The sequence below is a fragment of the Mus musculus genome, chromosome 7 (genome assembly GCF_000001635.26).
Source record: "Mus musculus strain C57BL/6J chromosome 7, GRCm38.p6 C57BL/6J".
NCBI classification, from domain to species: domain Eukaryota; kingdom Metazoa; phylum Chordata; class Mammalia; order Rodentia; family Muridae; genus Mus; species Mus musculus.
In genome coordinates, this window is record NC_000073.6 from 105,354,232 (window position 1) to 105,480,272 (window position 126,041).

Sequence of the window (126,041 nt, forward strand, 5' to 3'; positions counted from 1 at the left end):
TGCAGATGATATGATAGTATATATAAGTGACCCTAAAAATTCCACCAGAGAACTCCTAAACCTGATAAACAGCTTCGGTGAAGTAGCTGGATATAAAATTAACTCAAACAAGTCAATGGCCTTTCTCTACACAAAGAATAAACAGGCTGAGAAAGAAATTAGGGAAACAACACCCTTCTCAATAGTCACAAATAATATAAAATATCTCGGCGTGACTCTAACTAAGGAAGTGAAAGATCTGTATGATAAAAACTTCAAGTCTCTGAAGAAAGAAATTAAAGAAGATCTCAGAAGATGGAAAGATCTCCCATGCTCATGGATTGGCAGGATCAATATTGTAAAAATGGCTATCTTGCCAAAAGCAATCTACAGATTCAATGCAATCCCCATCAAAATTCCAACTCAATTCTTCAACGAATTAGAAGGAGCAATTTGCAAATTCATCTGGAATAACAAAAAACCTAGGATAGCAAAAACTCTTCTCAAGGATAAAAGAACCTCTGGTGGAATCACCATGCCGGACCTAAAGCTTTACTACAGAGCAATTGTGGTAAAAACTGCATGGTACTGGTATAGAGACAGACAAGTAGACCAATGGAATAGAATTGAAGACCCAGAAATGAACCCACACACCTATGGTCACTTGATCTTCGACAAGGGAGCTAAAACCATCCAGTGGAAGAAAGACAGCATTTTCAACAAATGGTGCTGGCACAACTGGTTGTTATCATGTAGAAGAATGCGAATCGATCCATACTTATCTCCTTGTACTAAGGTCAAATCTAAATGGATCAAAGAACTTCACATAAAACCAGAGACACTGAAACTTATAGAGGAGAAAGTGGGGAAAAGCCTTGAAGATATGGGCACAGGGGAAAAATTCCTGAACAGAACAGCAATGGCTTGTGCTGTAAGATCGAGAATTGACAAATGGGACCTAATGAAACTCCAAAGTTTCTGCAAGGCAAAAGACACCGTCAATAAGACAAAGAGACCACCAACAGATTGGGAAAGGATCTTTACCTATCCTAAATCAGATAGGGGACTAATATCCAACATATATAAAGAACTCAAGAAGGTGGACTTCAGAAAATCAAACAACCCCATTAAAAAATGGGGCTCAGAACTGAACAAAGAATTCTCACCTGAGGAATACCGAATGGCAGAGAAGCACCTGAAAAAATGTTCAACATCCTTAATCATCAGGGAAATGCAAATCAAAACAACCCTAAGATTCCACCTCACACCAGTCAGAATGTCTAAGATCAAAAATTCAGGTGACAGCAGATGCTGGCGAGGATGTGGAGAAAGAGGAACACTCCTCCATTGTTGGTGGGATTGCAGGCTTGTACAACCACTCTGGAAATCCGTCTGGCGGTTCCTCAGAAAATTGGACATAGTACTACCGGAGGATCCAGCAATACCTCTCCTGGGCATATATCCAGAAGATGCCCCAACTGGTAAGAAGGACACATGCTCCACTATGTTCATAGCAGCCTTATTTATAATAGCCAGAAGCTGGAAAGAACCCAGATGCCCCTCAACAGAGGAATGGATACAGAAAATGTGGTACATCTACACAATGGAGTACTACTCAGCTATTAAAAAGAATGAATTTATGAAATTCCTAGCCAAATGGATGGACCTGGAGGGCATCATCCTGAGTGAGGTAACACATTCACAAAGGAACTCACACAATATGTACTCACTGATAAGTGGATATTAGCCCAAAACCTAGGATACCCAAGATATAAGTTACAATTTCCTAAAGACATGAAACTCAAGAAAAATGAAGACTGAAGTGTGGACACTATGCCCCTCCTTAGAAGTGGGAACAAATCACCCTTGGAAGGAGTTACAGAGACAAAGTTTGGAGCTGAGATTAAAGGGTGGACCATGTAGAGACTGCCTTATCCAGGGATCCACCCCATAATCAGCATCCAAACGCTGACACCATTGCATACACTAGCAAGATTTTATCGAAAGGACCCAGATGTAGCTGTCTCTTGTGAGACTATGCCGGGGCCTAGCAAACACAGAAGTGGATGCCCACAGTCAGCTAATGGATGGATCACAGGGCTCCCAATGGATGAGCTAGAGAAAGTACCCAAGGAGCTAAAGGGATCTGCAACCCTATAGGTGGATCAACATTATGAACTAACCAGTACCCCGGAGCTCTTGACTCTAGCTGCATATGTATCAAAAGATGGCCTAGTCGGCCATCACTGGAAAGAGAGGCCCATTGGACACACAAACTTTATATGCCCCAGAACAGGGGAACGCCAGGGCCAAAAAGGGGGAGTGGGCAGGTAGGGGAGTGGGTGTGGGTGGGTATGGGGGACTTTTGGTATAGCATTGGAAATGTAAATGAACTAAATACCTAATAAAAAATGGAAAAAAAAAAAAAAAAAAAAAAAAAAAAAAAAAGGGGGAGTGGGTGGATAGGGGAGTGGGGGTGGGTGGGTATGGAGGACTTTTGGTATAGCATTGGAAATGTAAATGAGCTAAATACCTAATAAAAAATGGAAAAAAAATAATAGGCCTTTAAAAGAAGTTAATGAAACTAACTCAACAGAATTAGGTGACAAAATGTGCATCCTTCATTGTAGCTTTATTGGTGATGAAGTAGCGGTTGTTCAAGGGCTTTCACATGAAGATCCTTCTCATATTTCATTCGCTACGGTGAGTAAGGTATGATTCTTTCATGTTACTTGCCCCTCTCTCCTGGAAAAGCAGTTTTGCCAGGTTTACTGCAAAAATATTACTGTGCAGAAGGGATTACCAGTCTCTGGTGGCTTGCAGGGCTATGGTCACTGAGCTTCATATTTCCAGAATGAGAAAACACTGTCCAGTCTTCATTATGATTTTGTGATAAATGGGTACATTTTTAAAATTCTGAACAACATGTGAATAAAGGTATGTATATACAAATGTGTATATATTATATATAAAACCACTTGGAAAATGTTTGTCCAACTCTATTTTTAGAGGTGTGCAAGGATGCAATATACGAAAGTTCGGTCTTCTATAACTGCTGCATAGGGGACTTTGTGGCCCTGTGCACTAATGGGTCTAAGTTTCGGCAGCCAGGACCATCCATACCCACGTGAGTGTGTGGGCACTTCAAGACATAAACTGAAACAATTCACTCAGCTGTCTGAGCAGCAGTGTTTCATAGGAAAAGAAAACAAATCTATCTTGTATCGTCTCACCACATAAAGGCTTCTTCTCTTTGAAATAAAGTAAAAAGAGTTCCTCAGAAAGAAAAAGTTATATCTATTGACCTGAAGGTCTGAAATGTGTTCTTGTCAAGTCCCTAAGAGTAGTGCTTGCTATAAAGACAGCAGTCATTAATATTCACAGCCTGAGTGAGAGGAGGGCATGTAAGATATTAACAGAAATATCTTAGGCATAGAGGAGCTGCTCATACAAGGACGAGATGGAAAGAGATTGTTATTAATTTGGTCTTTATATGCCTTTATTTTTATTTAATAAGCAGTTGTGAAATCTGTGTTAAGAGGAGACAATAAATAAACAACATTTTTAAATATTTTTGGATGATTTAAAAGCAAACAACCTAGCAAAATACAAAGGAAACACTGAACAGCAAGAACGGGACCAGAGGACAGCCTGGCTACAGTTACGATCGGATAATAAGAGATTTTAAACTCAGGCAAACCAAGCTTATTCTCATGGACCTCAGTGAAGAAAAGTGAGAAAAGGAAGTGGGAAGGTTCTGTGACAAAAGACTCAACACAAAAGCAATCGCAGACAGAGGAAGGTAGCTGAAGGAACTCAGGACTGCCTGTCCTCAGGCACCACGCAACTCTGTGACTCTGTACCCGCCCGTCAGAACTGGAAAAGGACAGCTTGGCCCGTGGGGAAGTGGAAGAAGCAGGGTGGAAAAGATGTGCATTTAGTAGTGTGAAAACAGAGAAAATTGACATTTTCAATGCCTCTTACCCAGCACCGACCCCCATGCTTTCAGGACAGCCAGTTCTGCAGAATGTCTACACTGTTCAGTACTCAAGGAAAGGAGGTGATAAGAGATTCTAGACAGGGAATTGGGGGTACTGCATAGAATTTTAGAAAAGCTAGAAGATATATCTGTTTGCCTTCAACAGGGAGAATTTCATCAAATTCAAAAGAGAATTCCGGAGTGCAGGCAGAAAGTGCAAGTGTCTCATAGACAGGAACTATAATATAGAAGATTCTTTAAGTATAATTTGAGCGGATGTGAGCATTGTCAAGTAAATACAGAAGACAGAAGATAAGCCATTTATTTGCCTACTGATTTCAAGCAAAGCACTTGGGGTTGCTCCTTCAATCTCAAACAGAGTGGTGTTCTGAGGAAAGGAAGTGCAAGCTGGGGAGAAATGAGATTATTCCAGGAACACATGATGAGGCCCAAGCTGATTCCGTTTTATTAAGTTCACATAACCCTGAAACATGCTGTCATTAAGAGAATCCATTCTGGACTCATACTGACCTAAATTTAAATTCGGATTCATTAGATGTTTGGTTGTGATAAGTAAGCTACTCATTCATCAGTCGTATCGGACATAATGTAGAAATCACGGCATCTAGTTCCCCACTAAGATGATATACGTACAAATGCTTAGCTTATACCTGACTCAGGAAGTGACTGATATCTCATGACCTGAAGGTTGTTGAGAGTGAACAACCTCAGGGGAGGAAAACACATAATAAAGCATATACAAAAAGCATATGTCCTACATGTGCTTTTATTAAGATTTAGATTTCCTTCAAGATAAATGAGACTACAAATAAAATTAAAAGACATCAGCCTGGGATGTTATATTTCTAATGTAAAATAAAGAGTTGCTGTCTAGAATACTTACAACCATCGACATACTTACACAGGAAGGAAAACAGCTGGCTAGAAAAACAGCCCAAAGAAATGACTGGGGGATTTCCAATAGAGAAGTCATAGATAACCAATAAAGGCATGTAAAATGTATATTAAAACAAAGTAATATTATTATAGTCATAAAAATATCAGTCTAATAATATAAAGTTATCAGTAGTATTTAAAAAAATAAGATCTTGCATAAAGTTGTTAAGGAGACACCAAATTAGAACAATTTTGAGAACAATTTTACAGTATTCTGCAAAAGAAGAAATGTGCATTATCTTAAAATCTACAATTCCACATAAAGATATATGCTCTAGAGAAAGACATAAGAAATTTTCACATCTCTATTTATAAAGAAGATGTGTACAAAGTTGTTAATAATAGTATACATAGAAAAACAGACAGTAGAAATTTTAAATACATTTTAAAATACATATTTGGTGTAGTCATAAGCTATAAAGCTCTATAGTGATTTAAATGAGTGATAAAAACATGCTTATCTGTATAATCATCACTCAAAAACATAATTTCTACATATAATAGTGATTACTTCATATAAGTATATAAAAGCTTCAACATCCTTAATCATCAGGGAAATGCAAATCAAAACAACCCTGAGATTCCACCTCACACCAGTGAGAATGGCTAAGATCAAAAATTCAGGTGACAGCAGATGCTGGCGAGGATGTGGAGAAAGAGGAACACTCCTCCATTGTTGGTGGAATTGCAGGCTTGTACAACCACTCTGGAAATCAGTCTGGCGGTTCCTCAGAAAATTGGACATAGTACTACCGGAGGATCCAGCAATACCTCTCCTGGGCATATATCCAGAAGATGCCCCAACTGGTAAGAAGGACACATGCTCCACTATGTTCATAGCAGCCTTATTTATAATAGCCAGAAACTGGAAAGAACCCAGATGCCCCTCAACAGAGGAATGGATACAGAAAATGTGGTACATCTACACAATGGAGTACTACTCAGCTATTAAAAAGAATGAATTTATGAAATTCCTAGCCAAATGGATGGACCTGGAGAGCATCATCCTGAGTGAGGTAACACAATCACAAAGGAACTCACACAATATGTACTCACTGATAAGTGGATACTAGCCCAAAACCTAGGATACCCAAGATATAAGATACAATTTCCTAAACACATGAAACTCAAGAAAAATGAAGACTGAAGTGTGGACACTATGCCCCTCCTTAGAAGTGGGAACAAAACACCCTTGGAAGGAGTTACAGAGACAAAGTTTGGAGCTGAGATGAAAGGATGGACCATGTAGAGACTGCCTTATCCAGGGATCCACCCCATAATCAGCATCCAAACGCTGACACCATTGCATATACTAGCAAGATTTTATCGAAAGGACCCAGATGTAGCTGTCTCTTGTGAGACTATGCCGGGGCCTAGCAAACACAGAAGTGGATGCTCACAGTCAGCTAATGGATGGATCACAGGGCTCCCAATGGAGGAGCTAGAGAAAGTACCCAAGGAGCTAAAGGGATCTTCAACCCTATAGGTGGAACAACATTATGAACTAACCAGTACCCCTGAGCTCTTGACTCTAGCTGCATATGTATCAAAAGATGGCCTAGTCGGCCATCACTGGAAAGAGAGGCCCATTGGACACGCAGACTTTGTGTGCCCCGGTACAGGGGAACACCAGGGCCAAAGGGGGGGAGTGGGTGGGTAGGGGAGTGGGGGTGGGTGGGTAAGGGGGACTTTTGGTATAGCATTGGAAATGTAAATGAGCTAAATACCTAATAAAAAATGGAAAAAAAAAAAGTATATAAAAGCAGCAACTAAAAAAAGCATTAAAACTTCATAATAGTTTTAACATGAGAGAATAGGACATTATAAGGGTTAAAAAGACTTTAATATCTGTAGATGTTATTGGCTGTGTTAAAAATATCTAAAAGCAAGTGAGATAAAACATTAACAATTGGCAATGTAGGGCTTATTGATACTTCTGCATATTTTTTCTTGGTCATTTATATCTTGGTCGTTTCTAAGATAAATGTATAAATTTTAAAAAATAAAATACAAAAACACACGAGACAAGAGGATCAGTAATGAGACTTCGACAATATTCCAGAATAGGCATGAGACATAAAAAGGACATGCTCCAGTGGTGACAGGGATCTCAGACACATAGGTCCTAATGAGATGGCCTGGGTGGCTCTTTGAGTGTATATCCAGGCTGCTGTGATAAAGTACCACAGACTTTGTGGCTTAAACAACAGGCATTTCTATCTCACACTTCTAGGGTCTGAGAAGTCCAAAATCAAGGAGCCTGCTGAGGAGGCTCCTAGTGGGAGCTCTGTCCTTGATTTAGAGTCAGCTTGCTGCTTTCTTGCTGGTCCCACATAAGATGTGAAAAGATCAGAAGAGAACAAGCTCACTCTTCTGATTCTTGTGAGAACACTTATCTCATTCCAAGTGTCTCCTGGTCTCAGCTTAGCCTAATCATCTCCCAAAGACCCATCTTCCAATATCACAGTGGGGGTTGGTGCAACAGATGAATCGAGGGCATAAATGTACATTCCCCAATAAACATAAGAAGTCTATTTATCCATCTACAGTACTGTGCTTGGCATATGATGAATTTTTAATATTTGATGAATTCTGTGTCTAGCATTAGTAGCGTTCCTGCTTATAAGTCACCTATACAGTGAGTTAAGAGGGAAGGAGATTCTGGTGGGAACAGTAAAAGTACTGTCCAGTACCTCAGAGAAATCTTGTCTGTTGTTTTGCAACAGTCTCACTCTACAGCTCAGGCTAGCATTAAACTAACAGTAATCCCATGCTCCTGCTTTCCAAGTGCTACCACTACATGCATGAGTCACCATGCCTGGGTGGGAAGTGATTTCTTGACGGCCTCAGCCAAACTCCAATAAAAGGAGTCACTTCAGGACCCTTCTTCTAAAAGCTAAAGAACCTTTACAAGAACCCATATCTCCTATAAGCTTTTAGAGACACCCCAGTACAAGTCTATGTTTTCAGTTAATAATAGTATAAATAATAAATGGATAAATAATCAATCCTCTTCTGTGCCTCTACTGGAAAGAAAAGAATATTCTGTATGTTAAAGGGGTTCCTTGGTGCTGTAACCCAGTCTCACAGGTACAGTTTGCACCAGGAGACTGTGGCATCAGCATGCAGGATAATGTCACTAGTTAAATATGGTCAAAGATGGTGTCAGCCTCGGAATTCTACAATTAGAAAGGACAATTCTATTGCAGAGGAAGAAAAAGTATATAGGGAGAGTAGGTAATACACAAGGTTGGCTAAGCTAGACATGGCAGGGGCAGGCTATGGTAGCACACAACAGTAATCCCAGCTACTCAAGAAGCTGAGGCAGTAGGATCTTTAGTCAGAGGCCATCTTATGTTATATAGTGAGTTCTAGTACTAGTTGGGCAAATTACTGAGTTCATATCTCAAGAAAAAAATAATAAGGGACTAGGAATATAGCTCATTGGTAGATAACTTGCCTAGCGCATGCATGAGTTCTAGTTTCAACCCCCCAGTAAGGCAAAAAATACATACAAACATACATACATACAAACATACATACTAGACACTACCTATTCTACACTCCTAACAAACTTGATTTCCACAGGATCCCACTGTAAAGAAGATGGAGAATAAATAGCTCCTTTTTCAAATCAGTGCCCTCAGGCCAAGCACATCTACTACTCCAGGGAGTAGAGATTGGCAGTGTCCTGTGGTTTATAGACTATGTTAAGGACCTTCACAAGCAAGGGTTGGAAGGCTGGAGATGGTGGGGTGATTGATGCTAGAAGACAGAATGGGTGTGGTGATTCCATGATCTTTCCACATTCCCATATGGTAATGCCACCTGACCTTACAAGATCCTTTCTCTTCTCTGGATTTAGGATAAGATGAAGGTTCAACTACTATGATGCTGCTAGGTCTGCAGGTATCTCATACTGACCTGGTAATTGTGATTTGGTATTTCAGAGTTACTTAGGATTCTCTAAGAGGATTCAGTGTTGAGTGGCACCAATAAAACCAAAGTTTTCTGAAATGTAATCTACTGTATAAATGAGTAATGTGTGTAGTGTTTACAGACAATTTAAAGTAAAACAAACACAGAAGAGGTCCATGTGGAAACATGCTGATATCTGACAACCCTGTCTATGGAAAATGATGTTGGAAGCTATATTAGTCTAAGTAAGAGAGTCAGAGTCAATCTCAAAACAGAGCCTCCCCTATCCTATTTTTCTATGCCAGTCTTGAAGCAACTGGGGATAAATGTCCTCTTCTCTACAGGGGTCTTGGCGAACAGCAAGACTGGAGTAACAATCTCTGTAAGGCAAGAAGAGAATCTCGTTCAACACAGCTCAGTAGCTGGTATTGGTTAAAACTTCTAGAGTCTGGGATTGCAAGCTTGTACAACCACTCTGGAAATCAGTCTGGCGGTTCCTCAGAAAATTGGACATAGTACTACTGGAGAGTCCCGCAATACCTCTCCTGGGCATATATCCAGATGTCCCAACCGGTAAGAAGGACACATGCTCCACTATGTTCATAGCAGCCTTATTTATAATAGCCAGAAGCTGGAAAGAACCCAGATGCCCCTCAACAGAGGAATGGATACAAAAAATGTGGTACATTTACACAATGGAGTACTACTCACCTATTAAAAAGAATGAATTTATGAAATTCCTAGGCAAATGGTTGGACCTGGAGGGCATCATCCTGAGTGAGGTAACACAATCACAAAAGAACTCAAATGATATGTACTCACTGATAAGTGGATATTAGCCCAGAAACTTAGTATACCCGAGATATAAGAGACAATTTGTAAAACACATGAAACTGAAGAAGAACGAAGACCAAAGTGTGGACACTTTGCCCCTTAGAATTGGAAACAATCACCCATGGAAGGAGTTACAGAGACAAAGTTTGGAGCTGAGACAAAAGGATGGACCATCTAGAGACTGCCATATCCAGGGATCCATCCCATAATTAGCCTCCAAACGATGACACCATTGCATACACTAGCAAGCGTTTGCTGAAAGGACTCAGATATAGCTGTCTCTTGTGAGACTAGGCCGGGGCCTAGCAAACACATAAGTGGATGTTCACAGTCAGCTATTGGATGGATCACAGGGCTCCCAATGGAGGAGCTAGAGAAAGTATCCAAGGAGCTAAAGAGATCTGCAACCCTGTAGGTGCAACAACATTATGAACTAACCAGTACCCCGGAGCTCTTGACTCTAGCTGCATATGTATCAAAAGATGGCCTAGTCGGCCATCACTGGAAAGAGAGGCCCATTGGACATGCAAACTTTATATGCCCCAGTACAGGGGAATGCCAGGGCCAAAAAGTGGGAATGGGTGGGTAGGGTGGAGGGTATGGGGGACTTTTGGGATAGCATTGGAAATGTAATTGAGGAAAATACATAATAAAAAAAATATATTAAAAAAAAAACTTCTAGAGTCTGGTACCAGGCTGTTTATTTTAGGTATGTTTAAGTATAGTACAATTTGGGGAAAACTTTCCTGGTGTAACACAATCTCATGTGAACAAGGAAGCATAATTACATAGAAACTCTTCTTAAAGAACATGTCACTTCTTCCATGAAGATGGGTTCTAAAGATAAGTCCAAGTGTTAAGGACTAGGAGTATGGTCTCGGTCATAGAGATAGCACAGAAGTTACCTAGGTTATAGCTACCTCTGGTCCTGCTTGTGGAAACTTGGAGGAGCCTCTGGCCATATAGATAGTTCAGAGGTCATCTAGACTTTTAGCCAACTCTGGTTCAGGTTGTGGAAGCTTGTGGCCTGGCCATACAGATAGCCCAGGGGTTACCTAGGCCATTAGTCACTTCCATCCCAATTCCTCTAGGCAGGAAACGGCTTGTCTATCTTCTCCTTTAAAAGGACAACCCAATGTGCTTAACATCTCTCATCTCCCCAGTGCTCTCTGTGAGCACAATGGCATCTGTATTCCCAACACTTTTTTCCTGCCACTTCCCACAAACCTGGGAGGCTTCACATCCTCCTATGGGAAGCAGACCCTATCATAGCAGTCCTATAAAGCCATGGACATGTCAAATCTCCATCTTAAGTCAGGTGACCCCAACATGCACTCAGAGAACTTCTATAAAGATGATCTAGGGTCTAGAACACCAAAAATAGAATTTTCTAAACACAAATCTCCTGGTACATCTTGTAAACTCAAAATTATCAGGTTTCCAAGAACTCGATTACCTCAATTCTAGATTGTTGTATCTAAGAGATCTGTGATTTATCTTAGGAGTCATCCCTAATAGACAGCCAAAAACCTCTGAATCTCTTGAAGCCAAAAGCATTTTTCTCCAACTCCCTCCATAGCTGTCCTAGTACAGTTCCTAGCTCCTGAGCACTCCCCTCCTTCCTCAAGCAATTACCACCCACAGCTTGATTACGTCAAACTGCATCAAAACCAAAGCCCCCTGAATTATCTGTCCCAGGAACAAGCACCCACTGCCCCTAGCTAATCTACTAAACTTCTGTGCACATGCTAAATTTCAGCTGAAGTACTTACTGTAAGTACATTAAGGCCAAACTATTTGAGTTTGTGTACTAACTTTGCTGTGTACTAACTTTGCTGTTGGTTGTGGCTATTGGCAGGTTATTTCATCTTGTGTCTTAGGGTGTATGTTTATTTTGTTTTGCTTTGTTTTATAAAACAAAGAAAGAATCATACTTACTTTAAAATCTGTTCAGAGGTGAGGGCTTAGTTCAGTACATAAACTCCTGGAGAGCAGCAGGTCTTGTGGTCCCTTCATCTTCCCCCATGTGGCAAAAGACCAGGAACAAAAAGGGCTCAGTCAGTTCTGCTACAGTGCTGGTCTTGAAATGCAAATTTGTCCAAACACAGCTGACATATTAGGAAACTGAGCAGTGAGTTTTATACTCATAAGTGATTCTGCATTTTAGAGACTAGATAGCCACAAAAAAACTTCACCCAGATGATCCTGGCTGAGCACAAAAAGTCAGCATATATTCTTCTTCAAACATCTGTCAGGGGCCTCAGCTTATCCCTATAACTTTCAACATAATTTTGACAGGCTTTCTATGAAACCAAGTTTTTTTTCTCCAGATATAGTATTTGCACTTTCTAACCATATAATACCCCCCCCAAAAAATCTACTGTGGGTTATTTTTGCATGTGTTATGTGTGTGTCTGCATGTGGAGGCCAGAGGTTGACATCCTCACCCATTCTCCATTTATTTATGGAAGCAGGGTCTCTTGCTAAGCCTAGATATACTCTAGGCTAGCTAACTTGTTCCAGGGACCTCCTGTCTCTGTTTCCTAATTGCTGGGATTTCAGGTGGCCCACCACATCCACTTGGCTTTTATGTAGGTGCCAAGGATCCAAGTTCAGTCTTCACACTTGTGTGGCAAGTACTTTATCCAATGAGTTATCTCCTTGGCCCCCATTCCTACCATTTTTAATATGTGTTACTGATATTTTGGGGTGCTGCATCACTGATATCTTGGAATATAATAATGCTGACTATTTCCATTTTTCCAATAATCCCAGTGTTTTTTACTGTGATTTTTTAATTCTGTGGTTATTTAAGGATGCCTTTTTATAGCAAATAAAAAAGCAAAAAACAAACAACAACAACAACAAACCCTGCATTGAGTAGTCTTCTGGTTGATGGTGAATAGTACTTTCTCTTCTCCATGGATACCTAACTCCTTAAACTGTAGTAACAAGTGTGCCTGTCATCCTAGGCTTTGAGGCTAACAGATCTGTTCACATTTGAAAGTCGTAAATGTTCAATCACAACCTAGACACGCATGCTAGACAATATGAAGCTGTGAAGACAACATGGTTAGGAGAAGCAATGCTTGCTCTGCACTTCTACTCGAGTGAGGAGAGGCAAAAGTTATTAGAGTGGAGCAGACGCCGTCATAGAATGACACAAGTTCTCTCCAGATACAAAAGACCTTCCAGAGGAAGTGTTCCTCAGAATTTTCCACGGTTTTCCTTCCATGTCTCCTCTCCTTTCTCTTTATTGAGCATGCTGAGTCTGTGAGCACTGAGCAAGAATACAGTACAAAAAAGAGTTAATGTGGCACAGGTGGATGGAATAAGGGCCCTGAGGGATGCAGGCAGAACAGCTCATAAAAAGGCCCAAGAGGCATTGGTCAAGGTGAAGAGCGACTGCCAGCACTCAGGGCTTAGGGTAGCTCTGTAGTCAAGTCTTCCGCTGGTTTTGTCTTCATTCAAAATTTAAGCTTCTACCGGGGTTAGAAACTTGCAGGGACTCCCTCTACTCATCGTGCCTCCTCCATCAGAGGTGTTTCTTCATATACTCAGTACTCTGGGATTTCTACCACTTCCTCCTTCAGTCGCCTTACCTCTGAGGCAGTCCAGGACTCCAGTTGGAACCCCCTTCAGAATCCAGAATGAAAGGATACCAAGAAGAAATGTTTCCTGTCTTGCTGCCATCTCTCTCTCTCCATTGCTCCCTACTCACAACTTCTCTCTGCCTGATGTTCAAGATTACAACTTCAGCACCAAATGCAGAATAATGTAAGCATCCCTTGGGCCTATCAAATTTCTCCTGTCATTTCAGGCTCCCAGATTCACTCCAGACCCTACTTTGTGCCATTATAGTTTCTCCCTGTCTTTCTATACTGCCTCCTCCTTGCTTCCTAGTGTATTGATACCCCAATTATTAATTCAAGTAAATACTTAAGATCATTGTGTCTATCCCTATTACAGAATCAAAATCATAGAGGTTTAAAGACCCTCCCAAAAATAGTCAAGATGAGATAAGATGGTCCTCACCCCACACCAGTTTTCTCCCCAAATACAGAGACCAAGACTGTCCTTGGACTCTGAGGGAAAAGGCAGTCATAGCTCTATCTCCTCAGATGACCTCATATGGGAGGACTCTGACTGTAGCAGCCACCTCATCAGTCACCCATTTCCTTAACCTTTCCTTTCTACCCCTGCCTCTGCTCTCCTTCTAACACTCATGGATAACTAGGAGCAAAAGATTATCCTATGACCTAATTATGGTCATGAAATAATTACCAATCAAACCCCTGTCTCAAGCAAAGATCATTATGCTCCTGTAATATTCCAGGCCCTTCACCAGTTCATGGATGGGTTTGCAGCACTGTAACATGCTCAGAATCTCTCCGCCACTTGTTCTTCCCCTATCAGGAACAATATCCCCATGAGACCCAAACTTCATCCTTACAGAATGGCAGAAAGTTCGCAGTCCAATTCTACCTTCCAACACCCAGCTTTCTTTATATTGACTGGCATCCCAGCATTGGGAGATGGCCAGGCCTGGCTGTCCCTAGTGTTTGGGCTCATGTATCTGCTGGCCCTACTAGGCAATGCAACACTCCTGACAGTAATCCGAATAGACTCTACATTGCACCAACCCATGTTTCTACTCCTGGCCACTCTGGCAGCTACTGACCTGGGCTTAGCCACATCTATAGCCCCAGAGTTGCTGGCTGTGCTGTGGCTTGGACCCCAACCTGTACAATACACTGCCTGCCTAATCCAGATGTTCTTTGTCCATGCACTGACTGCTATGGAATCTGGTGTGCTTTTGGCCATGGCCTGTGATCGGGCTGTGGCAGTGGGGCGTCCACTACACTACCCTATCTTGGTAACTAAAGCCCGTGTGGGCTATGCAGTCCTGGCACTGACACTGAAAGTCCTGGCTGTTATAGTGCCTTTCCCTCTGCTGGTAGTACGATTTAAGCACTTTCATGCCAAGATCATACACCATGCCTATTGTGCACACATGGCAGTTGTAGAGCTGGTAGTTGGTAACACATGGGTCAACAACATGTATGGGCTAGCACTTTCACTGGCTGTGTCTGGTGTAGATATTCTGGGCATTGCTGGATCTTATGGGCTCATTGCCCATGCAGTACTTCGGCTACCTACCCAGGAGGCCCGAGTAAAGGCCTTTGGTACATGTAGTTCTCACATCTGTGTCATCCTGGCCTTCTATGTGCCTGGTCTCTTCTCCTTCCTCACCCATCGCTTTGGTCGTCACACTGTCCCAAAGCCAGTGCATATCCTTCTGTCCATCATCTATTTGCTGCTGCCACCTGCCCTCAACCCCCTCATCTATGGGGTCCGCACCAAGCAGATTAGGGACCGATTCTTAGAAATGTTCAAATTCAGAAAAAAGCAGTTTTAATACACCTTGAAGTAAACAGGGTAGGGGAACTCCCTTGGAACAAAACCTGGAGTCTGGGAATGTGGATTATGTTGTCATTGTCCTATATGCATAGTACTTTGATGACTCAAAGGTATTTTCTGTGACACCCTTAGTATGTATATCACTGGCACCTCTAAACTTTGGCCTAGCCAGCCTTATCTCTTACTGGAAAGGAGGCAAAAGCAGGGGCTGCACATTACCATGCAGGTAAAATAAGGAGATGAAGGAACTAGATGAAATATAGTCTATTGGAGAATTTCCCTCTCCTGCCCAACCCTATCATTTCAACCCAAGTCTCACTCTGCTTCTTAGATGTGTAGACAACTTCTTGTCTGGAGTTACATCCTTCTCTGTACCTGGAGCCAGATTCTATTTTCAGCCTGTTCCAGAGATGTTATACAAACTTATACTCCATATTTTAAGAATCTGAAAAATGTACCCTATAGAGCCAATTGAGCCAGCATATAAGACTTAAGATATTCCCAATCAAAGAATTGTCTTGGTCTCATGTGCAATTACTACTTTATCTTCCTTTAGTTCCAATAAAGACTCCCAAAGCAATAGCTACAACTTCTTTCTCTGAGGCTGGGAATTTGGGAGTCAGAGGTCCAACTAAAATAATAATTAATTAATAATAAAGCTGATATTTAAAGGGTCATTATGATCACTTGTCAACCTGGCCTTTTGTGTACCCTCATGCAAGAATGTAAAAGCCCCATCAGCACTCCTGTCTTGCTCACTGTCACTAACAGCATGTGATACTGGTGCAATATGATGAAATGGGAATATTTTATGTTGCTGCAGCTGTCCAACAGAATATTACACTGAAAACAGCATGGCATTGCCCAATGGGGGAATCGATTTATAGTTAAGGCTGGACAATGGATGGAGTAATATATAACAGACAGGGAGTCACAGCAGTAAAGTCAAAGAAAACTGCAGTCATATCCACGGTATTGGTGTTATGGAAACCTGAAGCAAGAACAACCTAGCCCAGTAGCTCAGACAGCTGGACCAAGCACCATGAGACACCACAGAACTGAAGGACATTGGTCATTTCTAGGGCTAAATGGGGTCTTAACAGACTCCTATAAACAAGGAAGAGGTACCTCAAAATGTCTGCATGATTTCAAAATCGCACTGAATCTGACTGGGTGAAGAGAGCATCTAGTCCACATGGTTCTCAACCTTCCTAAAACTACATCCCTTTAATACAGGTACCTCATGTTGTGGTGAGCCCCAACCATAAAATTATTTTCATTTCTATTTCATAACTGTAATTTTACTAGTTATGAATCTTAAATGTAAAAATCTTTGGAGGTAGAGGTGTACCAAGGGGTCGAAACCCACAGGCTGAAAACCACTGGTCTAGTCAATGGTGTATGAGTTCAGTCATTCTCAAAACTAACCTTTTTCATGCAGTTGTAAGTTTAAAAGTCCTCCACAAAATGATTTTGTAAAAAGCTAACAAAATACTAGTCCTGGAGCTGGAAGAGATGGCTCTGGGAAACACTCCTTGCCTGCAAGCATAGTGACCTCCATTCAGATTCCCAGCACCCACATAAAAGCCAGGTGTTAATCTATAAGTCCAGTACTGGGGAGGGGGAGGGGAGGGGGAGGGCCAAGAGGAGACAGACCCCTGGAGCTCCCTAGCCAATCATTGAGCTTGGGTTCAGTGAGAAACTGTTTCAAAACATAAGGAGTAGGATGACAGAGGAAGACCCACCTTCAGCTCTGGCTCCTCTGTGCATGTGTGTGCACACACAGACATACTGAACCTGATGGACCACAAGCTATGATATCCACACACTTCTCTTACAAGATTTCCCTTTGATCTAGTTTGAGAAAATAACTGAGATGTGAACAACCATGTATGGCAGTAGGATATTTATTACATTATTATAAAGAAATATAAAGGAATTCGTGTATGATCGTCCCATGTCACACATACATACACACACACCATTTTCTTCTCTGATACATGGAAAGAGAAATCATGTGCAATCAATGTTCATGAGCAATGAGTCTGTTACCATCCGCCGCGGGAAGATAAGGCACCTTCAACTCTTAGCTGTGCACAGTTCTCCCAGTTTTCTTGTTCCAAAGCCATGTGCTGAGAATGTTTTCTTCAAGCCAAAACTCTAACACATTTGTGTTTTGATGATCTTCCATACATACCTACCATGTGATATGTTCAGAAAGCTTTGCCAGCACACTCTCATTCTCGTTCTTCATAATAACCTGAGAATTAACTATATGCCCACTGCCCATCACCTATACTTTCAAAATAAATAATCTCTGTAGAAACATCTTTTCCATAACTTTGGCCCCAACCAATATGATCCTATTTATAGCCTTTAATTCACTTAGTGTAAATGTTCACATATCTAACTAAAATGAACGTTAACAAGTTTGACTAGGGGGCACTGCCCTGAATTTCAATGGTGATGTTCCTAAACATATGAAGTATCATTTCCTTTCTTTCTGTAAACTTAAAAATTCTCAGCTTTCTTACATATTTATCCCAAAAAGTTTAAACTAAAGCATCAAGAGTGTGTATAGTTATCCCTGCAGCCTGAAGCAAGAGACCATTAGGGATCTTTATCACTCTATATCTTTACTGTCACTGCTACTTTATGCTACCAAGAGATTCATGCAAAGAATCCATGTTTTCTGCATAAAGTCCTACTTATTTTCTATCTCCATACACATCACTCTCATATCCTCAAGGCAATCAGAACTTCTTTCCAAAGATAACCACAGAATGGTGCCACATGGGAAACAAATCCCAGAAAGATATGGCCCAAACAGTCCAACCCTCAGGCTCACCAACTCATTCATGACTTAGTTATTAGTTATCATCTGTTTTCCTTGAGCATCTTTCAGTCTCAGATTCTGAGCAAAAAGGAAAAACAGACTTACTCACATTAAGGTATAGCATCATAGAATTTAGAAAGCCTAGGAATTCATGGAAGTTGAAAGGCAAGAAAAGGGCAGATGAGGATTTCCAGCAGTAGTTTATTAGAACCCCATCTAACCTCTGAACCATGTCCATGAGCAAAAATTCTAAGAGCTTCTGCTTCCTATTTAACCAATAAGCCATCACTGCACTGACCTCATACATGTCTTCTCATTCTGGACTCCCCTTGTCATCTGCATTTGCTTCTCAGTCAGAACTTCTTCTATACTGCAGAGGTACAGAGGGACATGATTCTGTCCTTTCTACTTGTCTCTATCTGCCTCTTATTCCACATCAGTGTTCCTCATCAAAATTGCTTTCTGGGGGGAACAGAGTTGCCAACTACATACACTACACTGTATTTCTTTTCCTTGCCAACCAAAATGTAAGGGTGGTATATAAATTCGAATGTAGCAATTAAGTCAGAAGTAAACAAGTGGGAGACCAGCTTCAGTAACACAGTGCCATGCTGGATCAGGAATAGAGAAAATGCTTCAGCGATTAAAAGCATGGACAGCTCTTCCAGAGGATGAGGGTTCAGTTCCCAATACCCACATGGCGGCTCAGAACTGTCTCTAATTCCAGTCCAAGGAATCTAATGGTCTCTTCTGTCCTCCACTTCCACCAAGCACACACACGATGCACAGCCAGACATGAAGGCAAAACACCCATAAACATTAAAAATTACAGCCCTAATACAAAAGATGGTATTGTGTGAGGGCCTTGCCAAATAGGCACAAAAAAGAAGGAACTTGGTTTCAGTTGTCTTAAGAAACCTGAGGTTTCTCACTTGGACTGTTGTGGCTTCTCTTGCATCCTGTCCACTTCCTTCTCACTATGCCACATGTATTTCTCTCATCATACACTGAAGTGAACAGTGCAACACCACCAAAAGGATCAATATTAAGAGCTGGATCCATAGATCTGTTGTTAATTACATGCTGTGTGTTGTTGGCTAATTAATTTTTCTGAACCTTTTCTTCATTATAAAATGAAACAATAATACATATTCCAGAAAGAAGCTGGCAGTGGTGACTGCTGTAATCCCAGCATTCAGAAGGCTGAGGCAGGAGGACTGCTGTGAAATTCGGGCAGCTTGCAGCTACATAATGAGTTCAAAGCCATTCTGGATTACACAGTCAGGCCCTGACTCAAAAACAAACACAAAACAAAACCAAGAAATATCTAAAAGGATCATCTAAGATAATACATTTAGTATTGGACACACACCCTAGCACTGAAGAGTGCACCAAATATCTGACCTTAATTCCTCTCCTGAAAGCAGGAGCAAATCTACTGTCAAGCACTTGCTCAAAGCGCTGGCACTGCCGTGCATTAGTACTGGCTGAGGAGACGGGCCTTTGGCTTGAGACCAACTGCACTGCCTTTTGGACAGTTTTCCTGATAACACTTTCCTATCAGTGCCATACCCTTCTGTGTGGCATGCACGTACCACTTCAAGCTGGCTCTGAGTACAGCCAGCTTTGCAGGACAGCATTTCTCTCTAGCTCAAGCTGTAAGAGGACACCCCCTAGACAGGAGACCTCCAGGGAACCTCAGAAACTGTTAAGACAAAGTATCAAGTGGGAAAATGATTACTAAAAAGTTCTAAAGTAATTTTTTTCAAGAGTCGTTCTTCTCAAGCAAAACATTAGGTGAGCTCTCTGGACAAAGACATGGGGGAGGAGAGCAATAACGAGAGTGGGAGAGAAACTACTACACACAAATTCACCTGCAACAGGAATGGAACATGAAGAAAATCTTCATGTTTACCTGGGTAATTCTGGCTTCCTGAAAATTCCTGCCAGTTACTAAGGGAACATAATTCCATCTAGATCTTACTCTCCACATTGCTTGCTCAGCCTATCACCCTCCTACGCACACCTGTTCTCTACCGCATTTATAACCCACTCATTAATAATTGGCTTCAACCTAGGAGCTTTCAGAAGTTAGAATTCCCAGGCATACCCCCAGATGAATTAAATCATAATTTGTAAAAATAGGAACCAGGTATCAGTAATTTTCAAATCTCCCTGGTAATTTATAGGCTGAGAATCCCTGGGATGATGATGATGTTGCTGCTGCTGCTGCTGCTGCTGCTGCTGCTGCTGCTGCTGTTGATGGTGATGATGGTGATGGTGATGGTGATGGTGATGATGATGATGATGAATTTTTCAGTCTAAGTCTTAATCTATACTTCTATGTCCTTCCAGACCCCAGTGTAGCCTCAAAGAGAAGTAATCCACAACTAACTAGATAGCAGTTACTCTAGTAAAGCAGTTAAAAAGAGGAGTGGTCCTACCCTGTTTCCTTAAAGAACTCAAAACAAGAACTATAGATGAGACTTGGACAGAAAGAATATGTTGCATTTTCCTCTCCCGAAGCAATATAATGACCACTCCAGGCTGAGGCAGAAGACCACGAGACCATGAGGCAAGACTGTATAAGAAAAAAGAAAAAGAGTGAAAAGAGAAGAGGAGAGACGAAAGAAGAGAGCGTCTTTGTGCTGTTTAAAGACAGGGCAGGGCAGGGCAAGAACATAAAGGAAAAATAAAATGACAAACAGTAATAGAATTGGGAAAAAAGAAGTAAAAATTTGTAAATATTATGACCCACAGACTGCAATGAGGCTAGTAGAGTTACAGTGCTCTCTGTATCCAAGGCTCTATCACCTATTAGGGCCTCTATGACCTCATGCTGGAGTAGGTCACAGCCCAAAGTAGGCGGGCCTAATCTCTCTGGGCAGCTTGGGGGTTCCTGCAGCAGCCACTACCTTGCCCAACCCCTCCCACTCCCCACCATGTTGGTCAGTAGCCCCCACCTGCTAACACTGGATGAAGCAGATGCCACTTGGGCCCTCATCAAGGATAAGGTAGGTAAAGTGAGAGGGCTAAGGGAAAAGTGGCAAAGTATGACCAGGCTGGGTCTTGGGTGGTTTCTGTGTAGGAAGAGGTAGGAAATCTAAGACAAGAGTAGCAGTAGCAATCAACTTATAAAAGTCACAAAATACACCCAAATGAATGAGTAATGGGTGAATGAACAGCAGCAAATTTAAATGAAAACCAAAATCCATGAGAGGAAAAAGGAGAAAAAAAATGTGTATTTTCCATATTAAACCACCATCTTAGAGCAGCATCCAGCAGAATTGATGGCATTAACTCCCATTGCTTGTGAATATGCTAACCACAAAGGCAAGGGAGGCAGAAAAGGAAAGAAAGGGTCCTCCCAAGATTAAGACTAGTTGGTTTCAACAGTGAAGTCTGTACCTAGACTAGACCTGCTAATAATTACATTATCATAAATGAGGTATTTCACTACAGAAAAGAAAAAAGAAAACTCTCCTTATATTATCTCAGCGAATAACTCAGGGCAAAGATACACAGGATAAATGTGCCAACTTCAAGCAGAACAGGGCACCTCTGAGTGCCCTGATTTCTTTCTTTCAATACAACAGGCCGGCACTTCAACACTGCTTTAGGTTACAAAATAAGAGCAGAGCAGCTTCAGGGGTCATTGGGTAAATTCAGTGTAAGAACACAGATATGTGGAATCTGGGAGATAAAAGGTAGATAACTTGGAACTTCTGTATGGCTTTGCAATCTAGCATAACTGAGAGCCAGAAGGCTCAACCAATGAAATCTATAATGGGTCAAAACTATAACAGCTAAGTCACTGACTACTAAAAAGGATCTTACCAGGTTCCCAGGTACTCTCATGAACAGGTCACCAAGCACAAATACGGCAAACAAAATAATAATAAGTAAAGGGCAAACCTAAGGAACTGGAAACCCTAAACAGATATTGGAACAATACAAAAAAGAGACATCACACGCACATAGAAAGAATTATCCCTTGTAGCTACAGTAGAAAGAACGTAAGAGATAACTGCCCCTGCAAAAAAGAATGGACATTATAAGCCTGCATCTGTGTATCCATTTTTCCCTAATATTACCCATATAACCCATCACCTAGGCATGATCTTTGAAGATTCCTTTTTTTTTTTTTCACATCCATGAAAAGACCAAATTCTACCAATTCTATGTCTTCAACTCTTTCCCATTATGTAGTTCAGGAACTAAAATTGTGTTTTGCTTGCAATTATTGCAACAGTCTTAAGTTACTTCTCTTTCCTGCTTTATGCTTATTAAAAAATCAGCTCTCTTCTCCTTGGTCCCATCCTCCCACCATGGGCCTATAAGTGGCTTCCTGGCATCCCATTGACCTCTGAATGAAACAGTAGTTTATGAAAGGCATATACATATGACTTTCCATATCCTATTTCCCGTGTGCCTTTCCTTTTCCTTCCTTAAATGCAAGTAATATGAAATTATGTGTTCCTAAATGTTCCCAAAGGTTCAGGGATTTTCCCTGGCTGACCATTCTGTCAGGAATGACTACTGCCCAACCTGTTAATTCCTCCAAAGCTCAAGTACTGCCACTGACCAAATTCCTTTGATCATCTTTCTATCAAAGACAAAGACTTTTAAATCATTTGTCCTTGACACATCCTGCTATTATTTTACTTAACTACTATTCACATTTTTGTTCCGTCCATTAGCCCAAGCTACATTGGTATAAAGACAAAGTCTCATTCTTTCATGTATCCAAGTATTTACCAAAATTTGGCACAAAATAAGACATTAGATTCTTCTACAGGGAACTGGGAAATAAGAAACAGATCTGTTAGTATACTGTAGCAATGTACTTAAACAGTGAACAATAGTGGGTAGGTCAATTTAGACAACACAAGTTAACCTCTGACCTTAACTCAGCCCCTGACTTATAAACTGGCCACCTGCAGGTCATCGAGGAGCGTTTTGGGTCCAATGTAGTGGCAGTACCTTTCCTGTCGGATGCAGCCTACTATGATCTACTGGGCGTGCTAGTGAAACAGTCCCGTCCAGCCCACACCCGCCTGGCTTTGCCAGGTCGGCAGGGCAGAAGGGCACTGAAATCAGTAGGGCTGCTACCAAATCTTCTAGAACAGGCAGGGTCTGAGGGTATCTTTGCCCACTGCACACGGGAATACTCACCAAATGGCCGAGCCGAGACAGCCTATGAAGAAATGCGAATGATGGATGGGCAGCCCTGCAGGATTCGCCTACATATGGGAGGTCTGCGCAAGAAAGTTGCTTTCCTGCTGCTACCACCAGGGCAGGTGAGCCTACAACAGAATCTTCCCTGGCTCCGAAGCACCCACAGCATCTACGTCATCTACCAGGTCTTCTCCTGCACCTGGCTGCAGCTAGGGCTTTTGCCTACAGCCCGTGAACCCCAGCTGATCCGGTTACAGCGGTCACTACCTATTGCTTTCTCCTGCCTCAAGTTTTCACTGCAGCCCAAGGGTGTGCTGGGACCACAGAAGTCTCTGACCAAAGACCCATTGCCCCAAGGAGCCAACTGGGTTAGACCTAGCCTTAGCATCATATCAACTCTGGCCCCCACATCAGTATCTGCTGATACCCATGAAGTTGCTGATGTACCTCCACCTGTCCCAGCCCCACCTACACCACCTCCCCAAGAAGGGCCAGAAGGCAGACCCACCAGATTCTCCCATAAGGGTCGAAACCCCTTCCGGAGGGGCCCCTATATGCTTTCAGGTACTGCTAGGGGAAATGAAGATGAGGAAGGGGAAAGGCCATTGGAGGGAGAGGGCACAGGGCACATAACCAAGGAATAGGCTCAGCAGCCCAGAGTTTGTACAGGACCTTCATGAAGGAGCCAAGGGGAGGGTGAGGTGGAAGCATGGTTGTGGTAAGGTGGCGGGATGGGGGTGTTGTAGCACAAAGAATCAGAGGGAGGGACTAGGGAGGAAGACCAGGGCATGAGTCAAGCTGTGACTATCCCCAACCCTAGCAGAGAACTGGCTCTTCAGCCCCCGCAACCCTCCACCAGGAGCCCAGGGTGGGGGCCCCGGGGACCCCGACCGGCACTCCATGTCCCTGCCCCTGCTTCAGGGTTTGTCTTCGGAGTTCGACAGCGACGAATGAAGCTGAGGCAAGAGATGCAGGGGCCAAGGCCCTTAAGATCTGGCATAGGGATACTGGTCCCCAATAAACATCAACTGCTGCAGCCCCAAACCACCCTAGGCCTGTGTGCTTCTTCTTCTAGGGTCCAGAAAGATGAAGTCTCCATTTTCCCCAAAGCATCAAGTCCTCTCACCTTCTAACAGTACAAGGGCTATCATGAAACCCTATCATCAGTGTTTTCACCAAAGAGAAAAATGGCCCTGATGATTCCCCCATCTATATACAATCTTCATAGGGCCACAGCCCCACAGATAAAGGGTGGCAAAGAAGAATGAGCACAGAATAGAGATTTCCCTTTTATACATATTGCAACAAGTTCTCATAAAACATTCATCTGGAATAAATTAAAAAGTCCATTTGCCACTGCCTCCAAACATAAAAAGGAGCCCGTGTCCTGGATTTCAGCCCAGGCCACAGAAGGCCCTGATTGTCCATGGAAGAAAACTAAGGATTGAGGGGCCCAAAGCCTGAGATGGGAGGAAGAGATACCTCCTCTGAAGTATCCAACAAGAAAGGCGAGGTGACAGCATGGGCCTGGGAGATGGCAGCCAACTCCTTGAGAAACTCAGGGAAAATGACTGCACAGTAGACAGCATTCTTGACTCGAAGAGCCTCACCTTGGCGCTCAGAAGCCCCGCCCCGGGGAAGTAGAACTGGAGTTGAAGCCCCTGGAGAGCCCCCACCTAGTCCAAGTCCTGTTCCATCTCGCCCAGGTTGGAGAACCTGCACCGCCTGTCGGGCCCTGGTTGGGCTGTGTGCATGCCGCAGGAGTAATTCCCCCAAGGATGGCCTCCGGCTCCTCACTGGGAATAAACAGGGGTATCAAGAAAGTGCTGGGATCAGGGAACCTGCCTTAGTCTGAGGAGCAGATTCCCTAATCCCCTTAAATTCTTAAACTTCTCCCCTGGGATTCTGGAAGAAGGACAAGATGGACAAGAAATGAATTGAAGTCCATTTCTCGTCTTGTTTCTAAAGATGACTGAAGATGAGCAAAGTGCTTTTCTTAGTCTCACACCCAAACCCAACTTGTTCAGCATTTCCCCTCTATCAAGTCTCCTCAACAGCCAATATTTGAACTACTTTACTCCCATCTACAACTCCTTCCTTCTCCATGACCCCTCCCCTAAAGAATTTAATCACTATTCTACCACCACCAAGATCGATTCCCTCAGTCTGATATGCCCTAACTTCTTGTTTCCCACTGCCCTCTAGAGCAGTAAGTCTCAACTTTCCTAACGCTGCAACCCTTTAATACAGTTTCTCATGTTGTGGTGACCCCAAACATAAAATTATTTCATTGCCACTTCCTAACTATAATTTTGCTACTGTTATGAACTGAATGTAAATATCTGATATGAGAGCTCCAAAGGGTCACAGTCCACAGGTTGAGTACCACTGCTTTAGATCTATATTCATATATAAGTCAACTACTACTTTGCTCTACCTACCTAGAGCTAACCCACACCCTCTGCTCCTTCAGTACTGACATATACAACTGTAGTTCAAAACTGCTTCAATCTTCACACTCTAGTGCCCATCAAGGGTCTACTACTACTTCATTACTCATCAGCCCTTGTCCTCTATCTGTCAAGACCTCCCTTCCATTGAGTATACCCAGACAACTTCATATTTGCTTAGACTGAACTGAGCTGTCTAAAATACTGCCCTCTGTCTAACTTTCTGGACTTCTTCACTACAGAGCCTAGACTCTCACCCCTAGATCATGATAAATGTTTCTATTCACCACCACCTCTCATACTGGTGACAGACACAACATATAGACGTATTAACCGTTCATTCAGAGTCCTTCACAACCAGGGTCTCACTCACCAACCTCTTCTCAAACTCTCTAAACCACACACACTTCTGTGCTAATTCCCACCTTCCTGAAACCTAGCAGGCCCCTTACATCTAATCTGTAGCTTTCTCTGGCTACAATTTACCATTCCTACCTTTTTAACCTAGCTCAGTTAACTCACCTGGGAGAACCCTGAAGACACCTGTGATATTCCCTACACTGACTTTCTGTTCCACTATCATTAACGTCAATAATTTCTTCCCAAGGCTTCTATCTCAGGCACTAAACTATGAACTCAAGAACTTAAGACCGTCACATTTAATGTTTCCTTGTTTCCTCAACCACTGACCATATTTCACAAAGCTCCCTTCCATCTCTACCCTACCACATGCTTCCTTTCTTTTCAAACTTCCTGGTCCTGACTGCTCTTCCTGAACCCCTTCTCTTTGTGCCAATTACCTGCAATTACTCATCACATGCAGATTTTGAAATCTCTCCTGATTTCTTAGTGTCTGAAAGATCCAACTTCTGCTCAGCCTAACTGCCACTCTAAAAACCACTCTTACTCCGGCTAAAGTTTTCCTGTCTTACCATCAAATGTTCCACAACCTTGTAAAACTCCCTATTCCAACTAAAATCTAAGATGTCTCCTGAATACAAGCAGAATACATCTATACCTACCTAATCCCTACTTATTACTTAAGGCCACATATCACATCAAGCTCTCACAATACCTCAACCCAGTAACTTCCTTCTCCTTCCCTGTCCCTAGACCCTTATACAGTTTGTGTTGATACTGCCAATTAGGCTCTTTTAATAAAACAACTGGATTCTCTGACCCAAAGCCTGACACAAAAACTTGCTTTTCAACAACTCTTCAGTTTATGCTTCTTAACTAATGCTGGACAATGAAATATCTAGGGAGAATAAAGGAGGGTGGTCAGTTAGGCCTCACCTAGGGAATCAGAGCGGCGGGGGGCAGGTCCTGCTGTAGGACCCTCAGCCCAGTCCAGCTTGCCACGGGCAATGAGGTACTTCTTGGCTTTGGATAGCAGAGCAGGGAAGTCCTCCTGGGAGGCCGCAAAGCTCTCAATCTTATTCTTCACAGAGCCCAGCACCTAGGAAGCACAACTTTATGACCTTTCTGATGGTTCCACGATTATCCAGACCTTTCTAGTCCCACTGCACCTGGTCCCAGCCCACCCAAGGTCACTAGCTGTGGGCCTGGCCCACCACTGAGCCTGGACGCACCCATGCATGCATGCATCGCACACCTGCAGCAGGGACTTGACACTGGGCTGGAAGACCATGTTGGTGTTGAGCAGGAAAGAGCGGAGCAGGGGCTGGGGGTGACAGGCCAGCTGGGCCACCAGCCCCGTCAGCAGGAAGTTGACATAGACGGAGTTCTGCAGCATGTTCTCGAGTTTGGCAAAGAGCACAGCCATGAAGGGGCCTGGGAAGGGGGTGGGCACAAGGATACAAGGCCTGAACATAATGCACTCTGCTCGTATTACTCCCCCAAACAAGACCCCACTAGATGAAAATTATATGTAAGTATCTGAGTATCAAATGACCTGTGACCAGTCTATCTAGTCAATTAAGGTAATCCAGATGCCAGCATTACAGACATTATAACTGATGAGTCGTTCTTAGGCTATAGAGTCGGAGATCTCATCTCAAATTTCAGATGTGTCCTGGGACAGGATAAGCTGAAAGCTCGCCAACATTTAGTTCCCTGTTTGTTGTAAAAATAAATATACCTACCTCATTATGATAATTAAGAGGACCAAAGAGATATCAATGTCAAATATCCAGTACAAGATCTAGCAATTTTTTTCATTTGATTATAACCATAACCTATACTGTATTTCTCAGTTTTTAAGAAGCTTCACTCATGAATACAACAGAAGAATACAGAGAACCAAAACACAAAATCAGGTTCCAAGTAAGATAGAGTAACATGAAACTGGTCACAAAGAAAGTAAAAAAGAGATGTAACACAGAAGAAACTATGAACTTCAAAGCAACTAGTCAGTCTTTAAGGAACCAGAGATAACATTAGCTCTGTCCTTCAGGAACAGGGAAGAGGGGTAAACTAGATCCTGCAGGAAAAGAATAGCTTAGTTGGGGCACAGAAAAATGATTCAGGATAAGAAGGGATTAGCATTATGTCCTGGGACAGATGCCTTGAGACATAACAAGACACTAGACCACTAAAGCCATCAGAGTATTTCTAATGAAGGATTTTTGGAGAAAAGAGATGTACTAGCAACTATGATATCAGAATAATGAACAAGAGATGGTGAATCCTGAAAAATTTATTCTACCATCTGCTGGAGGTGTTCACATAACTAGCCATAGCTCAAAAGTAGTATTAGCTTAAGAGTCTAAACAAAATCTCTAACTTTTTCCTTCTGTTCATTCCCTGGGAGTACCTTGTAAAGGATAATATAAAGAGCACAAATAATTTTACCAAGAAGAAAAGGGAAAGAGGCACCAACTAATACTCAAGACTGTGATAAAACCGTATTACCTCTTAAAGATACTGAGCAGGAAAGGAGTAGAGCAGAGGCTTAAACAAATAGAAAGATAGTTATAGTCTGCAAGAGAAAGAATACGTCCCAGTGCTATAACAAGACAGTCCCAAACTTACCAAGATAAACAGTAGATAAACTTGGTTGGATATCAACTAGGATAGGTGGTGTATTAGTCAACTTAAATCTTCTAACTCACTGATGATAATCCCAGTGAAAAGCTACCATTTGCTGAGTTTTCACAATGTGCCAATATAATATTAAGTGATTTTCATGAACCAATTTTAGGGTCTGCTTAATCCAAAGCCTGTGGTCTTAACTTTAGCCACTGCACTGCTTCCCAGATCGTCTTGCTGGGATGTACATTAGAGCCGGATAAAGGCTTGTCTTGCTCATCAACAAAACAGATCCAGCCCAAAATCTCAGGTTATGTCTAGCTTCAGGGGTATCAACCCAAAAGGGCCTACCAGGGACACTCAGAGACATACTTTGTCATTTGCCCTCAAAGAGAAGTGTTGCCTACCATCCAATCCTTGTTAATCGTGTCCTTAAAATAACTATATTGGATAGTCATGGCAACTAAGAAAGTACAAGACAGTAGATGGAAGAAGTGAAATCAGGCCCTTCATTGAAGAGACAGAAAGTGCTGAGCAAGAAGGAAAACAACAAAATGACTCTAGGACCATAAGAGACCTAGCAGAAGATTGAAAAATACACAGACTGGTGAGAATGGCACAAAACAGAGGTGCACCTGTGTCTTTCACACAGGACAGTACAAACATCGTCCATGTGGCTCAGATGTATTTTTCACCAAGTACAGAGCATCCTATTTACAAACCCCAGAAAATGGCCAGACTAAAGGAAAAGGAAGAACATGCATTTAAGGACATACAAGGCACAGACATAAGTCAATATCCAAACAGCACAAGCATGGAAAGACATATCAACAAACATGAGGGCATAGTATGATATGATATGTATATAGAAGGGACTCAAGCAAAATGGATGACGGCTAGGCAAATACATGAAAATGGCATAGCCAAAAGGGTCTTAGAAATCAGCACAAACATGTTGAGAACATGCAAGAGTACACAGAGCAAAGGCTTAGGTCAAATAGCTTACCAGTGAAGGGCTGGCTCGGCAGCTGGTGGAGAGTCCGCAAAGGGCTGCTGAGGAAGGGGCCGGGGGGCTCAGGAGGGCAGGTGAAGCTCTCGTAGGCCTCCTCCTCCTCAGGAGGTAGTGGAGGCTCTAAGGGAGGCTCTGAGCCAGCTCCACCATTGCTCAATGCCACCTCCAGCTCCTGGAGCTCTTGCCCAAAGCTCTCTAGTCCTGCCATGTCCTCAGAGGTACCCTCTAACAATTCCCTAACTCCTTCCTGTGGTACCAATCGTGGCACCAGACGAACCTTCTTGGCTCCTTCTGGCCATGGCCCTGGTACCCCATTGAGCTGGGGTGGGAGTAGGTAGCCAGGGGTATCCCCTACACCCACAGCTAACCCTCGACTCCCTAGGTTTTCCTCCTCTCCTTCCCTTACATTGTCCCTGTCTTCCTCTGGTAGTAGACTGCGTTTCTTAGTCCGGGAGCCAAGAGGGTTAGGCTCAGGAGGGGGGCGCTCGCCATCATAAGGGGCAGACCAGGTTCGGCAGGCTCGGACACAGCGGTCTACACCACGGCGTGCCTCACGCAGATACTCCAGGTAATTGTCTTCTAGCTCACCAGGCTCCTCTGCAGGGCTGGGCCTTCGACTAGGGCTGGAAGTTGGAGATGCAGTAAGCCCTGGTGATCGAGGAACTGGACCTGGGGACTCAGAGCCACCTAGGCTCTGTTGCCGAAGAAACAGAGCCAGACGAGATGGTGTGGAGGGGCGGGGCACTGTTACCACTGACGAAGAATCAACACTTGGGCTTCCAGGGCCTTTCGAGAAAAAAGAAAAATAATCAAACTCAAGGAGACAGATCAAGACACAAGAGATCTAGAGACTAAAAAAGAAGAAAATGAGGAGGTAGAAATGGAACCATTTTGATAGGTGACTCTCCAATCTCTAGACTAATTTTCCTAATTCACCACCTCCCTCACCGCCTTCATGAATGAAATTATACAAACAGAATACATGAGGAGGGCTAGTTCTTCCCAGAAGGTTACCCAAAATTTCTCTGGGAATGCTAAAGATCCTCTCTGCAAGACCACTCATTAATTTCCATAGAGAAGGAATTACACTCATTGTCACCTTCCTCCCCTCACCCAAGCCCTGCTTTCTCTGTAGGCTCACCCAGAACCCAGGCCATACCCGTGATGTCCTCCCTTCTCCCTGCCTCTCTGCTAGGCCCACCTCGTGCCCATGAGGCATGCTCTGGTCGAGGTGGGCTAGGGGCATGGTGCCGGCAGCAGCGTGGTATTAGGGAGAGAAACTTGTCAGCTGCTCGTCCATAAAGATCCACATCACGCACAGCTGGCTTCTGGCTTAGCATCACATGGTTACATGGGACAAGATACCTGGAAAAGAGCAAAAAGAAGAACATAGGGTGATCAGGAAAGAAAGCATCTAGAAGAGCAGGCCAAGTGAACTAAAATGCTAAACCAGGTTCCTCTGAGACACTCATAAGCAACCCCAATACAGCCCACCACCCCAACAAAACACTAGGCCCTGAGGGTCAGCCATCCCTCAGCCCTGCCCCCACAGGTACCTGAGAACCAGCTGCAGCAGAACATCCTCACAGCTGAGGTTCAGAAGGGTCCTGAAGAGACTCAGAGAGACCATGCAGAGCTGAGGGGGAAGGGGAGGGAGGGAGTCACCATAAGAGCTCTCTACCCTCCAAACTATTTACCATTCCCCCCAACCCCTGGCCCAACTAACCACTCCTTGAATAGCCCATGTGCCCAGGTCTAGCACATAACCAGTATATAAGTATTAACTAGATAAACATATAATCTTTGTGAACAAGACTTCACTATTCACAGATAAGAAATAATCTTGTGTCAGATCCACTGGAATTCTACGGACCATGTACATAACTGAAGACCAACATATTGATTCCATTAATGCTCCAATGAGACCCCAAGGAAACAGACACTAAGAAAGACTATTATAACAAAGTAAATAATTCAAAGGAAACTATAGCAATATGAAAGCAGTATGATACCTGTCAGAATGTACTGTAGTCACCAGTACTTGAATGGCTACCAATAAAGAATCAGAGGGAACCTGGAAGAATCCCAACTGGGAAGTAAGTGGAATTATGAGTATGGAATCGGAGTCACCTCTCCAACACCAGTGCATCTCAGGAGGTGGGATGAAAAGCTCAGGGCAACTGACAGGAAAGGGAGAAAGTAAGTGGGTAGGTCAAAGCAGGAAAACACTTTGTTTTAGAAATGGAAGCCTTATTTCTGGCTAGACATAAATAACAGACATACAGTAAACTAAAACTCTCATTGCTCTGAATGCCTAGTGTTTTATGCTTTCTTTATGGCAGGTATATCAGATATCTTTGTCTTGTATAGTCTTGGCATTGCTTGCTAAATGGCTGTTAAAGAATTAAGTGGATCAATAACTGGAAAATGTTCACACTTAGGGCAACATAGATTTCCTAAATGACCATTTTTAACTAGCAATGAGAATTTAGACTCCTGAATAGTAGGGTGAGCAACAATGTAGTTTTTCAAAGACTTGATCATCAGAACCCATATAAGCATTTACAGTCCAGAAGAGACTTTACAGATGTGATTAAAATTATGGACTCTGTAGGGCTTCAAAGTGTAGCTCAGTGATGAGTATTTATTTAGTATACATGAGGCCCTGGTTATGATATACAGCATCATGATTTAGAATGTAAGACTGTCTCAAACACAAAGAAACAGAAAGAAGACTTAGGAATATAGCTCAGTGGTAGATTGGTTGCCTAGCACACACAAGGCCCTGGGTTTGGCTCACAGTACTGTTTCTTAGAAAGAACTGTAAAAAAAGAAAAATTGGGAAAGGGGCTCAAAATATAGCAGGGATGTGACCCATAGTTGTTGGCTCTGAAGATAGAAGAAAGCAGTCAAGCTGGGGATGGTCTTCAACAGACAACAGAACAACAGCCCAAATGTGTACTCCAGAATGAAAAACTAATGTTTTAAGTCACTAAGTCTGTGGTCATTTGTTTTGACAGCAATTAGGAACTAACACAGACAATCAGGCCCACAAACAAGTTAGCCATAGTGGTTCACTTGAAGGCTCAAAAGCCAGGCCAACACACTATCTTTAAAAAGACCAGAAGGTGGAAATGAAAGCATCTATGTTTAACATGGGTATCCTACAATCAGAAGAGACCTAGTTACTGCAAGAACCAGCAATCAAGAAGTAACAACCCAAGAACATGAAAGGTCCTAAAACCCTTGGAAACTAACAGAAGTAAGTGTTAGAAACTGGAAACCATGAAAGAAAACAGGTTAGGATGAAAGAATGGCAGATAATCACAAGGATGATAGAGGAATGTAACTTGAGGGAAATGAACTATCAGGACAACCCATGGGGTCAGACAGACCTCAGACACAGACATGCCCTACCTTTAAAATAAGGATAAAAGATATATACCTTTATAAAATTAAGTGTTTGATATCAGAAACATATTTACCTTCTCTTCTCTCCCCTCTCTAGAATGCATTATTCCAATCTTCTCAATTCTCATCCCTCTCATTCTTTCTCCCTCTTGCTCAGTCCATCTCTAGTCATAAAGATCTTTCAGTCCTAAAATACGTTATACTCATTCTCTATTACGTGTGCTTTGCATATTGGTCCCTCTGCCTAAACTATTATTCTTACTAAATAATCAAAAGATAACTACATCATCTTGGCATAACATCTCCTCCTCTGGGACATCTTCTCTAGCTAATCCATTCTTTTCTAAACTTTTCTACTTATTTATTTTAACTTACTTTGCACAAATAGTAACCTCAATTTTCAACTATTTTAGTAACTTAATTTGTTACCTATTTTCTGCATTAAATAAGCGCTAAGGTATCAGCAACAATGACTACCATGATATACCCAGCATCCAGTGACCCAACAGGATGTTGTATCAATACAAATGTGCAGGCAGAGGGAATATAAGTAGGTGGACAGGTAGATTTGTGCCCTGATTATAGTTCAAATACAGCCAATCCAAAGAGGAGAGACAGCAAGTGTACAAGGAACTAGACCATGTATTAGTACAAACACAAAACCCAAAGCACTCTTACATCACCCACAGTTAACTGAGGGAGTGATAAACAGCTTACGGGAACTATGAAGCAATACTACATAGCAAGCACGGCAAAGCCTAGAGCCCTGAAAGATAACTGTGCTGCAGATGCACATAGGATGAAAACAGGAAAGTAAATTAAAGTCTTTAATCAAAATGGCTGAAAGTTTAGTGCTACATAGTGCCAGCTTGAAGTGACTGCAGGAGTCAAAACCCAAAAGAGAGCAGGAACACTCTTGGACAATAGAGATCAGAGAAAGATGGCTCACCCAGGTAGTAAGCCTGGACAGAGTTTAAGAGCCATACCCGGGAGTTGCTGCCAATACGGGCAACGAGCGTGTCAAGGATGGTGTGGGTATCATGCCGATGTAACAACAGGAATCGCAGGAAGGTACGGAGCAAAGCAGGCTCTGAGATGCTCCGCAGGAAAAGTTCCAGGTAGGCGGTACTCGCAATCATCTCCTCCACAGAGGTCTGGATGAAGGGAAGAAAAGGTTGGAGACTTATGTTTTCCCTACACATATAATAATTTCTATTCCCTGGATTCTAGAAAACAAGAAGTATCAGGAAGGGAAAAGGGAAGAAGAACACTACCCACTGCCTTCCATATAAGTCCTTTCACTGGTCGACCACCCTCCAGACAAGGTACTCCTATGCCTCACCACCTATCAACCTTACCTTGTGCAGGGCAGGGCCCATGACAGGCACCAGGAAACCATTGTGAATATAATCAACCAGCTGCTTCTGCACCAGCGGGTGAGCTACCTAGATGGAGCAAGAGAGAAGACATTATAAAGAGTCCACTGCCTGGAAGGGAAAATAATAATATAATAAAGATAGGCATAACTCCAGGAAATGGACGCCCTTACTCCAACTTCCCAAAGGAAGTCATTCATCCTACCTGAATGACTGCATTGCAGAACTCAAGGGAACTCATGAAGAGTGCAAGGGCAGGCACTCCTATCCAGTCTTCCCGGCGCAAGCAGTGCCAATCATCCCCCGGAACCTCAATCTTTCGAGGCAGTGAGGAGTACAGGGCGCTCAGCCCTGTGGCCAGCACCTAAGGAGGGTTACCAAAAGCTCAGATAATAAAACAAGAGGGCTTTGGGAGCTAACTAACCATAAGATTTTATGGGAATACAACTAAGAAAGTACCAAGGTAGGTATTAAGTTGCCATGTATCAGAACCTCACCTACAACACCTGCCCTATCTAGCTATGCTCATGTTTCTTCCCCATTCCAACACCAGGAGTTGCCTTCAAATCTGAAGTAAAGGGCCCTCCTTGATACCTAGCCTTTCCACGTCACCTGGATAGGACGGATGCTGTCCAATGTTCACATGCCTCACCCTACCCCCCATCCTAGGGTTTGCTAACCGGGCAGAAGTAAGAGTGATCTGCGATGTAGCGGCCCACAGTGGGGCTCCCATCTGACAGAGCCATGAGCAGAAGTAGAGCATCACGGGCCTGCTGGCCCAGGGTGCCTTCTCGATGGACAAAGGGGACAAGGCGAGAAAAGAGGAGAAGACGTGGAGCAGCTCCAGGCTCTGGGGGTGGCTGCAAGAAGAACTCGAGCAGTGAAGGCTCCCGAGCAACACACACGCACAGTTGGCTGAGAAGTAGCACCAGGCCTTCATCCAGTGCTGGACTACTGGGCACAGGGCGGCCACAGGCATCCAGTAGGGCAAGCAGAGCCTCTCGAACTGGCCCATGCCGCAACAGAGGTTGGCGAGCTTCGCTCACTAGCATTTCAAATAGTTTCAACTGTTCAGCCCGCCGTTCTTCAACCCCATCCCCAAACTCATCCCATTGCAACTGCCATGTCAACACTCGGCTCAGCAGATCTTCACGAAGAGCAAACTCTAGCAGGGGCCCAGGGCCTGAGGGAGCTGAAGGAACTGCTCGATCCTCTGCCAGCAATGTTAGCATTTGGTACGTGTGGTTTCTCACAGCACTGAGATCATCTGCACCTCCAGTAGCTGCCCGAGGGCCTTGCCGCTCCAGGATTCGTACCACCTGAGGCAAAGGACAGAAAAGAGGGTGATGCTACGGTAACTGAATGAGGTGATAAAAACATCAGACTCAGAAGGTTATAACTACAGAGATGAGTAACAGACTAGGTATTTTGTCATGGAGTCTCCTACCTGGGACCAATGATTCTTGAAGACCATGAGGCATGTCTCAGGGTCAGCCATGACAGGGGTCTGTAGACTGGCCCCTTGTGGTACACGGTGCCCAGGGACCCGGGAGGCCAGCCTGCTTAACCAGTTCATCTTCTCCATGAGGCAGGCTGGACAGGGCCAGCAGCCAGAGGACTACACTCTGAGAATGTACCAGCTGGAGGCTTTCTCCACTTCTGTCTCCAATCTGCTTCATCCGGTCTGTAGGAGCCAGTAGCTGGCCACAGAGCCACAAATTACACCAAACTAGAGCAGTAGCAAGCTCAGAGTTCACTGTCCAGTCCAGTGTTGCAAGTCTAATTCAAAGGGAGAAGATGAAAATGATAAACAGCTCACTTTTCTTGACTTCCCTGAAACAATAACTCAGAAGCACTCTACTGAAAATTACACAAATTACACAACTCCACACAGTACATGCAACGTATATGCCCAAAATAGAATGCATAATTTCTACCACCAAACTTGTAACTTCCTCAACCTTTTCTATTTCACTAAATGTCACAAACATTCACCTATATGCTTAGATCAACAGCCTGGCCATAGTCCTTGTTTAACTTCTTCCTTCCAATATCTAATTCATTCAACAAATCTTGTCATTCCAGAGCATTAGGAGTTAAAAGCCAGCTTGGACTGCATAAAGTTTAAGGTAAGCTGAAGCGACATAGTTAAGACTATCTCAAAAAGAAAATAACAGGGATGAAAAAAGTATAAAAATAAAATTATATCTATTATAACAGTTTCTAATGTAGCTTTCTTTGAGACAGGCTCTCAATATACTGAACAGGCTAGCTTTGAATTCACTATGTAACCCTCAATTCATCATTCTGGCCTCAAATTTACTCTTACCTCACTACCTCACCCTTACCAACGCTGTGATTAGAGATGTATGCCACCATACCTGGCTTATAGTTCTATCTTTGCATCATGAGAGTTTATTCTCCATTCAGCAACCATATTATTTTAAAACTAGATTTTACTACATCTCTCCTCTGTTGAATAGCCTTCAATGGCTTCCTATCACACTAGTAAGTCCTAATTTTTTACCGTATCCTACAGAAGCCTATACAATGTAATTTCTACAAACCTCTGTCAGTCTCCTCCTCATTGATGCTTTAGTCACACAAGTCTTAAATATTCCCTGTGTATAGAATGTTCTCCAGCTCTTCCCCTCGCTCTCAACAATTCTACTAAGTGCTATCTTCTCAGAGAAGGCCTCCGTTCTCAACAATTTTCTAAACAGCTTATCTTCCTACCTTCACTTTCTAGTTCATAATCCCTTAAAGTTTCTATTATCTGAAACCTATCTATCTTCTCTAGCTAGCTATCTTCTCTACCAAGAAATTAGTTCTTGGAGGGCAGGATCTGCCTATCTTATTTACTTTTGCATCCTCGGAGGCTAAAATAGTATCTATTTGTTGAATGCTTCAATAAATACCTGCTCAATGAATGAACAAATAGATAACATATACCAAAATAGCTATTGGCCCAGACCATAACCCACAGTTCCTTCTCCATCATACCTAACACCTCTTCATCAGTATTGTCACTGAAGAGCAAAAACTCTTCACAGAATGTGGCTCAGCTGTGTTTCCTCTTTAGATTCTAAAGGAGCTGAAAGAACCCAGAAATCTGAATCAAGTCCCACACTTTGACCTAAGGTTATATTAACCAACACATCCTTTCATCCATTTCATCACTTAGAACTAAAGGAAGATGGCAGCTGTGCTGAAGGACATCTTTGTAGAAATGATCTTATACAGGGAAGGGCCAGTCCTAAAGATCAGGAAAGGCATACTCAACTGATTAACTCAATATATAACAATACTGATAAAGTATTGGACGTTGTACTAAGCATTGAAAATACAGGTAAAAAATGGGGTAGGATAGGCAAAATACCTAGAAATTTTGCAAAACTGTAATAGAAGAGTGAAGAGATACAACTAACTTTGCCTGGGGTGCTGTAAAGAGGGCTCCACAGAGATGGTATCTGACTTAGGTCTTTAATGATAAACTATTTACATGAGGAGGTTTCTTCATAGCGAGAACAATAAAGTCAGGCAAAATGGCTCCCACCTTAAAATCCCAGCACTTGGGAGGGCAGGGAGGAAGATCAAATTAGGCAGGTGTCAAACAGCTGGTCTAGAATATAACTGAAGATAATCTGCCTCTGGATTTAAACCAAAAGTGAAAACAGTAAGGCATGGCACATCCAGAGGTGAACAAAAGAGGTGATTAATGAATCTTAACACTGGAGACTTGGGAACACCACTGATTGTCTTGTAATACATAGGGAAATTATGCTTCACAAAAGGTGATAAGATCAAGTATAACACACACCTGAAATGCCAGCACTCAGACTAAAGCAGGAAGACTACCAATTCAAGGCCAGCCTAAGCTATATAGCAGGTCCCCAACTAGCTCAAACGAAAAAAGCATCTGTTTAAGTCCGAGGGAAAAAAACAAGATGGAAGAAAGGGGAAGACAATGAAAAGGGGAACAGACAACAGTTTTAAGCATGTTAAATTTTGAGACACTTAAAGAATACTTCAGATATCCAGACAATGGGCTAGGAATGCAGCCTCATTGGTAGAGTGCTTTGTCCACCATGCACAAAGCCCTGGGTTCAATCCCCAGCAGCACATAAACCAGGGATGATGGTGCACACCTACAATCCTAGCGCTTGGGAGGTGAAGAAAGGCAGGACAGAAGTCCTAGATAATCTTCAACTACAAAGTGAACTTAAAAGCCAGCCTGGGTTATAAGACTAGCAAAAAACATAAATATAAAAAAAGAAAAAAGAAGAAAAAGAAAAAGAGCATACTTCAGTTCAGAGTGAAATTAAACTAGAGCTATAAAATTCAGGAGCTGCCAGTTCATAAGTGGTCAATGAAGCTGCGAATGAAGCTAAACGCAAAATCTTTTTTAAAAAATAAAAATAAATTTAATAAAAACAGGATTTAGGAAAGCAGAGTGTGGTATCTGAATGAAAATGGCCTCCACAGGCTCATAGGAAATGACACTATTAAGAAGGTTTGGCCTTGTTGGAGTAGATGCTGCCTCATTGTTACTGGGATTGAGCTTTGAGCTTTCCAATGTTCAAGCCAGACCCAGTGTCTATCTCTCTTCCTGCTGTCTGCCAATCCAGATGTAGAACTTACACTTTGAGGTTCTTATCTGCCTGTACACCATGACCATAATGGACTAAACCTCTAAACCTGTAAGCCAACCCCAATTAAATGTTTTTCTTTATAAGAGTTGCCATGGTCACAGTGCCTCTTCACAACAAAAACCTAAACTAAGACACAAAGAGAATTCATTGACAAAGATTTAGCCAGATGAAATCTGCATCCCTATAATCCCAGCACTTGAGAAGCTGAGGGGGGAAGGTTTGAGGCTTGCCTGAGTTATATAATAAAGTAATTTCTCAGAAAGAAAGAAAGAAAGAAAGAAAGAAAGAAAGAAAGAAAGAAAGAAAGAAAGAAAGGAAGAGAGAGAGAGAAAGGAAAAGAAAGGAAAAGAAAAGAAAAGAAGAAAAAGAGAAAGAAAAAGAGAAAAAGAAAAAGAAGAAAAACAAGATAAAAATGCCAGGCACGGCAGTATATGCCTTTAATCCCAGCACTTAGGAGGCAGAGGTCTGTGAGTTCAAAGCCAGCAGGACTATCTACAAGGAGAGCTCCAGACCAGCCAGGGGTACATAGTGAAATACTGCCCCTCCAGAAACAACACACACACAAATATCCATTCACACCCCCAATAAAGACAGTGAAGGTAGTCAGAAATTAGAGACGTCTAAGAAACAATGATCTAGAAACCAAGGAATGGATGTTTCAAGAAACTGGAGATTGCTTGTAATCCCATAAAATTTAAAAAAAAAAAAAAAAAACAAGTAGAATGAAGATGGAAAACTTCACTGGTTTTATTTAATTTTTTTTATAATCTTAGAAAAAGTTAAAGAATGCCTGAGAGTCAAAGTATAAAATGTACTTTAACAAAATTCAGTGACACAGAGAAGGATGAAAACAGGGCCATCTGTGTAGAAAAAAATGGGGAGGTGGGAGTCAAGAGTTCACATGGTTCAGAATTGAATGCAGCTGGCTCAGGCCTGGGAAGCTGAAACAGAAATCACAGTGAGTTCCAAGCCAGCCCCAAGGATGTTTGTCAATTAAGAAAATAAGTCTGAAGAAAGGAAAAGGTTAATATGGATAAATAAGGAATACGATATCTGAGGGGGGAAAAAAGAGCATATACTTTCAAAAGAAAGGAAGACAGCAGTACAGGATGAGTGCCCACCTCAAGTAAATATAAATGCAAAGACAGAGGGAAGCATCTACTACCTCAGCACCCTCCCATCCTTCACACCCCACTCTCCCACCCCAGCCTCAGCCTGCCCCCTCCCCTCAAGCAGGAGACTAACAGTAAGGGAAAAAGAAGTGAGAAAGTAAAGCCACAGAATGGATGCTCACTCTTTCATACACAGCATTCTATAAACTATCAACAACTGCACATGCTGGTGGCTAAGAACAGAAAAGATGCACTGGAAACAGTACTTACTCATAGTCAGAAGGATTTGAGGTCCCAGGCAGGCACAGGCTGAGAAACAAAGCCCACAGTTATATGATAAAACTCTTCCCTCTTACTGCTATTAGCCTTTGATACTGTATCAGCCTCTGCTGGTTTCTTTAATCACTGCCTATACCTTTGTAAATATAGTCCCATTATTAATTAAATTCTTATGAAACCCAGCCTGAGCCATCTGCCACCTGCCACCTGCCAAGGAGCTTGACTGATACAAGAATACTCACTGTTTACAGAGTACTCGCTACAACATATCTCATTTGAGGACTGAAAACAAATAAAAACCTTATGCTTGGAAAAGAATAACACAAATAGTAGGTAAGGCTTGAGCTCTGAAATTCCTCAAACAAAAGTCTAAATCTCAGTGTACCATCTTTCAACTGTGTGATATTAAGTAAATCACAAATCTGAGCTTGTTTCCTTGTCAAAAAATTCCTGACAAAGTAACTATTCTTTTTAAGAAGTAAATGAGGTAACAGCACTCCAGGCAAGAAGCAAATCCTCTGTAAACTGTTTCTTTGCTCTTTTCCTTTCTGGTCCTGTATGACAGGGTGCTCACATCTCTGAGATAAGAGGTCTAACCTGCTCTAAAGTATGTCCTGTGCACTCAAGCCCCAGGAAGCTCAGCAAAATAAGCTTTTCATGTGCCTAAACCAAAACCCCTCCAGGTTTTGGAAGATTAACAAGCTGTTTCTATCATGCAATATCTGGGGTACCCAGGCTTCCTCCCCTCCTTAACCACTACAAAGCACTCTTTTCTCACTACCTCCTGTGAACCTTAGCAAGAACCACATAAAATCAGCATCTTAGAAGTCAAAACTGAAATCTAGGCCCTGTTCACATGCTGAAAAAAAGATTTAAAAAGGTCTTTCCCAGGTATTCCTACCACCTATTTAAACTCCTGGCAAAGAAGCAGAACTGCCATGTAGTTATGATGCCCTTTGTCCTACAGCAAAGTCCAAAGAAAAAGATAGATTCCTCTGTCTTCCCTGATTTACCTTCAGGCTAAACCACTAGGCCAATAGGGAAGCAGTAGTTGACTTCTCCAATCTACACACAGCCAGGATCAGCCACTCACCTCAGGGTCCAAAACACAATACAGCTTTATAGGGTCCCACAGCAAAAGGTGTCAACCAACCTTAAAACAGCAGAGACAGGAAGTGACTCAGCTTCAGCTTCTCTTAAGAACCTTTGCCCTGGGAGAGGCAAAGAGAAAGAAGCAGGAAGGGATATATAAACTTTACCAGACAAGGAGAGACCAAATGACCTTCCAAGAAGAAACCTCTTCCTAAACAAAACTGATTTTTGGCATAAGGCTGTTGCCCCAAACACACTGAAAGTGGAAAGACCTGATTAAACATGTAGAAATGAGGGAGGGGTGGCAGGGGGGCCTCTCTCAATAGTCTATCTGGAGCTCAACTCATACATACCATCCCTGCATTTCAATGTCTCAGACAAATAGGCTTTCAGGATACAGCCCACCTCTCCCCATACCACCTGGGCCTCTTGCAGGTATCTCTTCATCTCAGTGGATGGTCATAAGGCACAAAGTGAACTGCTAGCACACAGTGACTGTCTTTACAACAGTGACCTCCTCAGTGTCACACATGGTTATCTCTACACCTGTTCTTTGAGGATGACAAAGAGGAAGTCAAAGACTGGGTGAAATTGATCCTAAAGGGTAAGAAAAGTTCACTGGGCAGAGAAGAAAAGATGTTCCTAGAAGAGGAAGCAGCTTTTACAAAGATTCCAAGGCTAGAAAAGTAACATGTTTGTTAAGAGAACTGTGAACAATTTATTCAAGCTAGAACACAGAGGAGGAAGTGGCAACAGACAAGGCATGAAGAGGTGAGTTGAGGCCATATAAAGGAAATTGGATGTTGTCCTACAGGCTACAAAGAGCCAACTTTTTTAAGCAGCATAGTTTCATGATCGAATTTGTATTTTTAGAAAGATCATTCTAGGAATAGGCAAGAAAAGATCAACTTTTAAAGCAACAGACTTTAAAAAAAAATAGGTAAGTACCAAGGAGCTGAGGACTCAGGCAAAAGTTGGTGATGATGTGGCAATGGAGATAACAGAGGAAAAGTATTGGTCATCTCAGTGACTGACCAAATTTAGGAGGTAAAGGAGCAGAAATAGAGAATGACATCAAAGTCATCCTCTGGATTGATATAAGAGCAGATGATTGCAAAAAAATGGGTCTTTGGGGCATGTTAATTCAAAGATCACTGTGGAGATTTATGCATAAGTGCATATGTATATTTAGAACACAGAGACTGAGACAGATAAAGAGAAATAATCACATCATTCTGATTTTTTTAATATATTTCCACATTCTCCCTTTAAACTAAAACTTTTTCTCCCCTAACCAGAATGAGAATTCTATGCAACTGCATAGGACCACAACTTATTTCTATTGTTATCTTATGGGACTGAATTCACAACAAGAATTTGTTGAAAGAATAAATGAATGAGTTTGTTTTCCTAGCCCTCACTAAGAGTGCACACACCACCACCAAAATGTTTCTATCACTACAGCATCCTCATCCATGTTTCATCCTCTCAGACCTACCATTCCTCTGTAAATTAAAAGTCAAAATCCATTGTAATTAATGTTACTATGGCAACAAAAAGTTTAGTATAGCAAACAAAAAGCTTTCCGAATTCTGTGCTTTCTCTAGTAGAACCAAGAATTTATACAGATCCTAAGAATGCTCTAACATGCCAACCATAGTAGTGAACACCTTTTACCCTAGCACTTGGAAGGCAGATGCTGGCAGATCTCTGTGGCCAACCAAGCTACACTGTGAGGCCTCATCTGGGGAGAGGGACAAAAAAAAAAGGAGTGGGGGAGGGAGAGGGGAGGAGAGAAAGGCAAAGAAATTCTCTAACATTATCAGTAATACGCCCAATACTATACATGCCCATTCCATGTCATTGATACAATATTAAACAAAGCTCTCATCCCTATGACATGCTCACGCCCCTTAATTTTTTTGTTAACAATTACAAATCATAAAGAAATACTACTTGCAGGTATGAGGTCCTCTATTTCATCACTTTTCCAATATATAATGTGCCCTTTGCCCACACTGCCTTTACTTTCTATTACAAATCTTCCTTCCTCTAGTCACTAGCACTATGAAGATGCCAAACTGACTTGTTTTGTCCCTCTACCCTGTGAAACTGCTAGCTTCTGAATCTGACTCATCTCTAAAATTCCTTCCTTTGCCTACTTCACAAGGTATCAACATAATTTCAGCAAATTTTAAGGATGCTATGTAAAGCATGTCACTTTGATTTTATAATGAATTAATATAATATGTAAGCATGCATGCTACTCAGATATCTAAAGTTACATAAAATTACTATATAAGTACATGGTTCTTCAACCTAAAACAACACACACACCACTATCATTCTGAATGTCAGGATTTCATAAACCAGTAAAATATTTATTTTTTAAAAAGGTGATCAACTTTTTATTTTCATCATTTTCTTTAAACCTACCATGTACTTTACCACTAATTATTTCTCCAGTGAAAGAGCAAAGAGCACCTTAACACCAAAAAAGAACAATAATATTAGAATAAGTTACCCCTGCCCCTCTTTTGGCAGTGTTGGGATCAAACTTATAGTTTTGAATATGGAAGGGCACTCTCCCACTGAGCCACTCCCCCAGGATATAACTTTATTTTTAGTTCTTTCATCCTGTCTTATACAGATGAACGCTACCATGGACTGGATCCACAGGTCAGTGTTTGGGAACCACTACTACAACCTGTTATGCTTGTCGGTCCTCAAAAGTTCTGATTATCTGGCCAGACATATCATTATGAAGAAGGCCTCTTTGGTCTCCAGAGAGAAGAAAATATACCACAAGATAAAATAACTAGCTCTGAAGCTGAGATTCTTTAACAGAATATAAACTGAGGCTGCCTCAAATTCTCTAGGGATAGTCTTCATAGAAAGACCTAAATACTGTTATGGTTAAAGGAGGTTCAAGACACCTCAACTACATAGCCGACTGTCAGATCAGAGAGAAGATCCAGAGAATGGATCATATCACTAGTGAGACTAACTTCCCCAAATTCATGTCTGTGTGGATAAGGAGATGGACTTATAAAATACAAATAAAATGAACTTAATTATAGGATACAGAGGGAAATATGAGCTGTAAAATAGAGAAAACTTTTCAGGTGGTCTAAGTGTTTGGCATCTTGATTTCACAAATATGCACATATGTCAAAACATGTACACTTAAAGTATAAGCATTTACTGTACAAAAATTTGCTTCCACAAAGTCATGGGTTTTTTGTTCCTGCTTTTCAAACTCCTAAGAAGAGCAAACCTAAACACAGTGCTGCATATAACAAGCCATGTGACTTCCATGAAAGCAACTGCTCGTCCAATACAGATGACAGCAACAGGGAAGGAGGAATGTAGTAAGGGTGCCCAGAAGCAGGCAGAGAGAAAATATGGGTAGTTCTCTCTCTCCACCTCTCAAAACACAAAAACAAACTTCCTGATGGCCTCATTTTAAAGTCTGCCTTACAAAAGCAGAACCTGAGGAAACTGTGGTTCCATTATTACTCTGTAGATGACTAAACCTCAAACATTTTCCTTATCACAGTTACTGTTGCTTATGATGCTGTTTTGTGTGTGGTGTTTGGGGTTTGTTATTGTGGTTCTGGGGTTTTTTTTTTTTTCCTCCTCTCTCACTCTCTAACATATCTATGGGCACAGGGCGGCCAAGTGCACAACACTTGCGCCTGTACTTTACTTGATCGTAAACTATTGCTCTCCCTGGACAGGGCATCCAAGGAGGCCCCACAACCAACCTCAGCTCTCATGCAAGTCTCATAACCCTCAAGCCCCTTTCCTCCTCTGCCCTGCTTTCAACTGCTACACCAAGGCACAGCCATCCCCCGCTGGTTCCCGCCTTGGCCTTTAACGCTCCCCATCCCCGCACAGGCCTTACCCCCTCAACTCTTGTCCCAGGACGTCCCTCACCTTTCCAAGCTCAGCGAACCCACACCCTTTGCAAACGGTGGTTATGAGTTCCTTCAACTGGGCCCTTCGGAGCTGGGCCCAGGATCCCCTCCAGCGGGCTTCTTCCTGGTGCACAGCACCTAGGCTGTCCCCTGCCCCCCTACCTCAGATGTTCGCAGCCCCTCACCACCTGCCAACCCTTCACCCTGTCCCTTCAATTCCAAACCCGGTGCCGTCATCCCGAATCCCCTCGGCACCTTGCGCCTCTGCGCGCGCCGCGGCCCACGCGTCTCTTTCACTTGCACCACGCCGCCCTGCCCGGGCCTGTCGGCGGCCGGGCTAGGTGAGTTCAGGCCGCCGCCATCGCTCCTCAGGCGAACCAGCCGCGCCCCGCCCCGCGCCACACGCAGCCCGCGCCCCCGCGCACCTCACGCAACCGCCCAGTGACGCACGGCTGGGCAGCGGCGTGCCAGCTCATTGGTCCGGCCAGGCCCCAGCCAGAGCGTCGACGCCCGTTTCCTGGCAACGGCCGAGCGCAGGGGCGGGGTCTCCGTCCGCATTCCAAGAAAGGAGCGGCTCCACACTCTCAGGCCCCGCCCCCTCGACCCGCAGACTCCGCCCTTCTGAGGATTCTGGCGTTTTATAGGGGACGACTGAGAAGAGGCGGGGACAGAGGAGAGAAATTCGAACCGGAGGGCAGAAGGCTGCTCTAAGGGAGGGACAAGCTTCTGAGGCTAGGAAAGAGTAGGCTTTGGAAGGCACTGGGAGAGATAGAGGGCGAGGACGAGGGGGCGGGAACACAGGCCCTGGGCGGTGCTTATAGCGTCAAGTGGGCAGGGCTTTTCCTAAAGGATAGGCCAAGGGCCAGTCTGTGGGCAGGGCTGTAGAAAGCTCTCCTAGACCAGGCTGTTTGCTACCAAGCTAGTTTGTTTCCACCAGACTTATGCACGCCGGTTGGATTCTACCTTCCTACCCGTGAAGACCGCCTCTTCCTAGCTCTCCCGAAGCTTCCGTGACCTCGTAGAACGTGGAATAAGTTCCTACATGACAGCCTGGATTCCTGATCCGTTAGAACCTGTCTCAGTCTTAGGGCTGCGAAAGGAAAAGCGTCTAGAAGCAGCACTTAGCATGATCCCTGTTCATAGAGGATGAAAGAGCTGAGAGATGGCTTCAGGGAGAAATGCTGGCTGAAACAAGAGTGAGAAACACTAAGAGAATTAGCAGTTTCCGATAAAATCTGTAGTTGATTCTATCAGTGTTACCTGATTGTGATCATTCTGTGATTACATAATATGATGGATGACAGGGGGGCATGGGTAAGGAGTTTACAGCTTTGTGTGTTGTTTTTGTGACTTTTCTGTGATTCTAAAACTGGTTCAAATTAAAAGTATCCATAAAGAAGAAAGAAATAAAAATTTCACCCTAAAGAATTAGCTATCCCAAGGCAAGGCAGAATGGTCAAGACCCGGAGAACACCTGGAGCTGGGAGCATGCAAAGCAAAGATCAGATGAGAATGAAAACGGAATATATAATACTGCGGGACTAGTTGACCGTGTTAGTTTATATTATAGTCTTGGAATTTTATACATAGTCAGGTGGACAGGGCACCTTTGCAAATGGTCATTCAAAAGCAAAGCCCAAAATAGGATCAAAAGGATGTAGAAAAGGGAGTTTGTGGACACTGGGAAGGGTTTGAGACTTGGGTAAAGGGAAGGGAAAGGATTAAATATTGACATCCTGTATAAATTAAAAACCATCAAAGGGAACCAGAGAGATACCATCCTGGTTAAAGCACTGGCTGAGCAAACGTGACAGCCAGAGTTCAAATTCCCCAGAATCTACATAAATACCGGGTGGGTGTTGTGATCCACCGGGATCTGTCCTTGAAAGGTGACTCTGTTTTATTGAGAGAACCTGTCTCATTAAATCAGATGGAAGAACAAACAAGTGTGATTCCTTCCATCAGTCTCAGGCCTCCACAAGCACACACACACACACACACACACCACTCAAGGGCATACTCACAAATTTCCAGAGCTGAGGCATTGTTATGAGAGGTGGGAGTGACAGTGACTAGAAAGAAGAAGAGTGACTCCTCAAGCTTATAATAGTTCTGCTTCTTGAGCCAAGTACTGAGCTGGGTAAGTTCAATTTGTGAAAATATATCAAACTATAGATTTCTCTATTACTGTTGTTCCAGTGATAGTGGTAGTTACTATGTTGGCTGTATTAGTCAGCTGTCCATCACTGTTCCAAAATGAGATTAATAACAGAAAAAAAAAAAGTTTATCTTGATTCAGAAATTTCTGCCATGCTTGCCTTTGGAACAGTGGTGAGGAAGTAGATCATGCCACAGAGTATATGGCAGCGGAGGCTGTTTACCTCGTGCCATCCTAGAAGTAAAGGGTAAGATAGAAAAATGTTAGAACCCCAACATTCTCAAGGGCATACCTCATTGGCATGCTACCTGCCCCTTCCTAAAAGTTTTACCATCCCCCAATTGTGCCAGAACCTATTGACCAAGACCTCAGAACATAGCCTGTGGGGTACCTTTAAGACTCAAACCACAGTACTAAGTAACAAATCACTCCAAATTAGTGGCATAAAGCAGACGGCTTGTTATTCTGTGATTCCAATGAGATGCAGCAGAAGTGGTTTATTTCTATCCCATGAGCATCTAGGAAATTCAAATGTGGGAGTGGCTTGAGCCATCATTAGAATCACCTAAAGGCTTCTTCAATTGCATGTACAGTGCTGGGCTGGAACAAGTGAAAGGCTGAACTCAGCTCAGACTTCTCAAGTTTCTCACAGTGTGATAGACAGGATCAAAGAGAGCAGGATCCTGAGAGGCAGCAATCACAATATGCATACCAAGCTACCCAGAAAGTAGCAACATCTTTGATAGTCTAACCTTAGATGTCACAAAACATCACGCTTAGTATGCTCTATTTGCTGATAGTCACAAGTGACAAACATCAAAAAATTTGCAGTCATTTTTTAAAATATCTGAATTACATAATACTAAATATTGGTCCCAGGTGTTTGGCTGAGAGGACAGAAATGGGCGTTTGGGGTGGGGGAGAAGAGTAGGTGGGAGAAGATAAAGGTGCTGATACACTGGGTTGAAGGGGACTGCGGTGGTTTGAATAAGAATGGCCCCCATAGGCTCATATATTTGAATGCTTAGTCACCAGGGTGTGGAACTCTTTGAAATGATTAGAAAGATTGGAAGGTGTGGCCTTGTTGTATCACTATGGGTAGGCCTTGAGGCTTCAAAAGCCCTAGGCTTGCACTCTCTCTTCCCCCCTCGACCCCTGCCTATGGGTAAGGATATAACTCTCAACAACTACTCCTGCAACATACCTGCCATTATGGCATTACTGGCACCATGCTCCTGACCATGGACCAAACTTCTAAAACTGTAAAGAAGCCCCCAATTGAATGCTTTTTTGGTGGTGGTGGTGGTGGTGGTGGTGGTGGTGGTTAGTTGGTTTGGTTTGGTTTGGTTTGGAGTTTTAAGACAGGGTTTCTCTGTGTAACAGCCCTAGCTGTCTGGGAATTCACTCTGTAGACCAGGCTTGGCCTTGAACTCGAAAAAATGCCTCTGCCTCTGCCTCTGCCTCTGCCTCTGCCTCTGCCTCTGCCTCTGCCTCTGCCTCTGCCTCTGCCTCTGCCTCTGCCTCTGCCTCTGCCTCTGCCTCTGCCTCTGCCGTCTCCCAAGTGAGTGGAGGCATTAAACCATACCTGGCAAATCATTTATAAGAGTTGGCCTAGTGATGGAGTCTCTTCACAGCCTTAGAACAGTGGCTAACACAGTATGACAGTTAAGGTGTCAAAGTGGGATCTAGTATGCAGTTAGTCAGTCCTAAGGATGACTAAAGCTCAAGGAAGTTCATGAGAATTACTAGATAGCAAAATAATTCTGTGGGTGACCAAGATCAGCCAGAACATGTGTGGAAGATGGAAATGAAAGAGAGAGATCTAAGATTTCTAGGAAACACTAACCTAGAAGGAATGTGCGAAGACTCTTATAAAAGAGACTAAGAAATAAACAGAACACCAGGAAATGGTGACATTACAAAAGCTATGGACAAAAACATTTTGGAAACATTTCCTAGGGATATAGATATTTCTTTCAAGAAATTCCAAAAATGTAAATCTGACACTAACCCATAGCTGTATAAAACAGTTTACAGGTCTCCCATTGTCTTTGATTGTCCCCTTTTGTTCTTAAAATTAGGGGTAGGGGACAGGTTAGCAAGATGGCTCAGCAGGTAAAAGCATGAGCCTCACCACTGGAATTTGTGTACCAACTGACTCCAAAAGTTGTACTCTGATCTCCATAGGAATGACAGCAGGGACATCAGCCTAAGTGGGAGGGGGGATTATAGGAAATACGTTTGTTTTGTTATGAAAAGTTCACAAGAAAACTTGAAAGAGGTTGAGGGTCCACAAAATATGTCCAGTAGCTGTTGGCGCTGGGCATGAGAAATAGGAAAGGAACAAAAGTAGCACAGAATGAGCACATAGCCGGAAGATTGGGTGATAGGTATGTAGATAAGGATGTGGCTATGGAAAACACCTCTAAGTGAGAGGCACCCCAGTGTCCCTAGAGACTAGTTTAACACCTGACATGAAGGAGCCGCTTGGCACATAATTGTCAAATAAATAACTAGGCCCAACAGAGAACCTGCATAAAGTGAAACAGTATTCAAACCGACATTTCCAGCAGGCTTGGGGAAGGTGAAAGAAGACAGTAACAAAACTGAAGCTACCTTCCCAAGCATCTACCTCCCACCACCTCCGGGGACCTCATTAAAGGTGTTTAGCTGGGCAGGTGTAAACCAGCCTGGGTCCTGGGAGACAGGGCAGGGTGCTGGAGCTACAGTGCCTCCACCCACTCCATCCCTGCTAGCTCTAGTTGTGTTGCTAGGAGCTTCAAAGACAGAAAGACGCAGCTGGAGCCCCAGGGCAGCTTCTTCCAGGAAGCCAGGCACTTTCTCAAGCCACCTCTAATTGGCGAAGTCCTGGATATCCTACAGGCTAGGACCACACTACAGAAACATGAGCCAGGACAGCAAAGTGAAGACAACAGAGTCCACGCCCCCAGCCCCAACCAAAGCCAGGTGAGAGAAGTCTGGTCCTCTGTGTGGGGTCTAATCACCTCACTCCCTGGGGCTTCCTTCTTCTTGGTGTCCTGGTTATAACCCAAGCACTGAATGCCTGGTGGATAAATGAGAGGAGTCTCTTTTTCCCTACAGGAAGTGGCTGCCAGTCCTAGACCCATCTGGGGATTATTACTACTGGTGGCTGAACACGATGGTCTTCCCAATCATGTATAATCTCATCATCGTTGTATGCAGGTTTGGCAGGGGTGCTAAATGAGGGTCCTTAAGAGAAGGGCAGGCCTAGAGGGTGAGGCCTAACAAAGAGGTGTCTTCCCTGGAAGGACTCAGGGTAGAGGACTGAGGGACCTGTCCTGACAAACCAATGACACATAGTTGGTACCTTTAAGCAAATCCCCTCTGCCCCTACCCTGCAGGGCCTGCTTTCCTGACTTGCAACACAGTTACCTGGTGGCCTGGTTTGTGCTGGACTACACGAGTGACCTGCTGTACCTACTAGATATTGGGGTACGCTTCCACACAGGTCAGTGATTCCCCGGGACTAACCTCTCCCCAGGAAAGTGTTAAGAAAGTAGCCACCTCTAGGGCTGCACAGTCATGTGTCACTGTGTTTGAGTGCTCACCCAAAAACCTGCCTTCATCTTGCCTTCATGTCTGACCTTGGCATACCCAGCCTGCAGCTGACCTACCCATAGTTGACCCTAGCCTATCTCCCTCTTTGCTCCTAGGATTCCTAGAACAGGGCATCCTGGTGGTAGACAAAAGCATGATCGCCAGTCGCTATGTACGCACCTGGAGCTTCCTGTTGGACCTGGCTTCCCTGGTCCCCACAGATGCAGCCTACGTGCAGCTAGGCCCCCACATCCCTACACTCCGGCTAAACCGCTTTCTCCGAGTGCCTCGCCTCTTTGAGGCTTTCGACCGTACAGAGACCCGCACAGCTTACCCAAATGCCTTCCGCATAGCCAAGCTGATGATCTACATTTTTGTCGTCATCCATTGGAACAGCTGCTTATACTTCGCCCTGTCCAGGTACCTGGGCTTCGGACGGGATGCATGGGTATACCCAGACCCTGCGCAGCCTGGCTTTGAGCGCTTGCGGCGCCAGTATCTCTACAGCTTCTACTTCTCCACTCTGATCCTGACCACTGTGGGTGACACACCGCTGCCAGCCCGAGAGGAAGAGTACCTCTTCATGGTGGGTGACTTCCTGCTGGCCGTCATGGGTTTCGCCACCATCATGGGTAGCATGAGCTCTGTCATTTACAACATGAACACGGCAGATGCAGCCTTCTACCCAGACCATGCTCTGGTAAAGAAATACATGAAGCTACAGCACGTCAACCGAAGGCTGGAGCGGCGCGTTATTGACTGGTGAGAGGGTGGCTATAGACCGGGGGAGGTATGCCTGAGGACCTGAGTGCAGTAACTCTGGTCTTGCTGCCTTCCGGAGGGTGGCATTCGTTCATAGGTCTACTAGATTGAGCTTAGAATATGGTGTCTTCTACTGAGAGAATCTGGAAGGGGAAGAGGGTGAGCAAGAGAGTGACAAAGAGAGGAATGTGCATAAAAGAGTGACAAGAGAATGAGAGCTGCTTCTGACTGAGAGGATTGGGGAGGCTCTGAAAGGAGTGGGTAGAGGGCAACTATCCAGGCAGGAGATGGCCAACAGATTGATTGTATCATGAGATTGCAAACTGTGTTCTGAATAAAGGAAATGTCTTCATGTCAGGAAGCTACCTACCACAATGCCTGTGGAAGAGGGTGGGAGCTTGCTGACTAAAGCAATGCAATGTGGAAGTGGTACAAGACACTGAGGCTGGGGGTGGAGCCTAATGGGAGGCAAAAGAAATGTGTCTATCAAATGGTCGAGGCCTCTACACCTTGGATGAGGTAGAAAAGATCATGTCTGTAACAAAGAAAAGGGATCCCATTGCTCTTATGAGAAGCCAGTGTGGCTGGACTCTTGGCTGAGCTGAGTCCTGGTGAGTAGGCAGAGGCAGACACACTGGGTTCCAGTGAGTAAATGGTTCTGCTTTTCTCTCAGGTACCAGCATCTGCAGATCAACAAGAAGATGACCAATGAGGTAGCCATCTTGCAGCACTTGCCTGAGCGGCTGCGGGCAGAGGTCGCTGTATCCGTACACCTGTCTACCCTGAGCCGAGTACAGATCTTCCAGAACTGTGAAGCCAGCCTGCTGGAAGAGCTGGTGCTAAAGCTCCAGCCCCAGACCTACTCACCAGGCGAATACGTATGCCGCAAAGGGGACATTGGCCGAGAGATGTACATCATCCGCGAGGGCCAGCTGGCTGTGGTGGCAGATGACGGTGTCACACAGTATGCTGTGCTTGGTGCAGGGCTCTACTTTGGGGAGATTAGCATCATCAACATCAAAGGTGAGTCTCCAAGGAAACTGGTAGGGACAGGGTGGCAGAACCCCGGGACAGGATGGTACTTTGGGGCATGTAGATTTAGGAGATCTGGCCCTTGTCTGAGTTGCTACAGGGCTCAGGAGAGAAGCAAGATGTGGGTTATCTGTTGCCTGGGAAGAAGCAGTTGAGCTAAGGTCAGTGGGTGGGAAGGATCCTTAAAAAAACAGAGCTTTCATGTTCCCCATGTGCTGGAAGTGCCAGCAGACCAGCTAAACATTACTGTACCAGCCATGTTGTTATATAACTACCCATTGGTCATCTATCAAGGAAGGTTGCTGATAAGCACAGAGCTTGGTCACTAGCACTTTACTAGATGAAAAAAACAAGTCAGGAAAAGTGGCTTGGCTCAGAAGCACCAATGTGGAGGTTACATCCTGGTTCAGGAGTGAAATGTGACCTTCCTGTCTTCTACCAACTGCTCTCCACCCACCCACCCCCTCATGTGTCTGCCCTTGGACCACAGGGAACATGTCTGGAAACCGACGAACAGCTAACATCAAGAGCCTGGGCTATTCAGACCTCTTCTGCCTCAGCAAGGAGGATCTACGGGAGGTGCTGAGTGAGTACCCACAGGCCCAGGCAGTCATGGAGGAGAAGGGCCGTGAAATCTTGCTCAAAATGAATAAATTGGATGTGAATGCTGAGGCAGCTGAGATCGCCCTCCAGGAGGCCACAGAGTCTCGGCTGAAAGGCCTCGACCAGCAGCTTGATGACCTACAGACCAAGTTTGCTCGCCTCCTGGCTGAGCTGGAGTCCAGCGCACTGAAGATAGCTTACCGCATTGAAAGGCTGGAGTGGCAGACTCGAGAGTGGCCGATGCCAGACGACATGGGTGAGGCTGATGATGAGGCTGAGCCTGGAGAAGGAACGTCCAAGGATGGAGAGGAAAAAGCTGGCCAGGAGGGACCCTCAGGCCTAGAATGACCCCATTCTCACCCTAGGACTCCCAGCTCAAGTAATTCCAGAGTGGTAGGAAAGTCTGCCTGCAGGAATTGTCATCCTATTTGCTAGGTCACAGAAACTTAGGTAAATTGGCCTAGAGATGCCTAGCTATGGATGTGGGTCATAGCATACATGTCCCATACTCACCAGCAGCACACACACATGCACACACTCAGGCTCAGGCGCAAGACTGAGTTCCACATAAAATGTTCCTGTCTTCTGCTCCCAGTGCATCCTCATAAACATACCTATGACTTATGCTCACCCTGTGATCACAGAGAACAATTTAATGCACTGGGACTGCTGGGGTGACCTTTGTACATTTAAAGGAGGTCGCTGGTATAGGAGGACAAGGACAGTGTGAAGCTACAGGGAAAGAAGGCAGTTAAAATTTCTAAACTACTAGATCACTGCTTCAGCTGCTTCCAGGCATGGCCAGACTTCAGGTCTGAGCTGGGCCAGGTAGTATTTTAAAATGAACGTGATGTGTAACTTAGAGTTCAGCTAGATAATACACATCATTATTGGGAGAGATTAAGAGAGTTATTACCCTTTAAAACATTTTAAAATATGTAATTATTTTGTGACTTATTAATAAAATGTAAGGTTCATCATGTTGGCACTGGGTTTATCTTGTTCATCTCTATATTGCCAGGGCCCAAGCTGCCTGGTACATAGTTGGTGCACACATACACATTTGGTGAGGAGAGCTGGAACATAGACTGCTGAAAGAAGATAGGAGCCAGTTCCTCAAGAGCCTCTTCTACCATCTCTGCCCCCAAATCACAATGAACTAGGACAGGAGAGGGGGACGATGTGAACGGCTTCATCGTGTACCTCATGGACTCAGGGAGGTGAAGTAAGCTTATTGTCAGTACAGTGTGACAGACACCCTTGACCCCTTTGGGGCTCTGTTAGAGTGGGTGAGTCCTGCCACTCCATAGAATTCTCCTCTGCAGCAGCACAGGTACACTGATACTGGGCCAGCTCCAGCTGCCTGAACGCAGGGAAATAAGTTTCAAGGCCAGATGTGCACCTTCTTCTGCCTCTGTTCTTCGAGGATGAGAGGTGCAATGTCGCCATATGGGTCCTTCAGTGGTGGAGCAGTGCCCATCACTGTGTGGAAGACAAGTGCTTTCACAGTTTGAAACTGTGCTCGGTAGCAAGGCGAGTACACAATCTCAAGATTCTGTAACAACAAAAATAAAAGTCAATTCTTTTAGTCTAAAAAAACCCCCTCCATGTATAACAAGCACCAAGCGAGGTCCTTCAGTATATGGCCAGAAATGTAATTGAAATAGTCATTCGGGGTACTGAACGCTTCAGCCCTCCCATCCATCATAGGAAATAACTGAAATGATTGCACTGCCTGAATGTGAAGCTATTTGAATAGCAGCGTCTGAACCAGGAATCATCAGAAACCTCTGCCCCATTTTGATTACATAAGCTAGGTCTCTTAGGACTTCACCAGCAATTCACTTAGCGGCAAATGTTCCCATCCATCTACACAGGCTTAGAGGTGAAAGGACAGAAACTTCTGGACCTCAGGGTGGAATATTCCTTAAGACTGATTAAAGGAACAGGAATCTTGAAGATTCTGTTAGGTTTTTTTTTTCTTGCTGTACCATCTTACCGCAAACTCCACAGCCTAAAACAGCACCCACTAATTACCTCACAGTTGTGTGACTCAGATCCACGCTCTTCTCAGAGCCTGCTAAGACTGAGTTCAGATGTCAACTGCGCTGGGCTCTTAGCTGGAGGCTTCAGAGAAGAATCTGCCTCCAGATTCAATTAGGCTATTGGCAGAGTTTGCCAGTCTTGACTATGGGACTTGGATCTTTGTTTATCTGATGCAGTCACTTTTAAGCCCACACCGCCCACACCACCCACACCCGCCACTTTCCCCAAGCATTCAATTTCCAGGACCAAGCAAAGGAAATGCTCTTCTTCATAGGACCCCATCATATTAGGCTAGGTCAACCTGAATCACGTGAAATAACTTCTCTGTTTGGCTTTAATTACATCTGCAAAGCTCCCTTTTCCATAATCAGAAGGCAATAGTAATAACCAAACTTCTGCCCACTGTAATCTCCTGGGAGGAGGCCACCTAGATCCCACTTTCACAGAAGGCATGGGACTGAAAGAACTCAGAGTTGAGTGTTTGTGGAAACTAGAGGTTGACCACAGTGTCTCGAAGCACTGGAGTCTCCGAATGTACCCTGTGACGGTGTGTAAGCCTACACGAGGCACATCCCAGCTGGCTCTGTCAGAACACCATAGACTCTGCCCTAAGTCAGGGAAGAGAAAACAGACAGAAAGCCATAAAATACAACAGAGATAAAATCCCCTGTAAGTTGGATGGTTAGAAACGTTAATGAAATTGGCAAAACCCAAGATATTTGTATTTCTTATGTCATTAAGGAGGCATTCATGACTGCTATACACATAATATATTTTTGGTTCTCATAATGATGTTAGGAAGTTTACTATTATGCTCATTCTCTCCAGAGCAGGAAACTGCAGCCCATAGAGCAACTGAGAATAGATTTGATTTGTTGAGAAGTTACTTTACGCCAGGGTCTGGACCACATGTATTGTCTCAATTCATCATTACAGCCATATGAGAAGGATATCGGTACTATCTTCATGTTGAAGTGCAGAAAATGAAGCTATGGGATTAAATAACAAACCCCAAATTATAGGGCTCTTAAGTCACATCGAAGGAAACCTAACTCACATGAATAAAATGGAACCTACATCTAATTATTTTTATATTTATTTACGTGTTCATTCATTCAGTTATAATACCAGATTTGGGGCTAAAGCAATTCAAGCTCCTTCCTTCACAGAGAGCAATGTGACGCTTTTGATCAATCACTGTGGTAACCAGGGGAGACCAAGTCATTCCAGCTAAGCAAGGTTGTGACCTACTGTCAAGGTTGTCCAGTGTGAGGAAGTGTGATCTCAAGGACACAGCCACAAAGGTGGGAAGCACCTGCTACACTGGGAAGGGGAGAGTGGGGCAAGCATCTGCACACCTACGTTATGTGTGCTGCTAGATTTGCCCCCAGAGCGTCAAAATATGCCAAGGGCTTTTCTGCTGAGATCGCGGACTCTTGAGATTTAGCTCTTCTCGCTTCTAGCAGACGCAGACCCTCACTGTCTTCTCTCAAGAGTCCTGACTGCAAGATGCCTTGAACTGGCTGAAATTCAAGGTGTTCACCCTCTCCTGTTTTCCCAGTTAGCTATTCTCCTGCAGAAAAATTACCTGCCCATCCTACCCTAGCTCTCTTTTTCTCTCTCTCTCCCTCTTTCTTTCTCTCTTTTTTCTTTCTCTTTTTCTTTCTCTCTCCCCTTCCTTTCTTCCTTCCTCCCTTTCTTTCTTCCTCCCTTTCTTTCTTTCTTTCTTTCTTTCTTTCTTTCTTTGTGTTTGGCTACTAGACCTAGAAGACATATAGAAATAAATTGTGAAGCTTGAAAAGGAGTCAGATTCATAGGGAGAAGGGCTATCCAACCTGAGGTAAGACCTAACACAAACTCTAAGAACACGAGGCCAAGTGGGTGGATTCTTGCTTGGGGTTCAGCTGGAGTTGTCAAGCTGGTATCAAAATCCTGACTCAAGTTGGGGTACCTTTTAAGCTGGACTGAGATACTGCAGGTGGGACAGAGCATGTCATTGTAGGCAATCACACTTGAGGTTTGCTTCTGCTCTACAAAATCTTTTAGCGCTATTGAGAGCAAATGTTAGAAAATTAAAATGCAGATTAATTTATGAATGTAGAATTCCCACCAGCATCTGGTGGATAGAAATTTCTCCATAATGAATATCATCTATCACTCATGTCCCTCTACCTGTGATTTTGCCTTGAGAGTTCTGAGGCTCTAGCTGTCTAGCTCCTGTGGGCCCAAGAATTTATGGCCTCTGGGCTCTTCTGGCAGTACCAGATGCGGCCAGCAGAGGGCGCCAGGTTCTTCCTCCTCTTACAACCCTCTGTTCCAGGCTTCATAATTTGAAAAACTGTGAGACATTCCCAAGAAGACAAGGAATTTCAGGGGCAAGGAATAATATTGGTGGGCACTGTGATTTTTTTTCAGTTACTACTGTACTTTATTGTGTTCAACCAAATCACCATGTTACAAAAATAGCAAGCTGCCGTAATAAAAGATAAGGCTCCTCTATCCAGCACCAGTTAGCATCATTTTACTTTCAAGCCTAGAAATGCCATAGACACATCCAAAGAACACAACGGAGCAGAAGAGCCACAGCTGATGGATTCATGGGACCACCCAGTGTCCAGCTGAGCTACTCTGTGGTATCGCTCTCCTCCTCCTATGGTGCTTCATGCTCCTTAGGACTAAACTGTATGCACTTACAGACTGTTTACGCACTTGTATACAAATCAACTGAAGATGCAAATGTTACACCGGAGGTGCGAGCCTGTGGAGCCTCACTGTGCAGCAGCTCTGTCACTGTAAATGCTCTATGCCCCTTGTGTCTCAAAGGATGATGTCACAGACCACTTTACCCCTGCGGCTGCTGGCATTATTTGACTTCACTTTCCCTACCCACCCATCCCACAGCCTTTACAATTTTGTTTCTTCGGTTTTGATCGCCTGAGGTTTGATTGGTCCAGTTCTAACAGGTTTGGTGGTTATGGTGGGTGCAGGGGGTGGCTTTTCTTCTACTTTTTCCTGGCAGGTGCCAGGAGGGTCACTCAGCGTTTCAGGGTTACTTGTATCACTGTCCACTCTCTGGGCTTTGCCTCCTATCTGTTTGTTCTGTTGCTGTTCAGAGAAGAACCGCTGCGTGGACTGAAGAACCTCTGCTCTCTGCTTTGCCTGGGGTGCAAACTGTGCAGGAAACGGCTGTGTCATGCGCACTGTGGCGGGGGCTGACTGGAACTGTTTCTGATACACAACGCTGCTCATTTTGCTAGACTGGCTCTTTGGACTTGTTGATGTAGCCCTGAATGGACTAGACGTTGGCGTGGTGCTTCGACCACCAATTGGAGGTGTTCCTGGTTTGATATCAATGCCACTCCCAAAGGCTTTTAGTTCCATTTCAGACATTTTTCCTGTGGTCGCCATCATGCTATGCTGTGTTCCAGCAGGGATTAATCCTCGGAAAGGCTGGCTTACTTGGGCAGGACGGCTCAAGCTCTGAGCCTGTGCTTGTGGGGTCGTGTGCTGTAACTGGGGCTGAAGTGTCTGAGGCAAAGCAATCAGAGGTTGTCCTGTAGATCCAAAATTCGTCAAGGAAAGCTGGGATGCTGGTAAAGGTACTGTAACCTGCTGGAGAGCACTGGGGGATTGGGCAGTGTTATAAAAATTTGTCTGACCAGGCTTCTGTACTTGTCCAGAGTAAAGATTTGAGGTTTGAGTAAGATTTGCTCTTGCCTGAAGAAGATGTGTATCAATAAGCTGAGAACTTCCTAGTCCTGATGCCTGCCCCAGCTGATGTTCACACAGAATAGGGATGGGCTGAGTATTTGAAGTCTGCTGAAAGGCAAGACCTGATTGTGCCTTGGCAAGTTCCTGGTGCTGGACAGCTGGGAAGTTGTGGATAGCTGTACCAGAGAGGACAACTGGAAGGCTGGGAAAGACTGCTTTGCATAAAGGCTGGCTGTGATCTGTATGGTTGAATTGAAGAACTGAATAATTCCTGAGCCTGTGAAACAGCAGGCCCAGCCCCCAAACTCAGCTGGGCTTGATGCTGCCCTTGCAGTGGGGCATAGATAGGGATTGGAATCTGCTGAACTGATGTCGGCTGCGACAGACCAGGTTGGAAGCCCTGCTGCTGAGCCAGGGATGGTGGAGCCAATCGCGCATGCTGAGTATTGAATAGGGCACTGTGATCTTGACTTGCTTGTGAAAACACCTTTTTCAGACTTTTTTAATTTTTAGATTTATTTTATTTATGTATGCACATGCCTGGTACCTTCAGCCATAAGAAGAAGACAACAGATCCCAAGGAACTGGAGTTACAGATGGTTGTGAGTCACTTTGTGCATCCTGGGAGCTGAACCCAACTCCTTACAATATTAACAAGTACCTTCCCAGGTTCAATATCTTAGCCTGTTGCTCTCAGTCTTCATCCCCAGCAGGACCCACAGGAGCAGCAGAAGCTAATAATTTGGGGACATTCTTAGAAGCTCTCTCTGAGTGGCTTTTCTTTGACTCTATTAGCCCTCAAGTGAGGTCTTGACCTGGTAGATCTCTGGTTTTTATCGACTAACTTTGAGGCCCAGTCAGCCATCGAGTGTGATTATCCAGCCAGAGACAGCCTCTGGCTGTGTGGCTCTGCTCTCCCAAGGCACAAGCTCGGGGACCTGGAAGGCCAATACTGCCCCTGATTTCTTTCCCCTACGCACCATTAATGCCTGCTCTGACTCCAACTGGCTGCCTTCCTAGCCATTTTCCTCTTTGTTTAATTATGGCAAGAGAAGAGCCTCCTGTGTGGGCAGGGATTGCGTAGGCAGGAGCTCGACACAGAAGCATATCCACGCATCACAGAAATGCAAAGAAAGCCTTGAAAGGTGTGGACTTGGGAGAAGTCAGACCCAGAGAGAAGGACTGACAAAGTGGAACAAGGGGGGAAGCTCTGTGTGTGTGTGTGTGTGTGTGTGTGTGTGTGTGTGTGAGAGAGAGAGAGAGAGAGAGAGAGAGAGAGAGAGAGAGAGAGGGAGGGAGAGGGAGAGGGAGAGGGAGAGGGAGAGGGAGAGGGAGAGGGAGAGGGAGAGGGAGAGGGAGCGGGAGCGGGAGCGGGAGAGGGAGAGGGAGAGGGAGAGGGAGAGGGAGAGGGAGAGGGAGAGGGAGAGGGAGAGGGAGAGGGAGAGGGAGAGGGAGAGGGAGAAAGGGATGCTGGGGGTAGAGCTTATTACAGGAACCTGACAGGACACCATTGTGTGAATGGTGAGCTTCCCAAATAAACAACTAGTATTGAGTATTTTGTGGCGCTGTCCCTGATTAGAATGAACAATACATTGCAACACAGGCTATCTGACTGGGCATCAGTCACTGTAGTCTCCTCTCTTTGGCTGCTTTTCCTGAGTCTTTACTGAAGCAGTAAGTATCTCTCACACACCTCACTTGTGATATTGAGTACTGAAAGAAGGATCATGCTTCAGTCACTGGGTCAGAGGTTGCCAGGGTGACAGAACCTCCCTGTAAACGGTTCTAACCATACAAGTCAAGGTTAGTGGTCCAGAAGCCCCAAGGCACAAAGCTAAACTAAAGCCAAACACAACCTTAGCAGATGAAGACGAGTTCCAACAGCAGCCTCTCTCTCAGCACAGAACCTGGCCCTACTTGGCATCGTGTGGTTCGACTTGCTTCTTAGGCACATACGTTTGCGACTGGTTCTAGGATGAGGATCCAGGTCTTTCTCCTATGAATGTTCATGCTGATTTTGCAGTTCTCTTCTTGTTCTCAAAGAAACCTCTCCTGTTTTCTGACCCTGTACAATCTTCTCTCCAAACTCTGGAAGGTCCTTGGTCTAGATGGAATTTCCTCATTTGGAATTATGAATATTTATCCTCTTAACAAATTTACGTCCAGTTCTTCTCTCATACATGGAAACTCCCCCTTCTCCAGGTAGCAGTTAGTTTACATTCCTTTTTATAAGCCATCTTCATTGGCTGAGCATGTAGCTCAGTAGTAGTGTTCATCCACATATGCAAGGCCCTACGTTTAATCTTCAACATGGCTGAATTAATTAACTAAATGACTTTCATTAAATTAGCATATTCACAGTATTTCCAGGCCCTGGACTCCCATTACCCATCAGCAGTTAGATACTGCAGAGGAAATTACTCTGGTCAAAAGATGATGGCTGACATGTAACATCAAAGAAGAGGAAGTGGGAAGATTATAAGGGGCAGAGGTGGTGGATGAGCAAAAAGAAACAGGAGCTTTAGACACAACAGGGCTGATGTACAGATGAACTCACAGAAACTGTGTCAGCTTGTACGAGAAGTGGGCACAGTGTCGTCCCATCCCTAACCAACAAACTGCTTATAATTGATACCTGCTGGGACAGAGAACATCGGATGGTTTTTTTCCCAATGGAATGGTTACATCAACATCCTTCAGAGCTTCAGGCCTCTTGAGCAGCTCAAGAACAGCCAGTGGTCAAAATGAACTGTGTGGTTTTTATGTGCCCTGTTTGTTGGTTTGGCACTTTTTTCTTTAGTTTGATTTGGATTTTTTTGGGGGGGCGGGGAGGGTAAAGGACATGAAGTTGAGTGGGAAGTGGGGTGGTGGGTAGGTTCTAGGAGAAGTCAGGGAGTGAAAGAATATGATCAAGATATAAAAATGAAAACAATGTAAACCTCTATTATAAAGATAAAATGAAACTTTCAGCAATTTGAGGTTCCTGAAGCCAACCAAGTACAACCATTTGGAGGCAATGTCTGAGTATGATAATAAAGAATATGGGGGGGGGGTAATAAAAGGGGTGTGCGGGGCTGGTGAGAAGGCTCAGCGGGTAAAGTCATTATCGGGCAAGCACTGGGGCTGTCTTGGGATCCTCAGAACTGTGTACACCTCAACAGAACAGCATATGCATATGTGGTAGCAGCACGCCCACAGTGAGATTCGATGTAGACGCAGAAGATCTCCAGAAATTTGTCAGCCTGCTGGCTCCACAGTGATGAGAAGAAACCCTCTCTCCAACAAAGTCAAAGGTGAGGACCAACACCCAAGGTTGTCCTCTGACCTCCACACCCAAGCCAAGGTGGACCTGTGACAGAACCCACAGAAATGCATATACATACACGTACACACAAACCTCTCTCTCTCTCATACACACACACACACACACCACACACACACACCACACACACACACAGAGGGGAGGGGAGGGAGGAAGGGAGAGAGAGAGAGAGAGAGAGAGAGAGAGAGAGAGAGAGAGAGAGAGAGAGAGAGAGATTTAAAAAGAAGTATGGGGAAAGGTCTGAGAAACCATTAGAGAATGAACATGCCATAATAAAATATCACAACCTGGGTAGCTTAAGGAGAAGGGATAAATTTTTTTTGCAGTTCTTAAGCTACAAGTCTTAGGTCTGGGTAGCAGCAGACTCAGCTATTTGCAATGGTCATTTTTGGGTTTGCAAACACTTGCCTTCTCACCATACCTTCTCACTGTGTATGAAGAGAGAGACAGAGAAGGGAGGGAGATAGGTGGATATCTGGTCCCCTTCTCTTATGAAGGCATCAGCTCTCTGAATCCATTATGACCATATCTGATCTCTCTAACTGCCTTCGAAGCTTCTCACTTCTTACAATTCCTGCTTCACAGGTTGGAGTCTGCACTCATCAGAGCTGTGTCTTCTCTCTCTGTAGTCCTGCACCAGAAAGTTCCAGACTTACTTGTGCTATCCACTTTCCCTTACCATTGAGGAGAGCTGAGGTCTCCAGAGCCCCTCTGTTACTCAAGTTAGGCTTTGCCACACCCCTAGTAGTTCCCACCCTGTGCCCAGCTTAGAGTCCACAGCCCATCACTTCACACTTGTCCCTGTGTTCTATCCTACCCAACTGGTAAATCCCTACCTTTGATGAGCCGAGCCATCAATATTCCCAGCTAAGCTGCTGAAGAAAATGGAAACTCTACTCTTCAGGGGCTCACCCTACTGCCCCACTAACTTCATCCCTCTGTGCTCCACTTCCTACCCCCTATTACATTTAAGTAGTGTTGGTTTTGTGGTTTGTTTTTTGTTTTGGGGGGGTATGGGAGGTGGGGTTTTTGGTTTGGTTTCATTTGGTTTTGGCTTGATTTGGTTTTCAATATTGTTGCTTTAACTATGTTGAGTAGGGTGATGGCTCAGTGGGTAAAGTGCTTGCTGGGTATGCACAAAGCCCTGAATCCAATCATAAAAGCCCACACAAAGCTGAGTACAGCAGCACATATCTTCAACTCCAGTGTTTCTACTCCAGATGGGAGGTGGAGACAAGAAGAATCCTCAGAAACTTGGGGGACAGTTGGCCTGATATACACACTGGAGAACAAGAAAGAGGCCTTGTCTCCAACAGGTAGGAAACAAGACCAGACACCTGGAATTGTCTTCTGAACCCCACACCAGAGCTGTGTCATGTGCACGCACACACACACACACACACACACACACACACACACACACACACTTACCTAACAGTCTGTAGCTCCTGGGCTTACCAAACCCACAAATCTACTGTATTAGTTAAGATTCCCATTGCGTTGCTATGGCAATAGTGAAAGAAATGAGAGGGATGAGAGTGTGGAGTGCTTTTTCTGCAGAATAACCGGAGATGGTAAAAATCATTTCAGAGTAAAGAACATACGGGCTTTTGCTCTCTGTCACCCTGACACCTCTCCCACATTGCCTCCGGGCATCACCAAAGGTGGCTTGCCCTCACAAGTACAGTCAGCCTGCAAGGGGAGAGGAGCCTGTCTCTCTCCTTCAACACTTTCATTTAGACCCGTGCTTTGTCTCTTCCTGGCATAGCCACTATCCATAAAGCCTCACTTCACCGCAGGGGAAAGAAAAAGAAAAGAAAAAAAAAACAAAGCAAAAACTAAATAAACCAAAAACTATATAGTTGTTAGCTGGTTGCTGACAACTTGGTTACAACCTTCTACTTTTGTTCCCCTTTTACACTTGACATTGAGATTAAGTCTCTACTTCTATATATCAAAAAAGAAAGAAAAAAAGATAGGGCCCTCTTTTCTAGAGCCCACTTTCCTTGTCTTCTCAGAAACCTAGCATCATAAACTAACCTCCTCCATCCTTCCCGCTGCATCGGAAGTCTTCTCTCTATTGGAAGGATTCCATCTTTAAAAAAAAGAAAAGTTTGAGAGTTGAAATTCATTTCCACATTCTTCTGTAATTCTTCCCCTTCTATAATGATCATATTTCTAAAACACCTCCCTGAAACCGCTCACTCTACTTCCTCCAGGCACTGACCAAAATGGCTCTTTCCAAAGTCACTAACTTCTCCAGGTCACTAACTTCTAAACAATTTCTCAGTCATTCAGTTTTTTACCCAGGAACAGCATTTGAACAGTTCAGCACCTTCTCCTGTGATGAGGATGTGGGATGAACAGTAAGATTATCTTATGTTTGTTTGGTCATGGCACCTGTCAATAATAAATCTGATGGCCTGTGCCTTAGGCAGGAAATAGGAGGTGGGACATCCGTTGGGAATTCTGGGAGAGCCAGGCACAGGAGATTCACTGTGATGAGAGGGAGGGACACATGGTATCTGAGCACAGGTAACCAGACACATGGCAGACTGTAGGTTAAAAAATTGTAAATATATTTTTTGTCTGAGTCTTATTTCTGAGAGCAAGGAGCTGGGAAGAAGAACTGGACCAAACTTCTACAAAGAACAGTTCTTATTCACTGCTGGTAGGGATGTAAGCTAGCACAGCCATTATGGAGATCTGTACAGAAACATCCCAAGTTAGAAATCACTGGGGCTGGGGAGATGGCGCCCAGTTAAAGCCATTGTTATCAAGCAAAGTTCAGATCCCTAGAGCAGTGGTTCTTTATTGCTAATGCTAAGACCCTTTAACACAGTTCTTCATGTTGTGATGGATAACCCCCAACCATAAATTATTTTCATTGCCACTTCATAACTGTAATTTTGCTACTGTTATGAGTCACAATGTAAGTATCTCTGTTTTATGATGGTCTTAGGTGACTCCTATGAAAGGGTCCTTCAACCCCCAAAGGGGTCACAACCCAAACATTGGGAACCACTGTCCTAGAGCCACATGACTGCTGGGTGAGTACGGCAGCACACTGAAATTCCAGCCTATGAAGGCAGAGATAAGGGAGTTGCACAGAAATCTGGCTAATGAAACTAGACATATCTTGTGAGTTCTGACTTTGATTGAGAGACCATGCCCCAAAGAACAAGGGTGTAGAGCCAAAGAGGATTTTTTTCAACATCAATTTTAGCTACACATACTTACACACATGTGTTCATGCCTGAACACATGCATACCTTTGAACACAAGTAAGCCTGATGATCCAGCATTTTATCCCAGAAACTCAAATAGCAGGGAAAGGAGAGAGCCTAATCTATAAAATTGTTCTCTGATCTCTACATTTGTGTCATACCACAAGCAGACACCCCCCCAACACACACATTATACACTCATGTGCATACATAATGATAGTTTTTAAAAAGAAAAATAGAACTGTCAGAAAACCCACCTATACTACTCCAGGTCACATACCCACAGGGATTCTTGCACATTCATGTTTACTGCTGCATTAGTCATAATTGCAAGAAAACGGATCCTTCCTACATGTCCATCAACGGACGAATGGGTAACAAAATTGTAGTGCCACTACCCAATGCTAGAATGCTAAAATGATAGAGGTAAACACAGATGAAAGTGGCTGATATTAGAAAATACTACATTAAGCTAGGTAACTCAGAAAGAGAAAAATTAGAATATTCTCTCATATGCAGATCCTAGCATATAATGGTTATGTGTGTGCACAGGAGACCACGAGAAGAGAAGAGGAGGAGCTGAGGAAAGCAGGCAATGAGGCATTATGTCATGAAAGGAGGCTACAAAGGGTTGGAAAGGGTCAGGGCATATAGGCGAAGAGGATGGTAGGAGAATTAAAAAATAATTTTTAAATGCCAGCATCAAACATGACATGTATGCACATTTAAAATTCCTAAAACAAAATAATAATACATTTACAAATAATATTGGGCCTAAATTTATAGCTCTCTGTGAGAGGAAAAGAATTCATCAAAAAGCAACATGCCTAGAACAGTTTCTGTTAGCAGGTTTTATTCAGTAATTTATTTTGAAAAAATCTCAGGGACTTATCTCTCATTCCCCTCTGCCACCCTTTATCTGCAAACACTCCGAGTTCTGTTTCCTGGACAGTTTTTACATCCATCTTCTACATTCTTTCTATGACTTTAAGGTGCTACCATGTTCCATCTGACCCAGTCTCACCTCCTAAATTGTTCTGACATGAGTCATCCCTACAATCTTTACAGTGCCTCATGTCTTCCTGGTGTAGCTTACAAGGGTCTCCACCCACTTAACTAGAAGGTGTTTTGTGTTAATTTTCTATAGCAGCTGCAACAGATCACAATGTTTGCAGTAGCTTAAAGCCATTCATTTATTGCTTACAGAGCCGTTGGCCAGAAGTCTGCCCAATGTGGTGTCACAAGCTGTCATTTACACTGACTTCTCTTCCAGAGATTCAGAAAGGACTAAAAGTCCCTGGTATTTTGCTGCCTGCTGTAGGGTAACTGCTCTCAGATAGGAATCACTTTAGGTCCTTGCTCTGTGCTCTCCTCATTCTCTGGCTTGTACCAGCTGTTCTCATTTCTTCACAGGGTTCCCCGTCTTTATGTTGAGGAGTTAGAGAGGTGAGGGTATTCAGCAGCTAAGGGTACTTATTGCTCTTCTAGAGAACCAGAGTTCAGTTCTCATCAGCTACACTCACAACTGCCTATAACTCCAGATCAGGGATCCAACACTTTCTTCTGTCCTCCACAGGTGTCCACATACATGTGGCATACACACACACACACACACACACACACACACACACACACACATGATATACATAAGTAAAAATTTTAAAATCAGTCTTCAAAAACTAGTGTACTGAGCTGGGCGTGGTGGCTGTCTTAGTGAGGTTTCTATTGCTGTGATAAAAAACAAAAACCAAACCAAACCAAAACAAAACAAACAACAACAACAAAAAAAAAAACCACCACTGCCAAAAGCAACTTGGAGAGGAAAGGGTTTATTAGGCTTACACTTCCGCATCTTAGTCCATCATCAAAGGAAGTTGAGACAGGAACTCAAGGCAGGATCCTAGAGGCAGAACTGAATCAGAACCTGTGAAAGAATTCTGCTTACTGCTCCCATGGTTTGCTTTTTTTTTTTTTTCATTTTTTATTAGGTATTCAGCTCATTTACATTTCCAATGCTATACCAAAAGTCCCCGGAACTGCAACCCTATAGGTGGAACAACAATATGAACTAAGCAGTACCCCGGAGCTCTTGTCTCTAGCTGCATATGTATCAAAAGATGGCCTAGTCGGCCATCACTGCAAAGAGAGGCCCATTGGACACGCAAACTTTATATGCCCCAGTACAGGGGAACGCCAGGGCCAAAAAGGGGGAGTGGGTGGGTAGAGGAGTGGGGGGGTTGCTTAACCTACTTGCTTATGCATCCCAGGACCACTCTCCCAGGGATGGTAACACATCAGGCTGGGCCCTCCCTTATTAACTGTTATGTAAGAAAATACCAAACAGACTTTTCAACAGACAGGCAATCTGATGGAGGCATTTTCTCCTTGGGCTCTATCCTCCAAGATAAACTCTTACCTGTTGTAAAGTTGACAAACCAAAATTAAAACAACAACATAACAACAACAAATAGGACAGTGGTACAGACCTATAGTTCCAGCATCAGGAAAGTGAAGGCAGAAAGATCAGGAGTTCAAGGTTGTCAGCTACATATTGAGTTCCAGTCCAGCCAGGGCTGGGAGACCCTACTTCAACACACACTCCCTTCTTCAAATATCTGATTCCCACTGCTATCTGTCCAGCCTGGGAAAACTCTTAGCTGTTAAAGGATCTATAGGATTTGACTAGGGCCATCTGTATAATTTCTGTATTTTTTAGAGCAACTAACTAGTGACATTAATTCCATTTGCAAAATCTCTGTTTCCACATAGCACAGTCATGTAGCCGATTCTTCTCTGTACTCACTGGTTCAGCTACCCTCCAGGGATGCTTATACAAGGATGACCATAATTAGACATCAACCTCCAAGACAGTCAGGAAAACATCTCTGCAGAATGCTACTGTACATGAAAATAAATAGATGGGCAATGAAGGAGAAGAGAACCTTCCAGAAAGCATATGCAAAATCCACATGACTGGAAAATGCATAAGAAAAAGGGGGTACTTAAAGAAGACCAATGTATGTACAGCAAGAGGAACAAAAAATACAGAGCCGGACTGGAGAGATGGCTCAGTGGTTAAGAGCACTGACTGCTTTTCTGAAGGTACTGAGTTCAAATCCCAACAACCACCCATAATGAGATCTGACACTCACTACTGGTGTGTCTGAAGACAGCCACAGTGTACTTACATATAATAATAAATAAAGAATCTTTAAAAAAACAAACAAACAAACAAACCAAAAAAAAAAAAAAGTTAGCAGAAGCCAGGCTATGAGGGCTTCATAGATCCAACTGAAAGATTCCCTCTCTGCTAAGAGCAAAGATTGGTGGGTTGGTGTAATTCAAATGGTATTCTGAACATAGAACTCTGCCATAGAGGACTGGATATAACCAGCAAAGTGTGTTAGCCATCCTAGGAGCTGGGATTGAATCACAAGACACTTGAATATAAGCACACTCACTGAGTAGCTAAAATCAACAGGACGTTGCGATTGCTTGAATGTGGGAGCGATATAGCTATAATTCCCCAGGAAGCAGATCCTAAAACAGAGAATGCTGTGCAGGGAGGGTGTTTACTAAGGAGTTCTCTGGAATCAACACCTGTGCAAGAGCGGGTAAAGCAAGGACTGGGTAAAGCGAGAGGCTGGGCAGTAACTCAGACCCAACAGAGTCCTCAGCCAACCTCAGAGGAGGAGCTGGAGTGCTATGAACAGATTGTCCTTGGGGGGGTGGGGGGGATGAGGATTATTCTGGGCTGATTCCTCTGTGCTGATCAGTCATTGGATGCATAACACCCTGGGAAGAGTTCATGGTTCTGAAGGAGTTGTTACTCTGCTCTAGCAACTGCTGAACAGGACTGATAGTTGGGAGCCGTCTGCTAGGCAATAAATCCTTCATTTTTAAGGAGTCTGGGGTTTGTGTCACAACATCTATTACGGTGGTGGAAGAGCATAGAAGAGTTAGGATGATTCTTAGGTTTCCTTTTTATGTTTATGTTATGTGTTTATGTGTTATGAGTGTTTTGTCTACACAGATGCATGTGTGCCACATGAGTGCCTGGTACCCAGAGAGGCCAGAAGAGAGAAATGGATCTGTTCAAACTGGAGTTGAGAATCACTTTGTCAATGCTAGGGAACCAAGTCCAGATCCTCTGCAAAAGAAGCAAGAGTTCTTAGTAGCTGAAGCATCTATACAGCCCTGATTTCCTAATTGTTCAATGTGCACATCCTAATGATTTTTTGTAGGACTGTGTATTGCAAACTCTGGCTTATTTGGTAAAATCCCCTCTAAGTGGGAGTTCTTCATGGACAGACTCATTGCATGAAAGGGTGGCACAAAAGTCCCATAATTAATACCTGGATACATAGTTTTCTGGATAAGTGAGTGTAAGCTACATCCATGTCCCTCTCTCTCCCCCCTACATTCCCTTTGTCCCCGTGTTTCTCAGTGCTACCGTCATCCAATGTGGGAAAAGCTCATCGGATTATCAGAGATGCCACCTGTGCTGGAGCTGAGCAAACACCAGGTTCCTCTGATCCCGGGCTCTCAGACAAGCAGAGGTGACAGTGGAGGGAGGGGGTGATGACATCCCAGGCTTAGCCCCTCCTCCAGCTCTGCAGTCCTTATGAACTCAATGCTGACTGATCAGGTCCTTTCCAAAACAGTCAGGATACTGAATCCGAATTCCCCATGTATCTAGACTACCCCACCCCCACTCTAATTCTCTCTTCCTCTGTCTCCACCCCCCCCCCCCAACCTCTGACAGCCACTTTGGGATCCCAAAAGATATTTCACATCACACTAGAATTTCTTTGGAATGGATGACACTGGTCGAAACAAGGCCACAAAGTAGAGGAGGCCAGTCCTGCCTCAGGAAGCGGAATCCACTTCATTGGCGCCTTCAGTTTTGTCCAACCCCTACCCCGCCCCCGCCACACTCCAGTGACCCAGTCCTTTTCTGATCCCCTCTCATGGGAACCCAGCACCCTACTCCCTTGCTGTATCCGTGCTGAGGGCAAATGGAGCATCATCGTTTCAGGTGGGGGTGGACGCTGCCTAGAGACTAGGTAGATGACCAAGCTGCCTGCTCCCTATCTTTCACCCTAGTCAGGGCCAGAACTAGAACCCTTACCACACCTCAACTCAGTTCATTTAGTGCATTTCTCACCTCAATTCCCCGCCGCCCCCAGTGCCCTAGTCCACTCTAGCCCTTTTCCTTGTACAGTCTCCATTGTGAGCAACTGCGGCCCTCCAGGACCCTCCGAGTCTTTGAAGAAAAGGCCTGGGTTTGGGGTTTCAGATAGGAGGTGGGATGTACAAAGGCAGAAGCTAGCCTTCACGAAAGAGCTAAGGTAGCTGATACTGTGGTTATCACTGCGGCCACTGCGGCAGAACTCGGTAACTGCGGCTCCAGACAAACTAAGGCACCTGCTCTGTAGCGGGGACCCTGGGACTCAAACCGGATCACCACCGCCATCACCACGTCTTCTAAACCACCAAAGAAAGATGCTGGACCGCACAGCAGCTACCCCATCACACCATCCCCTCCAGCAGGCGCACGTGTAAACACACACACACACACACACACGAATTTCCAGAACTGGGGACATTGGTATGAGAGGTGGGCAGAAAAGACATTTCTAAGAGAAGGAGAACCTAGCGCGGGGGCGAGCCTGCCTGGAGTGCAGTCACCCAGGAGCGCGCGCACGGAACTCTGGAGCCAAGGAGGCGCGCCAAGAGTCACCTGGTGGGACAAAAGCCGCCCAGAGCTTGGGACCGGCTGGGTCTAAGGGAAGGCTGGTGGCAGAGTGGAGGAGTAGGGGCCAGGGCAGGGGGCGGAAACTAGGAGGGGCTGGCGATGTGGTGGGCGGGAGCCTGAGCGAGCAGCGCCGCGGGAGCAGGTGGAACCGGTGCTGGAGCTAGCTTAGTTGGAGCTGAGTGGGACTTCACAGGAGCCATGGATCTGCTCAAGCTGAACCGCAGCTTGCAGGGACCAGGACCCGGGTCAGGGTCTTCTTTGTGCCGCCCGGGTGTCTCCCTCCTCAACAGCAGTAGCGCCGGCAACCTCAGCTGCGAGACCCCTCGTATCCGCGGAACCGGGACCAGAGGTGGGTGCCTCCCTAAGCCCTTCTCACTGCACCACACAGCACTATTCGAGAACCCCTTTGACCTCTACACTGTCAGCTGCCCATAGCTTACCCTGATAGGACTTCCTCAGCTCCCACCTAGGTCCCTCCCCTCCACACACTGGCTCCCAAGCTCTCCTGACTCCAACACCTTCACACCATGCTTCAGAGCCCTGGCCTCATACTTGCCCTGCCATTAGCTACCTAGATCATTCTCAAGTTAAGCATCACACAGCTGGGAAGCAAGGACCTCTTCTTGTCAGAGGGTCTAGCTTTCTTTTCCAGTTTACAGAGCCAGTACTGAGGGAGAGGCAGGAACCAGGGAAAGAAAGGCAAAAGAAGGAGGCTGGGCCGGTGAGGGTAGAAGCTCTCTGGACTGCATGAATAAGAGTTGTAATCATCCCCCTCTACCCCAACCTTCCGAATGAAATATTCTCAGATCTGAATTTAGCAGGCACTGGGGGAAGTTACCTTTCTTGTTTCATTTGTCCCCAAACTCCTCTGCTCCCAGGGTCCTTCATCCACCTATGTGCTTTCTCTGTCTCTCTGAAGGTCCCCAAGTCCCTTCCAAAGCTCCCCAAATATCCCTTTTCTCACTTGCCTAGAACTAACTTCCCCTGGCAACAGTCACCCCATTCCTTTGTGTCACCTTCCCTTCGTACTGCTTTCCCTCATCCCAGCTTCAAAATGACTCATTCCTTCCATCAGTAGCATCTTCATTGCTTCAATGAACATCTTTAAATGTATGCCCCCCCCATCCCTATATTTGCTTGCAATGTTTAATGAACGTTTGTTAGGCTTAGCACTGGGGACACGGAATGAACTAGACACAGACTGCAGTCTCAGCAGTCTGCAGCCAAGTACACAGGGACAGAGACCACGGGTAACAATCACTGCCTGGAAATCCCACAAGAGGGTCTGATTGGGATGTGGACATCCAAAGTAATTGGGGGTCTGGTAACTTCACTGGGGGTGGGAGGTGGAACCTAGGAGCTTGGGTTCAGTAAATGGAAAGGGAAGGAGTTGGATTCTATGTTCAAGATGTAAACATTGAAATAAATTATAAATCTACATATTTACTCAGCTTATGAAACAATTCATGCTTTCTCAGTTTGGCTTTTACCCACTGTCACTTAGACTCTTTCATTCAGAAAATGTTTATTGAACCAGAAACTGTGCTAGGCAACAAGGGTCGAGTTTAACAAAACTGACACAGCCCTGCTCCGAGTTTCTAGGGGAAACAGACAAGTAAGCCAGGAGTGGCAGCAGGAAGAGAAGAAAGACAGTGTATATACAAGAGGGGCATCTCCAGCCTGCTCTGCCCTTGGGGATGAAGGCAGGTTTCCTGAGATAGGGATACGATCAAGTAGGGAAATAAGACAAAGAGCTAAGTGACTGAGCAGAAGAGGCATAAAATGTCTTAGGCGAAGACAGCCTATCTAAAAAACTTCAAGTTTAAGGCCATAGCATGTTTGTTCAGTACAACACAGTTTTTGAATGACTGGAACATGTACCATTGAAGGTAGCTAATAATACTTAGGCTAGACCAGCCTAGAGTATATTTGGAGAGCTTTATAGCCCTTGCTATAGTGTGTAGATTTTATCCTGAGGCATTGGGATCCACGGAATAGTGTATGCTGTCAGAGTTAATTGCATGGTGTTGAGATTGAGATGGAATGCAGAAGGATACTTTAGAAAACTATTGCATTACATAGATCTGGCTGGAAGATGATGCTAGCTCAGAAGGAGGGGCTGGCAGTACAGATGCAGAGAAGATGGATCCACGAGCCACTTCTGGAAATGTCGTCAAAAAAATAAAACCCTGAACATTGGTTAGAAGCAGAGAGGGTGGATGAGGTCAAGGGATGAAATCCAGTTTCTGGTTTAGGAAACTGAAAGGATGTGGATGGCCTATCACAGAAAGACAACCAAGAAGAGGCTGGATATGCACGTCATATGACAGCACTTGCCTGCAACTACAAGCATTCAGCACCTAGTAACAAAGGAGCAGAAGCAGTTTGGGAAGAAGGGATTATTATAAACTCAATTTGGAACCCATAGTGTTCAAAAAATGATGGTTACTCACCAAAGCTGTTGAATCCTGGGATCTGGAACTTACCTTGGAGATCTGAGCTGGAAATAGAGACTTGAAAAGTCTTCACTAGAGGGAGGGGTATACTGGAAACCATAGGAATAGGCAAAATATATTTTTAAAATATTGTGTAAAATGAGAGCAAGGAAGCTGAGACAGGACCCAAGAGAAGACTGGCATTTAAAAGCAAGGCAGAGGAGGGAAGGTCTGCAAGGAGATGCAAATGAAACACAAACAGTAGCTGTGTCTTTGCAGAAACTGAGAGAAGAGTCTCAGCTGAGGTCCCTGAGGTCGAGTGAGGGGTACCAATTACTGCTATGATGCATCAGAGATGAACAAAACAGCCACACAGCAGTGTTGGTTATATATCATAACTAGTTCTGAGGAAGTGATGTGGACACCAAGACATGGCTCAGAAGGAGAAGGACTGGGCCACAGAGGAGGGGTTGCAAGAAGTGAACATGAATAGTTAGGCAAAATGTCCAAGAAGTGGGGGTGTGAGGGAGAAAGAAAAATAGGACAGTGGTAGAGATGCTATGCGGTTGAGGAAAGGTAGGGAGGCAGCAGACATTTCTTTTTGCTTCTTTTCTTTTTGCTTTTCCTTTCTTTTTCTTTTTCTTTTTCTTTTTTAAACCAGGATCTCAATTTTTTTTTCTATATTCGCCCCTAGAGCAGCAAGGACTACAGATTTGCTACACCATGGGTGTTTAAAAGCAGAAAACAATCAAGAGAGATGTTAATGGTTCTGACACAAAGGAGGGCAGACAGTAGAGCAAAGGTCCTTGAAGAACAAGATGTTCAGAGCCCATTCAAGGACGGTCCTCATTTGTCTGGATGTTGTTGCATGCGTACATCAGGTCATTGCCCACGTGCTCACAAATCTTGTGCAAAGGCTGTTGGCCAGTCTCGCTGGAATAGGACCCCCAGAGATGCACTTGTCACCTGGGCTCACTACAACAAAAGTGGGAAATTTGTATGCTGCACACTTTATTTTTAGATGAACCCGTGACTTTACCATCAGCTCAGATGCTATCCAAGGTAAAATGGCCAACACCAACACTCAACATCAGTATCATCCACAGTCACTTAGAAGTTATGTGTATGTGACATGCTACCCTTATTTTATTATTACCCACAAAATACCACATCTTTCCCATGACTGCTTAAGTAAACCTTCTCCAGATCTTACCCAGAAAATCATGCATGGAGTATCATTCTTAAGCACTCAGATATTTTCAGCAAAGACTATATGTTCACTTGAGTTCTCAGCTATTTCACACAATCAAGATTAACATCTTAACTGAGCTAAATGTGTTAACATCTGACATTTATACTCACTTAAATAGTGCCCACACATCATTGGTATTACTACCACCTCCTCTGTCAAATCAGAACTACCATCACTTGATTATTCTCCTGTTCACATACAGAGCTCTGCATATAAGCCATGCTTCCTGAAGATGTCACCTGCAGAGATGTTATTTATTCTTGGCTATTGTCTTTGCTTATTCTGATGTCATCACAGTTACTCGGGTGTTCTTTAAACTTAAATGTGGCATGAATTCAACCTGATATTACCTTCAGACATGTAGATGACACCTCTCTCCAGTCATCTCACAGAGAAATGAGGGTTACCTTCACCTACCTCTAAGACACTAACACATCACTCAGTGTTCTGCTGTTACCAACGCACCCATGCATATGACCTCTGCATCCTTGCTTAGGGCCACTAACACTTGGGTGTTTCCCACACAACACACTGAGCTACTGTCTTCAGTTGAACACTATTCACGCTCACAAGTACTGTACTGATGTCTCTGTCCATGAGTAACCAGAACCAGCACAGCAGGTGAAGGCACTGGCTGCTTCAGTTCTGTGAAGTCTTTCTTAGAAAAGCCTGTTTGTTTTGGTTTTGGTTTTGGTTTTAGATAGGCTATCATGTACCCTCTCCTGGTCTTGAACATCTGATCTTTCTGCCTTCAATCCTTGGGATTACAAGCATGTTCCTCCATACCTGGTTTAGAGGATGCTGGGGATCAAACCCCTGGCTTTGGACAAGCTAGGTAAACTCTCTACCAACTGAGCCACATCATCAACTCAAGTTTCAGATGTCGTCTTGATTTTTGTACTCACATTTCTCTGCCATCATCTGGATGATCTCACACACACATTCTCTCTCTCTCTCTCTCTCTCTCTCTCTCTCTCTCTCTCTCTCTCTCTCACACACACACACACACACACACACACACACACATTTGCACACTAACACACATTCACATGCTCACACACTAGCAAACACATGCCCACAATCTTACACACTCTCTCACAATGCCCACATGCACACTCAGGCACACACTCACACAGTCTACACATTCGCACACATTTGCTATACAGTTAGTTAGTAGCTTGTCACACTTACGGCAACTTTATCCTCTTGTTTTCAGAAAACTCCAAGTACATTAAGAACTTCCTAAGTGGGGAAGTGTAGCTTCATGTTTTGGAGCCACCGAGGACCAAGCTGAAAGGCACACATATGGGTGTATCTGTTGGATGAATGAGACACAGGTTTTTAAGTGCTTGTATAGTTCAAAGTGCTACACCAGCCTGAAGTGCGGTGACTGCACTAAGAATTAGGTGAAGAGAGATCCAGAGGATGTGAGAAAGATGGCAGAAATGAAGAAGTTAAGGTGGGTAAAGACAGAAGAAGTAGACTTGGAAAACAGGTTCAAAAAAGGCCACCTGCTCCTTTTTCTTGGGTTCAAGGGTCTCTCTAACAAAGGTCTCCCTTCCAGAGTTTCTTTGTTATCCATGTGTGTGCATGCACACACACACACACACACACACACACACACACACATCTCACACACCTCAAATTTGTCACACATAAGCCTGTGAAAAGAACATAACTTGAATCAGGTGTGGTGGCACATACCTTTAATCTCAGCACTTGGGAGGTAGAGGCAGTAGGATCTCTGTGAGTTCAAGGCCACCCTGGTCTATATAGAGAGCTTCTGGACAGCCAGGGCTATATAAAGAGACCCTGTCAAGGAAGAAGAAGAAGAAGGAGGAGGAGGAGGAGGAGGAGGAGGAGGAGGAGGAGGAGGAGGAGGAGGAGGAGGAGGAGGAGGAGGAGGAGGAGAAAAAGAGAAGGAGGAGGAGGTGGTGAAGGAGAAGGAGAAAAGGAGGAGAAGAAGAAGAAAAAGAAGAAGAAGGAGGAGGAGGAGGAGGAGGAGGAGAAAAGATTGAAAATAGACATTGGACAGCACCAACATCAGCCTGTCATATGATACTGGTACATCAAGGCCCTTTAACATGTGTCTCCCAATATACACAGGCATAAAGAGAAGCACAGTAAAGTGAGATGCCATGATGAAATATAGAGGGGGGACAAAGAGGCATTTAGACTGAGATTTGATTGAGAGAAGAAAGAAATAGTAAGATGAATGGCTGGACCCTACAGCAACTGTCAGAGATGAAGCATTTTAGGTATTCAAAGATCTAAGCAAGTAATGCTTAGATCTACTGCTAAGTCATATTTGAGGAACTCTTTTTTAAAGATTTATAGTAGTGGTGGTAGCGGTGGAGGCAGGGGCAGAGGTGGTGTGTGTGTGTGTGTGTGTGTGTGTGTGTGTGTGTGTGTGTGTGTGCAAAATAGGGAGTCAAAATAGGGTTTCTAAGATCTGGAACTACAGACAGTTGTGAGCCAACAAACATAGAAGTGCTCTTTATATCTTGAAGCCTGCTCTCTGGTCCCATGTTAAGAGATTTCTAATAAACAGAACTTTATTTGAATCCTACAACAGCTTCTAAGCAAGCTAGTTATCATTACAAAGCAATAATACAGTTTGGAAGCTAAGCCAAGTGTCAGCCAAGAGAAGAGAGCAAGCTAGCAGCTAAAGAGGCTGTGCCTCTGGACACTTACTGCCCCACAGTGTAGGAGGCTCTCTCCCATCCCTTCTCTCGTCAAGCTCCAATCTCCCTGACACTGAGGCCATGGATGGGTGACTCAGCCTGCTTTAGTTCCATCCAGTTCTGTTCAGGTTTGCATGCTTATGATACAGGTCCAGAGCTGAGTCTTTCTCCCAATAGACAGTGACACAAATGAATGGGTCATCCTCCCAACCCTCCTGACTCACCCAGCAACACCAGCCTCTCCTGGGGCTCCCACAGCTTCTTGTACATCTCTCACCCTCACTTCTTATCACACTCTGTGGCAATTATCTGTTTAAATATCTCAGATTTCCTCTCTACTTACAGTTCTCAAATGGCAGGGAATTAGTCAGTCACCTCTTTGTCCTCAGTGCCTGACAGAGAGGAGTCTTCTGCAAATGTTTACTGAGTGAGAATAGCAATGCACAACTCAGAGAGGAATGAAAGGTTCCAATAAGTAAGTGTGTGAGGACTATAAAGCCTGCACAGGTCAAGGGAGTAGGAGTGAGTTCCAAATAAGGTGTCCAGGATAGCATTTCCAAAGCAGTGACAATCAGTGTGATTCACAGAGGTGAGGGATTTATAGACATTTATCAAATTTAGGTAGTAAGTTTGTGATGGGGGTGGAAGCAGGGGCTTTATGAACGAGTGTTCATTCCCAGGTTGAGAACCCAGCTTACGAAGGGAGTCATGAGTGTTCATGATGCATTAAAGAAACTGAGTCATCAAGTGGGTTGAGTAGGTGTGGCACTGAGAGGAGGTGACAGTCCTAAGGAGGGGTTGTAGATAGTACAGAGTGGTGGGTGGCTTTTCTCTCTTGTTTAGCTGGGGAAGGGCTGTTTGTTTTTAGTTTTAGAGAACATAGAGATGATCCAACACGGTCCTAAAGGGAGTGAGTAGTCAGGGGTACATGGAGGTTCAATGGAATGGTCAGAGAAGGAACCTTTCAATCCAGTAACTACAAATCAGTGGTCTTACTGGAGCACTGCCTGCTCCTCCAGAGGTCCTGAGTTCAATTCCCAGCAACCACATGGTGGATCACAACCATATGTAATGAGATCTGATGGATCTGATGCCCTCTTCTGGTGTGTCTGAAGACAGGTACTGTGTGTGTGTGTGTGTGTGTGTGTGTGTGTGTGTGTGTGTGTGTGTGTGTCTTTAAAAAAATAAAAAGGAAATATTGAACCAGTGAGTCCTTAGGTTAGCATTTACTGTCATCATTTTACTGCGTAGTCCAGGGATGTTAGAGAGCATTCGCAATGGGCCAGGAACTAGCTGGATATTACGGTTTGGGGGGTGAAGCAGGACTGGGGCTCTAAATGGACGGGGTTCAGACCCTCCTACAACTATCTCTCTTTTCTACCCAGAATTGGAGTTGACCATTCGAATCACCCTTTATGCGGTGATCTTTCTGATGAGTGTTGGCGGAAACGTGCTCATCATTGTGGTCCTGGGACTGAGCCGACGCCTAAGAACGGTCACCAACGCCTTCCTACTCTCCCTGGCAGTCAGCGACCTCCTGCTGGCTGTCGCTTGCATGCCCTTCACACTCCTGCCCAACCTCATGGGCACATTCATCTTCGGCACAGTCATCTGCAAGGCCGTTTCCTACCTCATGGGTAGGTGAGACAAACACTATCTCCCCCTTTGCCCCCTTCCTTCTTAAAGTCCTTGACAAATACATGGGGTTTTTTTTCCTGATAGGGGTGGAGGAAATCATCTTGGTGAGCTTGCAGAGGGCGCGTTTCCAAGATGACCCTTTCCTTTACCCTTCTTTAGGGGTATCAGTGAGTGTGTCCACTCTAAATCTCGCGGCCATCGCCCTGGAGCGATACAGCGCCATCTGCCGACCACTGCAAGCACGAGTGTGGCAGACACGCTCCCACGCAGCTCGGGTGATCTTAGCCACGTGGCTGCTGTCTGGATTGCTTATGGTCCCCTACCCCGTGTACACCGTGGTGCAGCCAGTGGGGCCTCGAATACTGCAGTGCATGCATCTCTGGCCCAGTGAACGTGTCCAACAAATGTGGTGAGGAAGTCCCATTTCCTTCTCCCTCAGATGCTTATACTCCTTCCCTAAAGCAACGCTTCTAGGCTGCTGGCTAGGTGGCAGAGGCAGGGGTAGGATTTGGTTTTGCCACTGGGGAGGGCAAGAGACCTGCGAAGGACCCTAAATTGGAACTCCAAATGTGGGGGTGCAGAATGAGGCTTGGTGAGAAAATTCTAGAAAGTCCAGTTTTTGCCTCTTCATCTACCTGTGCCTGGCCACAGAGAGACAACGATTGGTCTGTGTTGTGTTCCCAGGTCCGTGCTTCTGCTAATACTGCTGTTCTTCATCCCGGGCGTGGTTATGGCGGTGGCCTATGGACTCATCTCCCGCGAACTCTACCTAGGGCTCCGCTTTGATGGTGATAATGACAGCGAGACCCAAAGCCGGGTCCGAAACCAAGGGGGTCTGCCGGGTGGGGCAGCAGCACCAGGTGGGTGAAAAACACGAGGGGCGGGGCTTTGGTGATGGGCATGAACTCCTTACTTGGGTGGATGTGAAAGAATTGTAGAAAGGTGGGAGGCCGCGGTGAAAGCTGTGGGGAAGGAGCATCGAACAGAGGTTAGGCTGCAGTTTGAGAGCAATCTGCCTTCTGCTTTGATTGCACCCTCTGTGCTCCATGCTCAGGGCCTGTCCACCAGAACGGGGGTTGCCGGCATGTGACCAGCCTGACTGGGGAAGACAGTGATGGCTGCTACGTGCAACTTCCGCGTTCCCGACTGGAGATGACAACGCTGACCACGCCCACTACTGGGCCAGGCCCTGGCCCTCGGCCCAACCAGGCCAAGCTGCTGGCTAAGAAGCGGGTGGTGCGAATGCTGCTGGTGATTGTTTTGCTTTTTTTCGTGTGTTGGCTGCCAGTGTACAGCGCCAACACGTGGCGTGCCTTCGATGGCCCAGGCGCGCGCCGAGCACTCGCAGGGGCCCCTATCTCTTTCATCCACTTGCTGAGCTACACCTCTGCTTGTGCCAACCCCCTGGTCTACTGTTTCATGCACCGCCGATTCCGCCAGGCCTGCCTGGACACATGTGCCCGCTGTTGCCCACGCCCTCCACGAGCTCGCCCACGGCCTCTTCCGGATGAGGATCCTCCTACCCCCTCCATCGCTTCTCTGTCCAGGCTAAGCTATACCACCATCAGCACGCTGGGACCTGGCTGAGGGATTGGGAGAGTGGAGAGTGAGATGAGATACATAACTACTATAAAATGACCCATCCAAACACATAACAAAATCCGGGATTAATTCAGGTGGTACCCAACATCATGGACAGACCCCTACACACAGAAAGCAGTATCTTTGCTGCCCCACCTGAAACAGACAGGAGTCTTACATAGGAAAAGAGGCTCACTTCTGATATGGGACTGAGTCCTTCCCTAGACATCTGGCACTGACCCCATTACATAGACAGACATACGGTCCATAGCAGTAAACTTTCCCTATACAAGGGGAACTCTGACAAGGGCTGATTGGCTTCTCACATGAGTACACTAATGGCACTATTCTATAGTGCCCATAGCCTAGTGCGGTAGTGACTTAGGACATTGCAGCTGTCCCCAGTTTGACCTCATCATTGCCTTCCTTATCCAGCACTGAAATTATCAACAGGCCTAAAATCACATGCCTTTCGGAGCCGCAGATCTCTTAGCACTGAAAAAGTCCCGTCATCCCTTTCCATTAGGGACTGTGGAAAATCCTCTTCCCTCCTGCCTCTCCCCCCTCACCAGACCACATCATAAAAGTATAAGTGACTTAGCGTCCTCCTGGACTTCCTGGGCTTTGGTGGGCAGGTGAGCAGGTGTGGTTTATGGGAAACATCTTTATCTGTTTGCTCCCATGACTATTCAACCCCATGTCCGACCTTGTGCAAAAAGAGATGAGCGTATCCTCCCTTGATTGTCATCTGGGACCTAACCCTACTCCGGTGATGTAGTAGCTGGGACACACTGTGGCAGGTGGGATATCCATGACACTTCATGACTCCTGAGTACACCCTCTCATTTGGTGCCATCGTTAAAGTACTATACTAATGGCTTCCTGTTAATTTTTTGATGAAAAGATAAAAAGATGAAAGACTACCTAAGGCTCAGATTATTCGACGTGTGTTTGAAACACCAAGAATCAGACTGTGACAGTTAGTTAAAGAGTGAAGTCTTTTTTACTACATGCTTGATCTCCTTTAGTGTCAGAAACTGGCCAAGATACAGTTGAATAGAAGTGCCTTCACTAGATGTAGCAACAGCAGGGCGGTGGTGGCTCACGCCTTTAATCCCAGCACTTGGGAGGCAGAGGCAGGCAGATTTCTAAATTCGAGGCCAGCCTGGTCTACAAAGTGAGTTCCAGGACAGCCAGCGATGTACAGAAAGACCCTGTCTCAAAAACAAACAAACAAACAAACAAAAACAAAGAAAAACTAGATGTAGCAACAAAGATACCTACGGGTGATGGGCTGGAGTGTAGGACTGGAGATCAGTGTGAGTCTCAGAGCCCAACTCCCTTTTTGACCAGAAAACTCATCTAGCTCCAGAGAAAGACAGAGACCAGCAACCTCAGCTCTTCACAGAGGGGGAGGGGAGAGGAGGAGGAGAAGAAAGAGGAAGAAGAGGAGAAGAGGGAGAAGAGGGTAGACAAAGATAATCAAAGGCAAAATATTGTGAGTAGAGCGATCCTTGACGCTTTATCTAGCAACAGATGGGGGAAACAGACTGTGTTAGCCAGGCTTACTATTGCTGTGCTGAGACATGATGACCGAATGCAAGTTGGGGAGAAAAGGGTTTATTCAGCTTATGTTTCCACATCATCGTCCATTATTGGAGGAAGTCAGACAGGAACACAAACAGGGCAGGAAGCTGGAGGCAGGAGCTGATGCAGAGGCCACGGAGAATGCTGATTTCTGGCTTGCTTCCCTTAGCTTGCTCACACTGCTGCTTTGTAGACCCCAGGACCACCAGCCCAAGGATGACACTACTAACAATGGGGTGTGTGCCCTCTGCATCTCCTACTAATGACTAATTAAGAAAATGCTCTGTAGGCTTGTATACAGCCAGATCTTATGGAGGCATTTTCTTAATTGAGGCTTCCCCACTCTAAGATGACTTTAGCTTGTGTCAAGTTGACATAAAACTCTCCAGCACACAGACCTAAACCTCCTACACACACACACACGTCTTATAATAATTTAGGGAAAAGTAGAAATAATTCCAGTGGGTCAGTGATGGCTCAGTAGTTAAAAGTACTTCCTGAGCTCAGCCTCTAGGTCTCTTGATGGAAGGAGAGAATTGAGTTCTAAAAATTGACCTCTGACCTTCAGATGTGCACTATGGCTTGTGTATTTGCACTCACATTTACCATATACACATAATAATGAGTAATCATTTTAAAATAAGAAATAACAGCCAACTGTTCTTCACCTTGGGGTTGGTACCTCATGAGCCCTGCCCCTCTGTATGCTGAATGTTGAGAAAGGGGAGTCCAGGAGGTTCCGGTGTTAAATATGATCCAAACATACTGCATTCATTTTAAAAAAAATGTAAAGTACCATATTGATGTAAACCTTGAGATGGGGACAGGTAGACTTGAGTTTTATGAGACATAAGATATACAACATGTTGAGCCCTTTACTAAAGAAAAAGAAGACAAAGTTCGTGGATATAAAATTTCTAGGGCCTGACCCAGCACTTTGGGGAGCTCTGAAATGTAAGCTTCATCTGCCTTGCCTAACATCCACCCACTAACCAAGCACCCTAGAGAAAGGCTGGATGGAGGGAAATGCAGTGAAAAGGGACAGTGGGTCCCTTGTTTACCATTATAGGGTCATTCCCATCCATCCTTCCTTCTGGTTCTGGGCTGTGAAAGGCTGGGGGAAGGAAGAGAACGAAGGAGAAGGCGTTCCAAGCTGTCAACTTAAGACCGTGCTGTTTAAAAATAGAATCCCAGCTGGCCTGAGGAGCTGAAGGGAGATATTAGGCCTTTCGCTCATGCCAGCTTTTCCATGGGAGCAGGAATAGGCTACTCTTCTAAAGGGGTGATAGGAGCTACTTCTCTATTAGGGAGGCATTGACTCCTGAGGAGGGAGACACAGAGAGACAGAGAGAGCAGAGCTGAATGGAATGAGGGAAGACTGAGTCCAGCCTCTTTGAACTTCCAGTGTGAGCCTAAGTGCTGTAGCCCAGGCTTAACCTTGAACCAAGTACAGGGCATAGCCTGAGAAATACTGCTGCACATGCTGAAACCCTTTCACTCACAGAACACTCACGCCTCCATCATCCCACTCAGTGCGCTGTCCTATTGCCAGATGTGGAGTCCCGAGCATCTCCCATCTGTTTTGTGTTTGTTGCAACTCAGCAAATTATGTCTGGTGCAGACTAGATGTCACTGTCACTGTCACTGTGAGCCCCTGCTTGGTCACTTTAGAAGGCTCATCTGCTTGTTCAGTGCTTCACTGCAGTCTCTCCTGATGGTTGTTTGTGTTCCTGCCTCATTTCTTTCTTGGGCTGGAAACTGGATGATATAACAGGAAGATGGCAGAGCCTGGTGACAGGGGAGGTGCTGGTGAAATCTGATACTTCATACTGCCCTTGTGACAGGCATTTGTACAGATTCCTTGATTTACTTCCCAAGACCCTTCAGAGCAGTTCTCTTCTCCAACAGTGAGGAAAGTGGAGCTGGGGAAGCTTAGGGTAGTTACATAAGTCCCCACATCCAGAAGAGAGCCCAGATCTGAGCTCAGGTACCTGGCTCCAAAGCTGTCCCTCTCTGTCACAGTTGGACTCTTCAAACCCTGTAGTGCTAGCCACTCTGTGTTGTATGAAGCTAGGTGTGGTGGTGCACACCTTTAATCTCAACACCAGAGGCAGAGACAAGTTGATCTCTCTGAGTTCAAGGCCAACACGATCTACAAAGTAAGTTATAGGATACTCAGGGCTACATAGTAAGATCCTATCCAGAAAAAAAGTGGGGGAGGGTATATGTGGTTTTATTCAAATTACCTCAGTTAGTTTCAGTCCCAACTGTCTAGTAGGAATGATTACAGTAGATCCATAATATCATTTCAGAATGAAGTAGAATAGAGAGCATAAAATGAATTACCATTGTACCAGCATACAACATAAGAAGGGTGCAACCTGAAGTTACTTTGTGACCTGGAGGAAGAAAAGTACCAGGAAACAGGCCCTCTGCAGACGGGCAGTCTATCTCTCATTTGGATCTATAGTGACCTCCCAAATGCCCACGGGTTAACTAAAGTCATAGTGCCAGCTTCATGTATTGGGAAGTGGTGGAAGGTGCATATGAAGAGGTGGGTACAGACAAAGTGTACGTGTGTATGTGCACGTGTGTGTTCACATGTTGGTGGGTCCACATGTGCCTGTGTGTGCCTGTGTGCATGTGTGTACATGTGTGTATACACATGTGTACATGTGTGTACATGTGCGTATGCATGTGTGTATGCATGTGTGTGTACATGTGTATGCATACATACATGCACACATGTTCATGTGGTGGTGGGTCCACATGTGTATGTGTGTGTACATTTGCATACATGTGTGCCTGTGCACATGCATGTGCCTGCATATGTGTGTGCTAGAGTAGAGATAGGTCTTTCCTCAGGAGCCACCCACCTTGTTTTTCTGAGACAGGGTTCCCCACTGACTTGAAACAGTAGGCTAGCCAGAGAACCATAGGATCCGTCTGTCTTTACAACCATCTATTTGTACTTCTGCACCTCGCTTTTAAAATGTGGGTTCTGGGGCTCTAACCCAGATCCTCATGTTTATACAGCACGTACTTTATCAACTGAGCTGTCTCCCCAGCCAGCCTGGAACCTGCTATATGGAAATCTGCCTCTGCCTTTCAAATGCTAGCATTAAGGGTGGTCCCACCTCAACCTAAACCTAAAGAAATGGGGCTTAGTAGGAAGCTGTCAGGCCTTTGGAGGCATGCCCACAAAGAGGATACTGGAATGCCAGCCCCTATTTTTCTTTTTGCTTCTTTGCCATCATGAAGTAAATAGCTTTGCTGTATCACAGGCTCCCCGGTATGATGTCTACCCCTCCAGAGCCTAAGGACAAAGGGATGGGGACTGTTTAGTTGTTCTACAGTTTAGTTAGTAAGCCAAACCCTCAAAACTGTGAGCCAAGCAAACTTTCCCTCTTTTGTTTTTTATTTGTTTGTTTGGTTTTCAGTTTTTCAAGACAGGGTTTCTCTGTGTAGCCTCCCTTGGCTGTCCTGGAACTCTGTAGACCAGCCTGGTCTCAAATTCAGATATTCTCCTACCTCTGTGTCCTGAGTGCTAGGATTAAAAGTGTGTGCCACCACCATCTGGCTAACTTTTCCTCTTTATAGGGCAGTTGTTTCAGGTAACTTGTTACGGTATCAGGAAACTGACTTACATAGATAACCATCCACAGCTAAAACTTGAAAAGGACAGAACTTCAAGTTTAAGAGGAGAGTCAGAACCTGCTGTAAAATGATATTAGAAGTAAAGTCAGTAATTGAACTCAGCTTTGCCTAACTCCAAAGTCCATCTTCTTTTTATCATGAATCCTGACTCTGATTTCCAGGGGTGGGGGACCATTCAGGGATGGAGGAAATTATTGACAGCAACTTGGAACCACCCAAAGCTCTTTCTAGGGCTCAAAACAGAGAACAGATATTTGTAGCTCTGTGGGCTTGTACCCATCATCAACTCCTGTCCTATCTCTCTATCCCCATAGGAAAGCCCCTTGGAAACCATCACCCATGACACAAAAGCACTGGGCAGTATCCTGGAAATATCAGCATTCAGCATCTCCCAAGAAGGCAGGTTTCATATCTGTGTCTCGAAAACTCCTGGTGATGAGCTAGGGGGCTGTAACCATGAATGTGCAGACATCTGCAGTCAGAGTCAGATCTGACTAGTGGGGAGAGAAAGATGAGTTATGGGCTCTTCCTTTGAGGTATCTGTGGGGAATAGAAAAGGAGACATGGTGAAGACGGCAGGACCTGTCTCAGCCTTGCTGTTGTGGTATAGTGGATGTGCCGCTCTCCAGTAAACTACAACCCTTATTGTTGGGTCAAACCATGATCCTTTGGCTGCTGCTTGCACTCTGAACCTCAGCTACCGCTTTCTCAAGCTTAGGGGGCAGTTGATCAGCCAGAACGGAGATTCATCTCTAGCAGCATACACAAAGATCATCACCCCCCTCCCTTTTGATAGGACTCAGGCTTTTGGCAATAGAATTTCCAACACTGCCACATAGCCACACCTTGGGGACAGGAAACAGTTAATGAATTAGAGCCACTGAAGTAGAACTTGTCTTAATCAAACAGTTTTGGACGTCAGAACCCTAAGGAGGCATAGAAGTAGTGATCGATAAGAACTGGAGGGCTCCCAAGAAATGTACATTTAGAGGATAAGGGTAGCTAGAGATAAGGTGTCCGGTTTCTCAGGGCAAAGCAAGCAGGCTTTGAGCAACGTGGAAGAGGTAGGAAGCCAAGACATTCTACATGGAATATAGGACCTGAAGTATATTTCAAGAAACAAGGTAACCTAGCTGAATGTGAACAAGGAAGTATTGCTCTAAAGGTCCTGCCCAGACAGAAACAGGAGGATCCCAATCTTGCCTAACCCAGAGATAGCCTCAGGATGCTTCTAGAGTTAGCAATATTGCTTTTTCCAGAAATAATAGGGTATTATTTCATGGCATTTGAAACCCAGCCCCTAAGCAGCCTTCATGTGGACCTATAATTCACCACCACCACCCCCCAAAAAAACCTACAGGAGCAGTACAGAGGAGGGTGAGGGGAAGCCTGACTTTCAGAGGCATTTTCAGTTACTGTAGCTAGGGGGGGGGGCTTCATGTGGGTCAGGGCGGAGGCAGCTGCATTTGTCAGCCTAGAGCAATGGCGTAACACAAACAAGAGCAACATACCAGATAAAGAGATCTGGCCAGATGAGGCCAGCTGTATCCACAGCATGGAGAACAAAGACCACAGCCCAGGGTGATAGAAGGCTCTGGTGCTTAGCCTACTCTACCACCGTTTACCAACTTTGGAAAGGCCAGTCCTAACAGGGTACTTACCCTTCTGAGCTTTGCTCTTCCTCAGCTGTCAGTCTATCTCACCTGAGGACACTTGACTGCTCGGTGTTGGTCAGGGTTACATGGAGCAGATAGCTCCCTTTAGAAAAGTGGGAGCTCCATACGAGTGTTAGAGACCCAAGCAGATAAACAACTATAGTAACATTTACCTATGTACCGCAAAGTAAATATGATACTGGATCATTATATCCCTGTGATGAATCCAGTAAACTTCTGCCCTCCCCCCCCACCCCGAAAACGGCAGCCTCTTACCGAAACATCAAACTTTACTGAAACATCAAATTATGGTGCATTTATTAGCCATGGGTGTACATAAAGAGTCAACTAATTTCATAACACGAACACCAATAGGGTCCCAGTCCCCTGCCTGACTGTGCCTATTTCCTTGCTACCATGAAGAATTGCTTTCAAATCTTTTATCCTTTTTTTTTTTCTGACCTCTATATCTTTAAGCAGGCTGAGGAAATGATATCACTATTGTTTTTCTGTGTGGCAGAATGATCTATTCTCTTCCCATCATGAAGGATAATGATTTAACTCCCACTTCAATTATCAGCCCATCAAACACACACGTGCACACACACATGTGCAGGCACACCTTTATCATCACTTCCTTCCCAATATAATTAACTATAATGAAATATCCGTTAAGACAACCAGGTTCCAAAGTAGTACTCATGACAGTCATTTACTCTCTTGTAGTCTTCCTTCCATGTCTCTGTATATTTCCTTCTCACTTTAAGTAGGACTGACTTAGGCAACCTACACAATATCAAAATACTTAACAGGACCCAGCCATGTTTGCATGACTCAGTCAGCCCACTTAATGCAAGATCTCTTATGCTACCTTTAAATTCTGGATTATTTTATTTAACATGACTTACTTATTTATTCATTCTTGAAATACCATCTCTATATCCCAGGCTGGCTTCAAACTCTTTGTGTAGCCTAGAATGACTGTGAACTCCTGATCCTCCTGCCTCCACCTCTAGAGTTCTAGCAGTGCAGATGCCTACAGTCATGTCTAGTTTATGTGGTGCTAAGAGACTGAACTAAAACCTCAGGCATGGTGTTGAAAACACTATCAACTGAGCAGTATGCCTAGCTCTTATGGCTTTTGGAATTGATACTGAGAAATATTTATAAATAAATAAAATAAAAAAATATTTATTATGGCTGAGAGTGTAGCTCAGCGGCGGAGCAATTATTGGGGGCCCTGCCTCAAATCCCCAGCACCACAAAAATAAGTAAACAAACAAGTTAATTAAGTTCTAGGAGTGGTGGCCTAGGCCCAGGATGTAGCATTTGGGATTTAGAAATAGGAGAACTGGCCGTCCAAGACCAGCCTGTCTACCTAGCAGATTTTGTCAAATGTATCCATGAAAGACACATTTTTAATTTAATGACGTATACAAGAATTCGTCTAAGTCTGCCTTCTGCTTGCGGATCAGATGTAAGCTCTCAGCTGCTGCTCCACTGCCAAGCCCACCTGCCTGCCTGCACCATACTCCCAGCCAGGATGGTTGTGGACTCACTCACTGAAACTGTAAGCAAGCCCCCAATTTGATACTTTCAGAGGTTGTCTTGGTCATGGTGTCTCTTTGCAGCAACAGAAAAGTATCCAAGGCATAGGGTAGATTTCTACCACCAAGATCTTTAGATTTTTTTTTTTTTTTTTTGAGGACTGCTCTGCTCTCTGATAGAATGATTTCCTAACCCCTGGGTAGGAGGTCCTGTCACCTGGGGAGTCCATGGGAAAAAGAAGACCAGGTTGCGCTGCCTAGCCATTTAGCATATCCATACCATATCCACACTCAAGTTTCCAGATTGGTTATGATGCTCTGCTCTCAAAGGTACCTGGAGGACCCTCAACTCTACATCCTCTGGGTAAATCACTAGCTTTCTGTCTGTCGAGAGGAACAAAAGAGTTAGGGAGGACGTCTAGAAGCCAACCCTCTTCGTAGCAGCTTTCACCAGTCTTGTGTTATTTTTCTTCCCTTGCTGGTTTTGTTTCCAGGGATGCCTTGCCTTACCAACATTTGGGTCTTTGGACGGATTTATTAACTGGCAATGCTTTACTTACCCAGTACATTGCTAAGCGTCTGCTTAGGAGTCTACTAGGCTAATAAATGCAAATTGGTCTGTTTCTTTACAGTTTCCAAAACCTTGCCATCTCTTTGTCTTCACATCTCTGAAGATTTATTCTGATGGGAAGCAGATCCCAGAGCTAAGAGTCCAGATTAGTGACACAGCATCTGCCTAGCCCACATACACGAGGCCTTGGTCTCAACCACCAACATGACAAAAGCAGGGGTGGAGGAGGAGGACTTTAAACCCAACTAAGAGATCCAGACATTCAGTCCCTTGGCATGGTGTCAGATGGAGGACAGAGCTAGAAGGTGAGGAATATCATGGACATTTGGGCAGGAGGAAATGAAAAAAATTTTAGTCCCCAACATTTTTCCACTTTCACAGGTGTGAGAAGACTAAAAATAGTTTAAAATTCTTCCCTTGAGTTTCATGAGAAAGGAGGGGAAAACAGGTATGGCTGTGTTCGAAGGGCAATATTTCTATTTCTTTACTAACGAGAGTTCTGGGCCTATACTTAGGTTTCCTCTTGAAGACAGAGCACAGGGTGGGGGTGGGGTGGGGTGGGGCATGAGGGCCGCTGCTTTGAGGCAATCACTAAGCTTTCAAAAGAGAAAACACTGAGGCTTCTCCTGGAGATGCAACAACACTACCAATAAAGTTACACTTCCCAAATAATCCTTTTAATCTTAACAATTATACTTAAACAGTTACAGAATCATAGGAATAGTTATTTTCTTTACACAGACAATGCAGGCAGGGAGTAAACTCCTACAGGTCAGTACTGGCTCTTACCTGCTGGGTCTTTGCGTCAGTCTTCCACCTTAGAACTTGTCTCAAGGTCAGAGGCTGAAGGTGGAACCACCTCAAACCAGTTCAGAGGGAGATGTAAATATGCTAAATGTGTCCCAGGAAGGCCCCTACACAGGACACACAAAACTCCTGGTTCCTGAAAGTACTGACTTTAAGATCACTGCTCCTTTCACGTCCCAGGACAAGCCAGGTAAGCCTCTCCTTCTCGAGGACTGTGCTCTTGACCTCCCACCAACTCCCAGGAGGAGAAGCTACAGAGGGCCTTGTATTTCCAACATATGACACCCCAAACCCTCACAGGCTGAGGCCAAGAAAGCTGCTGTTAACACACAAAAAGTACATAATGTCACACATAAAAAGTTCAAAATGGGCATTTGGGACCAGGAGAGGAAAATGAAGAAAATATCTGGACTGAGGGAAAGTAAGGGGAGCAGGGCAGAAGGCAGTCATGCAACGGAGGGAGCCAGGCGATGGTTTACGTGGGAGGGAACATGAGGCTTGGGGAGGGGCAGGAACAGTCTCACCAGAAGAAAGAGGAAAAGAAAAGAGAAGGATGGAATTATGGCACAGAGAAAAGGACTTGTGAAGCCAGTGTTCTCCTATACCAGCAAGGAAAGGGCCTCACCAAGGCCAGGAAAGGCCTCTGTTGTCGTGAGCCAGAAAACAGCTGCATGAACAGGCCGTGACTCTGCTATGTTTTGATAATTAGGCAGGGCCCTAGCTCTGAAGGCCTAGGTATATCTGCTGGGCTTTCTGTGATGTCATGCATGCAGAGCTGTGATGCTGCTAGCTCTTTGTCACACAACACCTAACTCTTTGAAAATGCTTCCTCTTGTTCCAATACCCTGCAATAGCTATACATGAAGAATTTAAAACTCCGGTGAAATGACTGATCTAGAGTTATAATTCAATTAAAAAACTGAATAGAGATAAATTTTCCAGTTTGGTCAGCCATCAATCATCACCATCATTACCATCATCATCACCACCACCACCACCACCACCATCATCATCAAAGAATGACTAAATGACAATAAATACAGAGATGGTGACTTGAGGCCACAACGAATGTCACCAGATTCATATTTGTCCCCTCCTATTATGGTTTGGATGTGAAATGTCCCCAAAAAGCTCATATTCTTTGAACTCTTGGACCCCAACTGGTGGCACTATTTGAGGAGGTTATGGAACTTTTTGGATCCTGAACCAGACTGGCAGTCATAGGGCTGTGGGTGGGACTTGGCAGTATAGGTCAGCTCTGCTGCTATGAGCAGCTCTCTGTTTCATTATCTGCAGAGATTTAGCAAGTTCTGCAATAGCCTCCAGCTATCACGAATCCCACCATGCCTTCTCTTCCATGATAAACTGGATCTCTCAAGCTGTAAGCCAGAATAAACCCCTTTCCCCTATTAGACTGTTTCTGCCAAGCATTTACTCAGTCACAGTGAAGAGAAAACAAACAACAACAACAACAAAAATACATCTATCCTTCCATGAAGCCTTGGGTGGCAGGTTTTGCCCTCACTGGGTCTCGGGTCACCACATTTCTCTGTAGCATCCCTGTGGCGCCCTGTCAGGCATTGCAATGCTGAGAACAGTAACCAATTCAGAATTGGGAGCCACCCACTCACTCAGCGCTTAGATGGCATCAAGTACATTCCGGTGACATTCTCTGTCCTTCAGGGGTAAGGCAATGTTAACAGCTCCCTCAACTCTTAGGCTGGCTCGCCCATACTGCCGTATTCTTCGGTAACGTGCTTAATCATTCCTTTTCAGATTGTTGTGCAGGATCTGCATGACTTCGGTGGCCAGGCGGCCATTTAATGTATAGATATCAAGCCTAAGAAAGGGAAGCTTCTGGCCTAGGACCTGGGACTGGTGAGTAGGAACAGGAGAGGTGAAGGCTCAGGAGAAGGGAGCGGAGTGAACACCCGGCCACCCTGATGATTCTATGACCTAAAAGCTACTCAACAGTATTTCCAGAATTTCCATTATAGGAAGAATCATTTTTTTATATTCTTTCCCTGGACAACATGATTCTTTAATTTTGAACCAAACTCCAGGAGTCTGGAGTTTAATAATTTTCCAAGTGACTCTTGCCTTCATGGGACATTGGGACTATACCTAGAAAATGACAGTTCTAAAATAGATGAAGCTGCTGAGCATCCTGGGAGAATAAATATTTACTGTTCTAGAGGAGAAGCCACAGGCCAGAATCTAGGCCTGTGAAGGTGGATGTACTGCTGTCTGTGCCCAGGAGCCGTTCACTGCATTTGAAATGTAAATGAAGAAAATATCTAATAAAAATAAAATAAATAAATAAAAGAAAACCCTAAATAGAAAAGAAAAGAAAAGAAAAGAAAAGAAAAGAAAAGAAAAGAAAAAGAAAAGCACTAGTGTATACAAAATATTTTAAGGCAAGAAAACTATGCTTCCATGGAGTGGGCAGCAATGGATAATGTAGGAGTTTTGAAGGGATGAGGCTGAGGGCTTCATGAAGGAAGCACCCTCTGGGCCAGACTGCTCTAGAATCTTAAAAGGGAACATGTTTTAGGTGAATATTAAGAGAAAATAGAATTCCAAGGAAGAAACGCCATTGGAACAAATGAAAAGGAGCAGAAATTGCCTGTGTTCACAGTACTCCGGAGGCTGGAGCACCGTACACAGTGAAAGTTCATTTTAAAAGGAAGAAAGGAGGGAAGGGAGGAAGGAAGGAATAAAGGAAGGAAGGACAGAAGGAAGGATAAGAAGGAAGGGAGGAAAGAAAGAGAGAGAGAGAGAAAGAAAGAAAGAAAGAAAGAAAGAAAGAAAGAAAGAAAGAAAGAAAGAACGCAAGGAAGGAAGGAAGGAAGGAAGAGAGAGAGAGAGAAAGAAAGAAAGAAAGAAAGAAAGAAAGAAAGAAAGAAAGAAAGAAAGAAAGAGAAAGAAAGAAAGAAAGAAGGAAAAAGAAAGAAAGAGAGAAAGAAAGAAAGAAAGAAAGAAAGAAAGAAAGAAAGAAAGAAAGAAAGAAAGGATATAGAAAAGAAAAAAGAAAAAGAAAAATCACTAGCTTTGGTTACACAGTAGTAGAAACTTGTGTGCCTCCAGGAAAGTGCTATGCTAAAAGAATGGGCAGGCGAAAACAGGCAGGTGAAGGTGAGTGGATGGTTTGAAATCTCAGTGCAGTGGTCTGATCACATTAGGGGAAACAATGGATGAGAAGTGCGAGTGGAAACCTGAGATATCTGTGAGAATACGAGACCATGAAAGAAGAAAGAACAGTAGCTCGGTATTGGTTCCTTTCTCAGTTCAAGCAATCCTGCTCCCAGGGCACTTCATGACTGTATCTGGCCCAGAATCCAGAGACATATCCCTATATGCCCACATCCTACCAATACACCCTGAGACTTTTAACATTTCCCTCCTGTCTGACCTCTTTCTAAACATCTAGTATCCTTCATTGGTTCCAAAGCCCTATTTGGAGTTAAGCATAGTGTCACAGGTCTGTAAGCTCAGCACTTAGAAGGCAAAGGCATGAAAATAAAGAGGTCACACCTAACATGGGCTGTACTGTTAGTTAGAGGCCAATCTGGGCTAATTAACACGATTCCCTCAAAAAAAAAATGTAGAAAGTACAAGTTCTGTTTGCTCCTACATCAAAAACAACTTTTTCCTCTGTCCCAAAAGCTACCCCTTCATTTGACTAATTTATGTTATTCTGTTCACTCAGTCAAACCAGTTTAAACATGTTTTACACAAAGAATATCTTCTGCTTTCTTATTCTAAATTGTCCTCCAATGTTCTCTTTTATTGTCTTTCAATTTTAATTCTTAGCACACGCAAACGTGTGAGATTATTCACCTCTACTTGTATTCTTTCCCTTGTCACAATAAGCTTCCATGACCCCATGTCCCTCACACAGGTACCTAGCCCAAGACTTCTCCAGTCACTAATGTTTATTTTTAAATGATAGGGAGGAAGGGATTATGAGGCCTGTTCTGCAATCCCAACCCAACTGCTTTTCTTTGTCCTCGCTAGCTTGGTGCCTGAGTTCCAATGCTGATGCCATCCAGTATCACTAGCTGTGGAATAATGTAAATTTACAAATACTGATTGATGCTTTGTAACTCTCCAGTGTAGCTTCAATCCTTTTCTCCCTAGTCTCCCATCTTTTCTTCAATGTTTCCTTCTTTTTAAATTATTCGTTTATTTTTATTTTATGTGTGTGAGTGTTATTGTCTGAGTATGTAAGTGCCCTGCATATGTACTGTGCCAGAAGAGGGTGTCAGTTCTCTGGAACATGAGTCACGATGGTTGTAAACTGTCATGTAGGTTCTGGCAACCAAACCCTAGTTCTCAAGAGCACAAGTGATCTTTACCACTGAGCCCATCTCTCCAGACCTGTATTTCCTTCTTAGAGGCGTGATCCAGTTGGTAAATTGCTAGGAGCAAAGGACCGCAAGCCCAACTCTTAAGTCGGAATTTCACTTTAACAAAATACCTGGGTGATTCCCTTTATACAAAAGCGTTTGTAAAATACTGATCCATAGGACAGAACTTTCTATTCTGCTGCTTGATATAGTCATACTGAAGGCAATTTTGAGTCCCCATTTTTTGATTATGCTCTTCATCATGTAAGCCTCCTTGGCTGCCGAAGTCCTAAAGCAACTTAATTTCTACTTCTCCTACCTAGGGCCTGGTTTCTCCCTTGACCGCTAATAAAACCTTGTATCAGTTCCTATAGCATTTCCCAGACACTTGGAAAAATTAAAAATCCTCCAGTCATTTCTAATCATAAATTAGTCACAGTCTCCCACAATAGCCAAACTCATATTTAAGACAAATCTCTCTCTCTTTTTGTTGTTGTTGTTGTCACCATCATTGTTGATATGTTAAAAACATTATTTTAAAACTTTTTGTTTAAAAATGTTTTATGCAATACATTTTGATCATATTCCATCCCCTCCCCCAACTCCTCCAAGATCCTCCCCGTCTTCCTATCCACACAATTTTATTTTAATTCCCTTTTTAGAAATACATAAATAGAAACCAACAAACAAAAAGAAAAAATGAGAAAGAAGCAAAAAGCACCTCCTTAAGAGAGAGAAAGAGAGAGAGAGAGAGAGAGAGAGAGAGAGAGAGAGAGAGAGAGAGTCTGTTTTATGCTGGCTAACTTCTCCTTGGCATGGGTTCTGCCCTGAAGTGTGTTTGCTATACACAGTAACACTGTTGTAGAAAAGTGATCTATCACTTTTCCAGCAGGTATCAATTGCAAACAGTTTCTTGGTTAGGGGTGCGGCTTTCTGGCTACTTTCTCTTCTTAGTGTTGGGAAGTCATATGTTTTGAACCTGAGCAGGTCTTGTGTGTGATGCCACAGTCTCTGTGAATCCTTACCTGTATCAGTCCTGTTGTGTCTGGATGATGCTGTTTCCTTGGAAACATTCATTATATGGCTCTTGCAGTCTTTCTACCTCCTTTTCTTCAGAGATCCCTGAGCCTTGAAAGGAAGGGTTTGATAAAGACGTTCCACTTAAGACTGAGTGTCCCAAAATCTCTCATTCTCTACATATTGTCTAGTTGTATGACTCTGTGTAAATTACCATCGACTGTGATAAGGAGTTTCTCTGAGGAGCTGTGAGCAATGCTCTGATCTGTAGGTATATGCCATTAGGAGTCATTTTGTTGCCATGCCTCTTTAACAGAATATTATTAGTAGGGTTTCCCTAGAGTCCATGGCTTATCTAGTCCCAGGTTCTTTCTTTACCACTTTGCAATGTCAGGTATACTTTCCATTTCTCCTTCCCCAGCCCAAGGTAATCCTAACCAGAAACAAGAGCTAAACGGAATTAGGGAGATTGGACAAGAGACGACACAACACGGATTCAAGTGGCTTTGTTTTTCTTATATAGTACTGGTGCCACCCACCACCTTGGCCTTTGATTGCTGTAGTGGATCTTCAGGTTTCCTGTGGGGATAGTGGTAGTCCATGATCTTGGTGGGTGTTCAAGGGGCACTTAGGCAAAGCCCTTGTCACCACTGAGAATACTGCACTGTAGCACTGCCCTTCCTTGACACACATGTCCCGGGCTTCTGTTTTTTACTATGACCCCTTCTGCCCAGCATCTTCTAGCTGGAATCCCACTTGGGCAGGAGATCTTTGAAGACTATGATGCTCATTTTCTCCTTTCTGTATCTGTGCTACCAGAAACACACGTTTCTGCTTTTAGTGGCTTAGACATCCTCCTCACCCACAGCCCTTTTCCTAGAGCCTTCTTTCATATGGGTCTTTGTTCATAGAGTTTGATCACATCGATAGTAGCCCTAATTAAGACAATCACTATGCCTGCCTGCCTGCCTGCCTGCCTGACATTATGTTCCCAAACATGATGATCATAAACTATAACCCTCTGGAATGATAAAACCAAATGAAAGACTTTAAGGTCTCAAGGCTTATTACTGAGGCTATGGAGTGCTCACAAAAAGGGACCTAGCGTGACCACACTCTGGAAGACCCAACAAGCAGTGGAAAGAGTCAAATGCAACCAATGGAGAGAAGCAGCTGACCCCTGTTGTTGAATTAGAGAAGGCTAAAAGAAGCTGAGGAGAAGGGTGATCCTGAAGGAGAACCAACAGTCTCAATTAATCTGGGTCCCCAAGATCTTTCAAACACTGGATCACCAAACAGGCAGCATACATCAACTGATATGAGGCCCCCAACACAAATGTAGTAGAGAACTGCCAGGTCTGTGTTCATTCAGAGATGATGCATCTAACCCTCAAGAGACTGGAGGCCCCAGGGAGTTTAGAGGTGGGGGGGCGGGGTCAGGTGGGGTGGAGGATGGGGACATCCATGTGGAGACAGGGGGTGGGGAGGAGATATGAGATGTGGAACAGTCGGAGGGTGGATGGGGAGAGGGGGACATTAAAGTATGGAGAGATAGATAGATAGATAGATAGATAGATAGATAGATAGATAGATAGATAGATAGATAGATAATTGCTCTCCCTTGACCCCATAGGAAGACCAGCAGTCTTGATTTACCCAGACCTGGGGGAGCTCCCAGAGACTGAGCCACCAACCAGGAGCATACACAGGCCAGTCTGAGGCCCCTAGCACAAATATAGGAGAGATCTGCCTGGTCAGGCCTTAGTGGGAGAAGATGTACCTAATCCTCAAGAGACTTGAGGGCCCAGGGAAGGGGGGAGAGGGGACATCCTCTTGGAGACAAGAGGGAGGAGGAATGGGATGAGGAACTGTGGGGAGCAGGTATGGGGGTGGGGGAGGCAATGACCGGAGTGTAAATAAATAAAATAATAAAAATGGAAAAAAATTAAATTAAAAAAAAGTTAGTTTGGTCATGATATTTGGCAGCAGCAATACAAAAGAAACTAAGATATCCCCACCCCACCCTACCCCTGGCCAAGTCTAACCTAGCCCAGGCTGGCCTCCAATCCACTGGGTGTCCAAGAATGACTTTGCATTTCTGATCTTCCTGCCTCCATCTCCCAAGTGCCAGAATTACAGGCATGCACCCTGACACCCGGTTTTATGTGGTGCTGAGGATTGAAGCAGGACTGTGTGTCTGCTAGACAAGAATTCTACCAAATGAGCTACATGACCGCAATGCAAAGTTGAAAAGTGTAAGACCCCTTTACCTGTCTCTCAATGCCTATGCATGTTAAGCTTTAAAAGGCCGTCACAGTGTTTGTAAAATTTTCCTGTCTCCACAGAGTGTACATGACGTCTGATGTTAAAGGAGCATTTTTCTGATTAAATGATAGAAGTATGCAAGCACTTACCAAAAGAGAGTATTTCTAAAATCCCTCAGGAAATAAACTCAAATATCAACTGTTTTAAATGAGCTACTCAAATATAGTATATATGTACATCTGTCTGTATGTATGTATGTATGCATTCACATAAAAACTATCTAGATATTGAAAATATTTAAGTTCACAATTTAAGTAAGTCTTTGTAAAAATAAATCTCAGTAAATATTTGTAGCATAATAAAATAGCTGTTTTTTCCTGAAGTAACAGTGTTGGGTATAATTATAATAATACTCCACTTTGGTATCCTTTTGCTAACCTTTAACAGATCTACTGATCAATAAGCTAACACTACTCGTCTTAATCAGGATTACTATTGCTGTGATGAAACACCATGACCAAAAAGCAAGTTAGGGAGAAAAGGGTTCATTAAGCTTACACTTCCACAGCATTGTTTATCACTGATGGAAGTCAGGGCAGGAACTCAAACAGGGACAGGGCAGGAACCTGGAGGCAGGAGCTGATGCAGAGACCATGGAGGGGTGCTGCTTACTGGCTTGCTCCCCATGGCTTGCTCATCCTGCTTTTTTTTTTTTTTTTTTTTTTTTTTTTTTTTTGTAAGTACACTGTAGCTGTACTTCAGACACTCCAGAAGAGGGCATCAGATCTCCTTACGGATGGTTGTGAGCCACCATGTGGTTGCTGGGATTTGAACTCAGGACCTTCAGAAGAACAGTCGAGTGCTCTTACCCGCTGAGCCATCTCACCAGCCCTCATCCTGCTTTTTTATAGAGCCCAGGACCACAGCCCAGGGACAGCACCACCCACAATGGGCTAGTTCCTCCTCCATCAATCACTAATTTAAAAATATGCCCTACAAACTTACCTACAGCCCTATCTTATAGAGACATGTTTCTCAATTGAGGTTCCCTCCTCTCAGACATAAAGACTAGCCAATACACTCCTGAAGTTTGCTTGTGAAAAGTACATTTATGTATAATGAAATTTAATCATAATCCTGAAAAACTTTTCTTTTTGATTTTTTTTGTTTTTGAGAATTTCATGCATGTGTATGTGCACTGTGGATCATATTTATCCACTATTACCCTCTCTTAGCCCACTCTCACTCCTGTCAACTCCTTTCTTCTTCTCAGTTAGTTCCCATTCTACATCCGTGTGTGTGTGTGTGTGTGTGTGTGTGTGTATGAATGAGTGTATATTATATGTGTGTGTGATTGTGTGTGAGTGTATGAGTATATGTGAACACATAACTGTGTTGTGACTGGGTGTATATGCTGATGTGTGTGAATGTGTATGGGTATATGAGTGTATGAGTGGGCGTACTGTGCATTGTCTGTGTTTGTGTGTGTGTGCATGTGTATCTGTGTATGAGTGTGCATATATGTGTAATCTGAGTTTGTATGTGTGAGTCCATCTGTGTATGTGTGTACGTGTTTTTGTGTGTATGTGTATATGTGTGTGAGTGTGTGTGTGACTGTGTGTGTGTGAATGTGTATATGAGTCTGTATATTATGAGTGTGTGAATGTGTATATGAGTGTGTGTGAGTGTGAAAACATGTGTATGCATCTGTGTGTATCGTGTATATGTATGTGTATATATGTATGTGTGTGTGCATGTGTGATTGAGTGTCTGTGTATCTGTGTGTGTGTGTACGTGTGTGTGATTGTGTGAGTGAGTGTATAGGTGTTCGTGTGCATATGTGTGTGCACGTGTGTGACTGTGTGCGCGGGTTTTACTCAAGTGGTCACCGCTGCTCTGTATTCATCTTTGCAGCAGCCACCTGGTGTCCTGAAGACAGCAGCATTTCATAGCAATCCTCCACATTCTCTCAACAACTCGTGATTCTTCACCTGCCTAAAACTTATCTTTAAGATTTTATCATAGAAAAGCCAATAGTTTGCTGCATTAGATTAGATACCCTTAGCAATTCATTAGAAATAAACTTTACTAAATTACTCTTGATGCATTTCATGAAAATTTTGTCCAATCAGAATAAAAGTGCTCAGCCTCCCCTAGGTTTAGCTTATTTAGGTAAAATATTATATTAATATTACTGCTATGAGTGCATTAGAGATTGGATATGGGCCAATGCGCTCACAGAGGGGTGTTAGCAACCAGGCTGACACCTCAGCTGTCTCTGGTTTCCTCAAGGTAGCATGAAAACCTGTGCTCACTCACAGATCTGCACAAAAGAAATAATAAATATGTAAGAAATTGAACACTTCCTGTGTGGTTCCTGGAGATGTGTCAGTGTTTCGGTTCACCAGTCTTGCTGGTGCTTTGTCAGATGTTAGGCACCAAACAGCATAATGCTATCAGTGATGATTTGCTTACCATTTGCAGTGGTTACTTGGCTGGAACATTACTTTTAAAGTTGAAGCCAACATACTCTGAGCCAGTGACTTTATTTTTTTCTTTTTAATTTAAAAAGAATTTTTTTAGTGTTTGGATGTTCTGACTGCATGCATGTCTGTAGTACATGTATGCAGTATCTGTAGAGGCCAAAAGAGAACAGAAGATCCTCTGGAAGAAAAATTAAAGCTGGTTTGTGAGCCATCATGTGGGTGCTAGGAATTGAATCCTAGGTCCTCTGAAAGAGCAACCAAGTGCTCTTAACAACGGAGACATATCACCAGCCCCATAAACTGGTGATGTCATCAGACTTGGAGTTGGCCATCACACTTATACATGGAATTTATTAAAATACAAATGTTAAAAATTCCTGCACACAAGAGGTAGAGCCTAGAGGATTTAAGTTTGAGGTTATCATTAACTACAAGCAGCCTAAGCTATGTGAGACCTTGTCTCAAAAAAGCTAATTGATTAAGTTTAATTTAGTACAACTGTTTAGGGTAGGCTCCATATCTCTTGACAATATTTTACTACAGACTCAGTGATGGTGATGTATTATTTTACATTATGACTTCAGAATTATAAATGTTACATCTCCAAATGTTCCCTCTATGTTTGTTCATTTTTATAAGATAACTATAATATTCACTGACTCTTTTCAAAATGGTAACAGTTATTAACAGTGTAAATATGTCTTCTAAAGCTTTTCGGGAGAGAGACCCAGCTTTGTTTCAGCATGCAACAAATTCCTTTTTGATTATTTCTGTAACTGGATCTCATCAGATCAGTCCTTAAGAAGTTATTAGTAACTAGCCAAAGTCATTGGATTCTTTTTCATCCTCAGATAGACTTTAATCTATTACATTTCTTATGTTCTTTCAAGGGTCTACGATCAACTACAGGTTTTGTTCTTCCTATCTTCAACAAAGACAGTCTTGAAGCTGCAGAAAATGCCTGTACAAATACTTTAAGTAACTGGTGCTTTAATCAGTACCTCTTACGTTTCTGATCTAATTGCTTAAGTCACTTTAGGACAGGACCAGTAGGCTGAGTCAGAATTTCCTGAACTCTTCTGAGTCAATAAGCAGATGGGTCTGTAGTATTTCTAACCTAAGTTCAGCACACACATACACAAAAAAAAGAATTAATTACATAGAACTGAAAGAACCAATGAGAGATGATTATAGCAATTTGTCTAAAATATTTTTGGTATTTTCATGCCATATCTAGATATATATGGGAGCTAAGTTATCTGTAACCCATTACACTCAAACACACTCCCTCTTAGATGCTGAGGTTGAAACCAGGCCCTCATGCAAGCATCCTAAGCACACTTTCTACCACTGAGCTGCCTGCCAGCCTGAAGCCATACAACTTAGTAGACTTTACCTTTCTAAACTAAAATGGAACTCTCTTTAGGTGAGACTTATTCTCCCTGCCTGATCTTTGAAAAATTTAGCAATTCTTTATTAACCATTCTCACTGTAAAGTTTTATTTCTTTTTATTTTACACATATGAATGTTTTGTCTGCAGGTGTGTATGTGCACCACATGCATGCCTGGTACCTATGGAGGATGGCAGATGGTGTTGGATCTGCTAGAACTGGACCAACAGATGATTGTGAGCTGCCATATGGGTGATGAGAACCAAATGAGGGTCATCAGCTGCAAGAATAGCAAATTCTCTTAACCATTGAGCCACACCTCCAGCCGCAATAAATTCTGCTTTAATAGAAACATAGTTTTCATAGTTCTAATAATGGTTGCTTTCCTAAGGATGAGTGGGGGAGTGTTATTTACCAGAACATGGACAATGTATCAATAGCTTCATCGCTAAGGAGAATGGCATCCCAGCAACCAGCAACTGCTGAGAGACCCACTGTGTGATGAGCTGCCACAAGCCCCTTTGCCTTACATGAGGAAGTGGGGACAGAGCCAATATTGTTCAAGTAACACGGCTGCTGTGAATCAATGGTTGCAGAGGCCATGTCTCTTCTAGATGACAAGATTTTGAGTCACTCCTCTACATCCTCTGGCTCTCACATGCTTTTCAATCCCTGTTCCTACAATGTCCCCTGAGCTGGGGGAGAGTTGATATAGATGTCACAGATGCCCTGTTGAGGGACAACCATTCTGTCATTCACCTATCTGACCAGCTGTGGGCTTTTGCAATAGCCACTGCAAATGTGACACGGGCTGACAACAGCACAAATCTATGGGGATAAAAATAAATATGTAGAAGGTTTGTCACTGTGCCCATATAGCAAACCAATCTTTTTGTTCTCCCAGAGGCCTGTACCATCTACAGCTACAGACTCTTGACCAGGTTTACAGCAGCAGCCATGAATTTCCTGGCCTCTACAGACACTGCCAATTAAACATACAAATTTTTAAATTCATATTAGAGGAAGCATGCACTGTTTGTCTTCTGAGCCTGGGGTAAGATCTTGCTTAGCATAATATCTTCCTGGTCCATCCATTTTCCTGTAATTTTCATGATTTCATTTTTCTTTTCAGCTGAATAAATTATATTATGTCCATCATCAGTTGATGGTCATCTATAATGCATGAGTCTTTAGATTGGCAGTTCAGAGCAGTACAGTCATCCTCGTCTCCTCTAATATCCCTCATTGGAAACACAAAGTCTGAGTCCAATCATTGGTGTTTTTCTGTATCCCAGTGGCTACAGTGCAGCTGAACAGTTTTCCTGATGTGGCCTTTTCTGCAAAGTTAGTTAGAAATGTTACTTATATGTAATGAAGTCCATCTTCTGTCAAGTATCTGTGTGTATCTCTCTGTGTGTGTGTGTGTGTGTGTATGTCTAGTGTATGTGTGTGTGATGTATATGTGGTATGTATATGTATGATATGTGGGTTTATGTGTGGTGTATGTGGTGTATGTATGTGGTATGTAGGTGTGTGTGTGTGTGTGTCTAGTGTATGTGTGTGTGATGTATATGTGGTATGTATATGTATGATATGTGGGTTTATGTGTGGTGTATGTGTTGTATGTATGTGGTATGTAGGTGTGTGTGTGTGTGTGTGTGTGTGTGTGTGTGTGTGTGTCTAGTGTATGTGTGTGTGATGTATATGTGGTATGTATATGTATGATATGTGGGTTTATGTGTGGTGTATGTGTTGTATGTATGTGGTATGTAGGTGTGTGTGTGTGTGTGTGTGTGTGTATTGAATAGGTTTGTGCACATGAATACAGTGCCTTTGAAGGACAAATAAGGGTGTCAGATCCTCTGTAGCCACTGTTTTAGGTAAGTTGTGAGCTGTCTCAACCCCAGATGAGCCATCTTTCCAGTCTCTCAAAGAATACTGTAAATATTTTAAGGTCTTCCAACATCTTGCTATGATTCACTGACATGGCTGATTGATGAGATTTTTGCAAAATGACTCACATTCCAAATCAACAATGAGCATTACTTCAATAAAAGCTACCCCTTAGGTACCATCTGGCCTAAAACACCATGAATAAGACTGCCCTTCTGAGAGATGTAAAAAAATTAAAATGCAGATCTGTTCAGCTTAAATGTAGCCAGCACCCAAGTAAGGCAGCAGATAAACCTTCCACATCATAAAGGACGACCCGCTGACTTTTTTTTTTTTTTGGTTTTTCGAGACAGGGTTTCTCTGTGTAGCCCTGGCTGTCCTGGAACTCACTCTGTAGACCAGGCTGTCCTTGAACTCAGAAATCTGCCTGCCTCTGCCTCCCAAGTGCTGGGATTAAAGGTGTGGGCCACCACGTCCAGCTCCAACACACTGACTTTTACTTTAACCATTCCTCTCCTCTTTCGAGGAATGTTCTTAAAAGTTAGAGAGAGTTGCATCATAACCTACAGGAGACTCCATGCTTACCCAAGACTCTAGGCTTGACCATCCATCCATCTGTTCTCCAGATATGTATGTGTTGTTTCTCCAATAGGGAATGCTTCACTGGTTCCAAAAGCCACTGGCCTGCAACATTTTCTTCCTATTTCAATCCCCTCTTCTGCTTTCCTCTTTTCTTTTTACTTTATGAACTGCTTTAAAACTACAGTCCATGTTCTTGAAGTGAGTAAAAGTTTCTTGAACAGGGCACAGAAGAGACAATCTGTCCTATAATGCCCCACACTTAACAATCTGAATGGCAGTAGACTGTGGCTAAAATTAAATTTTCTGATGCCTAGGGCTAGAGATGTAGCTCAATTAGTAATGCTTCCCTGGCATGCAGGGAGTCCTGGGTTTGATTCCCAGCACCAAGTGAGATGGGAAGGATGATATGTGGCCTAAAGACAAAATAATGGACCAGCCTAGGCTACATAGAAAGTTCTAGGACAAGGTAAGTAGATATATACTGAGACCTCACTCACACAACAACAACAGGGAGAGAGAGAGAGAGAGAGAGAGAGAGAGAGAGAGAGAGAGAGAGAGAGAGAGAGAGAGAGAGAGAGAGACCCAACATGTATAGATATTGCAGATAAATCTTAAGGAGAAACTTCCTTGGCCTTGGCTTCTATCTTCAAGACCACAAACTAACAGAGGCATTTAGGGCATCTAGGTTGGTTCCATGACCTAGCTACTGTGAATCGTATTGCAATAAACATCTCCTTAGAGCCCTTCAGATAGACACCCATAAGTGATATAGCTAGATCATATGCTAAATTATCTTCAGTTGTTTTTCTGTCTTATTTTTTATTTTTTGTTTTTTAAACAATCTCTATGTAGGTTTTCATGGCAAATGAACTAGTTTACATTCTGACAGAAAATTATGTGTGTATATATGACATGAAAGAAGCAAATCTGTCCAAAGGAGTGAAGGGGACTATGAGAGAGTTGAGAGGAACACCTTCAAAGCACATTATACACTTGTTCCACTTTTATTTCTGCAGCTGTGAGAAAATATTCTGATAAAAAGTGGCTTAGGGGAAAGAGGGTTTATTTGGCTTAAGATTCCAGGTTCTAGTCCATTACTTAGTGAAAGTCAAGACAGGACTCAGGCAGCTAGTCACACCACATCCTCAGTCAAGAGCAAAGTGAGAGAAATGCAGCCAGGACTGCCTGTTCTCAGCTAGCTTTCTTCTCTCACACTGTTTAAGATCTCCTGCCTAGGGAATGGCTCTGCCTACAGTGGGCAGGGTCTTCCTAAATCAATTAACAATAAAGAGAATAACTACCACACACATACACAAACATAGGTTAACTTGATGTAGATGATTCGTCCTTGAGACTCTTTTCTCAGGTGATTCTAGTCTACATCAATTTGACAGTTAAGCCTAATCAGCACAATACTGGTATAAATACCATATGAAGCCCATTACTATGTAAAAATAAACATATGCCATCCAAAAAAAAAGTAGTCCAGGTTAAGATTCCTCACAGATACCTCCAGAAAAAAATAAAACATCAACGTCCCAGATGGTAAATTAACATTCTTTTTTTTTTCCATTTTTTATTAGGTATTTAACTCATTTACATTTCCAATGCTATACCAAAAGTCCCCCATATCCACCCACCCCCACTCCCCTGCCCACCCACTCCCCCTTTTTGGCCCTGGTATTCCCCTGTACTGGGGCATATAAAGTTTGCAAGTCCAATGGGCCTCTCTTTCCAGTGATGGCCGACTAGGCCATCTTTTGATATATATGCAGCTAGAGTCAAGAGCTCCGGGGTACTGGTTAGCTCATAATGTTGTTGTAAATTAACATTCTTGCTGCACCTATGCAAATACCCTCAGCAAACCTAATGAGGCCAGACTCATTTTGTGATTTAAAAAAAAAAAAAAAAATCTTTGAGATGCTTTTTTTAAACAATCCAAAATGGGGAGACTATAAAGAAAAAAATTGTGGTTAAGTGAGAAATTGTGTGTTGTCATTCTAGGGCACAGCTGGACTGTCTGATTCTGATTCAGGGGAGGTAAGCTGTGCTGCAGTTTGCGAATAACTGACAGCAACTGAGTCTTGTCCACAGAAATGCAAATGACTTCTGTCCAGTGGGAAAGCAACCCACAAAGTCTGCTAAGCTCAATTTGTACATTCATTTTAATGTCCAGATCGCTAAATGTGTCTCTCTTGGGAATATCCTCTAACCAGGTTTGGACACTCCATGGGTCTCCATTAAAGCCGTGATTTTTCACATCTGTCATGATTTTGCCCAAAATGTATCTTTTAATATCTACTTTGAACTAAGCCACTTAATCACCGTCCTGTGTGCCCTTGCATTTGTCTCTACCACAGGTAGTGTAGAACTTGAAGGTAATGGTGTTAGACTTTTAAGGCAGCCCAGATTCATACTTTTCCTAGCAACTTAGCACAGAACTTTCCAGAAACTTTATGGTATCTTTCCTGCTCAGCAATCACTTGGTACATTTCCTGCTTTAGGTATTAAAAGGGCCTGACACATCTCAGCAAACATTGTTCTGGTCATTCAACTCCTCTTAACACAACCTATGTACCCCAAAAGCATTCAAATGTAAGGCTCTCATATTCTTCTAACTCTATACACTCTATACGATGCTAAACACGTTTGTTGAACATTGAGCTTTCTGCTTGTACCCAAAGAGCAGGTAATATGATAGATCATATTTTCCTCAAAGAGAGCCAATGCATTCTCTTCTTCTTTTGGTGATGTGTACCCCATAACCGTTCCCTGCATACTGTCAAAGGCTGATGACTAGGCCTGTAGCTTGGTGATAGAGCGCTTGCATAGTATGCACAGGGCACTAGGCTCAATATGAAGATGAAAAGTCTGGTGAGCTGGAATAGAGTAAAACTCTTGTCTATGAGGACTGCTGCCATTTCTAGAGTTTTATTTTGGTTTTGGTTTGAGAAAGAATATAATATAATGTACCCCAAACTGGTCTCCAATTTGCAGCAATATTCCTATTAAATTTTAGGTGTTTGTCATCATGCCTGGTTTATTTTCCAGATGTGAATAAATCAACACCTGCTTTCTTCATAAAATAGAATGCTTTGTTGAGTGTGGTTCCACATGCCTGAAGGCAGATCACTCTAAGTCAGAGGTTACCTGGTCTACATCACAAGTTTGGGAGCAGACAGAGCAAGATACACTTGATAGCTTGATCTTTAAAAGCTTATCCGCAGCAGGCTCCAAGCCTCTCCTGCACATCAGAAACATGGGACAACTGTGCCTGGAATGCAACCGCCATCCTCAGCAGAAGAATTTCTGTGACCCCCTTCCCCGTTCCACTGGGCTGGAATGTGATATCCAGGGCTCATCTTATTTTGGTTTTTCTTCAGTAGTCTTGGCTGCCTCTCTTGGCCACCTCTATGATGTCAACCTTGTTAGGGGAGGATACAAAAACAGGTTTTCATGCAGTCCAGGCTGGCCTCACACATACTAAGCAGGCAAGAATGGCCCTGAAGTCCTGATCCTCCTGCCTTTATGCTGATGTGCCACTACATGTATGATATTAAATTAAACAGAAAAAAATCGGAAATATATAGAATCCTCGATGTGGTTCATAACCCCTTTCCCTGAGGCCTGGTGTTTTCCAGAGTGTTTCTGCCTTCTAACAGCAATCTTAGGGGCTTTAAGTACTTCTGTTGTAAGTACTGCTATTGAGCTCCCTCTGAGTATCTCAGTACTTTTTGCCATCATGTTCTCTCTTTGCTGCTCCTACTGAGTCCTGACTAAGCCAAGAAATCCACGCACCTGGCACTGTAGACAGGGTCTGACTGTTACAACAATCTGTTCAGGTGGTTGTGACCCAACGATGTCTGTAAGATCACAGCTCTCAAACAGGCGTGAGGCTCTGACTTGTAGTCTTCCCTACTTTCATATCCACTGCCAGGCACATGACACACCAACTCATAACCTGCTCATAACACTCCAACTAGATCACATTTTCTGTAACTTTAAGCTCCAGTCTAAGTCCACACTGTGGTGCTAATGCATACATACAATGAATGGACACCATGCCTCTTACTCCTTTCAATAAGATTCGATCACACACAAAAGTAATACCTAAACCGTTTTTAAAAGTAAATATACGTTTATATACCCCTATCCTCTGTCTCTTCACCTAAAATAATTCACAGTTTGCAAATAATCTGATACATCTCACTCACTTCTACTTATGTTTTGATGCTGCCTCTGAGTTTGGGTGTCCTGTGTTCTGGGAACACTCCAGTACCCCGTTCTAGTGTCACATCAATACAGGCAGGCACCTCAATTGGAGGTATCATAAAAATGTCCATAAAAAAATAGTTCTATACATTTGGGTGGGGGTTTGCCTCTCTTCTTCATGCCCCATGTGCAGAGGCCTGCATTAGCCTCTTCATAACTGAAATCGCTGGTTCTGTGCTGTAAGATGCTAAAGCAAATGGGACATTTGTTCTGACTGACTTAACACTGCTAACAGTTCAGCAGTCTTTTATATTAAAACTATTGAGAGATAGGTACTGGGTAACTCGCTATGAGTTAGGAAAAAGTCAAGAATAACCCAACCCTTTCTCCACTGAACAATTTATGTGAATTATAACCTGGCTCACTGTGGTGCTTCAGCTTCTTTTTATTTTTTCTGTATTTACTGAATCTTTTAAATCTTTTTAAAACCCATTTCCTCTGCTTTCAGGAAATTTCAATTACCTTTACAGCTTTAATATTCAGCTATCTTCAGATAAACCGTACATTTATTTTGTTACTGTTGTTTAACCCAAATTATAATTACTTGTGTGTATATGTGTGAGAGACAGAGACAGAAAGACAGAGACAGAGAGACAGAGGAGGCTTCACTCACTGATATCTCTGCCTTGTCACCGATTATAATCCAAAGCAGACCATCTCGGGAAGATCACCTGCTAGTTATTAGCTTGTCCAATGATGGCTCCTGACACAAGAGGTAAATTTTGATTCAGAAAAGATACACCCATTCCATTTCTCTTTACCTCAGACATGCTTTTGGTTTGGTTGTTTTTTGTTTGTTTGTTTGTTTGTTTGTTTGTTTGAAACAAAAGTTGTTCTATAGTCCAGGCTGGGTTCCAATTCACTATATAGCCAAAGATGACCTCAAACTTACAGCAATCCTCCTGTCTCAACCTTCCAAGTGCTTGGATGACAGGCATGAGCCACCAGGCCTAACAAAACACACTTTTGAAAGGAGCTTCATGGCCCCAGAGGAAGCAGAGAGGAAAGCCAAGCTCATAATTATAGACCTGGAAGCAGCACACTGCAAAGCAGAACAAGAATTTTCATAACTTTGAAACATATTTATAATATGTGGAAATTCTGAAAGATAAATTCAATATGTTCCTTTCCTCAAGGAGCTTAGAGTATGGTGGAGATTAGAACAATTACACAAAGAAAACTTGACAGATGTCATACAAAAATGCTACTTTGGCTAAGAGTGAAAGCCATAAGTTTGAAGAAAATCAAGAATACTTGGCTCACTCTGTGTGTGTGTGTGTGCGCGCGCGCGCGCGTGTATGTGTATGTGTAAGCATTCATATGTGTGCATATGAGGAGTCCAGATTTGCTATAGTGAAGGTTTCAAGAGTTCATATAAAATGTGATGGGATTCTTAACTATGGTTGTAGCAACCAAACAGGAAATGCACTTAGGAAATAGTGCATAGCCAGCATTCTGCAGACTTGTGAACTACTTGCCTATAGAATACAATTGAGCATTAGAAATAGAGACAATGATGGTATTATTAACGAAGGCATTGAAGAAAGAATGGAGTGGACTGTGAGGAGTAAAAGCTTACATTCAAAAGATTTCTCTCTGTCTCTCTGTCTCTATCTCTGTTTCTCTCCACCTCCCCACCTCCCATATAAACATTTGTCTGTGTGCATATGAGGAGTCCAGATAAGGGTGAAGGGTGTCAGGTATGCTCTGTCATTCTTTACCTGTTCCTTTGAAGTGAGAACTGTCCCCAAATCCAAGGGCCTGTGTCTCAGCTAGACTGGAAGCCAGCAACCTCAGAGAACCTTCTGTCTCCACCCTCTCAGAACTGAAGTTACAGGCAATTTCCAGAATGCCTAACTTGTTGTTTAGGATCCAAACTGGTCAATATTGCAGAAGAAGATCTCTTAGCCACTGAGCCAACTCTCCAGCCCCAACAAGTTTACTTTCTGGGAGATAGCTCTAAGTATGCTACACTAAGGACTCAAGGGATTGGTGAATCTATATGATGGTATACTGAGGATTATAAAGACTGTTGACATCTTGTCTTATTTTTTTCCACAGAAGATTCTGGTCTTTTGGATCTCCATATAAATCCAAAGTGTTTACGCCTTACAAGCCAGTACTTGGGATTCACGCCACCACCACCGCCTCCATCCTGTCACCTCTTAATTTAGCTTTAGCTTCCTATGACTAACTCGGGTGCCTGCGTTTTATTTTCCCTCAAGAGCTGATGTGATGAGGATGAGCCTGCTCAGCTGGAATGTAGAATAGGTCCATTATTAAGGCTCTGCCAGGACAGGATGACTGACTACCACACAGAGGCACTGGATGTTTTTGTATTTCTCAGCACAATCTGAGTTCTTGATGTGGGAATATTAGGAAAATAAAGTTTCCATCTCAGTTCACTACCCTCTATAAGTCATGAGGCACTCATGATAATTGGCACTTCTTCAACTCCCCGTGGACCTGTGCACACACTGGCAAAAAACTGCTTCAACTTTCATCTAGTGTGCACTCAAAATGTGTCACTCTCACGTCTAACGGTTTTTGTTTACTTGGGTCTATTTGCTTTTTTAGGTCCAAAAAAATTTGAACAACCCAAGCAGTCATAAGAGTCCAGTAAGACAAGATCTTTATTTAAATTAGGCAACAAAAATTGTCAAGTCAGGGACAGCAGCACAGACTCGGGACCTGAACTTCCACCCCGAGCTAAAATAATACAGAGTTTTTAAGCTCAAAACCCACAAATACCTGTGCCAAGTTACAGTCATGATTTTTCATCAATCAGAATCATTTGTTCAGGAGCATTCACTATGTTTTGGCAACAAACATAGAAGAATAAGGAGGAAATTGGCTAACCATTAGGAAAGGTCCCCTGTAGCCTGGGAACTTGAACTTAATTTCAACTTGTGATCATAATGGAGTCTGAAAACAAAATGGCAGTACTTGGGATAAGTCTCATTTGTTTGATCCCAACAGCTTAACATTTTTTTTTAAGATTTACTCTTCACTGTATATGCTCATTGCAAGCATAACTTGATTGAGAAACTAAGGAAACAAGAAAAGAAGAAAGTATGTGTCTCATCACTGCTGGCATTTTAAGCTAATCTTTTCTCTTATGCATATTTTGATTTTTAAAAGATATCTCGGATCATAGTGCATAAATGATTTGCTTTTCTGGCATTTTTAACCATTGAATTTTGAGAGTTTGGCATACTTTTAAAATTATTCTGTCATTTCGGGAGCTCCATGAAATGTCATTTTTGTGGGTGTGGTTTTTATTTGATGTTCTGTTTCCTGTGTTGATCCCTGACTGTAACTTAAGCTTCCTGGGCTTTGCTTGTGCCTGTCCGTGTCAAAAGAAAGAAAACATGCTGAAAGATAAAATTTGCATTTAGACGATATGATTATTAGTTTAAGTTTTTCTGCTTATTTTTCTAAGTGTTTGTCTGGTTTGTGTATGTGCATTGCAAGAGTGTGGAAACCAGAGGACAACCTGCTGAAGTCAGTTCTTTTCTTCCACCATGTAGAAGGGATAGAACTCAAAATTATCAGGCTTGGCAGCAAGTGCTCCCCACCCACTGAGTCATCTCACAGGTCCTTCTGCTTATATTTCTACTGCAAGAGATATAAATGCCTTGATTACAGAATGTACAACTGAGCCAGGCACAGTGGCACATGCCTGTAATCCCAGCATGCCTCAGTATGCTGAACCATCTCTCCATTCCCTAATCCTGTCCTTTAAAAGACAGTTTTGTAGTGTGTGTGTGTGTGTGTGTGTGTGTGTGTGTGTGTGTGTGTGTGTGTGTATAATTGAAAATAGAGAGCTATTTCTCTTTTCAGTCCAAGTGCCTCTGGGTTGGATTTAGGTAGAGTTTACCTGTTATCTTTTTACTAAAATTAATATGTTCTTGTCTGTTGAAACAATTACAGAACTATGTAAAATATATGAATATCTTTCCCCATCCTCCTACAAATATATTTTCCTATTGCACACACACACATTACAATATATTCATACATACACAAGAATATTTAGTAGTTTTATATAATTCATAATTCTATACTTGCTTTCAAGGTTAACAATATATTAATATCTTTTCATATATTTAGATTAATTTTATTAGTATGTTGGCTAAAACACCTTGGCAAGATCCAAGTGTTGTGGCACACACCTTTAATCCCAGTAGAAGCAGGCAGATCTCTTGGTTTGAGGGCTAGCTAACCTGGTCTACAGAGCAAGTTTCAGGACAGCCAGAGCTACACAGAAAAAAAATCCCAGTCCTGAAAACAAAAACCCTCCTTGGCTGGGGTGTGGTGGTACATGCCTAAAATCCCTACACTCAGTAGGTGGAGACAGAAGGATCAAGAGTTCAAGATCATCCTTAGCTAGTTCAAGAGCAGACCAAGTTACATGAGAACCTGCTTTGAAAAAACACACACACAAAGAAAAAAGAAAAGAAAAAGAAAAATTACCTGAGCAGTAGTAATAAAAATCATGGTCTTGTCGATATAGGGAAGATTATTTTCATTTATATCTAACAATTCAACAGCTCCCTAAAATGACATGAGGTTTGTTTTTGTTTTGTTTTGTTTTGTTTTGTTTTGTTTTGTTTGGAGTAGGGCAGTTTCTCATTCCTCAGCCTTTAAAAATACCTCATACCTACCATACAAATATGGACATAGTTGGGTTTCTACCATCACCTAGAGATTAGCATGCACCCTATACCAGTGTGGTCTCCTATAAGTTACCAGGTGGAAGATTATCTTCTAAGAAATTCCCCTATTACATACTTTTGGTTGTTTTGTTTGGGGGGTCATTTTTGCCTTCTATTGTTGTATTCATCCTCTCTCTGATTTCTCTGTAGATTTTGAGAGCGTCAGCTACCTGGGATCCACATAATGTTCTGCCAGTTTTAAAGGCAAATTTTATCAAATTAGATAGTAGCTCCTACTTCATCCAGAATGCCTCTGAACACTTCATAACCATGAAATGGAGAAGGTCTGAAATGATGTGGAATCATAGTTTAGCAAAGGGAATTGAAGAGAACTCGGGTTTAGATGTGAGAGCTGCTGTAGTGGAGGAAATGTTGTGCCCATTTCTCTAACTCCAAAAGACCACCAAGGAGCTGATTCCGATGCCATCTCACTAAGGTCTTTATTCAAGCTCAAGCCCAGGCCACACCATTCTCACTGACACAGCAGGACGGGAGAGTGAAGCCCTGGTCCCAGTTTCAAGCAGCATTTATAGATGCAAACAAACAAGCAAGGGGGTATCCAACATAGCAAAAATCTCATTGGGGGGCGGGGTCTATTATGGAATTTGTTGCCCTTTGAACTAATTAGCTGGTGCTGGGAGCCAAACTATAAACTTCCATAATTAAATATCTTTTTTAAAGATTTATTTATTTTATATATGTGAGTACACCGTGGCTGTCTTCAGACACACCAGAAGAGGGCAGTGGGTCCCATTACAGATGGTTGTGAGTCACCATGTGGTTGCCAGGAATTGAACTCCGAACCTCTGGAACAGCAGTCAGTGCTCTTAACCTCTGAGCCATCTCTCCATCCCAATAAATATCTTTAGGTACAACTGTAACTTCTACTTTCCTCCTGACTGGTGGTTGTTAGGGGTAACCTGGAGACTAGTGCTAGGGGCAGGCTTGTAGGTTAACTTGAGTTCATCCTTAGGTCAGGTTCTCTATGATAGAACCTGAACCCAAGATGGAGTTGGTCTGGCCTTTGAGAGACATATTTTCTTCAAATTCCCTGGCTATCTGTAAAGGAAAAGCAAAATAAAGAAAGAGGAAGGGAGAGGAATGGACTGAAAATAAACTTAAATACTAACCTTGTAAGCACCTGTCTCTCTATTGTGATAAATTGATGTTTCTAACTGAAATATCCTTGAAATCAGGTGTTTGATGTTTCTATCTGCTTAGAAATGAAAGGTCTGTCATCTGTAAGTGGGAGTTGGCCTTGAAAATACGAACAACCTTTTCAAGAAGTTTGCTTGAGTAGTATGCTCTGGTCTCATCTCTGTGGCTGTGATAAAATATCCTGACAAAAAATACCTGAGAAGAGAAAGGGTTTAGTAGTCTCACAATTCTGGGTTGCCATTGATGATAGTAGGGAAGTCAGCGTAGGTGCCTATGTAGGTCACATCACATCCACAATCAAGAGCAAAAACAAATGCACTGTTCTGCCTGCTTGCATGTTTGTGCTCAGCTAGCTTTCTTCACTCATATACAGTTCATGGAATGATGCCACCAACATTCAGGGTATGTCTTCTTATCTCAATCAACAACCAAGACAATGCCCCACAGAGATACCCATGGGCCATTGATTTACATGATTTTTCTAACATTCACTTATATTTTATGGGTTTGGGGGTTTTGCCTCAATATATGTGTGAGTATCACTTGCATATCTGATGCCCACAAAGGCCAGAAGAGGGCATCAGCGCCTCTGGAATTGGAGTTATGGATGGTTGTAAGTTACCATGTAGATACTAGGAATTGAACCTGGGTCTTCTGCAAGAGGAGCCAGTGCTCTTATCCTCGGAGCCATCTCTAGCCCAATTTTTCATTATGATTCCTGCTGGGTGCCTTGCGATTGTGCTGAATTGACAGTTAAAACTAACAAGCACAGTGACTTCATGAAAATTATTAAACATACTTAAATTGGAGCATGAAACATTCATTCATAAATATGAGAAATTTCCTTTTGAAACTTCTTTTTGAAATGTGTACTTTGACCAGAACGAATGTGTGATTCATATGTGTGAGAAATTGAGAACGTGTAAATCTTATCTGTTACTGACTAAATGTGTGATTTGTCTGTGAAAAAAAAATAGTTTGAGTTACTAGTTATATTATTCCATACAGTCCTCAAGTGAGCTGAAGTAATAAAATGGACTTCATTCAAGAAAGGTAAAATATCATCTCTGATTCAGTCTGCAACCTTAACCTTGCTTTCAGAATAGTTTTTCCATCAACCTTCTCCCATTATAGGGACCTTGAAAGCTTCAATCAAGGAACATGCCAGAAAAAAAATAGAAAGGAAAAAAGGAAAGTTGAAATATATCCAAATACCTGTCATTTATTTCATACATAGATTTCAATGGGAGAAATAAGGATGCAAGTAAATCAGCTAAGCGAGCGAAAAATTTGGCCTCAGCCAGCTGTTCCAGAATCAAGAATGGAGTGGATCTATCATGGCTCCTATTTTAAAAAAATTCCTGTATGACATGTCCTGCATTGATTTGTATCATTTCAATTTACTGCTATCTAAACTAGTCATTCATGTACCCACAAATATACGAGCAAAACTATGTAACTTAGAGATATAATATTTATCAGTTTGGATATTCTCTTATTAGATAATTAAAATTAAAATGTAAGCTAGCCACAGTGATGTATGCCTGTAATTGTAGTATGTGGGAGACTAAGACAGGAAGACCACAACCCAAGGGCAGCCTGAGCCACAGAGTAAGTATTGGGATAACAAGCCCTGTCTCAAAAGGGAGAAGAAGGATCATAGGAGCCAGATGAATTGAGGACACCAGGAGAATACAGCCTACAGGATCAACTAAGCAAGGCTCATAGGGGCTCACGGAGACTGACGTGGCAAGCTCAGGGCCTGCATGGGTCTGTGCCAAGTCTTCTGCATATATGTTACTGTTGTTTAGCTTTGGTACCTCATTCATACTCTTGTGCATTCAGCTTCTGAGAACGATTCTGTATGATATGAGGAGCTCTTGCTTCATGTCCCCTCAATGTCCTTCCAGGTGGGTCATATTTTCAGAGCTGTGTTCTGTTCAGATGGTGCTGACCCTGTTTGCATGGAGTTCCTATACAATCTATTTTAGGTTTCTCAAACTGTGTGGAGAGGAGAAATGATGCACACTTATAATACTGTATTCCATATTTGCTCATAGAGGGCAAGTTTGTCATATTATAGATTGTAGTAGTTCCTCTAAAACCCAAAACATGCTTGGATAAAATGACATTATATTTTAATAATCTGCCTCTCATCATATGGACGTGATAAATGTTTGAAGAGACAGACAAATTTAAACTGATTTTGAGATGGAGAGATGGCTCTGCTGTGAAGAGGGCCTAAGTTCAGTTCACAGTGCCAGGACCATAGGCTCATAAACACCTATAACTCCAGTTCCAGGGAACTCAATACACTCTTCTGGTCTCAGCAGGCAGCTGCATACATATGCACATGGACACACACAAAATTAAAAATAGCCAAGGTAGTGGCACATACATTTAATCTCAGCTCTCAAGAGGCAGAGGCAGATGGATCTCTGTAAGTTCAAGGTCAACCTTGTTTATATAGTGAGTTCCAGGACTGTCAGCACTACACAGCAAGACCCTGTATTAAAATATATGTAATAAAATAAAAATAAATCTTTTTATTTTTAACAAAATGAACTGGACATTATGCAATGTTCAAAAGTATAGAGATGTCACATAGGTGTTCTTGGGGCCCCACCCACTCACTGCTGTCTTATTGATGGAACGTCCCCATACACCAGTGCAGTTCTGTCCTGCCTGGTAGAGCTCACTGCTTGGCCCATCTCTCAGTGCACTGAACCAGTCCAATGCCATCACCAACAGGATCAAGTCCAAAGAATTCCAGAAGCTTTTCTAGTATTGCTAGATGAACCCAAGGGAATGTCTCAACAAGAATGGCTAAAGTGCCCCCGTACGTCTGAATCTCATCAAAGACAACCGCTGGCTCAGGAGTTCATGGATCATGTTTTAGAGAAATTCCAAAATGACTCCCTAGAGCTCCTTGGGAGACGCTTTAGCACTAAGACAGTCCACAACGATATTGTCTACAGGGAATACGTCATCCAGTGAAAGCATATCATTAAAAAAAAAAAAAATGGGAGGAGGACAAAGGAAGGCAGAGGAAGAAGGTCTAGATTCAACTTCCAAAAATCACAGACACTTGGCTTTCATAAACCCATCCTATCCGTGTTTATCTCATTTACTACACACACACACACACACACACACACACACACACACACACACACACACACATACACACACACATCCTGCATGTGGTAGTCAAAGGCAAATTATTACCTTTTTATGGTAGATTTTACTTAAAATTATATATTGCAATGTTAACATATTTTATTTATTCTCATAAGTATGCATCAATGTTAAAATTATCCATCTCTTTCTAAAACTGGTCAGAATAATACTTTCTATTTGTAAATTGATTGCTATCACTCTAAATAGTGTTTATTCCCAAAGCAATTCTTAGGAGCCGGTTCTCTCCTGCCACCTTGTGGGATAGAGGGACTAAAATCAAGTATGCAGGCCCTGCCCAAGTGCTTCTCTCCCCTAAGCCATCTCACCAGCCCACAAAAAAAAAATATTTATATTTTTACAACTTTGTTAATATATATTGTGTTTATGACAACACCATCCTTGAATAAAACATCCATTGCTTTCTTCTGACTAAGAAGAAAATAAAATATTTTGCTAGGCTTGGGAGCACAAACCTTTAACCTTAGCACATAGGAAGGACCAGCAGGCAGATCTTTATGAGTTCCAAGTCAGCTTGGTGTGCATAGCAAGTTCTGGACCAGCTAAGACTACATAGTTAGACTCTGTCTCAGATAGATAGATAGATAGATAGATAGATAGATAGATAGATAGATAGATAGATAGATAAAACATTTTCATGGGCCTGTAAAATGGTTGCAGACTCTACATACGGTGCCTACATGCCTACATGCATTAGTCAGCCCAGAGAAATACCAAGAAAGCAAATAAAAAGACCACTAAACAGAGTGGTCTCCTAAGGCTAAGTTCTTGTTCATCCTGGTGCCTCTGCAGACACATTCTTATTGCCTAGTGCAATAAATAAATAATGCCAAGCAATGTGCTAGGAATTCGAAGGTAGGTTAAGGAGTCCCCTACTGTGCACTCTGGGTGCTACTGTCACTGGAACATTTTTAGTTATGGGGCAAAAACATGAAACTACTAAATCTGGTACCAGGTTTAGTATCTCTCTCTTATAATCCAAATATCCGGGAGATTAAGCTAGGAGGATCACAAGTTCAAGGCCAGCCTGAGCAATTTAGTGAGCCTGTGTTGTGTTTTGTTTTGTTCTTTAAGGTTTACATATTTTATTTTGTGCGTGTTTTGCCTACATATGTGTCTGTACCACATGTGTGGTTGGTCTCCAGGGAGCTCAGAGGAGAGCATTGGATCCCTTGTAGCTGGAGTTAGAGATGGTTGTAGATCATCATGTGTGTGCTGAGAATCGAACCCAGGACCTCTGCAATAGCAACAAATGCTCCTAGCCACTGAGCAATCCTTCCATCCTCTGAAAACATATTTTAAAATTAAAAACTTGTTTTTTTGAGAGAGAGGTTGGTGGTAAAATGGTTGCCTGGCATATGTAAGACCTAGTTTCAATCCCCAGGATAAAAACAACAAAACTAAGGGTTAAATAAGCATATAGTTTAGTGCCTATGAGTTCAAATGTTCATATTATGAGTCAGTTTCTTGCATGAGTAAATTAAGCAGCCAAGCAATCCTAACAAAACAAGGAACGTGGAGTTCGCGTGTGCCTGACCAGCTTCTGATCATTCTCTGACTGTGTTCATTCCACTCATGGCAGATCTTCACAGCAAATAACATGGTTAGCTCCACTGTTGTAACTTGTCTCTGGTCCTTGGCTTTCTATGCAAGTTTTCTTCTTAAGTCCTTAAAGTGGCCCCAAATGTATTAGATTCATTTAGGAGATAAAATGTCAGGGAGTTCATTAAAAAAAAAAAAAAGTCTGCAAGTCTCAGTGACTCATTAGATGTGGGATTCAAGTCAGTGATGTGAGTTAGTCGCAACTTGACTGTGACACTTAAGGCTTGGTAAATCTTGGCTGTTGAGCAGAGCTGTCTGTACAGAGGTGAACTTGACATGTCCCCATAATCATTCTAACTTACTTGAAATTTACTTCTAACTTACTTGAAACATTCATGTAAATAAAAAGAAATGTCAAGATCCACATGGCTTAGGACCCAGATCCCTGACTGGGGCGTTGAATGAAAAAGGAACAGACACACAGACAGAAGAATGAAGACAAGACAGACAAACAGACACATGTATAGTGAAGCTGGGATCAAGTGGGATGCTCTAACTGATACCTCCCCAGTCTGGAACCCTCAGAGTGTTCATTAGGTACACCACGGGAGGCTTGGCTAGTTTGGGGAGAAAGTCTCCTTAGGTGAGCAGCCTCAGGCTGTAAACATCCTGGAGCAGGAAGCTGCAGTTGCACACACTGATCAATGTCCATAAACACTCGTGATCAATTGTCCATAAACACCCTACTCCGATTCCCCAGGAAAGCTTTGCCACTCCTCTTGAGCCTGGCCCATATGGGTAACAGCTTTGTCAACTTGGCCTTGGAGTTCTGGACGTGGCTGTGCCCATGAGTCAAAATAGACTCATTTAGGACTCTTCTAGCCCCAGGCAAAGGAGTAATTCAACAAGAGTCAGCAACTAGAAAAGGAAGTCAGGTTGGCATGAAGACTGCTGAAGGCCTTAAGAGGCTTTCCCTGTAATGGCCACCCCTGATGGAACAGAGCACTTAACTCCAAACTGTATTACAAGGTGGGCATGGTGCCACTCAGGAGTCTATGCAGGAGAACTGAGAACTCAGGGACAGGCTGGACTACATAGGGAAGCCCCGACTCTCAAGTACAGCAACTTCTGTTACAAAGGCAAGGTTCATGTGAACTCCATAAAGGCCTCATCCTTTTCAGGAAGGGGGCTTTTCCAGACAGGGTCTTGTAGGCTCTCATGCCCTTTAACTCAGTAATTTTCTTGCCTTAACCTCCCAAGAAGCCACAAATATCAAAAGAACAGTATTTTTTTTCCCAGTACTAGGAATTGAATCTAGCACCTCATGCTGAGCAAATGATCCACCAGCGTGCTATCCTCACCCCAAGTTAAACAGTCTTTTTTTTTAATTCTCATAACAGACCTGGTAAAGAAAATTGGCAATTGCCAGCCATGAAGCCCAGATGTCTTTGAATATGAAAGCTATGCTCCGATGGCAGCTGGACACCTACCAGTTTAAAACATGTTTGTTAAAACAATCCACAGGAAAAAGCCAAGGCTTAAAAGAACACAAAACAAGGACAAATAATGACTGGGCTGAGGAGAGATTGGGGAAGTCCTAGATGACTCAGCCCGGTGTACCCTGCTATATATAGTAGGCCTCCTCCAACATATCCCAGGAGGAGAAGCAACTGCCACGGACGGGAATCATAGTAAGAGATTCTGACCTCAGGAGATAGGAAATGCTTCAGTCACTGCCCTAGTGTGCTTACTATTGCTGTGATAAACACTGTGACCAAAAGCCACCTAAGGAGGAAAGGGTTTACTATACTGTTAAAGAAACACAAGCGCACGCATGCGCGCGCGCGCACACACACACACACACACACACACACACACACACACCACACACACACACACACACACACACACCACACACACACACCACACACACACACACACACACCACACACACACACACACACACACACACACACACACCACACACACCACACACACCACACACACACACACACACACACACACACACACACACACACACACTGATTAAGTAGAAACCACACCCAAACACCTGTTTTCACAGAGAAACCCTCTATTAATCGAGGAAGAAAAGTTAATGTCGCTGCTTTCTACCCCAGGCAGAAAAACAGCAACAAACGACCTTGCAGGTGTAGTTTTTAAGAAGAGAAAAAGGGGAGGTCTGCGTTCGAATGGGCTAGGATTCAGTGGTGTATCTTGATTGGGCATGTCAATTAGGTGAGCCAAAGAGGGGCTTTTGATTGCTGGACTCCAATACTTTGACAGCTGGGCTTTGCTCGGCAGTCTCAGGAGGAGGAAGTGACCAAATAAAGGCATATACCTTGGTGACTAGCTTTAGGGATGTAATCTAACAGCTTTTAGCAAGGCAGAGGTGATGCAAAAGAAGGTCAAGGTCTGCCAGAGCCATGTTTGCCAGGCCCAAGCTGGCTAGAGTACCTTCAATTATAGCTTGCAGGTCACCATATTAAACAACCCAGGACTAATTACCCAGAGGTGACATTGCCCACGCTAAGATAGGTCCTCCCACATCAATCATTAATCAAGAAAGTGACCCCACTGACCTGCCTGGAGGTCAATCTCAATTAAGGTTCTCTCTTTCCAGAAGATTCTACCTGGGTCAGGTTGACAGAAAACTAACCACTGCTGTCAGTTACGTTGTCTAAAAAGAGAGTTGATGGGAGGAAGATAGTGAGCTCCTGGACTCCGGGCTTTCTCAAACACAGACCAGATAAAAATAGACAAGACTGAGCAAGACACTCTAGTGGACACAATGACCTTGAGGGGTCTTCAGGACTGGGGTTATGAGTCCTCTACTTACAAGAAAGAAAAGCCCAAAGGATTTCCTGTATTTACTCAGGGGAGAAATTCCTCACCATGAGCGCATGTATTCTTTATTGCTGTAGAAGAAATATCCCATCAGAAAACAGGCTCGGTCACCTTACTTATTATCTTTATATGCTCTATGATCTGTCTGACGTCTCTCGTAGGCTCTGTGGCAAGATGAAAAATGTTCTCTCTGGCTTACTCGGCAGTTAGATTGCTTAAGGACATTAATGAATCTAGCAGTAGAGTTCACCAATCTTTCTTGAACTTCGCTATTTCAGCTGAATCATGCTGCATCAGCAAATACATCTCCATTTCTGGCCTAAAGATCTGAGAGCCAACCTCTGAAATTTAGTGGTCCATCGGTGTGTGTCCACCTGCTTACAGCAGCTGTGTCTGTCTGTGCTGCACTGTGGGGCAGCTGGTGCTCGGCCTGTGCCTCTCTGCCTTTGCATCTATAACCTCATTAGCAATTACTGTAACTGTGACAATTGAGAACATAATGTAACCAAGTGGCCTATTAAGAAACAGAGCTAATTTTGTTTTCATTTGATTCAATTATTTGCTACTGTAGACCAATTAGGAAAAAATGAAAACTAACATTCTACCTTCTTGGAAGTTCGCCAAGTCTTTGGGTTTCTAGAAATTTCTGGAAATTAAGAACCTAGACCTTTTGGGTACAAAATATTCTTCTAAGGCCTTCCTTTTGTTTTGAGTTAAAAGAGAGAAGTCAGGTGGATTCCTAGGGATTTGAAAAGTCGAGGCTTTATTTTTCCTGTCCCTGTGAGTGGCAGATTTCTGAAAGTAAAGGCAGCAACCTGGTGTGGTGTGGTGTGGTGTGGTGTGGTGTGGTGTGGTGTGGTGTGGTGTGAATGCTAAGGTTTGGGAGCCTGCAGGAGGAGCCTCCAATTTCCCCCTGTGCCCCAGACCAACAAAGTCAAGTGAATCAACTGTTCCCTTTCTGGAAAGTCAAACCAAGCTGACAGAGTTGTGGAATGTTGGATGAAGCAGCAGCTAGGACACTGGTACCCCAATAGTGACACCATGTGGTCAGAAGGAGCACCAGCAGCACAAAAACAATGAGTGGAACTTCCTCCAGTGCAGTTGTCAGTCTGGCAGAGTGGGGTGAGGTAGCAACCACAACCACGACCAGGTCATAGAGCATTGAGGACTGAGCAAGTAGTGCTCTGGACCCTGAAACAGGTGTGCCTTGCTGAGTTTTCTAGGAGATGAGATTTAGATCACGTAGCTCAACACGACAACATAGTTTCAGTACAATGAGAGCTCTTGGGGCTGGACCCTGAGCCCACATGCTTGTGTTTTCATGCAGTTCATAAGCATAGCTTGAAGGGAATTTCTGTATAAAACATTTGGTGCAACAGCATTCCCATAGTGACCTGTCACATGAGGTGAGGTGTGATCTCCCACTTGTGACATCATTTCAGTGCTCGGAGTTTTTAACCAGAGACCGTCTTGCGTGAGGACACCCAGCAAGAGACAGAAGGAACCAACTCACAAGAGGTCTTCAGGGACAGTGGGAAGCTTTAGCTCTATTGTGAAGGTGATAAGAGACAATAAGGGGGTGAATCGGGAGACTGGCAGGATATGGCAGGCAGTCTAACCCTGGTCCCGTGAAAGACTGCCTAAAAGGGCTACAGATAAGAATGTGAACGGGGAGTCAAGTCCATGATCATTGCTTCCTTGTGTGAGGGAGCGACAGAATCGTTTATCCAACCAGAAAGCTTAACTTTAATTCTGAATCATACTCAGCAGGGCCTGCCACATAGTAGGCACTCAATAGATGACTGTTGGTTTTGAATGGAGCTTATTCAAAAGCTATAAAAGAATATAGGAGCTGGAGAGATGGTTCAGCAGTTAAGGACATCCATTGCTCTTGCAGAGGACCTGGGTTCAGTTCCTAGCTCACAACTATCTGTCACTCAGTTCCAGAAGTCCCAGTGCTCTCTTCTGGCTTCTGTGGGCATTAGGCATACATGTGGTGCACATACATACATGCAGGCAGAACACAGAAAATAAACCTAAAAAGAATGTTTTAAATTAGAAAATAAAGGGCCAAGGATGGCCCCAGGGGTAGGAATGTGTGTGTGCATAAACCTGGTGATCCGAGTTCAGTTCCCACAGCGGGAAAAGAGAGCAACCAGGAAAAGTTGTCCTATAACCTCCACACATATGCAGAGATACAATGCTTCTGTTTGTTTGTTTAATATGATAAAAAACAAACTTCCAGAGTCACTGGGCAACTTCTGTCCCTTAAGTGACATAAGAGAGCAGGTTGTCTCCCAATCACATGCACGTCTTCTGTGTGTGCCATCTGGCCCAGAAGTACCCACTGGTGTCTCAGCCATTCCTCAGATCTAGTCACAGCACCCATAGCAGCTCCACCAGATGTGTGGGCCAGCTGCTATCTGTACACCCGTAGTAAGACATCATGAGCAACCAGCTGTGCTTCTGCCCTACCTGGCCAAGGAGTGAGAAGCTTGGCCGACTTCAAGCAGCTGGGCTTACACGCAGACCCCTTTCCTAAGAAGGTAGTAGCTAATCCATCACACACACACACACACACACACACACACACACACCGTGCCCACTGGTATTTATGATGACTGCGCTTGTGCTGGATATGGGAGTGCCCACATAAATGGTGGTGAACATCAAACATTCCAGAATATTTGAAAGTCCATGAGACTGACATGACATGTCCCCTCAACGGGGAATTAACACTGCAGTTTCTCTATTATGCATCAAGTGGGAAATTAATTCTGCATGCTATACTAACTACTGAGAAGATTGGTTTTTAAATTTTTAAAATGGGTGCCGGCTTTTGGCCTGAAATGAGGCAGATTGTGGCAGCAGGCATAGCATCCATCTGTCTGCTTTCTCCAACTAAGTCTAACCTCCTTCTTTTCTCTGTCTCCCAATAAGACTGACATACTATGGATAAATCAAGGGCATACTCCATTGATTAGATCACAAGCCATTCTAACACACACACACACACATACACACACACAGAAAGCTAGCAAGCTCCCAACAATGAGCCTTCAGGGAACCTTTCAGATTCAAACCCTAACAAGATCTAAAAAACATGGAGGTCCTATTTTTTTTTTATTTTATGCATTGACATGAAGACACAGTCAGTTCGTCACACTCATTGTGAGAGATGCTCGATTCTAGGAGGCCTGGATTCTCTCAACCTATCAGATTACTCATTTGGTTTTGAAAACAATGAGTGCTTTGTGTGCTTTGTTTTGTTTTGTTGGCAGAAGGAAAGTAGACC

General features: G+C 43.6%; 5 protein-coding genes and 1 pseudogene across 25 annotated transcripts; 4 read left to right on the forward strand and 2 right to left on the reverse strand.

Moving 5' to 3' along the window:
- The first annotated feature begins 14,096 nt into the window (after positions 1–14,096).
- Positions 14,097–15,086, forward strand: Olfr692 (olfactory receptor 692). Its single transcript, NM_146355.1, has one exon. It carries the CDS (start codon positions 14,097–14,099, stop codon positions 15,084–15,086), a length of 990 nt encoding a protein of 329 aa, NP_666467.1.
- Positions 15,087–16,979: 1,893 nt separating this feature from the next.
- Positions 16,980–45,911, reverse strand: Fam160a2 (family with sequence similarity 160, member A2). Of its 15 annotated transcripts, XM_030243032.1 has the most exons (14): positions 45,653–45,787; positions 40,377–40,415; positions 37,346–37,436; positions 35,790–36,121; positions 35,023–35,661; positions 34,548–34,706; positions 34,325–34,411; positions 33,953–34,120; positions 31,112–31,191; positions 30,715–30,920; positions 29,550–30,341; positions 27,168–27,346; positions 26,849–27,011; positions 16,980–24,898 (listed from the first exon to the last, which is right to left on the reverse strand). In XM_030243032.1, the coding sequence occupies exons 4-14, from the start codon at positions 35,925–35,927 to the stop codon at positions 24,540–24,542; spliced, it is 2,970 nt and encodes a 989-aa protein (XP_030098892.1). In that variant the 5' UTR covers positions 35,928–36,121; positions 37,346–37,436; positions 40,377–40,415; positions 45,653–45,787; the 3' UTR covers positions 16,980–24,539. The 15 variants fall into 15 exon arrangements, 12 of the variants coding, with proteins under 12 accessions (XP_030098892.1, NP_001229292.1, XP_006508314.1 ...); NM_001242363.2 differs by lacking the exon at positions 40,377–40,415 and having other exon boundaries at positions 30,757–30,920; positions 45,653–45,823; XM_006508251.4 differs by lacking the exon at positions 40,377–40,415 and having other exon boundaries at positions 45,653–45,812.
- Positions 20,807–24,146, forward strand: Gm5901 (predicted gene 5901). Of its 3 annotated transcripts, none has more exons than NM_001329995.1 (3): positions 20,807–20,938; positions 22,839–23,666; positions 23,923–24,146. In NM_001329995.1, the coding sequence occupies exons 2-3, from the start codon at positions 23,132–23,134 to the stop codon at positions 24,054–24,056; spliced, it is 669 nt and encodes a 222-aa protein (NP_001316924.1). In that variant the 5' UTR covers positions 20,807–20,938; positions 22,839–23,131; the 3' UTR covers positions 24,057–24,146. The 3 variants fall into 3 exon arrangements, with proteins under 3 accessions (NP_001316924.1, NP_001369348.1, NP_001182656.1); NM_001382419.1 differs by having other exon boundaries at positions 22,868–23,666; NM_001195727.2 differs by having other exon boundaries at positions 22,868–23,666; positions 23,926–24,146.
- Cnga4 (cyclic nucleotide gated channel alpha 4) lies at positions 45,793–54,544 on the forward strand. 3 transcript variants are annotated; one of them, XM_017322183.2, is made up of 8 exons: positions 45,793–46,139; positions 46,335–47,537; positions 50,330–50,522; positions 50,658–50,759; positions 50,939–51,045; positions 51,251–51,896; positions 52,570–52,919; positions 53,419–54,543. In XM_017322183.2, exons 3-8 carry the CDS (start codon positions 50,461–50,463, stop codon positions 53,877–53,879), a joined length of 1,728 nt encoding a protein of 575 aa, XP_017177672.1. In that variant the 5' UTR covers positions 45,793–46,139; positions 46,335–47,537; positions 50,330–50,460; the 3' UTR covers positions 53,880–54,543. The 3 variants fall into 3 exon arrangements, with proteins under 3 accessions (XP_017177672.1, XP_030098357.1, NP_001028489.1); XM_030242497.1 differs by lacking the exons at positions 50,330–50,522; positions 50,658–50,759 and having other exon boundaries at positions 53,419–54,544; NM_001033317.3 differs by lacking the exons at positions 45,793–46,139; positions 46,335–47,537 and having other exon boundaries at positions 50,337–50,522; positions 53,419–54,507.
- A 3,937-nt stretch (positions 54,545–58,481) lies between these two features.
- Gm4972 lies at positions 58,482–61,212 on the reverse strand (annotated as a pseudogene).
- Positions 61,213–71,444: 10,232 nt separating this feature from the next.
- On the forward strand, positions 71,445–82,108 carry Cckbr (cholecystokinin B receptor). 3 transcript variants are annotated; one of them, XM_006507280.4, is made up of 5 exons: positions 71,445–71,944; positions 79,352–79,603; positions 79,764–80,010; positions 80,289–80,464; positions 80,659–82,108. In XM_006507280.4, the coding sequence occupies exons 1-5, from the start codon at positions 71,794–71,796 to the stop codon at positions 81,189–81,191; spliced, it is 1,359 nt and encodes a 452-aa protein (XP_006507343.1). In that variant the 5' UTR covers positions 71,445–71,793; the 3' UTR covers positions 81,192–82,108. The 3 variants fall into 3 exon arrangements, with proteins under 3 accessions (XP_006507343.1, NP_031653.1, XP_006507344.1); NM_007627.5 differs by having other exon boundaries at positions 71,500–71,944; positions 79,764–80,013; XM_006507281.3 differs by having other exon boundaries at positions 71,692–71,944; positions 79,352–79,607; positions 79,764–80,013.
- Positions 82,109–126,041: the final 43,933 nt, after the last annotated feature.

Coding starts and splice junctions, on each gene's coding strand:
- Olfr692 (NM_146355.1), top strand. CDS start 14,097: ATGAGACCCAAACTTCATCCTTACAGAATGGCAGAAAGTTCGCAGTCC.
- Gm5901 (NM_001382419.1), top strand. CDS start 20,867: ATGTTGGTCAGTAGCCCCCACCTGCTAACACTGGATGAAGCAGATGCC. Junction 20,939..22,867: donor GGGCCCTCATCAAGGATAAG/GTAGGTAAAGTG, acceptor GGCCACCTGCAG/GTCATCGAGGAGCGTTTTGG. Junction 23,667..23,922: donor GGGCCCCTATATGCTTTCAG/GTACTGCTAGGG, acceptor CCCCAACCCTAG/CAGAGAACTGGCTCTTCAGC.
- Fam160a2 (XM_030243034.1), bottom strand. CDS start 35,927: ATGGAGAAGATGAACTGGTTAAGCAGGCTGGCCTCCCGGGTCCCTGGG. Junction 34,121..34,324: donor TGGGCCCTGCCCTGCACAAG/GTAAGGTTGATA, acceptor CCCTTCATCCAG/ACCTCTGTGGAGGAGATGAT. Junction 31,192..33,952: donor GTATTGGCAGCAACTCCCGG/GTATGGCTCTTA, acceptor CTTCCCCCTCAG/CTCTGCATGGTCTCTCTGAG.
- Cnga4 (XM_017322183.2), top strand. CDS start 50,461: ATGAGCCAGGACAGCAAAGTGAAGACAACAGAGTCCACGCCCCCAGCC. Junction 50,760..50,938: donor CTCATCATCGTTGTATGCAG/GTTTGGCAGGGG, acceptor CCTACCCTGCAG/GGCCTGCTTTCCTGACTTGC. Junction 51,046..51,250: donor TGGGGTACGCTTCCACACAG/GTCAGTGATTCC, acceptor CTTTGCTCCTAG/GATTCCTAGAACAGGGCATC.
- Cckbr (NM_007627.5), top strand. CDS start 71,794: ATGGATCTGCTCAAGCTGAACCGCAGCTTGCAGGGACCAGGACCCGGG. Junction 71,945..79,351: donor CCGCGGAACCGGGACCAGAG/GTGGGTGCCTCC, acceptor TTTTCTACCCAG/AATTGGAGTTGACCATTCGA. Junction 79,604..79,763: donor GGCCGTTTCCTACCTCATGG/GTAGGTGAGACA, acceptor ACCCTTCTTTAG/GGGTATCAGTGAGTGTGTCC.